Source organism: Bos indicus, chromosome 22, assembly GCF_029378745.1.
Source record: "Bos indicus isolate NIAB-ARS_2022 breed Sahiwal x Tharparkar chromosome 22, NIAB-ARS_B.indTharparkar_mat_pri_1.0, whole genome shotgun sequence".
NCBI classification, from domain to species: domain Eukaryota; kingdom Metazoa; phylum Chordata; class Mammalia; order Artiodactyla; family Bovidae; genus Bos; species Bos indicus.
The window spans coordinates 11,859,413-11,998,566 of record NC_091781.1 but is presented as its reverse complement, the minus strand read 5'-3'; the positions used below and the strand labels follow the sequence as shown (position 1 = coordinate 11,998,566).

The window sequence follows — 139,154 nt, the reverse complement described above, 5'->3', positions numbered from 1 at the left end:
AGCCTAATGTCCATCAGCAGTAGAATAAATTAATAAATTTTGGTGTATTCTTTAAATGTAATTTTATGCAGTAATGAGAATGAATGAGGTATAGCCCTGTGCATGTCTATAGATGAATCTTAAAGACATAATAGCCAGACACCAGACTATATATACTATATGATTTTATGAGGTTCAAATCAGGCAAAATTAAATATACTGTTTGGGGATGAATAAAGAAAAGCAGGAATTAGTTCATGAAAGTCGGGGTAGAGGTTACTGATGGGGGGAAGGAGGCATTTGTGACTAGGTCTTTGGCAGTGTTCTCATTTCCCACCTAGCTGGTTCTCTTTACAAGTATTGTCTTTATAACCATTGACACCATATGTGTCAAGTTAAACATATATATCTAATGCACTTTTCTGTGTGTATACAGCTCACAAGTTAAATTTTTTTAATATCTTGGGTTGGATTCTCCTCCCTTTTCCCAGAAGTATTTACTATCTGCTGCTTTGAATTGTGGTATTTCTATCTTGGACTTGGATTATCTGAGGTGATTTTTAAAAGGATTAGGAGTTCTATCTTAGGTAACAGAAAAGGAAATTCTGGAGAAAGGAAACTTCCAATTACCGACTTATTCAAGGAGCCATTCTCTCTCACAAGTATTATTTCAATAGCCTTCCAACTGGTCCCCCATTTCCACTCTTGTCCCCAGCAGTCTATTCTCAAACAGCCGCCGGAGCTCAAAATCCACCCGTGGCTTCTATGTTCTCCAAGTAAATGTTATTAGCATGTTTTACATAATCTTACCCTTATTCCTCTCTGACCTCATCTTCAGCCCAACTCTCAATGCTTCAGCCACACTTCCTTGCTTTTCCTTAAATACACTGGGCATAGTCTTGCCTCAGGACAAAACCCTTGGAACTTGCTTTTCCTTCAGCCATTGTATCCACATTGCGCACTCCCACACTTTCTTCCATTCTTCCCTTACCAACCCATCTAATTACCAGCCCAATCCAGCATTTACCACCCTCTGAGATGTTATATATGTACTTGCTCACTGCCTGTCTTCCCCACTAGGATGTAAGCCCTGTGAAGGCATGGACTCTACTTGCTCATGGATGTATCCCCAGCACTGAGAACAATGTCAAAGTAAATTAACACTATTAGTCTAACTTTGTTCTTCTTAAACAGTCCAAAGTTAGCTCCTTTTGGCCCAGTCTCCAAAGGCTAGCCATCACACAGACGAGGCGTGCTTGTTAAGTTGTTTCATTCGTGTCCAGCGTTTTGCCGCCCTATGGACCTTAGTGGAGAAGGCACTGGCAGCCCACTCCAGTACTCTTGCCTGGAGAATCCCAGGGACGGGGGAGCCTGGTGGCTGCCATCTATGGGGTCGCACAGAGTCGGACATGACTGAAGTGACTTAGCAGCAGCAGCAGCAGCATGGACCATAGCCTACCAGGCTCCTCTGTCCATGGGATTCTCCAGGCAAGAATACTGGAGTGGGTTGCCATGCCCTCCTCCAGGGAATTTTCCCGACCCAGGGATCGAACCTGTGTCTCTTATGTCTCCTGCATTGGCAGGCAGCTTCTTTACCACTGGCACCACTTGGGAAGCCCTCACATAGACAATAGTATAGGATAAATATGTTAACTTCAATAACAATCTCTATTAAGAAAAAGAGAAACCAGATCCAGAAGTGCCAGCCCACAGTGTACCCGGAGCATGTACTGCTGGCCTTGACAGTGGAATGATTTCTTGGTCCTGCCTCTGGGAGCCTTCCTCATCCTCTCTCCTACTCCCTCGAGACAGGAGCACCGGGAAGCAATTTCTCCTAAGGAACGGACAGCATATTGTACTTTCTGTTGGTTATCAGTGAGCCCTGCATGCTGTCTTAAGGTTTGAGCAATCACAGGCCATTATTTCCCTGGACTGAAGTTTCTGCGGCAATACAACTCCCTCAAAGCACTAGTATGATTTCTATCTCTTGCATTTTGCCAACTCATTAGATCTTGTCGGGTTATGGTCTTTCAATCTAAAATTGGGACTGGACATTACTGCCTTTTAGCAATAGATGATTTGCCCTTCTTCATCCCTCAGCTGAATTGCGTGCATCCTGACTGCAGGCAGCCACCATACAGAGATATTGTTAACAAAAAAATTGGCTTGGGTGGAGAGGTACAGAGGAAGCTTACCTTCCCCTATCCCAGTCTGTATTCCATTGGCAGCTCTTTAGATTGGAGTAATAATCTCCTTTGCCTGGTAAGAGCACAGGGATGGGATCCTTTGAAGGAGGTGGGAGGAGGGGAGAGTGAGGCTTCTCCCAGCTCCATTCTTACCTCTGTCTCTAATTTTCCAGTCATCAGTATGCTGGTAAATATTAAACAGTTAGATCTTCAGGAGTAAAAAGAAATCACTTATTTGTAGCATTTTCTGTTTTATCCGATGTAAACACTCCCACCGCGGCCCATGTCAAGCTACCGATGTGACATCCCTGAAGGCAGACTTGGGAAGCGATGTCGACTTGAGTCAGTATGAGCTGGCTCTAGCACACCACTGTTTCCAGTTCTCCCCGCCTATTCTCCACCAATATTAGCTGGGGACAGAAAGCTGGATTTTTTTCACTCTCCAAGGCATGATTATAAGATCTTGGGCTGCTGGCCAGTGTTAGAAAAGGCCTCCCTTTCTGTTTTCATATCAGCCAGTTGAGGCAAAGTTTGTTTTTTGTGTGTGTACCTTTACTAAACCTGCGAGAAGTAGCCCACACCTTTCCAAATTCTACAGATCTTTCTATCAAGGTCCTTCAACTCCTGCTGCATGAGGTAGGTGGTCTGAGTCTCCAGTGATAACAGGTTACAGCATGACAGAAATTTCTAGATTTAGACCAGGGGGATGGGAGATTCTCAGTGCTAGCCTAGCTCATCTTAACCAATGCCACACTTTAAGGTCTATTAATAATAACACCCATCTCCATGCATCAATTTCTATGTCGGTAGGAGTTATTTGGTTACAAGCAACAGAAACCCATCCCAGCATAAAATGTACTCGATGACTGCAGGAAAACTCAGAATGGAACTAAAAAGCTGAGCACAGCAAGGAAAGCAGCCAGGGCTAGGCAGGTTTCTGGGTATTAGGCACCAATAGACAATCGCTTCATGGGGTCAGGACCAATCAGTATCTACTTTTCTTTTTTTGGTTAGCGTCCAGTTAGGATTCAGATTTCAAAGAGAGAGCATCTGATTGGCCCACCTCCAGCAAGAAAAGGGAGGGGAATTTTGATTGATAGCTCCAGCATAGAAAAAGAAGGCTAGGCAGACAAAAATGCCCGGGGAGTATTCAACCTAAGAGTTAAATTCATGCTTTCTAAAGATCTCTCTGGTAACAGTGACAGGTTACAGAAATTTTGAATTTGGGGGGAGAGATTAAGGATGGGGTTGTGCCAAATGGGGACCTGAAGTATGGATTTGTGAGTGTCTCATGTACATTGACCACTGGTCACCAAATCTACTCAAAAAGAATGTCCCCCCCACCCCCCGCCACCCGACCTTCTGCCCCCCCACACCATGGACAAGGGTGCCAGCTTCCATCTACATCTCTGGTGACAGTTCCCAGTCCTTTTCCTCCAGATAAATGCTCCCTAGGACCCAAATATCAGCAATGTCACTCTGTCTCTAGAAAATCACTCATATATTGCCTTAAGTCGGAGAAGGCAATGGCACCCCACCCCAGTACTCTTGCCTGGAAAATCGCATGGACGGAGGAGCCTGGTAGGCTGCAGTCCATGGGGTCGCGAAGAGTCGGACACGACTGAGCGACTTCACTTTCACTTTTCACTTTCATGCTTTGGAGAAGGAAATGGCAACCCACTCCAGTGTTCTTGCCTGGGAGAATCCCAGGGATGGGGGAGCCTGGTGGGCTGCCGTCTATGGGGTCGCACAGAGTCGGACATGACTGAAGCGACTTAGCAGCAGCAGCATTGCCTGAAGTGGAAATATGTTTCAAGCATCTTCCTCTGAGAAGCCCCAGATGACTTATTATCCAAGTGAGTTCAGGCAAAGAAAAGCTGGATTTGCCTGTGGGCATCGAATCTATACCAAGGAAAGTTCATGGCTACTGTTGGCCCTTTAAAACACCAGTCGAACCAACAACCACAGCAAAGCTTGGTCAATATGATTCATTGTGCAAAGAACAAATTCTAAAGGGGTATGCATGAAGAAGACTCATTACTTTATTTTTCCCTGAGCAGAACTGAGTTAATTGATTATTAGAAATGCAGCTGCTCTTGCTTACAGACTTAATCACATTACAAAGTAACATAAAGGCATGTGTGTGTGTGTGCCTGTTGAATAAAGATGCTTCTTGTAGTTAGAACAGGGAGCCCCAGCACCACTTGGAAGCTGAAGATGTCTGCAAATGATCCACACAGAAATACTCATCAGCTAAGTAATTTGGTGCTCCGGACCAAGTTCTGGATGAGGCCAGAGGTCCCACTTTGATTCCAGACCTTCTCTTGCTTACATATCATAACTTCTCTGAACAACCTTCTTTGTCTCTACAGCAGGAATAAAGATTCCTCACCAAGGAGGGTTAACAGAGATAAAAATGCCCTCTCTGCCCACTGAAAGAAGCAGAAAGAGAAACGGGGAGAAAATGAGAGAGCCCATTCTGCCGCTCTACATCCCAGGGTGTCCTCACATAGTACCACGCTGCACCCCACCCCCACCGAGTACGTGTTGGGTGGGAAGCACCGTGCTTCATGTGCAAAGGAACATCTCACCACATGTGGGGTCCTCTCTGGACACGACCAGCACTTTGAGGGTCAGAATAGAAGGCAGCTCCTCCAAAGTCCACTGTGGGAGGCCACACTTGGATCCTACCGTTTCGACTCCACTGTGATTGTTGTCCAGTTGCTCAGTCGGATCAGACTCTGCGACTCCATGGACTGCAGCATGCCAGGCTTCCCTGTCCATCACCAACTCCTGGAGCTTGCTCAAATGCATATCCATTGAGTCAGTGATGCCATCCAACCATCTCATCCTCTGTCATCCCCTTCTCCTCCTGCCCTCAATCTTTCCCAGTATCGGGGTCTTTTCCAATGAGTCAGTTCTTCGCATTAGGTGGCCAAAGTATTGGAGCTTCAGCTTCAGCATCAGTCCTACCAATGAATATTCAGGATTGATTTCCTTTAGGATGGACTGGTTGGATCTCCTTGCAGTCCAAGGGACTCTCAAGAGTCTCCTCCAACACCACAGTTCAAAAGCACCAGTTCTCTGGCACTCAGCCTTCTTTATGGTCCAGCTCTCACGTCCATACATGACTACTGGAAAAACCATAACTTTGACTAGATGGACCTTTGTTGGCAAAGTAACATCTCTGATTTTTAATATGCTGTCTAGGTTTGTCATAGCTTTTCTTCCAAGGAGCAAGTAACTTTTATTTCATGGTAGCAGTCACCATCTGCAGTGATTTTGGAGCTCAGGAAAATAAAGTCTGTCACTGTTTCCATTGTTTCCCCATCTATTTGCCAGGAAGTGATAGGACTGGTTGCTGGTCTTCTTTTTTTGAATGTTCAGTTTTAAGCCAGCTTTTTCACTCTCCTCTTTCACCTTCATCAAGAGGCTCTTTAGTTCCTCTTTGCTTTCTTCCATAAGGGTGGCATCATCTGTATATCTGAGGTTATTGATATGTCTCCCAGCAGTCTTGATTCCAGCTTGTGCTTCATCCAGTCCAGCATTTCTCACTATGTACTCTGATGCTGCTGCTAAGTCGCTTCAGTTGTGTCCGACTCCTAGGGACCCCATGGACTGAAGCCTACCAGGCTCCTCCGTCCATGGGATTTGCCAGGCAAGAGTACTGGAGTGGGTTACCATTGCCTTCTCCACTATGTACTGTGCATATAAGTTAAATAAGCAAGGTGACAATATGTAGCCTTGATGTACTCCTTTCCCAGTTTGGAACTAGTTCATTGTTCCGTGTCTGGTTCTAACTGTTGCCTCTGTAGCGGGTCCTGTTTGTGCCCCACACCACATCCCTTGCCTCATCTGACTTTGAATAGAACTCTGCAGCTTTTGGTCTTCAGGGCCTTCTCCAAAGCCACTTTTCCCCACACAGACATTGCAGCCCAGAAGTGCAGAGGGAAGGGGAGATGTTGACAACCTCAAGGACAGTCCTCAACCAATGCAAGAATGCAGGATTTGGAAGATAAATTAATATCCTAACCTCCCAAGCTGTGGAGGAACAATTCTGAATCAAGTTTCTTGGAGAATCGATAGAAAGTCCGAGTCCTCATGTAGGGCCAGTCTTTTGCAATCCTGAAAGTAAGGACCTCCTTACCTTTCTACTTAGGTGACTCACTGGTCTCACCCTGACCCTGCCCTGCCCAGTTGCCCACAGCCCTAACCAGCTTTGAGGGGAGTTTCTCCCTTCCTTAGCTAATTCTCTCTCTGCTTCTTTACTTTTGCCTCCTGGAATAACCTTGGAAATAAACCTGCCTCCTAAGCAACGCACTCCAGTATTCTTGCCTAGAGAATCCCATGGAAGGAGGAGCATGGCGGGCTACAGTCCATGGAGTCGCAGAGTCAGACACGACTGAGTGACTAACACGCACACCCAAATCCTTGTCTCAGCTCCTGATTTGGGGGAATACAAATTAAGACAAACTCCCAGATAGCCCCCTGCTCAGAGTTAGGAAGCTGTTTTCTCATGCTGTCCATACATCCATCATCCCATCTGCAGGCTTTTTATATATTGCTGCTGGACCAAGGTCTGCAGGAAAGGAATCACTTCCCCAAGGTTATAGGAGGTGTGCCAAGGGTCCCACCCAGAAGTGAGATTGTCATCTCTTCTCGTAGCTCTCTACCCATCACCCAGCTGTTTCTGACTGATGAGATGGTTAAAACTCCTATCCCCTATTCAATAGTGCTCTCAAGCACTATTGAAGATTTGATTTTGGTGATAACTGTCCTAAAACCAAGTAGATCCTTGCCTCTGCTTCAAAATTGTTCTATAATGAATAAAAGTTTAATTACAAGCTTGAGTTTCAGTTTCCCACCACGTCTTATAAATGGACAAAGATTCTTGACAAGTCCACAACCTTTTATGGCCCCCTTTTCCATCAGTTTATTGTATTGGGCTACTTTGGCACTCCACTATTTTCAATAAGACTCTTCAAACTGGGACTTTACCCAGAAGTGTCATGGTGCCTTTTTCTGGCACACAGCATTATACTAAGTGACCGTCAGTTAACAAGGAACTCTGCTGGTGCCACTCAGAGCAGCAGAGGACTATGGGAGAAACTTCCTGGCTTCCCCCTTGTTGTCTTCCCCAGAAAGAAATCAATGAGCAGCCAAAGCTGTCTCCAGAACACTGACAAATAAGGGATCAAAGTGCCAGCTTCACTCCAGTGGCATCGTGTGTGTGGACTGTGGTGCTCACCTGAGTCACCCATTGTGCACTGTGGACGGGGTGACTTCTTTGGACTGAGCCTACACCGTGTTTTACCTTGGTCTAAATCTCTCAGGATAGAGATCTCTTCGAGGATAATAGTGAGCACTTCTAGATATGTTTATTCTGCCAGCTGCAACACTTCCTGCAGCCACTAGTTCTCAAAATCCCTCCCAGGATCTCTCCCAAAGAGAACTTGCAGACTAAGACAACAGGGTGTTCACCCACAACACCCTGCCGTGGTGTGGAAAGGATTACTGTGCCCATTCTGATCCCCCAAGAGCTGATGTCCAGTCAGAACTAGATGTGCAAGGGATTTATCAGGAGCAACATTAATGATGAATAAAAGGGAAGGAGCAGGAGTCAGCAGAGAGAGCGTTAGGCTGTGATGCAGGTCTCCCACTGTGGAAGGAGAGAGGGAAGGAAGGAAGATGAGACAGGAAGAACCTCAGACCATACTGCAGCTCTGAGAAAGTCACAGTCAAGTTGGAGGAGACTCCCAGGAAAAAGACTGCCCAGTGGAGGACTCTGTTGGGCAAGAATGACCCAGCTCTTGTTCCTGCCTCCCTATCTTTAGTCAGGGATGGGAGCAGCACAGGAAGAGCATAGCTTCTGCATGAACATTGCCATAGATCATGAAGATGCTACAGTTGGAGGTCACTAGAGCACATGTTCTGAATATATTGTCTAAGAATCCTGAGCTATCTTGGACCATAAGAGATGTTTTCTGGTTAGATCTAGCAACACCTCCTCCCTGAGTCCCCACTGTCATCATGGATTGCTCTGAAGCAGAGGCCCCATTCAAGAAGACTCCACACAATAATTTTTATATTTTCCAGATCAGTACAGAGGAGGAAGCTTACCTCCCTCCACTCCTGCAGGGTTGGTCCCTTCTCTTCTAGTACCGTCTACTAGGGCGGGGACTAGAGTGAGGAAAGCAAGGTGTCCCGGGCAGAAAATTTCAGGAAATTGCTCATTTTCAAGTGCTGATCTTGCGCTTGCATAAAGCCAAGAGTTAAATTTTGCATCCTGACACCTTTCTGGCCTCATCTGGGTTTCGTCCCATGACCACTGCTTCTAATTCATCCACTGAACTCTGGAGTATCATCAGCAATATCATCAGCCGGAGGTTATTCTCCACCACTCAGCCATGCCACAGCCTCTGGCTCACTGTCCACAACCCTATTCCTGTCCTCAGTTCCAGAGTGATTGGCCCAATACACAGGTTTCTCAGATCCAGTGATCATATCCCTCACCCTGCATTCTCTACTGAGACAGTGGTCTATCCTGAACCTTGTCATCACTATCAACAACACCAATCTTATACTTTGGCCAACTATCCCCTCACCAGTACACTTACCTTATTCAGTTCAGTTCAGTCGCTCAGTCGTGTCTGACTCTTTGCAAGCCCATGAATTACAGCAAGTCAGCCCTCCCTGTCCATCACCAACTCCCGGAGTTCACTCAGACTCACATCCATCGAGTCAGTGATGCCATCCAGCCACTGAAATATAATTCTCCAAAGGCTGTAGGTCTTCCATCCTTTGCCTTTTCATCACTCCCACTCTCCCCTTGCCCACTCTGATGTCGTGGTCTAGCTTGATAATCACATGCTTCAAAACACTTTCAAATCTTTTGCCACCCTCCCCTTGAATCCTACATGTCCAGTAAAACCTTAAACAGACTTCCCTGGTGGCTCAGACGGTAAACAGTCTGCCTAAACGCGGGAGACCAGGGTTCAATCCCTGGGTCAGGAAGATTCCCTGGAGAAGGAAATGGCAACCCACTCCAGTATTCTTGCTTGGAAAATCCCATGGTCGGAGGAGCCTGGTAGGCTACAGTCCATGGGGTCGCAAAGAGTTGGACACGACTGAGTGACTTCACTTTCACTTTCACTCCACTTAAACCCAAATCTCTACCCTCTCTGCTCCTACTCCAGACAGTTGCTGGCCTTACTTCAGTTTCATAACCACAAACCTTAGATGGGCTCCAAATATTTTCCAATGACCCTGTTGCATTTCCCTAGAAAGTTCATTTTCCTACTCACCAAAATGACACTTTTGTGTCTCTTCTCAAACCTCCAACCCTTCTAACCCCTGACTTCTCCCCCTCATTCATTCTCAGTCTGTGCTCCCAACTCTTCCTTCCCTATTCAGTGATGCAGCTTCATTTTTGCCACTCACCATTTCGTAAATTTTTATGTTTTATTGAAGTGTAGTTGATGCACAATATTATATGTTACAGGTATAAAATATAGTGATTCAAAAATTTTGAGGGTTTATCCTCCATTTGTATTTACTATAAGATATTGCCTATATCCCCTGTGTTGTACAATATATCCTTATACTTTATTTTATACATAATAGTTTGCACCTCTTAATCCCCCACCCTAATATTTCCCCTCTTCCCTTAGCTCTCTCTACTGGTAACCACGAGTTTGTTTTCTATATCTGGTGAGTCTGCTTCTTTTTTGTTAGATTCACTAATTTGTTGTAATTTTTAGACTCCATAGATGAGAGATATTACACAGTCTTTGTCTGACTTCTTTCACATAGCATAATAACCTTTCATGTTGCTCCAAATGAGAAAATTTCATTCCTTTTCTTATGGCTGAGTAGTCGTCCAAATGTACGTGTGTGTGTGTGTGTGTGTGCATGCACACACACACCACATCTTTATCCATTCACCTGTTGATAGAGACTTGGGTTGCTCCCATATCTTGGCATTTGTAAATAATGTTGCTGTGAACATTGAGTACATGCATGTTTTTGAATATGTGTTTTTTCTTTTTCACATACATACCTAGAAGTGGAATTGCTGGGTCATATAGGAGTTCTACTTCTAGTTTTTTGAGAAACCTCCGTACTGTTTTCCACAGTGTTTGCATCACTTTACAACCCCAGCAACAGTGTACGAGAGTCCCCTTTTCTCGACATCCTCGCCAACAATTTTTGTGTTCTTTTTGATGACAGCCATTCTGACAGGAGTGTGATGATATCTCATTGTGGTTTTGATTTGCATTTCCTTGACTATTAACAATATTGAACATCTTTCCAAGCACCTATTGACTATCTGCATTTGCTCTTGGGGATACAAGTTGTAATACTTCTGAATGAAATCTTGGATTATCCCAGAACTTTTCTAACTACTCTTATGTAATAAGAAGTCCGTTGGTCACTTTAAGTCCCCAGGTGACGTGGTATTTAGCGTGTCAGTCCTGTGTAACAGCCAAAGTTTCCAACTTCATTCAAGGTTCTGGCTCTCCGTCCTCCTTGGCTAAGGCGGGCTGCAGCAGGCTGCCGGCTTCCTGGGAAGGGGTGTTGGTCGTGTTGATTGCTTTCTCCCTCCTGCTCTCCTAGGTGCTGTCTCTGATTCCAACAGGGTTTGGCGGTTGGAGAGAGAAGGGCACTGGAAGATTCTCCCGCTTTCTGAGCCAGGCCAACATTTAAAGATAACTCTCTGGGAGTTTTTGTGAATTCATAAAAGCTCTGATTCCTGGAGATCTCTCACCTGCAGGTCCTTTGTTTGGAGTAATACCCTCCGCTCCAGCTCATCCTCCTACTCACTTCCTTCTGTAGCCCTGAGAAGCCCTGAGGTGGTCCACCCCCAGGTGCTGTCTGCTGAGGGGCCCTGATAGATTCATAGACTCACTCTCTTTCTCTCTCTCTCTCATACCCCACATCTGATGCCTGGGAACAGTCACAGGTCTGACAAATAGTCTGCCAAATTCTGGGAGGGCATCTCCATCACAACAAAGCCACCTCTCCTTCAGCTTCTCTGCCAACAGCTAGGACAGCCCACTTTTAGCTGATTAATGTCCCACCGACCGCTGCATCTCCCATTTGCAAGGATCCCAAAGCTGGCCACTTAAAATCCTCCTCACAGGGTTCAGATATAAAGGCAGGCACCCCACCCACAATACCTCGCCAGTGGATGTGGGGATGGGTCTCTGTATACTGTCTCAGCCCACTCTTGCCCCTCCCATCAAGAATTATCCTTAAAGATCCTTCCACCTTCAGGCAGATTGCCTATCTCCATTTCACTTAGTTTTCTTCTGGATTTCGCCTTGTTCCTTCCTCTGAATATATATATATTTTACGGGGTCTAACTTTCTGTGTTTGCAGTCTCCATTCTGCAGGCTGCAGGGCTATAGCTCTTCTCACTTCTGGTGTCTGCCCTCAGGTGGGTGGGGTTGGTCCAGGGGCTTGTGCAGGCTTCCTGGTGGGAGGGCCGGTTGCCTGTCCCCTAGAGCTGGGTTTGTCTTTCTGGTGGGCAAGGCCACGTAAAGGGGTGTGTGTGTTTAGAGGTGGCTGTGGGCAGACTGGCTGCTGGTGGGTGGGCCTGCATTCCACCCATTGGCTGTTTGGCCTGACAGGTCCCAATACCGGAGCTTGCGGGCTATTGGGTGGGGTCAAGTCTTGGCACCAAAAGGGCAGCCTTCGGGAGAGCTTGCAGAGAGGACTATTCGCTGAGGTGAATAGTGAGTCCCCCAGTGAGAGCTACAGCTGCCCCCCACCTTCCCAGGAGACCCACCAAGACACGCAGGTCGGTCTGGCCCAGGCTCCTCCAGAGTCGCTGCCCTGCCCCGAGTCCCAGTGCTGTGGCATCTCGTGTGTGCCCTCCAGCAGTGGAGTCTCTGTTTCTCCCAGTCCTGAGCAGCTCCTGCACTCAAGCTCTGCTGGCCTTCAAAGCCACATGCTCTGGGGCTCCTCCTCCCTATGCCAGACCCCAGGCTGGGGAGCCTGACGTGGGGTTCAGAACTCTCACTCCTGTGGGAGAACCTCTGTGACAGAATTACTTACCAGTGTGTGGGAGACCGTGGATACGGAATTTGATTATATACCAAAAGCTCCCATCTTACCATCTCGTTGTGGCTTCTTCTTTAACTTCGAATGTATAATATCTTTTTTGGTAGGTTCAAGTCTTTTTTGTCAATAGCTGTTCAGCAGTTAGTTGTAATTTTGGTGTTTTCGAGACAGACAGTAAGCTCAAATCCTTCTACTCTGCCATCTTGTCTCCTCTGTCTCTGAAGTGTTGGCATAGGTCTGTTCAACAATACATTTAACTTTTAGGGTAGTTGCAGGACTTCCAGGGAAAAAAAAAGCATATCTCATAGCATATATAGGTGATCCATGGTTTCAGGATTCCTCTAGCCCCAAGGACGGAGAAGGCGATGGCACCCCACTCCAGTCCTCTTGCCTGGAAAATCCCATGGACGGAGGAGCCTGGAAGGCTGCAGTCCATGGGGTCGCTGAGGGTTGGACACGACTGAGCGGTTTCACTTTCACTTTTCACTTTCATGCATTGGAGAAGGAAATGGCAACCCACTCCAGCGTTCTTGCCTGGAGAATCCCAGGGACAGTGGAGCCTGGTGGGCTGCCGTCCGTGGGGTCGCACAGAGTCGGACATGACTGAAGCGACTTAGCAGCAGCAGCAGCCGCCCCAAGGAATCCTGGAAGACTCTCACCCAGGATTCAGGTGGCCCTTTCTCACCTGGACCTCGAAAAACCCTTCCATCATCATCCTGACAGCCTTCCTCCTGCACCCGCAGTGTAGGTGGGGTTTTAAGAGTCATGTCAGTATTTCTTCAAAAATTTGCATCTTGCTCTTGCACCTTACTTTAACATGTCTGATGTATTATATTTTGGTGTCTCAATCAACACTTACAATTTAACATCCTTTTACACTTCATTGAAAGAATAAAGTTATCAGACAACTTCCCACCAGCAAATAGACCAATTCACCCGCCTCAGTGAGTGTATTCTCTGTGTTCTCTCCTCCTAAAATGGAAAAACGTTTCTGCTGAAATCAAAAGTCAGTCTGTGCTCCGGACCACATACATCCTCATCCACCCTCCTTCTTCATCGTCAGTGTCTTCATTCCCATCAGCCTTCAAATATGTTCTTTATCCCCCACCTTAAGACACACGCACCTCCTTCCCCCTCCTCCTGGGTCTTCCTCCTGCCCATCTCCCTGCTCTCCTTCACGGCAAAACTTGACTGAACAACGGTGTAGACGCCACTCACTTAACTCTTGTTTGTTGATTTATTTGGTTTGGATAGAATTTCTTTCTTGCTAATTTTTATTCTAACTTTAAAATAAAGAGGAAAGCAGAAAAGGACAATTCCACAAGCAAACCCTCATTGACCCATTACCTGGTGGTTGAGGGTGTTGAACATCTTTTCATGTCCTTATTTGTCATCTGTAAATCCTCTGCAGTGAAACATCTGTTCATGTCTTTGGTCCATTTTTCAATTTTATTGTTTGGGTTAGTGTTACTGTTGAGATTAGAGAATTTTGTATATATTCTAGATAGGAGTCCTTTGTCAGGTACGTGAGCTGCAACTATCTTGTCCCTGACTGCAGCTTGTCTTTTCATACTTTTAACAGTATCTTTTGCAGAGCAAAAGTTTTTTAATTTTGGTGAGATGCAATTGGCCAAGTTTTCCTTTTATGGATCATGTTTTTTATGTCAGGTTTAAGTCCTGAAATGTTTCACCTACATATTTTTCTAAAAGTTTTTTAGTTTTACATTTACATTTAAGTATGTGATCTATTTCGAGTTAACTTTGAGGTTTGGGTTTCGGTTCATATTTTTGCCTAGAGATATCCAGTTGCTCCTACACCATTTATTCAAAAGTCTTGGGCTTCCCTGCAATCCGCCTGCAAAGCAGGAGACCTGGGTTTGATCCCTGGGTTGTGAAGATCCCCTGGAGAAGGGAAAGACTCCCCACTCCAGTACTCTGGCATGGAGAATTCCATGGACTGTATAGTCCATGGGGTCACAAAGAGTCAGACATGACTGAGCAAGTTTCACTTCACTTTCATCCTTACTCTATTGAATTGCTTTTGCACCTCTGTCAAAAATCAGCTGGACATTTTGTGTGGGTTTTTTCTGAGTTCTGTCTTCCATTCCAGGGATTTTTGTGCTTAGCCCCTCACCGGTGCTCCACTGTCTTGATTGCTGTGGATATGTAGTAAGCCTGAACATTGAGGAGAGTGATTCCTCCCACTTTTTATTTTCAAAATTATTTTGGCTATTGTAAATCCTGGGCCTTTCCATATAGAATTTAGAATAAACTTGTCAATGTCTACAAAAACTATTGCTGAGATTTTTGACAAAAATTGCAATAACTCTGTAGGTTAATTTGGGAAGAATTGACATAGTCACTATAATGAGTCTTACAATTCATTAACATGGTATGTATCTCTATTTATTTAGATATTCCTGAATTTTTAAAATTCACATGTTATAATTTTTAGCATTTAGATCCTATACATGTTTTACTAGCTTTACATGTAAGTATTTCATTTTCCTTGGAGTAATTATAATGATAGTTGTGTTTTAATTTCAGCTCACTGGTAGTATATAGAAATGTAATTATATTTTGTGTGTTGATCTTGTATCCTGGGATCTTGCTTCAACTCATCGGTTAGTTATAGGAGTTTGCTTTTGTAGATTCCTTGGGATTTTCTAATAGATAATGTTATCTGCAGATAGGGAGCTTTCTTTCTTTTTAATGTGTATGCTTTTACTTCTTTTTCTTCTTGCCTGGCTAGAACTTCCAGTACTATGGTGAATAAGACTGATGAGAATAGTCATCCTTGCCTTGCTTCCCAGTCTTAGAGGGAAAATATCCTGTTTTTCACCATTAAATATGATCTCAGTTGTAGGTTTTTTATGGATTCTCTTTCTCAAGTTGAGGAAGTTTCCCTCTATTCCTAACCGAGTGAGAGGTTGTATCATGAATAGGTGTTGGGTTTTGCCAAATGCTTTATTCTGTATCAGTTAATATGGACTGAATATAGCATTGGCTCCTATAGCAGAGGCTTAGACAGTCAGAGGTTCATTACTCTGTCACATAAAAGTCCAGATGAGAAGTCTAGGACTGAAAAGCAGCTCCAGAACCATCCTTCTATTGAGCTACTCTGACAACTTCACCATGAAGCTTTTATCTCATGGTTCAAGAGGGCTTTCCTGACTCCCACTGCTGTATCCATATTCTAGCCAGTAGGAAGTGGGAAAGGGGAGGGCGCATTCTTTCTTTCTGAAGGCATGAGTGGAAGTTGCCCACATTTCTTTTCTCACAGCCCCCCTCATGACTAGGTGTTTCCACGTGACTAAGTTCTAACAAGAACACAATCCCTTCTACGTTCCGGTCCTCCACTCTAACTATGCACACAGCTTTGGCTGCACCCTCAGGGAATGGCACACCACCCACCGTAGAAAGGGTTCTCTTTCCACCTTTTCAGTTACCTAATTGACAACTTAATACCTCATTAACAATCTTTATACTAAATTACTCTCTATCTAAATAAGTGATAAGGACTTCTAGCTTCAGCTTGGAGATGCAGATAGCTAAAAGATGAAGCCAAGCTCCTTGGGAAGCAAGGCTGATCTGGTTCCTGACACTCCTTTCCAGTATGGGGGCCTCAGGGATCCTGTTCTCTGCACCTCTCAGAAATTACGAGTCCAGAGCAGCTCCATACTCCCACGGTGCACATTGAAGATGCCAGGGCCCCAGAGTCACCCCTAGGGACCCCAGCAACAACAGCCACTGCCAGTTCCAGGCCTGAGGCAGGCCACTCCTTGTCCCGGGACCATCCCCTCCCTTGAGAGCAGTGATGGAGCTGGCATGGTTGATGTCCCCGCCCTGCAGCCCCAATGCTATGAGCAGGCGAGAGTGGGAGGCAGCTCCTCTGTTCTCCTGTCAGCCTTCTCTTGAGAAGCCTGCACTCCAGCCCCTGCCTCTTATCTCTTCAAAAGCTGATACACTCACAGACAAGAGGCGGCTTTTGTCAGCTGCTGCCAGTTCTGAGCATTTTCTGGCCCAAAGCAATGACTTGCAGTGAAAAAACCAATTTCCCTACAAAGTCTTCTGAAGTCTCTTGTCAGGCCTGGGCACCCTGGCTCACCCTCTTCTCTCAGGAGTGTGGAGGTGGGGGAGAGGGGGTTGGGTGATCTGCCAGCCATGGCGCCCCAGGACACATGTCAGCGTGTGGACAGAGTTCTTCCTTGGGTGCCTGTGGCCTTGTGGGCTTCCTTCCTTCATTGCTACAGCACTCTTGCGAAATGTCAGAGAATATCATAATCCCCACAGGCTTTTTGTCTTAGAGACGGGGAAACTGAGGCCCAGAGGATTCTGGGAGTTGGTCTGCCCAGCACCAGGGCTTGAGTCATTGGGGCTGCTGACCCCATATTCTCTTTCTGTATCTGTGAAGCTTTTAATCTTAGGACGCTGTGGATGCTGGAGAGGGGCAGGAGCTGAGAAAGCTCAGAGATTCTCTAGGTGTGGAGCCAGGACTCACTCACTGGCTCCCTCCCTTGCTGTCTACCATGGCAGCACTAGGGAGGAAGTGTCTGGGAAAAAAAAAAAAAAGAACCAACAAACAAACCAAAAAAAAAAAAAAAAAATCCAGGCTTTCGTTTTAAAGTCCACAACCCCTGTTTCTGGGCAACCAGAGCCTTCGGTTCAAGCTCACATACAGAGCAGTGGAGATTGAATGCCTGCAGTCCACAGACCCTATTCTCCAGCTCTCTGGGGCTCGGAACAGCGGCTCTGACCATTGTCTCTTCAAGAACCACACACACCTCTTCTTTCTCTTCCACACACACCCACACCCACACCCACACACTCACACATTCCTGAAGGAAATACCACTCCTGTTCAAAAAGGTAAAGATGCCTCCTTTTTTCTTTTTAAATTTTGTATTTATATTTTAATTTACATTCAGGAAAACTCATCCTTTTTAGTGTACAGTTCTGAGTTTCTGTCAAGTGCAGAGTCGTGTAACCACCACCACGGTCACGACCCAGACCTTGAAACGCTCCCTCCCTCGTGCTGCCCTCCAACGCCACACCTCCCTCCACACCAGCCCCTGGCGACCGCACATCTGCTTCCTGTTCTTTTAATTTTGCCTTCTCCAGAATGCCGTATAGATGGAATCTTTCAGTATATGTAACCTCTTGAGGCTGACTCCCTTCACCAAGCGTGACACATTTGAGATTCACTCAAGTTATGCGTTTCAATAAAAATGCTTCACGAAGGCAGAAAAATCAAACCGTGATACGAGCTCTGTGACTAAGCACGGTGCCCATCTGGCGGGGGCCTCTAGCTCTGAGCACAGCTCCCCAGCTCCCCTGTAACCAGCTTCACCCTCCATCAGCCTCAATTCCATTCCTGCCCCGAACCGCTTCCCTACCCGGAGCCCAGAATTTCCATCCCTCCCATCAGCACCCACCTACTTCTGATCTTCGTTCACGTGACCACATGGGGTGCTCCGGAGTCCTCGTGGGGTGCTGGGCCCTCATCCAGAAGAGGAGAACCCTCTTCTTGTATTGTATTATATAATATATTATAATATTGTATTATATATTGTATTATAATGCATAATACAACGTAAAACATGATAGAGAAAGAAATGGTGGGAACCAAAGAGGACAGTGCATGTCCTCCCTAAAGACATTTGTAGCACCACAAACTGTCAGACGCACTGAGCTGCCCTCAACATCCCCTCCCATAAGCACATCTGTGGGCTGCACTCAGGAGCCCAGACTCTGGTTCCCGGCCTCGAGTCTCTCCTACTGAACCTCTTCCTCGAATCCACGACTGTGCTGATACAAGCTATGGCACAGGGCAACCACGTCACAGTCATGAAGGTGGCAGGACTCGGGGTGACCACGTGTCCTTTGTGGAGTGGGACAGAACAGGAAGCAGGCTGCCCTATGTGGACCTGGGATGCGCCTATGGAATATGCTTCACACAGGCGAAGCTGGGAGCAAGGGCAGCTGAGTGGAAGAAATGAAGCCCGGGAGATCTGACCCTGGCCACAGCAGGCTAGTGCTTCTTATTCTACAAAATCCAGACCCCGGATGGTTCTTCTGTGCACAGAATCCATCTTTGGCTCTTTTCCAACACCTGCCATATCACATCTGCTGAGACCAACACCCTCCCCCACATATACGACCCAGGGAAGGGGGATGCTGCGGCAAACCGCCAAGAGCCCCTCTTAGGATCGAGGTACTGTTATCCCTCCAGCTGCCAGGAGTATGGCTGCTGACAGCTCAAAGCTGCACCCACTCTGAGCACTGCCCCTGCCTTGCAGGAGCTGCCTCACCATGATACCACCGATGACTGAAGTTCAGGTAGAAAAGGTTGCTCACTCTCCCCAGTCTCAACTGGGGACAGCTCCACGGGATCACCCCGCTCCAGAGTCTCCTGTGGCCTTTGGCTGAAGCCTCTGTTGCAGCTGCATTGGAGATCAACGTCTCCTCTGCCCAACACTGCTCCCTCACATCCTCACGGACGTTGAACCCCAGTCCGCTCCCTAGAAACCTCATACATGAAAACCTCCATCTCAGAGTGTTTCTAGGGAATCCAACTGAAGGCAAAGGGTGAACAGGCTTCAGTCAGTACAAATGCCAACAAGTTCAGCCTGTAAAATATTTATTGTAGTTCTCACGTGTTATTTCATTTGATCCTCTCAACGACTCAGTCAGGTGGGGATATAGTTATTCCACTCTGTATATGAGTAAAGTCTGGAAAGGTTATATGTGTCATCCGAGTTCACGTGGACAATAGTAATTGATCCCATCTGAGCTTCCCACCCTCCAAGCCTGGATCTCTAGTTCACTACACTGGTCAGAGCTGATGTGTGAGGGATGACAGTTTATGAGGAAGAGATGGTCGAGGTGAAGGCAGGAGCAGTCAGCCACATACAGCTGTGCTTCACACAATTTGGGGGCAAAATGCACATTCTTAGCCATCAGAGATTTACGTCTATTTTCTCTCAACTCTCCAGCAGATGGCAGTCGAGTGTCTGGAGGAAGGGGTGGCTCTTCATTTGAAGACCGGCATCATTTGTGCTGGAGCTGGCAGAGGTAAGGGGCTGGGTGTGACTAGGGCTGAAGGTGCAAGTAGGACACAGCAGGTCCCAGCTGGCAATGGTCCCTCAATAAGTGTTAGCCTGTCCTTCATCTAGGTATAAAGGGGGCATCAGGTCACCATCCCCTGGTAGCTCAGCTGGTAAAGAATCTGCCTGCAATGCAGGAGACCCCAGTTCGATTTCTGGATCAGGAAGATCCCCTGGAGAAGGGATAGGCTACCCACTCCTGTATTCTTGGGCTTCCCTGGTGGCTAAGACGGTAAAGAATCTCCCTGCAATGTGGTAGACCTGGGTTCGATCCCTGGGTTGGGAAGACCCCCTGGAGAAGGGAACGGCAAGCCACTCCAGTATTCTTGCCTGGAGAATCCCCATGGACAGAGGAGCCTGGTTGGCTGCAGTCCATGGAGCTGCAAAGTGTCAGACATGACTGAGCGACTTAGCACACGTGTCCTTGGCCTTGACCATGAGCAAAGCCCCTTCCGAGGAGAACACTGACAACCCACAAGGGTACCATGTGATTGCTACTTAAACTTACCTAGAGGAGAAACTGATATGGAGGACTTCCTTCAAAATATAGTGGACTGAAGGCAACTCTTAAAATTTCACTAAAATTATACCGAAACAATTTTAAAAGACATAAACCCTCCCTACAAGGACAAAACGTCTGGAAGAGGAAGCAACAGTAGATATGATGACAACTTGTTGAAAGTTTGAATGGTAACTGACTTCAGAGCGGCGAAGGTTGAATTCAAAGAGCCCACCGAGGGACGTGTGCCAAGGAGTGCAAAGAACTCCTCCACCTCAAAACCCCAGGACATTTCTGGAACTCAGACAGTGGGTACCTCAGGAAGTGGGGCGGCGAGGTGAGGCCAAAAGCAAGAGAGCTGGTATACAGTTTGTATTAAGAGCACCCGGGTTTCCAGACTCCTCCCCATCCAACACAACCTGGTTGCAAATGACAGAGAATCTGGTTTCGTCTGTTTGCACAAGGGGTGAAAGAAAGTACGAAGTGGGGGGCTCTGGGGATCATGGTCATTGGGGCCAACCCTCCAACTCTCTGGCCTTCCCTGCATGGCCACGTGATGGCTTCATCAGCTCCAAGCATCGTGCCCTCATTCAAGGCAGGAGGAAGGGGAAGAAGGAAGACAGCTCACCCCACTGCTCCTGTCCTCTTTTATCAGGAGAGGAACTGCTTTCCCAGAATCCGCCCTTCCCCAGCAAAGCTTTGCTTATGACTCCAGGCCGTTCAAGAATCACGTGGCCAGCCCCAGCTACAGGGAAATTGGACAGGCAAATACTCAGCTTGTCCAGCCTCCAGAGGGGAGACCGACAAAGGAGAAATAAGATGGCAATGCACGTGGAGGGAGCACAGCTCCCAGGCGGCAGGGCTTCCAGTGGACAAGACTGGGTAGGTGCCCAGGATCAGAGGTCTTTTCTCTTGGGCTGGTCATTTTCTCAACGCAGAATTCCTCAGTCTTTTGCCAGAGTTATGGCACCTGCAGAGAGAACCAGAGCTCTCAGTAGATCCCTTTACTCACAGGAAGTTTTCCCACTCCTGCCAGATGCCCGCCCCCAGAGCCAGAGGTAGTCGAGTAGATGGGGAAGGACCGGCCCTTAGCTTGGGGAGGTAGGGAGGAGGCATCTGCCTGGGGCTGTGGGTTTTTGTGTGCGGTTTTCCCCACACCTCCTGTTTTTAGCCCCAACCTGCACCTCCACCTTCTAAGATGCCTGGTGCTCAGTGCCAGTGGATTCTGAACCCTGAATCAGCTTGCTTCTTCACCTCCCCCCACCCCGCCTCAGGCATCAGCAGAATGAAGCCAACAGAAACACAAGCCAGTTACTACTCTTCCATCCTCAACCCTACCTAGCATCCCTCTCAAGGGGACTGGATAAATAAAACTTGTTGGGTGCATAACACAGAACACTGCAGCTATCAGAAGCCAAGAACTAGCTGCCCACACCAAAACATGGATAGAGCTCAAAATCACAGCACTAAGGGAGAAACATAAGAAAAAGAATGAAAGTTAGAACAATGCCCATTTTATATAAATGGAAAGCACATACACACAAATGGCCAATAAACCATGAAAAACGCTCTGTTTCATTAGTCATCAGGGGAATGCCAATTAAAACCACAATATGAAACCTCTTCCCACCCACTCAAGTGGCTAAAATGAAAAAGACAAAAATACCAAGTGCTAGAGGATGCAGATGAACCAGAATTCTCTATACATTCACCACTGGTGGAGTATGTTGGTAGAACCACTTTGGAAAACTATTTGGCCGTGCCTCCTAAAAGTGAGCACACTCCCTCCCGTGGCCCAGCAACGCCACTCCCGGGTATGCCCCTGGCAGAAATGCACACAGATGGCCACTGAAATTCACACCCCGGCACGGTCATAGCAGTGCTCGTCGTCGTAACCCCCAGCTAGAATCACCAATGCCCGTCAGCCAAAGAGTAGATAAATAAAGTGTGGGGTATTCACACAGTGGAACTCTATGCAATGAGGACAAATGAACTATATATATGACTATAAGCAGCCACAGGGATGAGGCTCACAAACCTAATCAGAAGAACCAGACACAAGCATTTGTACTATCTGATGCTAGTTAAATAAATATCAGAACTGGACAAAACTAACCTAGGGAGTTGGCTGTGAGTGTAGTAGTTAATCTCAGGGGAGAAGTGCTGGTGATAGGAAGAGGGCAGGAAGGGGAGGTCTGGGTGCCGTTGCCGTTTAGTTTCTTGACCTGTGTGCTGGCTATAGGGATGGGTTCAACTAACAGGGTTAAACAACTCTTGCACTGAACACTTCGGGTTTGTGCACTTTTCCATATGTAGTTTCAATAGAAGTAAAACAACAACAACGAAATTGCTGGGGCAGTAAACACACATATGAAAATCCATAGGCACAAACACAATACTGCATATTTTACAAAGATGTGTACATATTTAAAGACCTGCCTATAAGGAAGGGCTCCTGTGTGGGGAGGGAGCTGACAGCAAGGTGGTGGTAGCAGGGAGGAGAAACAAAAGGAAGTAATACAGGAGGGGAAGGAATCCTCTGTGGATGCACAAAGCGCTTAACCCAACTGTGAACCTCAGCTAGGGCGAAGAGCAGAAAAAAGGCAACAGTTTTTAAAACCTTGGATGTTCCAGCTTTCATTAAATGGGGTCTGGCAAAGAGAAGGGAGTCTCCCAGATCTTGACAAGGGCTCCTTGTGGGAGGTGCCCTGTCTCTGGTCCATTAACCTTTCCTGCCCTCTGCCGCCACTCTCAGACCACCAGATATGTTTGCTGAATCTCTGAATCCGAACCGAATCAGAGCTTTTCTTCCTCCTTCTAATGAGCTTCTTTGCCCTTGTTTAAATCTGGGGTGCATACCTCTCCTGTGAGCAAAATCCAGGTGCCCACCATAAGGAGTGTGAGAAGCCCACCTCTGCTAGATGTAGATGGAGCACAGAGTCTCTCTGAGCCCGCCCCCCACCCCCCCACATCAGCCTCCGTTCTGAGTCTCCTTCTTGGCCCGAGTTCGTTTGCAAGTTTGAATCTTCATTCTGGGGCTCCAGAAGCCTGGTGGAAAACCTCAGGGAGAACCTAGGTTCTGCTGTCCTCTCCTCCCACCTAAGAGGCATGGGGTCAGGTGGTGCTAAAAATTGACATTGCCTGCACTTCCCTCTCTGGCCGCTAGTGGGAGATGCTGGCCTACCTGAGACCCATCAGGGGACCAGAAGCAGGAGGTGGGAATGTGGTTTATCTTATCTGGCGCCAGCCACCCTATCAGACCCCTGGCCAGAAAGGGTCCTGTGTCCTGAACTTTCCTACAGACTGACCTTCTGTAGGGACAGATAGCTCCTCAGTATATAGGTAAGGCACCCAGTGATCCCTGGAGCGCCACACCCAGGTCCCAAATGGAGGATGGCCCCCTGGTGATGTCTCCAAGATCCCGAAAATGGAGAGGCAAGTCACAGCTTCCAAACTGCCAAACACAGCACCTGGGTGCCCTCTGAAAGTGCTATTTACATTTAGGAACGTTGAAAAAAATGTCAGGAGAGATTAGAAGGCTGCTGGGGAAGAAGACAAAGGCTGTGTATCTCTGTGTGTGTTTTTATGTGTGTGCTCCTGTGTTGACTCTGGGCAATAGCCCGTCCCTTCCAAAGATGTTTCTGGCCTGTGGGCAAAAACTGGTGGCCTGTTTCTTTTAAAGAAGGATGTGTGTTCCCGGGTATGTCTCCCTGTGGGTCAGCCTGTGTGTGTGAATGACTGTACCAGTCACTGTGCGGGTCTCTGCATCCGTGTGTGAGAGACAGTCTGTCCCAGTGCCAGCAGGTGAGTGCCTACGGGTGTGTCAAGGTGTAAGTTTCCTGTAGATCAACAGGGTGAAGTGAGTGTGTATGTTTCAGTGTGGGTGTCCCCGTGTTGGTTGTGTCTGTTGTGTTGGCTGTTTCTGGTCTGGGTGTTTCTGTCAGTACCAATGTGTCAGTATGAAAGTGTCCACCATTGTGCAGACTTCTGTGCTGTGTGTGTGCATGTGTCTCTAGGAGACTGTGGTTTTCTATGCGTGTGTCTCTGTGTCAGTGTGTCAGTGGATATGTGTCTCTGAGTCACGCAGGTGTCCCTGAGTTTGTCACAGTATGTCTGCCTCGGTGTCTGTGTGTGTCAGTGATGTGTCTGCCTGTGTCCGTGTGGGTGTCTGTGTGTCTATGAGAGCAGGTGTCTGCGAATGTCAGTGTTTGTCCGTGTCCACAGAGGTGAGGGCTGTGGTAGGGTCGCCGAGTCAGTGAGCATGTGTGAGTGTGTACCCCGCGTGTGCCAGGGTGTTTGCCTGTCCGCGTAGGCGTAGGTGGCTGTAGCAAAGCGTCTCCGGGTGGCTATGTGTGTACCCCCGCGTGTGCCGGGTCTGCGCGCGTCTGTCGTGTCCGCGTGGGCCGCTTTCTGTGGCGGGGCGCCCCCAGGTCAACGCGGGGGTGTGCGCCCCGGCGGGTGCCCAGGACTTCACCCTGAGAGCGGGCGGAGCGCCACGTGCGGAGTCCGGGGCGCGTCGCTCTGGGGCGGAGCCAGCCTGGGGCCCCAAGCCCCAGGCCGAGCCCAGGCGGGGCCCGCCCCCGACCCCGCCCCCAGCCCGAGCCCGCGCCGCCCGCCGAGCCCCGGAGCCCGAGCCGAGCGGCGGAGCCGAGACGGCGGCGGCGCCCGTGGGATGCGGGGATCGCGCCCCCGGGGCCGCTGAGCCTGCGCCCGGTGCCCGGAGCCCCGCGCCGAGCCAGTCCGTGCCGAGCCGCTGTCGCCCATCCCGGGACCCGGGCCGGGGGACCAGCAGGTGAGCGAGCGCCTCCTCCAGCAGCCCCGGCCCGGCGGAATCCCCTCTGCCTGCCGCCGCCCAACTTTCCTCCCCGAGGGTTGGAGCCTCCAACCCCTGCGCGCCCCCTCCCCAGCCCCGGGTCCACCGGCAGGCTCCCTCCCCCATCTCTGCCCCCGAGGGCAGGGGAGGGAGAGGAAGGGGCGCAGAGCAGCCTGGCTGGAGGGTATCCCCGGGAAGGGGGGCGTCTCTAGCCGGCGCGCGCCCCCTCCCCTTCCCTTTCCTTCCGGGTTTCCCAGTTCGCTGTCGAGGGCCGGGGGAGGGGGAGCTGCGGCCCCGGCTTCCCGGCCGATCCTGGCGCAGACTCGGGGAGGGTCTGGGATTGGGACCCGGATTCCGGAGGCCGGAGACCCCAAGGTCAGAACAGCGACTAGGAGCGCAGTGAGTGTGACTCCAGAGAGCGGGGGAACTGACCGAGCAGGGCTGGGAATGAAGGGGCCATGCACCCTCCTTTCTCTGGGCCCTGTAGAGCAGTCCGCCGGGGCTGTCCTCTCTGGGGTGAGATCTCTGCGTGTCCTGACCGGGGATAGATCTCTGTGGACCCCGAAAGGAAAAGATGTATGTCGTGTGTCCTGTCTCTGCGCGCTCCGAACATAAAGAGAGCTCTGTGCCCTCTTGACGCCCTAACGGGGACACATCTGGTCTCTGTGAGCCCTGGCTGCGGAGGGATCTCCGTGGGCTCTCTCCAGGGGAGACTGTGCGCTGGGATCGGGCGAGTTCTTTGCCCTCTTCGCTCTGACGGGGCAGATCCAAGCGCCCTGACCGAAGGCCGTTTTCTACTTGTTATTTGATCGCCTTTGGTGGCGCCCTGGGAGGAAGCAGAGGTTCCTAACCTTGTGGGGGCTGGATATGTGGAGAGTGCTCGTGGTGAGGGGAATGCTGGGGACCAGGCGCTGGCCTTAGGCCCGCCTTGCAAACACCTGTTGGAGGTCAGCGCACAGCCGAATCCGGAAGCCATGGCCGAGGTTGTGGCAGGAGTCATCTTCTCTCCTTAGTGCTTAAGACCAGTGGGAGTGATGGTATCAGTCTCCTCTTGGGGTTCTGGGCTGGTATTCCATTCCCCCAGCTGTCTCCTCCCATCCTGCTGAGACCCCAGGCACCTCCACAGACAGCTTAGACAGCATCATGTGGATGCTGCATATGAGCCCATCATGCAGCAGCACGTCTCCCCTCTCCCTGATTCCCACAGCCCTTCAGGATCCAGAGGGTCCCTGAGTGGCAGAGGCCCCGCCATCAGAAGCCCAGGCCCCTACTGCTGCCATCAGCCTTTCCCCCTTAGAACTGGGCAGGTGCAGGAGAGTGGGCGGTAATGGAGCTGGGAGGTGGGTTGAGAGTGGCATGGGCTGATAGCTTAAGCATTGCTGCAGTCACAGGAGTGAGGGTCGGGTCGGGTCAGAGAACTGCCAGAGTCGGGAACATAGCTTTTATACCAGAATGTCCAGTCCTGTGCTGAAATGAGCCTCAGTGAATTTTTAATCCAACCCTATCATCATCACCACGTCATGCCAGGGTGGAGAGAAACTGAGGCTGAGTGGGTCAAGGACTAATACAAGGTCACCTGAGAAGTCAGTGGATTGGGGGCCCCACTCAGGGTGAAGATGCCTTGAGATCTACTTTCTGAGAGCTGAATTGACCTAGGACTGATCCCAGAGAATCTGAGCAGAAAGGGAACTGGCCCTGGGGTGCCAAGAGCCAGCATTCAGCCCAGTGTGGTACAGCCAGCTGCTATGCCTTTGGGGGACTTGGTAGTGACTCTGTGGTGCTTGAAGGTCCTCTGGAAGATTTCCAGGATTGACTCACTCAACATGAAGATGGAACTCGGTGTAGTGGTGGGGAGTGCCAGAGAGGGCTGGGAATTGGGGAGCACAGGAGCTGGTGTTTAGGGAATCCAAGGAGAAGGGAGTTCTGGGGCCAACATGGGACAGTGGTAAACAGCAGTCTCAGTTCTCTTCATAGGAAGCTGATTCCTGCTGACCCTTGGGAAGCTTATTGGAAAAGTGTGCAGCCGTAGAAGTGTATCCCCACTCCACTCAAAAGAGGAGTGATTATCTTTGGCCAGGAAAGTCAAGGGTATCTATCTAACAAAAATAACTTTCCTGCTGGATTTTGAAGGATGAATAGGAGTTTTCTAGGTGGGGAAGGTGCAGCCTAGCCATCACGTCTAGCAGGTACAAAAGCATAGAGATGTGAAACAGTACAATTGTTCAGTGACCCGACGGGTCCCATGGTATGAGGAAGAGAAGAGTGGAAGCTAAAGCCAAGGTCACAGTCACGGGGGCCCTTGTGAGCTCCGCTCAGGAATTGGGAATTTATCCTCAGTAATGGTACTAAAAATAGCGAACATTCACTGAGTGCTTTCTGCCAGCCAGGCACAGCACTAAGCACTTTATAAGACTCATCTTGCTGAATCGTTGAATCAACCCTGGAGGCAGAGACCATAATAAGGACCAATTTGTAGATGGTGAAACTAAAGGCCCAGAAAGGTTAAGTAACGTGCGCACCATCACACATCTACCAAGTAGCGGGACTTGAGTGTGAGCCCAGGTGTCAGTCTAACAGCTTTGCATTGTACTACCTGTCCAGTGCAGACCATGGGCTCCGCCAAAAGTTTTTCAGCTGAAGGACAGGGACAGGGAGATGACCACAGGCGACAGAACTTGTGGTGTCCCACTTCCTTCCCTGTTAAGGGATATGCCCTCTCCCACCCCTAGCTTCAGTTGCTCACTAGTGAGGTTCACTGCTGCCGTATCACACTGTGAGGGGAGGATGGACGAGTGGAATCTGGGTTGATCAGCTTGATGTAGAACCAAGGAGAAGGTGATGAATGTTTCAGGGTCCTGATCTGAACCTGTAGTATTTCCAGGGAGATGCCAACACCCTACAGTCAGTTGGAGGGAAAGGTCGAGGGTCTAGGAAGGAGATTTGGGCTGGAGGCAGAAACTTTGAATCATCCGCAGAGGCTGGTCATTGGGGCCATGGCAGTATTAATTATATTTTGTTCAGTGAGAATGCAGACCAGTGGTTCTCAACCCTGATGATATTAGCATCACTTTGAAAGCTTTCTAAACAAAATCAATCTATGCCCAGGCTCCACCCCCAGAAATTTTAGTTCATTCGACTTAGAGGTGAGGCCCAGGCATCAGTAGTTTTGGAAGCACCAGGGCAATCCTAATGTGGAGAAGAGGGTGGGAGAAAAGAGTTGAGTCCAGAGAGCCCTGAGACACTGCAACAGTTGAGGCTGGAGAAGTCTGCAGAGGAGGCTGGGATGGAGCAGTCAGAGAGGTGGGAGGAGAGCCAGCAGTGGGAGGTGTCACAGAAAGCACGGAGGGCACATGTCCCGGGAGTCTCCTGATTCTGCCAGGGAGAGTTAAGATACATTCTGAGAAGCTCGTGGATAGATGAAAAAGAATGCATAATTTTAAAATGAGTGTCCATTGGATTGAGCGACTGTGAGTGTGCTGGTGACCTTGACCACAGAAATTTCCCTCTTGACACCCACCGAATGTGGTGCTGGGTGTGTTGTTGAATGAATGAATGAATGAATTGGTGAGAATGGAATTTCAGTCTGGAGTAGGTTAAGGAGCAAGCAGAAGGTGAGGACGTGCAGAGAGCATGTGTAGACAGCTCTTTCAAAGAGTTTGATGGTTTAAGAGGGAGGAGATAGAGGGGAGCAGGCCAGGGGGAGGTGGGCTCAAGGGGGTGCTGTAGGAGGGCCTGGGGTGGACGGGCAGGCGTGTGTCCGTGCGGTATGTCCACATGCGCGAGCTTATGGGGAAGATGCCTCTCCCTCCCAGGGAGGGCGGGAGATCTGTGAGGTGAAAGCGTGCCCATGGTGTTCTCGGATGCTCTGGTTTGTCCAGTGGGCTGGTCAGGAAGGCCTAGGGTGAAGTGACTCTTCCCATGCTGCTCTGAGAGGGTGATTTTGATGGCAGGAACTGTGATTCCTGCTGGGGGCGAGGGGCAGGAAGAAGAGGAAGATTTGCTCTGAGGAGAGAAAAGGGTTCCAGAAAGCTGATGTCTGGGGGATAAGATGAGGTTGTCAAGAGCAGGTTTCCAGAAGTAGAGGGGCTGGGCCAAAAGTCCTATGGCTAAATGCACAAAGGAGACAGGGTCAAGAAGATGAAGCCAGGGCAGCCCGTGGAGAGAGGCTGGACGGTGCAGGCACAGTCACGGAAGGGTGGGGCTTCAAAGTGAGCCCGGGCTTCGATGCCCACTGCCCTCTGCCAGCCCAGACTTGCCTGTGGTGGTGGTCTGAGGCTGAATTCAGCCTTAGGTGGTTGGAGAGCACCTGGTTTGGGTGTCCAACACATAATCTCTGCCAGGGAACCTTCTAGAAGCTGTACAACTCAGATATAATACCTGCTCTCATAAAATTTACATACTGTTGGAAAAGACAGGCTGGGTGCCATGAAACAAATAGACACCAAGGAGAATTTTAGATTTTGACCAGTGCTGTGTGTGTGTGTTAGTCACTCAGTCGTGTCCAATTCTTTGCAACCCTATGGGTTAGTCGTTCAGTTGTGTCTGATTTTTTGTGACCCTATGGAGCCCGCCAGGCTCCTCTGTCCGTGGAATTCTCTAGGCGAGAATACTGGAGTGGGGAGTCATTCCCTTTTCCAGGGGATCTTCCCAACCCAAGGATCGAACCCAGGTCTCCTGCATTGCAGGCAGATTCTTTACCATCTGAGCCACCAGGGAAGCCCAACCAGTGCTATAAAGGAAATAAAACAGGATGAGGTGGTGGAGAGATGGGAGTGACTCTAGACAGGCTGGTCAGGGAAGGCATCTTGAAGGAGGAGACTAAACTGAGACCTGAATAACACGAAAGAAGCAATCCCGAGGAGATCTGGGGCAAGAGTGTCTTGTAAAGAGAAGACTCCCAGTGCAAAGGCCTGGGGCAGGACCAAACTTCTGAGCAGGGTTGGCTGCTGTGCTGGAGCAGAGGGACTGGTGTGGGGATGGAGAGGTCCCTTGTGTCTGTACCCCCTGCCCTCCCAGTTCTCAGCCCCCTCAGACCACCCCTTTGCTTATGTGCTGCTTATACCACTCACCTCGGACAGGCAGCAGTTCCTGGGGATGACACTATATTTAGACTTTTCTCCTCTCTGTGGGCCTGGAACGTACTGTGTGTTTTTAAGATGATCAATATGGGATGGGTGCTATTTATAGAGACCCCCAAGTCAATTCCTGGGACCTGGGGCCCTTAAATGGTGGAGGAAATCCAGGACTAGGCTTTTTGGGGGCAGCCACCACAGCTGGCAGAGTGTTGGAGCCATCTGATTCACGGACTCTGAAAGTGATATCACCTCTCCTGGCAGGCCCGCTTCACCCATCTCTGCAGAGTCACCACAGCCTTGGTGTGGGGAGCTTGGACGTCCATAGTCTATCCATCTCCAACTCTGTTTTCTAAAAAAAAAAAAAAGGAACGCTTCATGAATTTGGGTGTCATCCTTGGGCAGGGGCCATGCTAATTTTCTCTGTAGCATTCCAATTTTAGTATATGTGCTGCCTAAGCAAGCACTCCAACTCTGTTTTCTGGAGGAGTACCTGGTGTGCCCCAGGCCCAGCAGAAAATTTCATTGTGATTGTCGAAACCAGAGTCTGGTGGGACAGCCTGTCCATCTCTTGTTCATTCCTCACTCTGTTTACTACTCTGGGAGAGCAGAAAAGGACCTCAGGGCCTCCCCGGTTCTCCCACAAGCCAGAGAGAGGTCTGCCCAGGAGTAAATGCGAGGCTGGAGTTGGGAGCTTAGTCTCTCCAGCCGGAGGTCAGTGTGGCCAGGAACAGCCAGGGGAGGCTGCCTGGAGAAGGTGGAATGGGAGCCCAGCCATGGAAAGCGCACAGCATTTGGAGAGGCAAAAGAGAGCAGGTCAAGTTTTCAGCCTGTTTTCGGAAGAATCTTTATGATCTGAGGCTGGAGTTCTTTCTCTTTCTCTCCTCTTCATTTCTTCTGATTAAATCTCCCAGGGAGACAGTGGAAAGTCACGTCCCCACAGAGATATTAGCTGAGTAGAAGGACAAAGGTACTCTCCCGGAGTCTGTGTGGGCTCGAGAAGATGCCTCACCCACTTGGAGATCCCACTGCCCGTCATCTCCAAGGGCATTCACTTCCCTCCTGAGAGCCCCAGGAGGCCAGGGCCGCTGCTGGTTGCCCCCTAGACTCAAGGTCACACGGGCACGCAGCTGGCACTAGGCCTAGAGCGGTGTCTCCCTGGCCCCACCCAGGCCTTGCCCAGGCAGTCCCCGGGCTTTCTGGGAATGGATTTTGAACAGTAGAAAGGCTCTTGCTGGCATCAGGAGGGTAGTAAACACCTTTCTGGCTGGTATTGATTCCTCGAAGGCCTGTGTGAAGGAAGAACCTGGCTCAGGAGGCAATTTTAATAGGGACAGCAGGATGGGGGGCAGGGTAATCTGGCTTGAAGTACCAACTCAGTTCTCAGGCTACATTAGCATCCCTCCATCTGGACTGGGAGGTACCCAGGAGGATCTAAGATGGGGGCAGGGGGAGATCAGGCCATGGGAGGGACCAGCCCATCCCAGTCAATACCTCTCGAGTGGCCATCAAAGCCCCAGCCTCATCGACCTGGGCTGAGAGCAGGGAAGTGGTCCAGAGAGCCTCTAAGAGCCAAGGTGCCTGCTCTCTGCTGCCCAGCACTGCTGCCTGCTTCTGGGCCTCTTCCTGGGAAAAATCCCAGCCCTGGGCCCATTCCCTTTAGGGCCCAGGGCCCCACCCGTGGGACACCCAACTGGTGTAGCGGTACAGAGAGGGTAAGCAACAGAGGCCTGCCCACCATGGCCAGACTTGAGCAGGGGAAGGCCCAGGAGCTCAGAAGCCCATTCCGGTGCCAACCCTGCCACCGTGCTGGGTCACGGGCAGTGCAGACTGCCAGTTACATAAAGCGACAGCTAGTTGATAATGAAACTAGAAATGCAGGGGAAAGCCCCCACTCGCTTGCTGGGCCTGGGTGCCTATTATATGTATAATTGCTGAGCTTCCATTTCGGGAAATGTCTGAGGGAAGAAGAAAAAAAAAAAAAAAACTCCGTAAGAATCCCCCGGGGCCGATCGTCCCCAGAGACGGCTGGACTTCGGGTCCCTTCCAGCCCTGTGCTTTATGATTGAATTAAGGACTTGTCCCCAGATGGGTCACTTGTGTTCCTGTGAATTGCACAAGTAATTTAAATGGCTGCTGCTGCTACTGCTGCTAAGTCGCTTCAGTCGTGTCCGACTCTGTGTGAACCCATAGACGGCCACACCAGGCTTCCCCGTCCCTGGGATTCTCCAGGCAAGAACACTGGAGTGGGTTGCCATTTCCTTCTCCAATGCGTGAAAGTGAAAAGTGAAAGTGAAGTCGCTCAGTCGTGTCTGACTCTAGCGACCCCACGGACTGCAGCCTACCAGGCTCCTCCGTCCATGGGATTGTCTAGGCAAAAGTACTGGAGTGGGGTGCCATTGCCTTCTCCAAATTTAAATGGCACTCACCAGCAAATAAAATGTAAAAGTCTCAAAAGCATTATGTTAAGCAAGAACACAACACACAAGAGCCCATACGTTGTGATTCCATGTATAAGAGGTTCTAGAACAGGCAAAGCTAATCTGCAGTGATAGAAGTCAAGAGAAGTTGACTGGAAAGGGACAGTGGGGAGCCATCTTAATTGGGGTAGTAGTTACATGCGCATGCCTGCTAACTCTCTTCAGTCGTGTCTGACTTTATGACTCTATAGACTGTAGCCCACCAGGCTCCTCTGTTCGTGGGATTCTCCAGGCAAAAGTCCTGGAGTGGGTTGCCATTTCCTTCTCCAAGAGATCTTCCTGACCAAGGGATCAAACCCAGGTCTCCTGCGGTGGAGAAAGATTCTTTACCACTAGCGCCACCTGGGAAGCCCCAGTAGTTACACAGGCATATATACACATTTGTTAAAACTCAACCAACCGTACACCTAAAATCTGTGCATTTTTAGGTGTATATTATGCCTCAGTTTAAAAGAGTGTTAAGGCTCAAGGGTCGCACATTTGGCTCTGCTGTGTTCTGGACAGTTTTGTGGCGTGAACTTTGTGGATTAGTGGATTGGCTTCTCCCTCTGGGGACTCCTAGGTTTCTCTGGGGGATTTGTGTCTTCTTCAGTGCACACAGTAGGTGCCCCCATAAATGCCTCGGTTGCCATGGCATCTGTACACAGTTCCCCTGTGGAGGCTTTTTTTGACCCAGGGATTGAGAAAAGTGAGTTGGAAGGAACCGGGTCAGAGAAAGACTTGGGATGCTGATTGCTATCTCGGGGGCACCTCTATGCCTGGAGGGCGTTTCCTGAGCCACAGTGGGGCACCTTTCTGGCCCGGCTGTATGTATTGTGTGGGTATAGCTGCCACAGGGTCTGGGGCCGAAGTGCCCAGGGTGACTGAGCCAGCTCTCCAACTTCTGGTCTCTGAATAGTGGATGATCCAGGTCTCCACCCGGGAGACCCAGAGCCGGAGGCAGTGCTGGGCCTTGACTGACAGCTCAGAGCTGCTCAGCACATTATAGATCCTTAGTCATGGGCATTGGAGGGGAGCGGGAGGAGGAGACTTGAGCTTGGGGCGAGGGAGTGCCGTGTGCCCAGTGGAGGGTTTGCACTTCCTCTGACCTGCCACCGAAACACCACGGAACACTCAGATGAGATGACCTGCCACTTCCTAGCCCCCAGGCCCCACCCTTACTGCGGGGAAGCGGGACGAAAAGGCAGGAGGCTTGGGCTGAATCCAGGGCTTGGCTCCAAAGTGCCCCTTTGGACCTGAGCTCTGCCCACAGCTCCCAGTCCAGAAGGGGGCCTGGTCTCAAGGATCCCCTTTTCTTCCCTGCCTGGGGAATCACTTGAGCAGAGCAAGCCAGTGAGGTTTTGCTGTCAGCTGAATTAGCCTCAGCTTCTGCCTGAGTGTTGGAATAAATGAGATGCAAATGCATGTAAATGAGGGCATCCCCGGCTTCTGGGGTGGGCGTGTTCACCTCAGAGAGAGATGAGGATGATTCTGCAGGACTTCCCCAGATTTCTGGGGGCTGGGAGGGCGGCTGGGGAAGAAAAGCCCCTTCGTGACACGGCTCCCCACTTCCCAAGGACCCGGCTCCAGAGTGGACAGGGTTAATGCCTGTGCAGCCTCAAAGGAATGGAGCCTGCAGGGAGCCGGTTAGCTGAAGCCCCTGTGCGCACAAGGACGTACCAATGTGCCTTTGATCTGGGAGCAGGGACCTGAATGCACAGGCCACGAGCACCAGCTGACACCCCCGCTGAGCCTTTGTCCAAGCTGTTACCCTGGGAGAGCCAGGACTGTGCAGATAATTGCCTGGGCAGGAGGGCTGGCCCGAAACACGCTGTTGACCCCTCCCCTTCCCGCCGCCCCCTCCCATCCCAACCTGTGGCTGGAGCCAGCACAGCCACCCACAGCCAAGACCAGAAACCCGGGTGGCCACTTTCTAGTCCACTGAGGATGGCTCGCTTCCCACCCATCCCCCGCCCCTCCATCCCTCCTCCCCTTCATTTTCTGCTCCCTCCCCTCCCCCACCCCCAGGCCAGCCAGAGGCCCCGCCCCGAAGCAGGTGGAGTTCTGTAAGGGTTTAAGGGTCCAGTGGCTGGAACTCTAAGACAGTGCCACCCAATAGAGATATAATTTGAGCTACAAATGCGAAGTCCCAGAGGCAATTAAAAATGTTCTAGTAGCCACATTTTCAAGAGTAAACAAGTGAAATTAATTTTAATATGTTTTACTTCCCCCAGTACATATATGCAAAATATGATCAGTTTAAGTTGTAATCGATGTTTTAAAGTTAATAATGAAATAGTTGGCTTTCTTTATCGTGACAAGCAGCTTTCCGCGCTGGTGTGGATGTAACAACAGCACATCTGGACGGGCACGAGCCACATGCCAGGTGCTCACGAGCCGCGGGTCGGGGTGGCTTCGCCCTGGTACCAAGCAGCTCCACGAGCCTGAGGTGGAGAGAAAATTGCTGTCAGAGAAAATGCCGACTCTGGGCAGGGGCAGAAATCAGCCAGGTCTCCCTGGCCGTACATGGGCGCCTGGGCGTGGTCCTGGCCAGCTGGGCTGCGCTGGAGGAGGATCAGCCTCCATGGAGGCTGATGGGCTGGCTCTTAGCTTTGGAGCCAGGATCACAGACATGCTCAGTCCAGAGGGGCAGGCCGCAGGTAACCCTGGCCCTTCCTCCTTGCTCTCCGTGCCGGCAGAGGCGGGAGGCAGTGTCGTGCAGTGGTTAGTCTCACGGGCCTGGCTTCGCCACGGATGGTGGCAGCAGGTCTCCCATCTGTAAAATGGGCATAATAACCTCCCTTCGTCCTAGGATTGTTGTGTGAAGTTACTCCCAGGCAGGTAATTAGCAGGTGACGCTGCTGGGCTGACCCACCTCAGCTCATGGCTGGGGAAACTGAGGTCCAGAAAGGATGAGGTGGGTGGTAATAACATTGTCCAAGGTCACGGTGTGGTTAGTGGCTGGGGAATAGAAAGGTTAAGCTGGCACTTGTTCATTCACGCATACACTCCTTCATTCACCAGGCCCTTATAGGCTCCTCTTGGGGGCCAGACTGTGCTTTGGGAGAGGGAGAGGCAGATGTGGAAGCAAATTGTGATAAAGCCAAATATGGGAATGCAGTATGCCAGGAACACAGGGAAGGGAAGGACCAGCCAGGCAGGGAGGACAGGTGTGGGCCACCAGAAGGTTTTTCAGAGAAGGGTCTTCTGAGCTGGACTTCTTGAGAGAAAAAAGAATGGCAACGATAACCACAATGATTATAGCAAATGACACATGTGCTGAGCATGTGCAAATGTTAATATACTTATGCCTCAGAACAGCCCCATGAAATAGGTACTGTTATTAACCCTGTTTTACCTGTGGGAAAAGTGAGGTAGAGAACCATCAATTGATGGTTGCCCAAGAACACACAAGTGGCCAGGACCCAGGATCGCACAGGCCGTCTTGCTTCCGAGCCACAGCCCTGACTTTGCCGCTGTCCCGCATTGGACTTGGAAGCCTTTCAGAGACAGAGAGGCAAGCAGACCTGGGCACAAGTCTGGGTTCTCTGGCCCAGGGCATCTCCTCATGCCAGTCTCAACAATACCCAGTGGAAGTATCCTTACAAGCTACCACAGTCTATTTGCTGGTGACTCTTCTCCCTTTCCTGTCATTGCATCTGTTGATTTGGAATCCATCATCTGAGGAAGAAGAGTATTCTAAGAAATAATTTGTAGGGCTGTGTACAGTGGGTGCTGATTAAATGCTCACTGAGTCATTCAGTTAATAAAATGAGTCTATGTGTTGAGGTACTGATTAGTTCCAACGGATTCTCCTCAAGAAAGAAATGAAGTGGCTCCTGGTACCCTTACCTCTGCCTATGGGGAATGAGCTCCTACTTCCTGAGCTCCCTGAGCCGCCGGGACTGAGGGGGCAGGGGTAGATCAGGGGTGAAACCACTGCCCAGGGCAATGGGTGCTCCAGCCTGAGGTCACCTGGGCTGCAGGGCAGGAAGGAGGCGCCCAGAGCCAAGGAAGCCAGCAGAGATTTTCTAGGAAGCCAGGGAACCACTTCCACAGAGTGCTTTGCATAAATTTACATGGCAAAGAATATTCTTTGCCTGTTGTGTTCCAGAGGCTCCAATTCCAAGGTGACCAAAATGCCACAAGTGACTCAGGAACTGCCTTCAGGATCCGGGAGGAGCGTGGGCAGGAAGGGGCTGCAAGGAGGGGTTAGGCTGGAGTCGGGTCCCTCCTCACCACAGGGAACGGCCAGCTGGCCTAATTTTCCCAGGACTGAAGGGCATTTGGGGATTCAGGAATTTCAGTGCTGACGCCCGGGATGTCTGCGTGTCCCTCCTCCACCTCGACGTTACGCGGCTGCACTGCGGGCTGCCAGGCTGTCCTGTCCCATGTCCCGGCATCATAACCACCACCACTGACTGAGCACCAGCTGTGTGCCCTGTGCATTCAGGAAATCTTCTTTCAGGAAGATGTAAAAAGATGAGACAGTCTAGGGAGGTCGAGTTTCTGGTGTGAACAGTCAATACTCTCCCCCTACAGCATCTCCACCCAGATGTGAATTCCTGTACCTACAGGCTAGTGACTCAGAGGAGGGAGCCTTGTCCTCAGAAGAGGTTTCCAACATGTCTGGGGAGACCAGACCCACTCCACCAACTGTCAGAGGGCAGCTGAGGCCAGAAAGGGATCCAGGACGGGATGCGGCCTCAGCCTCCTGGCCCAGAGGAGGGACGTCAGTGTGGGCGGGGGCAGTCAGAGAGGATCTCCTGGAGGAGGTGGGGCAGTGAGAGGAGCCTGCAGCGACTCAGCCCAGCACAGGCCAGCGGCAGTGCTGGGAATGTCTGAGCCAGGGAGTGGTGGGAGCCGCACATGGCAGGTGGAAGGAACGAGGGAGGAGGCGGTGGCAGTGGGCTCAGGACTAGTCCCAGTTGGAGCCAGGAAGCCCATCCCAGGGCAGTGGCTGTGGAGATGGAGGCCTGATGTTTGGTGGAGTTGGGGGATTGTGGCCAGTGTCCGAGGAGATGATGTCAGGAGGAGCCGGTTTGAAAAGGAGGGCTCACCGTTTGCTCCCAAGAACTCGCAGGAGCCAGCAGAACTTAGGGAGAGATGCACGTGGTAATCCACTGATGGACTTGGGACAGGATGGAGTAAGGGCTCCTTAGAGCTTAAGTGACAGAACAGGGGAAACTGGCCCAGGAAGAGGGATCAGCTGGAAGAAGCTGACCCAGCCTAGAGGGCAGGTGAAGATGATGGTGCAGATGGAGAATTTGGTACAAATGGAGAAGCTGGTATAAACGGAGTTGTTATTGTTTAGTCGCTCAGTCGTGTCCGACTCTTTGAGACCCCATGAACTACAGCAAGGCAGGCCTCCCTGTCCTTTACCATCTCCCAGAGTTTGCTCAAACTCATGTCCATTGACTTGGTGGTGCCGTCCAACCATCTCATCCTTTGTCGTCATCCCCTTCTCCTCTTGCCTTCAGTCTTTCCCAGCATCAGGGTCTTTTCCAATTGAGTCGGCTCTTTGCATAAGGTGGCCAAAGTATTGGAGCTTCGGCTTCAGTCCTTCCAATGAATATCAGGATTGATTTCCTTTAGGATTGACTGATTTGATCTCCTGGCAGTCCAAAATGGAGAGACTGGTTCAAGTACAGAGACTGGTGCAGGTGGAGAGACTGTTGCCAGTGGAGAAGTTGTGCAGATGGAGAGGCTGTCCTGGGTGAGAGTGAGAGTCATGAAATGCTGGCATCTAGAAGAGTATGATCTTTGTGTGATCTTTGAATCAAATCTGGGACCGGCTCCCCCACATGATGGAGTTGTGAGAGACAGAGGCCCCCTGTACTTCCCCAGCCAGAGGTGGGTTCTTCCCACAAAGCTGAGGGCCTGTGCACCTATGCCAGAAGGGTATGGAGTCTGGAGTGTCCTCAGATCTACACCGACGTCTCCTTACCCCGCTGTCACTGGAAAGCTTGCAGCCAGGGCTCAGCTAGTCTCAGCCTCAGCCTCAGCAGGGCGTGGGCCCCGAGCTTCTGAGGGAAGGGCAGGGCCAGAGCCAGGTGCAGGCAGTGGAGAACAAGGGAGAAAACGGATCCCACCCGCCCACAGTGGGCCACCTGTGGGGACCCAGAGACAAAGCACGCTCATGGCAGGTTTACTTTGGAACCTGAAGCTGCCCTGCTGCTGGGGAGCCGGGAACTTCCTCTGGAATCTGGTTTCACAAACCACCAAGCCCCAGGGGTTTGGTTCCCTGCTGGAAGCCAGCTGCGGAAAGACCCTTCCCAGGACCCAGGGCCCCGTTGTTGGGGCTTCATGATTACTTTATTAGATAATATCTAACAATGGTTCTAATACATGTGCATGCTCAGTTGCTCAGTCGTGTCTGACTCTTTGCGACCCCATGGACTGTAGCCCATCAGGCTTACTGTCCATGGGATTGCCCAAGCAAGAATACTGGAGTGGATTTGCCATATCCTCCTCCAGGGGATCTTCCCGACCCAGGAATCGAACCCGCGTCTCTTGCATTGCAGGTGAATTCTTTACCACTGAACCACCTGGGAAGCCCCAGTTTTAAAGTAGCCATGGCATTAATGACATTTGAGATATTGCAGCCCCTGTCATGGGACAGGGAAATAGCTGCATTTCTGTTGGTCACCGGTAATGCTGGCCCTTCCGTTTTGCTGCCTACATTCATAATGGAAGGAGATGTTAAGTTTCAGGTAGAGAATTTGTTAGATTTCAGGTAGGTAATTTGAGAATGAGAGGCAATCCCCTCCCCTGAATTTTTTTCCCATCACTCCAAGAGGTCTGTTAGGTGCCTCTGAACTGCAGAGACAGAGCTGGTCTCCTGACTGTTAGCAGTCAGAAGAATGGTTATTCAGTTGGGGAGTGAAAGGGAGCTAGAAATTACCTATTTCAGAGGAACTGGAAATTACCTATTTCCCAACCTGGATGCTAGATACTGGGTGAGTTCAGTTTGTGGAAATTCATCCACGTGTGTACACTTAGGATATGGGCACCAATCTGTATGAAAAGTTGATTTCAGTACACATTTTACAAACACTTTTACTGGAACAGATGCATATGCAGGTGCAGGCTTGCACGCACACACACACACATGCACGGGTATGTACCAGTAAAGACTCCGTAGGTCCATGGGCGTCCACGTGTCTCCAGAAACCTTGCAGGCATATGGACACAGATGGATACAGTGAGACAGAGAACACTATTTTTAGGAAATAATTCCAAGCAAAAGAGGAGGTTTCCTGATTGACGGGGCTAGTGATTGCTGAGTGAAGAGGATTGCCCTGCAAGGAAGGGGCTACTGGCATCCAGGCTGGCTTCTTCTTTAAAAATAAAAATAAAAAAGAATAATGAGTTTATTGTATTTGTAAAAGTAACACAAAATCATCATAAATAATTCAAGAACTGAAGAAGAGCACAAAGAAGAAAGTTTAAAATTACCTGAATTCCCAGCCTGGGGGAAAAAAAATCACCATTCACATTTGGTGATAAGTATTACAGTTGCCTGTCTTTGTGCATGCAAAGACGGAGGTAGAGAGGGACAGCCTTTGATTAAAGGGGGACCTACTCCTTCACCTGCTGTTTTCAACAAGGATGTTCCTTTAACTTTACTGGAGGGAAAGAGAAGCGCAAGAGGCTGAAGCACGGGTGGCTCTGACAGCGTCCTGGGACCTCTCTCCTCTGGCTTCCCTTCACACATTCCGCGCCATGGCGCCCCTGGGACCAGGGGCGCCCTTTTGAGACCTGGCTGTGCTTGCTCACTGTTTACCTGTCACCTGGCCAGGTGCCTACTTCGCGGTGCTCGGGGCCCCAGCCCTTGGCAGGGTATGCGCAGGGGTCAGGGTGGCGGCTGCTCGTTGGGGTCAGCAGTGACGTGTGTCAGGAGTCAGATCAAGGCCAAGCCGATCTTTGACGGAAAGGGATTTTGTCCTGGCAGAGACCTCCAACAGGTGCCCGGCCCTGCCTGGGTTTGATGTGGTAATTAGCAACACGGCCTTCCCCTCCCATTGGCTGAGGTGTCCCACTGGGGAGCTGGGCTGACCACATCCTGTTTTGGTGGGGCAGTCGGGCACACATTCTCCAGGCTCCGTGTCAGAGTCAGAGCCTGTTCACACCAGGTCCTGGATCATCTGAGGCCACTGGGGGCCACATTCTCCCTGTATGGCATCACTCGTGGGCGCCTGGCTGGAAGTCCTAGTGCAGGCGGGGTCACCATTTTCTGGTTCTGCTATCTCTCAGGGTTTGTTCAGACTCAGGGGGAGGGGAGCGAGTGGAGGCGTGGGGGAGTCTGGGATGCTCCGTCAGCATTTCCCATCTCTGGAAGGCTGTCTCCCTCGGGGATTTCCTTGAGATGCTCTGGGGGGTGGCCCCTGAGGCAGCTGTGTACGCCAGGTTGCCAACATCTGGATGGCAGCTGCCAAACTGTTACCCAGCTGTTTCCCCAAACCTGCAGGACTTTCCTGGGCCTCGGTCAGCAGATCCAGATGCCCCAGCCATTGCCAGATGTTGGCACCTCCGTGCCCCAGGTGAAGTCTGGGTACCCTCCCCCGCACAGGTACACGGTGGGAAGACCAGACAGACTGTCCCCCGCCCTCTGGTCCCACCACTCAGACCAGAGAGCTGCCTGGAAAGGAAGCCCAGAGTTCGTACATTGGCCCGGGAGGCCTCTGATCACCCTCCTAGGGTCCCAGGGTGTCCTGTAGAGGAGGCAAATGAGAGGAAGGGCAGCATCAGGTACCTTCTAATGCACCTGCCCCTCACCTACGTAGTCACCATTCATTCCCTCACTCGTGCGTTCAGGACCAGCCCTGCCAGAGATCTAGGATGAACAGATGACCAGCCCCTTTCCTGCCCCTTCCCGTGGAGTGTCCCCCTCAGCCCAGGGTGTTGGGGGGGCACCAGTTGTGAGAAGTGTGTCAAAGTGGGCTTGGTCAGGAAACCCACAGGTGTGAGGGTTTCCTTTTGTATTGAATAGGGTAGAATGAAGGGTCACTGGTGACCCAGTTTCTCGTGTGTACTTGCTTTCAAAGTTGTTCCTTGGGATGGGGAAGGGACAAGTGCCCCTCCTGCAGATCCCCTTGCATTCCCCGCAGCCCAGAGGATTCCGGGTTTCCCTGGGTCGGCATCTGCCGGGCATGCCTCTGGAGAGGTGGGGGGCATCTCTGCAAGGATGTGGGTTCTTCCTCCACCAGGCCCAGCCGCTCCCCCCAGGTCTGACCACCCCGCCCCCTGGCCCCGGATGCAGCCTCAGCCCCATGTCTGCGTGTCTTTCAGCTTCCCTTCAGGCAGCGTGAGGACAGCCTGTGCCCCAGAAGCAGGATGAGAAGATGGCAGCCTTCCTGTTACCTCGGGGCACCAGCAGCTTCCGCAGGTTCACCCGGGAGTCTCTGGCGGCCATCGAGAAGCGCATGGCAGAGAAGCAGGCCCGGAGCTCGGCCGCCTCGCAGGAGAGCCGCGACGGGCTGCCCGAGGAGGAGGCGCCCCGGCCCCAGCTGGACCTGCAAGCCTCCAAAAAGCTGCCGGATCTCTACGGCAACCCACCCCGAGAGCTCATCGGGGAGCCCCTGGAGGACCTGGACCCCTTCTATAGCACTCAAAAGGTGACTGCCACCCACTCCCACCCCGCCTCCCCGCAGCATCTCAGTCGACCAGGCAGACAGGAAGAGGGTCTCACCTCCATACGGGGCTCTCTTTGGGGCTGGCTCCCTTGGGCCTCGGGGAAGTGAGTCATTAGTAATCTATATTCCAATCACCTTAACTTTGGAGTTCCAGAAAAAAAGCCCAGAATTATGCAGCCTGAGATGGTTCAGTGCTGTTAAGGAAAGAGCAGGCAGCCACTCTGGAAATCTTGCCTCCTGGTGGAGCATCTACTCAGGGGATAATCTGTGGTCAGATTTCCACCCCTGGAGGACTCCTGATCCTGTGGTGTGTATGTCAGTCAGAGTCGGGCCCTGAGTCCTGTCCTGAGTTGAGTTTTGGACCCAGAGCACAGCATGGGATCCCTCCCCCAAGCAGGGACAGCGTGTAGCCTCCGCCCCCCACCCCAGAGAATTTGCTGGGCATTGGCTGTGCCATCACGGCTTGGGGGCCACAGCGGCAGCATCTGGGCCTTGTGGGCTGGTGATGGGACTGTGAGGGCTCATGGGAAATCTGAAAGGAGTGGGAAGCCGGTGGCTCTGCCATTGTCCCTTCAGAGTGTGGGGAGAGGAATGGACTTTGGCCCACTCTTTGTGTGTCTTAGTCACGGCCGTGTCCGACTCCACAACTGTAGCCCGCCAGGTTCCTCTGTCCATGGGATTCTCTAGGCAAGAATACCAGAGTGGGTTGCCATTCTGTTCTCCAGGGGATCTTCCCGACCCAGGGACTAAACCTGGGTCTCCCACACTGCAGGCAGATTCTTCTACTGTCAGAGCCACCAGGGAAGCCCTTTGGCCACTTGGATGGGGTAACTCAAGCTTCCTCCAGCATGAATTTCTACCCAGGAGATAAATTCCCCCATCTGGGGCCCCTGCGCTGTCCTCACCTCTCAGGACCGTGTGCCGCCTGCACCCGGCCAGACCTCGGGCACACAGGGCTCCTGCAGAGGCCTGAGTCCCCACCCCAGCTGCCCACACTTTGGGCTACATGGCCAGGGGAAGGTGGGTTTCAATTTGGTGGAGGCCTATTCCCAGAAGGCTGGGTGCCAAGCAAGACGGGTCCTGCCCACATCCCTGCTGTCAGTGCCCGGGCTGAGGAGGCACTGAGGGCTGACAGGCCGGCATTTCCAGGGCAGGGCCAGCACCTGGTGTTCCTGAGTGTGTGTCAGTGTTACCAGGCGCCTGAGCGGTGTGTCACTATGCGCTGAGACTGCATCCAGGAGACCAGGGGTCTGCGAGTGGGAGTGATGCGCAGCTGTCTCCCCCTGTGCACGCACGTGTGCATGGGTGGAGGTCAAGCCCACCCAGGCTATGCGCACATGTGGGCGAAGAGACCATGAATTTGGCCTCACTCCCCACCCCCCAATTCAGGTGACTCAGGCTGGGTGAAGGTGAGGGCTCTGGCTATATTGGGATTAGTCAGGGTGGGTGGGCCTAGGTCCTGGTTGGTCAGAGCTGGAATTAGGGCTGGGGTTAAGGCCACGTCTGGGACGAGTCATGGTTTGAGTGGTGCATCAAAGTGGTGATGGGGTCGGAGTTCGCAGACTGGAGTCATGGCAAAGGGACCCAACTGAGAGTGGGCCAGAGCTGGGCTGGGCTTTGGGGGCTGGTGGCAGCTCAGCCCGGGAGCAGTCAGGGACACTCTCCTGTCCCTGTGACCGGGGACACTTGAGCAGTGGCCCCAGGTAGGATTCTGGTCTCTAACCTCCTGTCTTGCCTTGCTGACCCCTGGTCACACTGCCTGCAACCCCATGGGGTGACACAGGTACCACAGCAGAACTTTCAGTCCCGATCTTTCTGGACAGCTTGTCTCCCTAGCCCAGATTAAATAGAACCTTATCTCACCAGCTCAGCCCTGGGAGAAGCCCAGCCCCAGGCCTTGCCACCTCAGCAGTGCCTGCTGTAGCCAACGGGGATGGACCGCTGTCCTCAAAGACGGCACTGGACGCAGATGCCCACTCCATGTGCTGTGGCGCAGCCTCCAACACCCACTGTCCACTCCCATGCCTCACTGTGCTGTGTAGATAGAATCTTCCAGAAGCGTGAAGAGCAGGTTTACCCTGGGCAACACATGACCCTAGTGAGGAAGACACCAGGTCGTGGCCTCTGGTGTCAGCTGGGGCTGCCATCTGTCTGGACTCCAGGAGACAGGGTCCCAGGGAAAGTTTCTGTCTCCTGGGCTGAGTTCTGCATTTTCCTCATCCCTCTTTGGTTGTCCCTGCTGACCCAGCTCCCTCCTCGCACCCTCAGTCTTCGGTGGGCCCGGTGGGGAAGCACAGAGGGGTCAGAGGGAGAGGGGAACCAGGGGGGCATCAGCTGGGTCCTGGCCTCTGCTATGATAACAGCTCAGCTAGGATCATGAAAGGCCCCTTCTCACTGAAACGAAACTAAATCTACCCAACCTGACAATCCCCTGAACTTGCTCTTGTCCCAGCCCAGCCATGGGTGACCATATGAGGATCCACTCACCTGCCAGCTCCCGGTACCCCCACCACTCTGTCAGGCCCTCTCCTCTTCCTCTCACCCTACCCCTCTGCCAGAGTTCTAGACCTCTGAGCCCACACCTGCCCCCCAGGAGCTCCTCCATAAGGACCTAGGGCTGCCACCCTACCTAAAGTGGCTCTCTGTCCGCAGACCTTCATCGTCCTGAACAAAGGCAAGACCATCTTCCGGTTCAGCGCCACCAACGCCTTGCATGTCCTCAGCCCCTTCCACCCCATCCGGAGAGTGGCTGTGAAGATCTTGGTGCATTCATATCCTTTGCAATCGATCCCTGCTGGGTGGGCCCCACCCAGGGGAAGAGGGTGGACAGGGCATTTAGGACTAAGGGCGATGTTGATTCCTGGTCAGTCCTCAAACAAGCAAGCACACAGTCCTCACCTGGGAGCCGATTGGACATCAGTCTCTCAGACCCCACCCCAAGACCTGCCGATTTGGCATCTGCATTTTAACAAGATCCTGGGGGATAGTGGACACATGAAGGCTTGGGAGATTCAGCTGATTCTTCAGGAGAGAAGCGTCCTAGAAGCTGAGCTACCAAGGAAAGCAGAAGAAATGAGGCCGGTCAGTGTCCCCTGATTCTGGTCTTGGCTCCCCATGTCCCCTTTGCATTGCAGCCCCCCCCAACCCTGCCATGCCCTGCACCTCCCCACCCACTGGCAGGGACCTCCGGCAGGTCACCAGGGCTCAGCCAAGGAGAAACTGCTTCCCAATCAGGAGGCCTCTGGTTTAGTCATACGTGGGCCTCTTTCGAGGGAGGCAACACTTGCTTTTTGATTAGGTGTTGACAAAACGTTTGCAGTTTCAGAGTATCTCAAAGAACTCTGGTTAGCATTAAATTATGTAAACCACAGCCTGAAAAAGCTTCAGGCTGTGGAGGAGACCGATGGGTGGGCTGTGGTGCGATGAGGGATGGGTACTGGTCTTTGGGTCCTAGAAGGATCCCATTCAGACCGAGCATGGAACAGGGAAATGGCTGTTCTTTGGATTTCAGAAAAGGGATCCCACATGCAGAGCCTCTTGGGGAGGGCGGGTGTCTGGCCATGGAGTCAGAGGTGCCTGTGTTTCAGCGTGAGGGCCTGGGCAGCTTTGCTTTAGCTGCAGCTGGCTTGGCTGTTAATTGATCAACACTGCTGGGCTCAGCAGTGTGATTAGTTGTGGGGTTGGCAGGTTGGGCCCAAGGGAGCTCCCTAAAGTTTCCTCTCTGTTCCCCTTCTGGTTGGAAGGCCAAGGCCTCTGGGCAGGGCAGGAGGCTTGGTGAAAATGGCTGTCCAGTGAGGAACTGAGTAACCGAATGCTGACTACTCAGGGGGCCTTTCCTATCCAGGCAGGGATGAGAGGTGCCCATTCCTGGCTCCATGGTCTGCCCACCTGTGACCCAGAGCTGATCCCAAACCCGGGGCCACTCAGAGGGCCTTAGGGCCCATTCGTTTTCTGCATGCAGATGCTCTCTGGCCCCCTCCAGCTTGCTCTGACCTGTCTCCTGGGGATCCTGAGACGTGTACATCCAGGGAACACCACTCCCCCCTTTTTAGGCCGTAACTGTGGCATCAGAAGGGTGGTCTCCAAGGTGGGCAGACACTGTGGGGAGGGACTGTGTTCATGGAGCAGCTTACTATTCACAGCTGCATCCTACTTTGTGAGGCATGGGTGGTTCTGGATTTAATTTTGAGCCATTCCCAAGCTCCCTGTAGGTGCTACACACTTTGCCTGGCACTCTGGGGTGCTTATCAAACTGGATAAGTCCCTGTCCTTGCCCCCTTGGGAATTTTACAGCACCCCACCCCCCCCGCCCAAGAGTGATTAGACAACCACATGAGGAGTTGTCATTTTGCTGGCGTGTGGGCATAGCCTGGTGAGAGCAGTGCAGTAGGAGGAAAGGCCAGCCTTCTTCTTGCTCTGAGCCTCTCTCTGGACTCACTGCGAGGGCGTGGCCTCACTGAAAGCACGCTCTGGCTCCCACCTGGGGCTTCTCCTCCAGGTATCTAACCAACCAGCTCTGTTTAGCAGTCAGCTCAGCCCCTGGGGATGCACCTGCAGCCCCGGGGTTCCTGCAAGGCTGGGCCACGGGGCGGCTGAGGCCAGGGAGGCAGGTGAGCCAGGGGGAGCAGGGCCAACAGAGTCCCCAGCCTGGCCAGAGGGGCCACCAGAAGTGGTGGCTCTCAGGCTGCGAGGAGCTGGTTCTGCCTGGCAGGACCGGCCCTGAGGACCCTGATGTGGACCTTGTCTCCCAGGGCAGCTGCCCCAGGGAGAGGCTCAGCATCTGGGAGGCCCTGCGCTGGGCTCTTGATGGCTCTGGGAGGCTCCTTGATGCTCTGCTACCCGGGGATGGAAGCGCACGGCGGGCCTCCCACAGCGCCCCCTAGCGGGCTCGGGAGGCACTGAGGGAGAGGAGGGGCCTGGATTGTGCGGTTGGGGAGCAGCCCTTCTGTGTCCTTGGGTCTTGCCCTCAAAGTGGGGTATGCTGATCAGCAGCAGCAGCATCACAAGCATCTTACAGGAACTACTGAATCTCGGGTCCAGAACCTGTGTTTTAGGAAAGTCTCCGTGATTTGTAGCTTCCCTGGTGGCTCACTGGTAAAGAATCCGCCTGCCAGTGCAGAAGATGTGGGTTCAATCCCTGGATCAGGAAGATCTCCTGGAGAGGGAAGTGGCAACTCACTTCCAGTAATCTTGCTTGGGAAAGCCCATGGACGGAGGAGCCTGGCGGGCTACAGTCCATGGGGTTGCAAAGGGTCAGGCACGACAGCGATAAACAACAACTATGATTTGTGCACTCACTGCTCAAAGGCAGTCACTTCTAAATGTCAGTCTGAGTGGCACCAGGGAAGTTTGCTAAAAATGAAGACTCCTAGCCCCTTCCAGACCAGAACCACCAGTGTGAGGCCTCAAATCTACAAGTTCTTCATGCATTTTTCAATCAAGATAAAATTCACATACCATAAAATTTACCATTTTAAGTGTACAGTTCAGTACACTTATATTCAGTACAGTATATTCATAAGGCTGTGCAACCATTACCACTCTCTAATTCCAAAACATTTTTATCACGAAGAAGGAGTCCCATGCCAATCAGCAGTCACCATGCATTTCTAAAGCATACAGATTTCAAGTCTTGAATTACAAAAGTTTCCTCTCTCTCTCTCTCTCTCTCTCTCTCTCTCTGTATAGATAGATAGATAGATAGATAGAGATATATGACTATATATAGATAGGCTTCCCTGGTAGCTCAGCTGGTAAAGAATCCACCTGCAATGCCAAAGACCCTGATTCTATTCCTGGGTGGGGAAGATACCCTAGAGAAGGGATAAGCTACCCACTCCAGTATTCTTGAGCTTCCCTGGTGACTCAGATGGTTAAGAATCCACCTACAATGCGGGACCTGGGTTCAGTCCCTGAGTTGGGAAGATCCCCTGGAGGAGGGCATGGCAACCCACTCCAGTATTCTTGGCTGGAGAATCCCCAAGGACAGAGGAGCCTGGTGGGCTACAGTCCATGGGGTCACAAAGAGTCGGACATGACTGAGTGACTAAGAATAACACAGAATATACATATGTATACACACATGTGCGCTGGCTTCCCTGGTGGCTCAGCAGTAAAGAATCCCCTGCAGTGCAAGAGACACAGGAGATGTGGGATCGATCCCTGGGTTGGGAAGATCCCCTGGAGAAGGAAATGGCAACCCACTCCAGTATTCTTGGCTGGAGAATCTTCATGGACAGAGGAACCTGGTGGGCTACAGTCCATAGGGTAACAGAGAGTCAGACAGGACTGAAGTGATTGAGCACACACACACATTTTGTGTGGTATAAAACATATAAAATTGACCATCTTAACCATTCTTAAGTGTCCAGAACAGTCATGCTGACATTGCTGTGCCACAGATCTTTAGTAACTTTTTCATGTTGCAAAACTGAAGCTAATTATCTGCTTACATTCCTGCTGCTGCTGCTGCTAAGTCGCTTCAGTTGTGTCCGACTCTGTGCGACCCCATAGACAGCAGCCCACCAGGTTCCGCCGTCCCTGGGATTCTCCAGGCAAGAACACTGGAGTGGGTTGCCATTTCCTTCTCCAATGCATGAAAGTAAAAACTGAAAGTGAAGTCGCTCAGTCGTTTCCGACTGTTTGCGACCCCATGGACTGCAGCCTACCAGGCTCCTCCGTCCATGGGATTTTCCAGGCAAGAGTACGGGAGTGGGGTGCCATCGCTTTCTCTGGCTTACATTTCTACAGATATTCAAACATCTCAGCCCCCAATGTGCAAAGTTTTGTGCCAGGCCCTTTGGAAAGGGCAGTAAGGACAAAGACTGCTTGAAAGCGGGCAGGAACACAGGCCCTGCTCTCCAGAAAGAAATTCCTCTCACTTGTGACAATCCAGGCATTCCCAGGGACCGGCTCGCAAGCGCACGATAACTCTGTTCAGCTTTGCTCTGGGCTCCATGCTCGCAGTGCGTCCCTGGGAAGTTGCCTAAAAAGTAAATATGGGCATGGAGAACTTTTTTTCCCGATGTATTTTTGTTATAATCCTGCAGAATGTGTTCCTGCCAGGATTAAATAAAAGAAACCAACAGAACTCCAAATTCCACTGCAGTCACATTCAGAGACGCTGCACGTTCATGGCGAGCAGCATTTTGCCTTTCTGGGTGCACAGGATATGTTCACAAAATCCTCCCACGTTCTTCTAGATTCAAATGGGCAATCAAACCGCGTGTGTGTGTGTGTGTGTGTGTGTGTGTGTGTGTGTTGTGTGTGTGCATTTAATAGAACAAATATATGAAAATATGCCTACTGTTAATTCCCTTCTCATTGGGAGTTTTTTGACTCCTTAGCATCTGAAGACAGGCGGCCCCAGTTTCAGGCATTCCCCACAACCCAGGCTGGCAGTCCTTGCTGGCATTTTAATTACGAGGCTGGGAGTGGGTGTTTAGGGACAATGACATGACAGGATTGAAGATGTTCGGCTCGGCTCAGCCCTGGAGAGCTGGCCTCTGCCGCTGCCCACACACGAAACCCGCCCAGTCATCGGCCTGCAGCCACCAGGCAGCGCAAACAGGTGCGCTCCGGCCGGGAGCGTGCCTGGCTTCTCTCTCTGGTATTGGCTGTGTGGTGGCTCCATGGGAACTCAGGGATGCTTGGGCAGAGTCACGTGGACGAGAGGCTCAGTCTATGTAGGAAAAGGTCACACGCTCACACACCTACCCAACAACGACTGAGAGTAACGGCAGGGCCGTCCTCAAGAACTGGAGAGCCAGGCAGGGTTTTGAGCAGTCAAGTGGCAGAGACTGGAGTCTCGGCAACTCACGCTAGGGCATTGCTGAGTCTGGAGAAGCCAAAATTCATTCAGATGGCGCCTTTCCTTTCCCCCTGTGCAGCGCAGGCCGTGGCTGGCAGGGCTCAGAAGGGCTGTCCGCTCTGGCTCTTCCCTAAGTCTTGATGTCAGACTGCAGTTCACCTCTGTCTGTGTCCAGCTGAGTCCTCTGGTCCAAGGCAGCCTGTCCACACTGCTGCTGTCTGCCAAGCAGCCTTTTCTCCACGCTGATGAGAGCCGTGAGTGCTATGACCACAGCGGGGAGAGGCTCGGTTCCTCAGACAGGCATCTCTCTAGTCCTGAGCTTCCCCAGGACCAGCTGGGCTGTTTGCTGGAGGAACCCTAACCAGCCTCCAGAGCCTATGTGAATGCCTCCTCCAGGAAGCCTTCCTGCCCAGCCTCACTGGAGACCAGTCTGATTTTTCATAATCTCCTATCTTGAAGCAGTTCAATGGCTTGGAGGTCTCCCTGTCCCCCACACAGAGCCACGCCCTTATGCTCACGTGAGGTGGGTTCTTAAAAATGACAAATAATTCAGTTCGTCTTCCTGGGTGGCTGTCTGCACACACTTTACAGAGCTCTTCACCCCATGGTTTTCAGCGTGCCTGTGGGTGTCAGAGTCCAAGTGTGGGATGGCACTCCCACTTGGTGACTGAGGGCCTGAAACAATGTGATTCCCACAGGCCCTTCAGTTTGGAGGTGAGGGAAGGGACCAGGGGACTTTGCTGTCATTGTGCAGAGATGGTGAGGCTGCAGCGGAGTTCAGAGTGGAGCCTGCATCAGGACGGCCAGGTCTCAGATCTGGGCTCTGCTATTGACCAGGGTTGGACCCACAGTCATTTTTTGCAGCTGCTACAACAAATTACCAGAGACTTAGCAGCTTGAAACAATGCAGACTTGTCGTCTTATGGTTCTGGAGGTCAGAAGTCCAAAAAAGATCTCACTGGGCTAAAAACAAGGTATCCACAGGGCCGAAGTTCTTTCTGGAGGTTCACAGACAGAATCCGTTTTCTAGGTTTTTCTATTTTCCAGGGGCTGCGGAAAATCCTCGGCTCTGGCCTCCTTCCATTTCCAAAGTCAGCAACAGCTGGTGGAGTCTTTCTCACGAACATCATGCTGACGCCTGCTGGTCCTCTTTTATAAGGACCCTGTGATGACATTGGGCCCACCCAGATAATCCAGGATAATCACCCGATCCTTAATTCAATCACATCTGCAAAGTCCCCTTTGCCATCTACATGAACGGTTATAGTTTCCAGGGATTAGGACGTGATTGTCTTTGCTGGGGGGCATTTCTCTACCTACTAGAGTATCCTTCAAGGTAACCTCTTTGTGCCTCAGTCTCCTCATCTCTAGAATGGGGAAGAAGTCTCCACCTCCTGCATTCTTGGGAGGAGAGAAATAGTCAATGGGTGCAGACAGCAGAGCCTGGCACCTAGGAAGGGCTCAATAAATACTTGCGGTTAGCATCATTACCTTCATATTTCAGGAGTCATCTGATCCTCAGTAGACAGTTAAGCAATGGACCTTTGGGGATGAAGAAAGGCTGGTTAAGGGAGCTTGTTAACTCCCTGCCCAGTGAGGAAAGCCTTGGCAGGGAGCCAGGGTGTGAGGAATGTGTGTGTGTGTGTGTGTGTGTGTAGGGGAGAAGGGCTATTGAGATGGTTATCTAATCTGCCCTTGAATGCTGGAGAAGGAGCTAGGCCCAGTGGTGGAGACCCTCTCCCAGGCAGAGGGAGGGACAGATACCAAGCTGAGGGAAGGACCCCAGTGTCTGGGAGGTGCCCCCTAGCTGGGGAGAAATCAAGGCTCCTTGCAGTCCTGGCCTCTGAGCTGAGCTACCAGCTTTCCAGTAGTCATATGACTTTCCAGTGGTCATGTATGGATGTGAGAGTTGGACTATAAAGAAAGCTGAGTGCCAAAGAATTGATGCTTTTGAACTGTGATATTGAAGAAGACTCTTGAGAGTCCCTTGGACTGCAAAGAGATCCAACCAGTCAATCCTAAAGGAAGTCAGTCCAGAATATTCATTGGAAGGACTGATGCTGAAGCTGAAACTCCAATACTTTGGCCACCTGATGTGAAGAACTGACTCATTGGAAAAGACCCTGATGCTGGGAAAGATTGAGGGCAGGAGGAGAAGGGGATGACAGAGGATGAGATGGTTGGATGGCATCACCAACTCAATGGACATGAGTTTGAGCAAGCTCCGGGAGTTGGTGATGGACAAGGAAGCCTGATGTTCTACAGTCCATGGGGTCGCAAAGAATCGGACACAACTGAGTAACTGAACTGAACTGAACCCTGTTTTAACTAGGGGTGAGGGTCTCCAAATCTGACCCCTGTCATCTCAGATGAGAAATTGGAGAATTCGCTATAAAGCTGCAGGCTGGATCTAACATGCTATTGCCTGATTCCCTGGATTCTCTCCAAGAAGCACTGGAGGTGTGGAAGACATCCCACCTCTCTCCCCCGCTGGGCCAGCCCTCTTCCAGAAATCAAAACGCTAGCTCAGCCCCCTCTCCAGTCTGACTGCACTGGACTCCGCATTGGGCCTGAGGTTGGGCAGGCCATGGGAAAGGGTGGAACTGTGATGGGGAGGGAAAAGGCAGGCCCCCGGAGTTCAGTTACTGCGGCACCTGGGGCGTCCATGTGAATCACCCTGCAGGACCATGCCATGGCAAGATGGTGACAGTGGGAGCAGCTGCAGGGGTGGGAAGCCGTTTCCTCAGTCAGACTCGGGAGAGGATTCCTGAGGGCAGCAGAGTGTCCTTGTTCTGGGCCGGGACCCTAGGGTGTCCCCGCCCACAGGAGGCCCAGGGTCTGGCCTTTGTTCCTCTGCAGTCCTGGTAGAGGTGAGAGAGGCCATGGCGGTCAGGCAGAGCTTCATCCAGTCTGAAGCAGCGTCTGGGACTTGGAGCCAAGGAGTCAGGGATCAGACAAGGCCTGGAGCAGTTCGGTTCGAGGCCAAGTGCCCAAGGCTGCCCAAGACACAGTCGTGGCATTTAAAGAGCTCCCCTTCTGGTGGGAACAGAGGGAAGCTGTCATTCAGGGAGGCAGACATGCTAACAGAGGGGTGCCCGGTGCCCTGGGGATGCAATAAGCAAGGAGTCAGGGCAGACCACCCTGAGGAGCTCCTTGAAGGAGAGAAGCAGGGTACCAGGTGGAGCAGAGGCCAAGAGAGAAAAGCCTGTGCAAAAGAAGCAACAGCCAGAGAACCCGTCTCCTGCTTCCCCCCAGGACAGTGTGTCCTGACAAGGCATATAGGTTTTGGCAGAAGTCCTGATTCAAAGGTCAGCCTGGGCCACTCCCATAGAAGTGGAGGAGGGCACTCAGAGCCCTGCCATCGTGGCTTCCCTCCCCCCAAAACAGTGGCCTCTGAGCAGCCGTTTATAAAGGTAAAAACCTCTGAGGTCTGGGAGGTTCCTTCCTTCCATCCATCCCTCTGGGATGGGCCCTACAAAGGACTCTGCTAATAGCTCAAATTCAAGGGTCTGGTCCCTGTCAGAGGCCGTGGAGCAGGGCAGGTGTGCAGCCTCAGAGGGGAGGGATTGGCAAGGACTGGGCAGAGCCCCGGTGTGTCTCCTGGGAGCCCTCGTCTCGTCCACCTGGCAGCCTTGGCCTGGTGGGGTGGGGCCCAGGGGTGGGGCCCGCTGGTGGTGGCGGCCGGTTGGCCCCCTGCAGGCGACCTTCCTTGACACTGCGCCACGCTCTTCAGCATGCTCATCATGTGTACCATTCTGACCAACTGCGTGTTCATGGCCCAGCACGACCCTCCGCCCTGGACCAAATATGTCGAGTGAGTATCCCCAGGGCCTCTCCAGCAGGCCCTGCCCCCTCTGCCTTTCCCTTTCGAGACTCCTGGCCTCAAGGTCACATGAGCAGAGACCCACAACTCACCCACCTGGGGCGCCCTTGGCCCAGCCCTTCCCTCTCTTGCTGCTTCCAGTCCTGCCAAATTTGTGCTTTGATTTGTGTCATCAGGAGAGGAAGCTCTCTGGGTTGGCAAAAAGAGGGCTTTCTCCCTGACCCACCTGATGGTTTTGGAGAATGCACAGAGGCAATACTAACTAATAATTGAATGAACACTTGGTGCGCACCAGGCACTGTCCTAGAACTGTAAGCATCATGTCCCGTGACCCTCACGACAACCCAGTAGGGCAGGTATGGCCGCTGGGCCCGTTTGACAGATGAGAGAGAACTGGAGAAGTAACCCCTTCAAACTGTGCAGCTAGGGGGAGTGGGCACCGCGAAAGGGCCCCCGGCTCTCCCTAGCTCAGCACCACACGCTGCTGTCTCTTTTCCCTAGATCCTACTTCCTATAACCAGTTTTAGAAAGCTGCCTGGTTCTTCCTTCCCAGATGAAAGTACCTGCCCTATGGGCTCTAAGAGGACCCAACACCCCTGGTGCATTTGGCTCTTGTTTTCAGGGGACCACCACAAGGCTGGGGAAGCCTCTCTTCCCTAGGCGGCTTGCCTTGTTCACACAGGGCCCGGCAGCATCACTGACGCTGCGCTCCGCATCCAGCTGCTAAGACCCGGAGACCAGCAGGGCCGTGGCCCTTTCCTCGTCTGGCCCTGTGGGCCGCAGCCCCGGCATCCGAGCCTTTGGGGTTGCTCCGCTGGCCCCAAGCTCGGAGAACAGCCGTCTTCTAGTCCCAGGTGTTAGAACATCAACCCGCTTTCAAAGCCAAGGCAGACCCCTGTACCCACCTACCCACAGGTGGTTGACGATAGACCAGGCTGTCCACTGAGAGTCCACAAACAGAAGCGCGGGGCCATGGCTCTGAGCGTCCTGACAGCCCGACAGTGGCCACAGAGGGTACCTCAACCCCCAGGGCTGTGGTGAGGAGACAGGTGAAGGGTCTTCTTACATCAAGACAACTGAGAGAAGATAGAGAGTTCACACGGGAATGTGGGAGGCCTGTGCACGATGCTGAGTAAACGGGATGATGCATTAGCCGACCAGGTTTTTGGAACAAAGCTCCAACTCCCAACTCCAGCTCTGCCCGGGGGGCTTTGCAGAGAGCCTGGTCTGAGGGCCCTCGCCGAGGGGGAAAGATGCACAGGGCTCATGCCAACTGGCCTGCAGGCTTCACCCCCCCGCTGATCTCTCCTCCCCAGGTACATCTTCACTGCCATCTACACCTTTGAGTCTCTGGTCAAGATTCTGGCTCGAGGCTTCTGCCTGCACGCGTTCACCTTCCTTCGGGACCCGTGGAACTGGCTGGACTTCAGCGTGATCATCATGGCGTAAGTACCTTGTGGCTGCGCTTTCTGGGAGAGGCCACACTGAGGGGCGAGGGCGCCACTCCTGGCCCCAGGCTGAGGCCACGCCAGCTCCACAGGTGGCTGCAGAGCAACGCGCTTTCCTGCTGTGGAGCTGGAAGACGGCACGGAGGCCCTTGGCTCATCCTGGTGGGGAGAGACGGGTTCAGGGTAGCTCAGGCTTCCTTAGGGCTCAGGGCCACTGGCTCATCTGTGGCTCCGTGGCAGCCTTGTGCTCAAGGGGCTTCATTAAGATTCAGGTTTCGCATCCTCTGTGCTTTCCGTCAAGGGAAACCAGTGTTACAACCTGAAATCTCTGGACCACTATGAAAAGTGACCTGGATTCCAAGGTGACTTAAACTGCAGAAGAGAGATCAAAGGAGCCCAGAGAAGTGGCCAGACATCCCCAGGAGCTCCTGCCAGGCACCCTGGCGTGGCTTCAATCTCCATTCACAGACCCCACGTCTGGCACATTGCGAGACCCCTAGTCACCGATATGATCCACTAGGTCCTCACACCAGCCAGAGAGGTAGACGGGATTGAGGTTCCTTATCTCCAGTTTACAGATGAGCAGACTGACGCCGGGGACGCAGTGAGCAGGTGCGACCCTAGGCCTGCTGCTCCACCGGCTGAAGCCACACTTCCTTGCCTGGGAGGAGACCTCTTGCCCAGGGGCTGGATTGAGGCATGCCGCTCTGGATAGCTCAGACAACGGAGGCTGGGTTCTGGCAGGCTGGAGGGATCAGGGCAGGCCTCTCATGCAGGAGTCGTGGTCAGGGGCTTAGCCATCAAACCCATTCCGAAAGACTGATGTGTGTGGAGAGCCCAGTGGGTGCAGGGCTGGGTGCTGCACCTTGGCAACAGCAGAGCCGGTGAGGGTTATACTCCCTGCCCTTTCGAGCCTCGCTTTCCCCGCTGGTGAAGGGGTGGTGTGGAGCTGGGTGTTATCCGACGTGCAGTTCTGCTGCCGCTTTCTAGGTTTCTCAGATTGACTAAATCGGCCTGTTCATGATGAAGTCTTTATTGGCCCTTGGATGTGAGTGGCTCTGAGCTCAGCTATGCAGTGGAGGAGAGAGGGAAAGAGAGAGGCTGGACCTTGATGATGGGGTGCTCTCTGTCTTCCGGTCAGAACAGGCAGCAGAGCCCCCATTTCTAGGCACGATACTGGTCAGCTGACTCCAGCCCACCCTTTTATAGGTGGGGAAACCGAGGCTCGGAGGGGGCTACCAGTCACCCGGAATCCAGTGTCGATTTAGGCCTAGACAGAGCAAACAAGGCAAGAGCCCTGGGCTGTGGGAGACAGACTTCAAACAGGCCGAGAAAAGAGCCAAGTGTGATGAGAGCTGATGGGGGTAAAAGCAGGGAGGGCCGCACTCTGCTTTACCTTCGAGGAGGTGGCCCTGGCTGCTCTGTGGGTGCGACTCTGGGGAAGGGTAAGCACAGAGGCTGTACTGGGGGCCAGGAGAGAGAGGGTGGCGGCTGGGACCAGGGTTCCAGTGGAGAAAGTGTGAGATATGCTCAGATCCTGGGGGTGTTTGAAAGTAGGGCTGACAGGAGGCCTCGAGGCAGCTCTTGGCTTGAGCAGCTGGGTGGCCGGTGTGACCATGTGTCGGCCTGGAGAACGCAGGGAGGAGAAGACTCGAATATCCGGTGTGGAATATATTAAGTCTGAAAGCATCCAGGGTGAGATACCGAGTCAGCAACTGGATCTTCCAGCCTGGAGTTCAGGAAAGAGGTCCACTCGGAGGTATAAATTTAGAAGCCATCGGGATACGGATGGTATTTAAAGCCAGGAGACCGGATGAGATCATCTGGGAGAGTCGCCAGGGATGGGAAGCCGCCTGGGGACTGTACCCTGGGACGCTCCGACATCCTGAAGTCAGGAAGAAGGAGGATGGAGCAAAGAGACTGGAAGGAACCCCCGGGGAAGGCTGAGGAAAACCAGGAGAGAGCAGTGTCCTGAAAGCCAGCGAGGGGACGTGACTCGAAAGGAACCACAAGGAGGCTCGTGAGAACTGAGCTGCACTGTTGGAGTCAACAACGTAAAAAGGGCAGATGACTTTGACCTTGACATGATGGGGGACACAGCTGATTAAAGAGGGCTCAAGGCAGGGTGGGAAGAGAGTGGAGCAGGGCAAGTGTACCCATCTGGTCTGTGGGGTTTACTCTAAAAGAGGACCCAAGGTAGGATGGTGATCAGAGGGGAGGATGGGTGAAGGGAAAACCCTTAAAGAAGGGGGCATCTGTGCAGGTTGATGGGAACGATCCAGGAGAGAGGGCAAGTTGGTGATAGTGGAAAGGGGCCAACTGCAGGACCAAAGCCCTTGAGCTGGCCCCGAGGGGTCAGGAATCCAGGGTCTGGGGGGAGTGTTGGCCATAAGAGCAGGGAAGACAGAATTCCCAGGGGCAGTGGGGGTGGATTGATAGATCCGATGATGAGAGAAGGAATTTCTCTCCTGATTGCTTCTGTTTTCTCTGTGGTAAGAAGCAGGGTCATCAACTGAGAACACAGAGCTGGGAGGCGAGTCCCAGGTGTGAGAAGGGAGGTAGCGTTCTCTGTGTCTGAGCCACGACTGATGAGAGTGGAGTAGGATCCCCAGGCCCAAGCTCTCAGGTGCCCTGCGGGAGGTGGGCGGTGATCCACAGACCCCTGAGGGCCTGAAGTCACAGGAGGAGGATACCGCGTCTGCCTGAGCCTTCCCTACCTTCCTATCCTGGAGCCTGAGCAGAGAACTGGGTTATTGCAACAACACACCCAGAACCCTGGGCCCCTTGTCTGATGTCAGGAGCCAGGCTTTGCCTTGTCTTCAGCCCGTGGCTCTGGGCGGTGCTCCGAGTCCTCTCCATCTAGCTCTTAGGAAGTCCTCCTGTCCTGTCTCGTGAGAGGATCCAGGTCAGCGCCTACCCCCTCCACGGAACCCCAAGGGAAACTACTCCCTTCATTCAGAATTGCAGAGCAGGAGTGCCTTGCTCACCAAGGCCTCCTGCCCTCATTCTACACTGACCCTGGGCTGAAAAAGCAGAGCAAACCTCCACGGCGACCAGACTGTTTCCACGTTTCTGAACGTCTCACAAGAAATGGCCCGCTCACTTCCCCTGGAGCTGCCGGGCCCGTTGGAATGCCAGATTTGCTCTCTGGGCTAGACTGGCCCAGCACTTCGATTGACGGTGCTCCTGCTTTGTGAAAACAATGAATTACTGCTGTGGTGATGCAGTGAAAAGCATTCTGCTATAACCAAAGTGATTCAGTAATGTGGGGCTCCTAGAATAATCAGAGTGGCAGGAAAGCTCTGTTCACTGACATTCCCCCACCTCCCCTCCGTTTTAATGATGGAGAAACTGAGGCTCAAAGAGAGCCTACCCCTTGCCTCAAATTGTAGGATGAATCAGCAGCAACACAGGGACTCAAACCAGGTCTCCTAACTCGTAACCTTGAGAAGCACCCCTAATCTGATGTTTCTGACTTAGGCTTGCACCTGATCCCCAGTCCCACCCACTTTAGAGTGGAGGGTCAGAGGAGGGTGCCATGAAGCCTGTCAGGCTCCACTTGCAACCCTCCAGCCGGAGTTCTTCCTGTGGCCCCCCTTTCAGCTGGGCATTACCAGCTGCTTCCCACCTTCTGGGGTTGTTATGGAAACCAAACCTGGAAGGGAAGGCAGGGAGGGCAGAGAGGAGAGGGTGGCAATCACCACAGCAGCTAACGTGCCGGCTGTACCTCTGCCTTGCAGCCCAGGAGGGGCCGTCTGCCTGGAATGGGAGGGCCGCCTGACCGGATGGGGGCTGAGCAGGAGCAAAGCCGGGCTCTGCCCTCCTCGTGGCTCCTCAGCTTCCAAAAGCCTCTCGCACTGGGGCTGGTGTGATGGGGTAGAACTCTCACCCACCACCGTCTGCTCTTTCTGTGTCAGGGCCCGTGATCCCACCCCAGCTGTCTGCCCCTGCCCTGAGGCTCGGCCCCCGCAGAAAGAGTAGAATGGCTCGATGGAGCATCTGGGCGGCACAGATCTCTGCTCCACCCCGCTCTGGGGCACTGTTGAAGCTGCCCCTTTGCTAGATATAGGGTCTCTCCTGCCTTGCCGTACTCCAGGGCCCCAGAAGAGGCTTCAGTGAGGGTCTAGGGCCCCGAGATGGGAAGTAGTCAGGCACCAGGTTCTGGGTCGAGTAAAAGAGGCAATAGCCCCCCGTGTCACAGACGTGCTCACAGACACACCTTGCCCTCACCCTGCCCTGCACCCCGCCTTCCAGGCTTCTTCCTCCTCAGTATTTTGGCCGCTGGCCCCGCCCCATTCTCAGCCACGCCACTGGCCTTGAAGGCTATGGGGAGCACACCCCTTGGGGTCTTGGCTTCCCTGTGCCCAGCAGGTGCTGACTAGAGGGCAAGCACTGCTGATGCTAGGGACCCTTAGGGGGTGGGGGAGGCAGGGTCTACACTGGGACGGGCACAGACTGGCTAAATCCAAGCAGGACATGGGCAGGGCTTCCCTGGAGACCCGAGGGAACAGGCAGGGTCTGGAAGGGACAAGAGACTGAAGGAGTTGGCCCCCTCTCTGGCACAGCTCTCTGCCCATTCCCTATACCCAGGAGACACAGCCTTGAAGCCAGTGTCCTCAGCAAGAAAGCCCAGTTCTGGGGCACACCCACTGGAGTAGCCGCAGAAAATGGACCCAGAGCCACCTGCAGGCCGGAACGGTGGCTTCCATGTAACAGTGACGTTGGCAGTGGTGCAGGTTCATCCTGACAGTCCCATGGCCACACCTCATCAGGACAGAGTCCAAGCCTGAGAGGAGAATGTGCGACCCTCGGAGGCCTGAGGGTCAGAGCCCTCACAGAAAGTGGACTAGCCATCCAAAGTGGAGAGGGAGCTTCAACCGAATCAACAGATGAGGTGATGTTCACCTCCCATCGGGAGCCAGGGCTGTATCTGACTATTGCAACCAAGAAAGATTTGCAGGCTGCCGTGAGTCCAGTGGAAGAAATGGAAACCACACCATAGAAAGGACCTGGTACAGACAGAAGGAAAGCTCTACTGAGAATGAGTCTGCTGACTTCCCATCCCTGAAGGGATATGGAGAGTGAGGAGGGAGCAGGCTTGGTCCACAGAGCCCCATGAGGATGGAGGAGCCCGTGAGTGGACGGACAGGAAGCTGGTGTCAGCGCTAGTCAGGCGGACCCGACCAACCTCAGGACACTGAGTCCCTGGCGCAGCCTGCCACGTCCCTCCCTGCAGACCCCCAGAGCTTGAAGGTACATGCAGAAGCTCTAAGCAGAGTGGAAGGGCCTGGAGGGCCACCCTGACTGGCAGAGTGAGTCCATCAGCCCTGTCAACCCACCCTCGACACTCACCCAGCGTCGCTGGGCTGATGTCACTCAGACACCGGGTCAGACACACTTGGTTACACATGAGCCATCCAGAGTCCGCTGTTCTTTGTCAAACATCAGACACCTTCGGTTAAATGTCAGACACCTTGGATGTGAAACCTTTGATTAAATATCACCAGTCACTTGCCACTCTCCCGACGGCCCCGGGCACACACTATCCATCCATGCTCAGACAGCCTGGTCATGGGACCCATCCACTCATGTCCTTGTGCTCTGCTTGGGTGGGCCCAGCCCCCTGGAGACTGACACCTTCCTTCCGGGGCTATGGAATCTGTTGTCCAAGTTGGGCCCATGGCCACTCAGCCCAGCTAAACACTACTCGGGCCTGAGCAGGACATATCCCCAGGCGGGCTGCTTACTTCCCAAGATGATTCCTCCCATGGAGACCCATCGGAAGGGGACACCAAGACAGAGGTGGCCTCATGGGAGAGGGGTTGGCACATCCCTAGGACTCCACAACCTGCTTTTTTCCTCTTCTTTTGTTGGCCATTGCCTGTAGTCAAAGAGCTCACTATCTGGGCAACCTCCCATCTCGCTTTCCAAAGCATCCTCTTGGGAAGTCTTCTTCCTCTGAGTTCTCAGGTCACCGCCACCTTCTGACTTCAGGGAGTCCTGAACCAGCCCATGCACAGAGATCTGTGGTTGGAAGGAGCAAGCAGACTAACTTCAGACACCCAGCCATGCCTCTACAGTGGTCTCTAGGGCTTCTGAGTCCCACAGGTCAGAGCTTCAAGGCATGAGCCATGACACTGCAGAAGACGCATGGCACAACTGGGGCCAGACAGCCGCTTGCTTCCTTTATCACTTTCCCCCTGGAAAATGGAGTCTCCCTCTTGGCCATGTCCCCAGCCCCAGACCCCACCATGTGGCCGGGCGTCAGTCTCCAGTGGCATGGAGCATGTGGCAGAGTAGCCGCCTCCTAGCGCCGTCACCAAGAGAGTTGCCTGGGAGCTTGCCCTGTGGACACTCTTAAGGCATCCTCGCTGAGGTCCCCATGGCAGGAGGGATGAGAGCAGGAAAAAGACCTGGGGGAGGCCGCGGGTCATGCCCAGCCCTTCCCATGGGAGCGGGAGAAGAGAGAGGGCTGGTCGGGGAGGGTGGGCTGAGCTGCTGCTTTGTAATTCCCAATAACTGTGGTTTGATTCTGCAGGTATGTATCAGAAAATATAAAACTAGGCAATTTGTCGGCTCTTCGAACTTTCAGAGTCCTGAGAGCTCTAAAAACTATTTCAGTTATCCCAGGTAAGATGCTCAGCTTTGCTCCCGGATCTCAGCTACAAGTGACTCTCTCTCTGTCTCCCCCACCCCCGCCCCGACGTGTGTCCTCCTGGTGTGTTGTCACTCTTGTGTGTGAATTTCCCCTGTTACAGATACACCACTGAATTTGTGGACCTGGGCAATGTCTCAGCTTTACGTACCTTCCGAGTCCTCCGGGCCCTGAAAACTATATCAGTCATTTCAGGTGAAAATCAGGTTAAACGCCAAGGCTGGAGGGGTTCGCTCGGGCCTTTCCAGCCACCTGGGGGCCAAGGCAACCCTCGGGAAGGTCCCCCCGAATGTGCCTGTCCCCAGAGTACCTTTCCCAGAGCTCGGATGTGGGGGCTATCGGCAGTGGACACGGTTGTCCCCTCGGTGCTTCAAAGGGGCTCCAGACCCACCCCAGCAAAGCCCAGCACCACAGACCCCCGGGGGCCCAGAGTACACCATGGAAGGTCCTGGGTTGAACCCAAATTCTCCCCAGGACAGTGATTGCTTTCCCAAACTGAACTCAACCATTGGAAGAGGTCAAAGTTTATGTGTGTGTTGCTTCCCCTTGAAGCATCGTCCTGCGATCAGGACACTAAAAGAGCTATTTGCAGGGAAACCACACCCAGAGCCCAGAAAGACAGCATGGGCGTGGCCTTTGGTGGCTGAGCGCCCCGTCCCTGCCCTGAGCCCCCTGGGTGATACACGCACAGCTGGCACTCGCGCCCCATTCTGTGATCAGAGCGTACTCTGTGGACAGGCGCCGCCGGGCCTTGGCGTCTAACAGCCCTCGCTGCACGTGCGGTAGACGTTTAGCAAACCGTGCATGGTAGCCTCGGGAAGAAATTCTCCTTGACAACATGTTGGCAATTGTCCCCGGGAAAGCGGCTAAGGCCCCGGTGGCCTCTCCAGAAAGCCAGCCAACCCCATCCATCTAGGAACATTCTCTAAGACTTCTGACGCTGTCAGAGCCCAGAGGCGCCTCCCAGCATGTCCACACTCAGAACTGGAGCAGGTGCTTCTTTTGAGCAGGCAGCTGAAAACAGTTTGTATGCCACCGATCTGGAGAGACGGCAGAACCAGATGGTGGTATCCACTCCTGATTTGGAAAGCGGATGGGTCCTGGGCCCTTGGCCTGCTTTTGGCTGTTGCTGCCTCCAGGGAGCCAGGGGCCATGGTCTGAGCTCCCTGAAGTTCAGCCTCCCCTGGTGGGGCTCATTTATCATATAAGGGGAGCCCCTACTCATGCTGACTTCACACTGAGCCTCAGAATGCTCTTTCTGGCTCTGATCCCACCATGGGCTGAGCACAGGAGCAACTTGCCCCCACACTCCCCACAAGTGGCCCAGGCATGCTAAGAGCTCATAGTGAGTGGGACAGGCTGCTCCAACTCCCATGAAGCCTCCCCCACCCCACCGTCGTAACAGGTGTCATTGGCCTTGGTACACACACATCCTCAGATACTTCAGGGTCTGTCCTCTAGGGCCCCGGGGACTTTATAGCACATACCCGGCGAAGGTAGGAAAGCACACTGACCAGAGCCATTAAGAAAAGGCATGCCCCAGTTTGTTTTATTACAAAAGGGTGACAGGAAACTGTTTCTCCGTCTCGGGTTAAAGGAGAGGGAGCCCGCCATTCCCAGCCCAGCCCCACTGGATCTCTTCAAAGCTGCCAGACAGCAGGTCCTGAAAGTGAGCATCAGGAAAATGCTGTGGTCAGCATTACGGAAGTCTCCCTGGAGGAGCTGTCCCCTGCGCTGAGGCTTAATAGCCGTGGCTCTCTCCAGACCTCAGTCTCCTTTGCTTTAAAATGGGAAGGAATCGGAATGGTTGGTTTCTAACAGCCAGCCTGTTAGAGCTTCAGTGGAGGGAGACTTATGCATTTGATCCGCCAGGACCCATCCCTTCCTGGGTCTTTTCAGAGAGAACCCCTGTCCCTGGTTGGAATCCTCCTGGCCAGAAGTGGACTCTCATCAATCTGAGAAGTGGTTAAAGGGATGGGTCGCCAACTGACTGTTCCCAAGAACACTGTCTCCATAGACTAGGAGGTGTTCAGAGCCTTGAACTGAGTGCTTTAGGCCAAAGATGCTGTGGAGGCAGAGTCCAGTTTGGAAATGTGAGCTGCTGCCCACTGCCGCTCACTTTGCCCCCTTCCCCGTGCCTCTTTCAGTGGGCATGGCGAGGAGAACCAGACGCCCACCACAGGGTCCCAGAAGCTCTGCTAGAAATGAAGCATAGTCCCGGACTACAGAGGGCTCGTGAATCCCATCACCACCACCACCACTACTCCGGGCCCAGACCCCTGCGAGGTCCACTCACTGCCCAGGCAGTTGCCAACATCTGCCAGGACGATTTCCCAGAGGACGCTGAGTGCCTCCGAGCCCCGGGCAGGCAGCAGCGTTGCTGGCACTGTGGGGAGGACTTCCTCTCCCCTCTCCCGTGTTTGCCCATCGCTGCCTCCTTGTCTCTGAGTCATGGGCACTGCCACACGGGTGCTCCTAACACTTTAACCGGCTGGACGATGGATGGATGGGGCTTAATCTGAGATCTGGCCGCTTTGATGGAGGGCTGGGGAGGAGGGGTGGAGGGGGTGAGTCCCCGCTGCTGGCAAAAAAGCTCCCTCGCTGCCTATGCTCTGCTCGAACTTGTGAACTTGCCACAGGCCCGCAGCCAAGTGTCACACCAAAGGCGTCCACACGTGCTGGCTTCTGCAGGGAACGGGCCGTGCAACTAACACATCAGGCCTTTCAGCTTTGGGGAGCAGGATGGACGGGGACGAGTCCCCAGGGCACAGGGCAGAGGAGGAAACCACAAAACAGGCGCCCCTGAGCCTTTCCCAAAAAGTGTGACCTGAGGCAGAACAGGCTCCTTGGGACATCCCCCACCACAGCCTTGCCGGATCCCACACCCCCACACACACCTGCCTGGCTTACACGTTCCCCTGCTGAGAATGGCTGTGTCTCTTCCCATCTCAGGGTCAAGGCCAAGGCTCTCCATTGCCCTGCAATGGGCCTGGCCCTCTGTCTCCTTCCCAGGGACCACATTTAAAGGGACCAGTGAGAGAGGGACAGGCTTCAAGTGTTTTCTCCTTCAAGGAAACAGCACTGTCCGTGCTTATATCAGGTATCTGGCTATGGGAGAGCAAAGGGAACGAGGCCCCTCTGAAGACACACAGAGGCACTCCAGGCTGGGCTCCCGCTGCAGGGGATCAGGACAGAATCTCGGCAGCAGAGGAAGGGGGGAGCTTTGGTCTGAAAAACCCAAGAGAGGCCTCCCTCCCGTGCCCACACCTCATGATCGCCCGCCCAGCCCAGCGCCCCTCAGGCCCGGCCCCTGCTCACTGGGGCAGGGGGTGTGGCACCACAGGTGACCCCGTGCTCTGCCTGCCTCCCCCAGGCCTGAAGACCATCGTGGGGGCCCTGATCCAGTCTGTGAAGAAGCTGGCCGATGTGATGGTCCTCACGGTCTTCTGCCTCAGCGTCTTCGCCCTCATCGGCCTTCAGCTCTTCATGGGCAACCTGAGGCACAAGTGCGTCCGCAACTTCACGGTGCTCAACGGCACCAACAGCACCAATGCCTCCGTGGAGGCCGACGGCCTGATCTGGGCATCGCTGGACGACTACCTCAACGACCCAGGTGCCGACTTGGCTCTGTGGCCCCCTGGCAGGGTTCTGACACCCCCACCAGAGCTGGGCATCTCCCACCCAGGGCCGGGCATCTCCCATACAGGCCTCCTTCCGGGGACATCCAAGCCCTACCCGCCCCCCTAGAGACCTGGCTGGGTGTCAGGGATCCCCGCCCCTGCCCTCTGGGGCTCCGGGAGAGAGGACGGCAGAAGAGCAGTCTTAGCACTGAGTTCTCAGGCTGCATGGGGAGATGACCCTTGAAGAGCAGGAGGATGGAGAGATAGATAGGAGAACAGCAGTTACCACGTTTGCAGGGTTGGGAATGGTGAAGAAACCAGCCTGCCTGCAGGGGGAGGGTTTTCTCTTGGGAAGGGGTCGGGGAACAGAGCTGGGACAGTTTTTGAGGCTTCAGAGTGGAGACCCCAACTGCCTGGCATGGGCTTTGTCACTTGAGGTCAGTGATCCTTGTCAGGATGTTAATTCCATCCGTGTGCAGCCCAGGACAAGCTCTGTGATGCTGCAAAGCCATGTGGACCCCTCAGGTTATCTCACTGCCGTGTGGGTTACACTTCCATCCTCCAGGCTGATGGCCAGAACCCCCCTTGTCTAGAGCCATCAGTCTGGACCAAAGGTTGATGGTAGATGGTGGTACAAGGCCATGTGCTCGTCTACAAGGGCCCCAAGGGCCATTCTGAAGTCAAGGCCTCTAACCTACACCAGCAGTCCACTTTGGAAAAATGAAATAGATGGAAACTCTGTGAGTGAATCTGCTTGTGATGCAGCTGTGGCCATGTAGCAGCAGTTCCAAAACTTTCATGCATGCAAGAGTCACTGGGAAGGTTCCAGGAAACACAGACTGCTGGGCCCCACCTCCTAGTTTCTGAGTTGGTATCTCTGGAAAGTTGCCTTTCTCCCAGTTGATGCTTGATGCTGCTGGTCTTGGAAAACTGCTGCCTAAGACCGAGGCAGGTAGTGGGGTGGGAGGGGGACTGATAGATGGCCTCAGAGTGGAGGCGACGGGATTGGTGTCCCATGTCTTACCTGGTCCAACCTTAGCCCTGTCTGAACAGACCCCTGCCTCCTAGTTCGTGGCCTCTCATGACTGAGGTTGGCCCCTGAGTGATTGGAGCAGGTGTAGAAGTTCCCTGTGGGGACTTCCTGAGTCCACTGGGGACACTGATAGGTGACTGTCTGAGGAGCAGCAAGCAGAAGGCCAGAGAAGCAGCCAGCATTGCCTCAAACCTAGCCAGAGGGCAGAGGTCAGGGCCGGAACAGAGAAGCAGACAGAAGACACCCAGTGGTGCCTCTGTACCCCTCCCCACATCCAGGATGTAAGTTGGAAACCCCAGGAGTCTGGACCCCACACGCCCCTCCTTATCAGATGCTTCTCTTCCAGAAAATTACCTACTCAAGAATGGCACCTCTGACGTGTTACTGTGTGGGAACAGCTCCGACGCTGGGTATGTACCAACCCCGCCCCCCCCCCAGGGCCACCTCACCCAGCCAGGGGACTCTCCTTCCAGTGCTTTCTGTTTATGCCCTTGACGCCAGGGACAGCAAGACTTTCCCTGGTTCTCTTCCCAGCCAGGTCTCTGGAAGATTCCCCCCACCCCCACAGGGAGACAGCCTGGAGAGGTAAAGAAAGAGAAGGGGACTCACCTCTGCAGGGAGGGCAGACAGAATGCTGAAGAGAGGACCCAGGAAGCACCGCAGGGCCCCCCACCAGTCCAACCCTGGCTCCATTCCCTTCCCAAAGCCCCCCAGGGTGGCACCCTCCCCTTCCAGGCTTCGCTTTCTCTGTCTTGAACTGTCCATCAGGTTAAGAGTAAGCATGGCCTCCCCTGGTGGCCTAGACTCTCCTCCAGGGCAAGCAGGGTGTGGCTCCCAGAGACGCTCGGTGCCACGTGCATCTTCTGGGGCCCTGTGTGCGCCTGCACCTCGGGCAGGGTAACTGCTCCGCAGGGCCACACAGGCTTACCGAGGGGAGTGCTCTGCGGGGCAGTAGGCCTGCTCGTCTGACTGTGGAGTTCCAGAGCCCTTATTGTTGCCAAAGAGAAAGTCTTCTTTTCTTAATTTAGCACATCAGCAAGGCGCAGAGGCCCCTTGGTTGCATCCTCCTACTTGCCAAGTTTCCCTTGTCCCCATCCTGTCTCACAGTCCACTCATGGCTCCAGCCCAGTGCTCCCTTTTGGGAGAGAGACTGTCCCCTCCAGACATGGCTGGGCCCCAGCCTGTCCAGCCCGGAGTCGTCCCGCAACCCCATGGTCTGGCCTTTGCCCAGGTCTGGCCTATTCAGCTCAGCCTCAGTGCTCCCCCTGAGTGTCTGCCCTGTGCCCAGCTACCCTGGGGTAGGCAGGCAGGGAAGAAACCTGAGCCAGGCCCTGGACACTTCCTCTGGGAGGGGAGAAGCAATGCAGACACCAGCTGGGATGGCATGTCGTGTGGACAGAGGGAGCTGGATTTAGGCCTGGCAGCAGACAGATGAAGAGAAAAGGAGAAGCCTGTCCCGGGTGGGAGGCACAGTGTGAAAAATCAGGAAGGCAGGACCCCGCTGTGTGGAACTAGAGTCTCGGGGACAGAGGCCCCCTCACAGCATGGAACAGAGTTGGTGCGTCTGGCCACAGGACATGTCCTGAGGGCTACAGGTGCCTGAAGGCAGGTGAGAACCCTGACCATGGCTACACCAGCTTCGACTCCTTCGCCTGGGCCTTCCTCGCACTCTTCCGACTGATGACGCAGGACTGCTGGGAGCGCCTCTACCAGCAGGTACGTGGGTGCGCAAGGCCGCCAGGATGGGCTGAGCACCCAGCAGCAGGGCCCAGGCTGCACAAGTGACTAGCCACAGGCGGCCCCAGCAGCTTCCCCACTGGCCAGAACAGAGTGAGGACAGAGGGCTCTGAGGGGCGGGGCTCAGCAGGCAGAGAAACTTGCCTTCTGTTGTGACCAAGGACCCAGCCCTCTATATAAGACACTCTGTGCTCTGTGAGTGGGACGCTAGTTCACCCTATGTGATGCAACACTTGCTCTGTCAACTGGAGCATTCTGCCTCCTCCCACGAGTGGGGCACCGCCCCATGCATGTAGGTCCCTCTCTGTAGGTTAAGATGCTTCTGTCTTTAGGCGGGACATGTTCTACTGCCTCCCCATGCTGTGGCCGTTTGAACCCCTGGCACAGCCAGGCTGGGCAACTTGGAATTTACACCCATGACCCAGATGGAGCCCCAGTGAAGATGACCTCTGCCCCCTTGCTCCTCCAGACCCTGAGGTCTGCAGGGAAGATCTACATGATCTTCTTCATGCTGGTCATCTTCCTGGGCTCCTTCTACTTGGTGAACTTGATCCTGGCTGTGGTCGCCATGGCCTACGAGGAGCAAAACCAAGCCACCATCGCAGAGACAGAGGAGAAGGAAAAGCGATTCCAGGAAGCCATGGAGTTGCTCAAGAAAGAGCAGGAGGTGAGTGAGCAGTGCAGCCAAGGAACCTCCAGACCAAGCCTTCACCTGACCGTGGGTGCCTACAAGCATGATACCTGCTGGGTCACACTGGTATCTGGGGGTGTGATGCATGTTGGGTAAAGCTGGTACCTGCTGTGCAAAACCAGTGTCTGGAGGTATGATGCATGTTGGGTACAGCTGGTGGCTGTAAGTGATGCATGCTGGGTAAAGCTGGTACCTGCTGGATAAAGCAAGTGTCTGGTGGGTATAGATATTTCCTGTGAATGTGGTGTCTGCTGAATAAAAATTTGTTAGCTGCTGAGTGAAGACAGAGCCTGTTCATGAGGTGGGTGTAAGTGGTGCCTGCTGAGTAAAGGTGGGCCTTGTGAGGATGGTGCCTGCTGGGGGAAAGCTCTTCCCTATGACCATGGTCTCTTCTGGATGAAGTGGTGCCAGGTGGATAAAGGTGGTGGCTCCAGGCTAAAAGCGGTCACTGTGAGCCCAGTGCATGCTGGGTAAAAGAGAATCTTGTGTCCATAGACATAGTTTATCCTGGTCAAGGGATACCTTCTGTTGGGATAGGAAGATCCAAGGTCAAAGGCTCAGGCTCAGCAAATGAGAACTGGTAATGCTGCCGTGGCTGTCCCCACAGTCCCACACATGGGTGCTGGCAGCTAACTGCAGAACAAACCTTTTAGAAGCCAGGCCAAGGACATCCACAAACTGCCCTATTCCACCTCCTCCAGCACCCATTTTGGCCAGCCAAACCTTCTAGAAGATCCCCTGCCCTCTAGTTCTGTCACTTCTGCTCATCAACACCCCCAGTCGCACCTGCCCAACACTCTACTCTTTCATGAGCTGTCCACTTTCGCCACTACTCTCCTCCTCCCTGGATCTGGATGTTTCTCGAAACATCCTGGGTCTGTCTGTGCACACCTCTCCATAATGCCCCCCTTTTGGGGTGAGTGGGCAAGTGCACTTACTGTTGGGGAAAACCAAGGTGCTGATAGTTGTCTGGCCTACCTTGGCTTGAGTCTGCACCCTGTCTGCATGACCATGACATCCCTTCTTCCACCATTTTTCAGGCCCTCGCCATCAGGGGTGTGGACACCGTGTCCCGCAGCTCCTTGGAGATGTCCCCATTGGCCCCAGTAACCACCCACGAGAGAAGGAGCAAGAGAAGAAAACGAATGTCTTCAGGGATGGAAGAGTGTGGGGACGACAAGTTCCCCAAGTCCGACTCAGAGGATGGTCCCCGAGCAGTGGTAACCCCCAGCTGCGGCTCTGCCCCTTTCAGGATGGATCTGGCATCCAAAAGCCATCATGCTAAGCCTAGTGCTGTCAGAGCCCCCATGGTTGCTCCCCAAGGAAAATATTCCTTGAGCCCCCTCCCAGCCCCTCCTGTTTCCCATGGCCACTCTTAGAGTGGAGAAGCCCTGGGCAGAGGGATAGGGTAGGTTTGGGTGTTAGCATATCCCCAACCTCAGCTAAGTCCCAGCACTGGAGTTGGGGGCACCCCCGTCGTGTGGATTGGTAGGAGCTCACAGACATGCCCAGATGAGCAAGGGATGTGGCTGATTGCCGAGGTCCTGCTCGGGCCAGGCCTGTCTATACCATCAGGAGCCTTCTGCTGCTTCTTTCCCATATGAGCTTCAGTCTCAGAGCCCCAGGAGCCCAGGCCTCAGGTGAGCAGAGACCCTAGAAAATGCAGGATTGCCTGTAATCTGCACCCCTCCTCGGAGCACCCCTAGTTCAGCCCCCTCGGTTCCTATGTGGCAGACAGAAGCCCTCAGTGCTCCAAGTTGAGCCGGGGCCGATACCGTGAGTGACAGGCCGGGAGCACGTGAAACGCTGTCCCAGCCATGTCCTCTCTCCGTGCCTTCAGAATCGTTTCAGCATCACCCATGGCCTCAGCAGGACCTCCATGAAGCCGCGCTCCAGCCACGGGAGCATTTTCACCTTCCGCCGACGGGACCTGGGCTCCGAGACAGATTTTGCGGACGATGAAAACAGCACCGCCGGGGACAGTGAGAGCCACCGCACATCACTGCTGGTGCCTTGGCCCCTGCGGCGGCCTAGTACCCTGGGACAGCCCAGTCCCGGAACCTCAACTCCCGGCCACGTGCTCAACGGCAAAAGGAACAGCACTGTGGACTGTAACGGGGTGGTCTCCTTGCTGGGGGCAGGAGACCCCGAGGCCACCTCCCCAGGGAGTCACCTCCTCCACCCTATGAAGCTGGAGCGCCCCCCAGACACGGTGAGCCCGCCCCACGGCGCAGCACCAGGCACATCCCATCTCCCAGACTGCTCACCACAGCCAGGTCTAAAAGTACTTGCCAAGTATTTACTGAGCACCTACTGTGTGCTGGGCTCGGGGATAAATAAGCCTACCAAAAAAAAATCTCTCCTTCCTAGACTTTCCAGACAGACACAAATCAAGAAAGAAAAAGAAGAAAAAAAAAATATATATATATGTATATGCATATCAGGGCTTCCCTGATGGCTCAGTGGTAAAGAATCTGCCTGCCAAAGCAGGAGACCTGGGTCGGGAAGATCCCTTGGAGGAGGAAATGGCAACCCACTCCAGTGTTCTTGCCTGGACAATTCCATGGACAGAGGAGCCTGGTGGGCTACAGTCCATGGGGTCGCGAAAGAGTCGGACATGACTTAGCGACTAAACAACAAACGAACGAGTATGTGCATATAATGGTGATAAACAGGGATGAGAGTTAAACATTTAGCAACTAGCCAGGCACTGAGACACTGCAGTGGCAAGACCAGTGCTCTGGAGGCCCTGTGTGTGCCCGGGGTGGGCCCGGGAGGGCTGTGGACCCTAGGCAGTCTGGAGAAGGGCCAGAGTGGCAAGGGGACATTTCCTAGGTTCTGGGCAACAAGAACCTCATCAAGTTTGAAGTATTTCAGAGCTTTACAAACCGGTAAATGTCGGGGAATACTGACCCAAACTCTAAGTATTATGGAAGAACAAAAGTAGGAAAGAGAGAAAGGGAAACCTCCTTACTGCAGGGTATTAAAACAACAACTTAATGGAGGCAAGTGGAGGGGGTTATGGCAGACAGGTTAGCACTCAGATCCTAGAGACAAACTGGATTTGAATCTCGCCTTATCACTTACCAGCTGGATGGCTGTGAGCAAGTTCTTTTATTTCTCTGCGCCTCAGATCTCTTGTCTGTAAAATGGATTTAAAACAGCCACCTCAGGGACTTCCCTGGTGGTCCAGTGGTTAAGACTGCAGGCTTCCATTGCAGGGGGAATGAGTTTGGTTCCTGCTGGGGGGACTAAGGTCCTCATGCTGCACGGTTTGGCCAAAAATAAATAAAATACCCACCTCAGGATTGACGTCAGGATGAAGGGCTAATGTGCATAAAGTACTCAGGACACGCACACATGTGTTGATGTGGTGGTAACGACGTAGTAACGGACTGTCTTTGCATCATCTGGGGGAAGCATGTTCTAGGCCCAAAGAACAGCAAGTGCCAAGGCCCTGAGGCAGAAGCATGCCTCCCATACGGGAGGACACACCATGAGGGCAGGGTGCAGGAAACCAGGGAGTGAAGGGGAGAGGTGTTGGACCGACTGTCAGAGAGGTGACAGGGATGGAGGTGCCAGATAGTTAGAGCTAGTCAGAGCTTTGATCACTCAGTCAGCCGATCCCATGACAGGATGGTGACCGCCCAGCCGGTCATCAAGTGCCCTTGCTGACCGCTGTCCCCCAACAAAGGCCTCGGAGCAGCCCACCCGGGAGAAGGGCAAATGTGCGGCTCAGACCCTGAGGCCGGCAGGAGGTGGAGAAGGGCAGACTTTCTGAGGAAGCGGGACAAGACAGGGAAATCTGAGCAGAAAGGTGGAGGCAGGCTGGAGAGAGAGACTGTTGCTCCAGCTCAGATAGGTGCTGCAGCTGTGGGACTCTGCACGGGTTAACGAATTTCTCTGTGCCTCCGTGTCCTCACCTGCTGGTGGTGATGGTTTAGTCGCAAGTCGTATCCGACTCTTGCGACCCCATGGACTATAACCTGCCAGGCTCCTCTGTCCATGGTATTCTCCAGGCAATAATACTGGAGTGGGTTGCCATTTCCTCCTCCAGGGAATCTTCCCAATCCAAAAATCAAACCGGGCTGTCCTGCATTACAGGCAGATTCTTTACCGACTGAGCTACGAGGGAAGCCCCGTCACTTGTTAAGTAGAAATAAAATTAATATCCACATCAGCAGGTTGTGGTGAGCCAAGCATGTACCATCCGATGCAGAAATAAAAACTTGGCCAGCACCTCAGGTGCTCCCCCAGCATCCCTCTTCCCAGTTTCCTCCCTCCTTCCCACCCAAAGTTAACCATTATCCCAGCGTCTAACACCAGAATTTCATTTGGCCTGTTTTTTTGTATGTTATATAAATGGAATCATAGAGCATTAAAAAAAAAAAAAGTTGTGGCAAGGACTGAAAGAGTTAAAACCTGTCTGGTGCTTAGACCAGTACTTGCCTCATGTTCGAGGAATCATTACTATTAGCTATTATTGTTATTAGAGAGCAAGAAGGTGTGACAACTCCAGGAGCACCCCCCGAGCGCCTGGGGCCCTCACACTGCTCTGGAGTGGGGAGTCAAGGAGAGGGTCCTGGGAACACACTGGGGGAGACCATAGCTTCTGGGTGGGTCTGGGGAGGCCCCTGGCCATCACTTGGAGGGTGGGGTGCCCAACTTCCCAGGAACACAGATTTCCAGGGCCGCAGGTCCAGCCCTGGAGCCTCAGCCTTGTGGAATCAGGTCAGCAGCTGGAGCACTAATAGAATTTCCTAATCTCATTAGGGAGAAAATCATCTCATTGTACCGCACATGTCGGGAGGAATCCAAGTTCAAACACTTCATTACCAGGAACTCTGACTTCACCCATTCTCACTTCGGTGGGGCCCATTTGTAACCTTAAAGGGATTAGCAGGCCAAGGGGGTTATTTGAAAAGTTAAAGAGATTAGCGGGCTGTCGTCCCCTGAGGAGGCCTTCCCTGTGTCTGCCGGGCCCCTGGCGATACTCCTGCCCAGTTCTAGTCTGAAAAAAAGGCACAGTGTCGGGCACATAGTGGGTGCTTCATCAACAGGGAGAGAGCTGACCCGACCGACAGCTGGCTTTAATTGGGAGCAGAGGGTGAAGGTTTGCTTTGCTTGATATCTGAATATGTGCCTGGCCCCAAAGGCAGAGGGGGTGTTAGAGGCACCTTGAACAGATTCGTCTCCTTCCTTCCTCCCCCATCCCCACAGTCATCTCAAGGACAGAGCTAGAATTTAACCCAGGCCCCTGGCTGCCACGTGTTTATCCATCCATCCAACATCTACCCAGGACCAGCCCTCTGTGTTGAATGCCAGCCAGTGTTTAAGGCACCAAGGATGTGGACAGAACAGACAAGAGCTCTGACCTCGTGGAGTTGGCATCATAGTCAGGAAGACAGTAAACTGATCAATATTTCTAGGGACCAATAATGGTCATGTGATAGAAAGTCGCTAGGGGGAGGGCTGGGAATGGGGAGCTATTGGTTAGAATACACGGGGAAGTCCTCCCCGTGAAGGTAACATTAAAATTGACCCGTAGAAGATTTTAGGGAGCCAGCCACACGTATGTCGAAGAATAGAGCTTTAGGCAGAGGGAACGGAAAGTGTAAAGGCATTGAAGGAAATAAGCTTGACATGTTTAAGGGATGAGAGGGCTGGGCAGGGCTCGGTGTGGCGGAACCAGGAATAGAAAATGAATTGGAGCAGTTAGGGTCTAGACTGTGCAGGGCCTTGTAAGCTAAAGAGAAGTTTGGATGTGCTATGAATAAGACGGGGGAGAGTTGTTATTCAAAGGATTATCAGGAACTGATTTACTTTTTAAGGTATCTTTTTCAGCTGTGTAGAGAATAGAGGAGAGAGAAGAGGCCAGTTAGGAGGCTGTTGTAGTATTTTTGGAAAAGAGATGATGAGAGCATGCCCTAGAACAGCGTACTAGTCATTTCCACAATACTGCTGCGAAACAAACTACCCCCAAAGCCAGTGGCTAACAGCAAGTGAGAACTCACGCTCACCTCTCTGCAGGCTGACCATGGTCAGCCTGGTCTAGGTTGACCTTGGCCAGGCAGCTGTGCCTTAGACTGCACGTGGCTGGCTCCATACTATAGATTAGGCTCAGGGATGCTCCCCTTGTGCTTGTCCTGAGCTGAAAGGGTGGCAGCTGCTTGGGGAAGCTCTTTTCCTGGAGGATTGCTGGAACACAAGGTGAATGGCACAAGGACAATCAAAGCTTCTGTTCACAGCATGCCCACTGACGTTCCCTTGGCCAAAAGCAAGCGTGTCACCAACAGGACAGGGACTTTTGCTTCAGTCACAGTGGGAGAGGAAAGAGTAAAATTTGCTGAATGAAAACCCGAACTATCACAGATGGTAGAGGAGAGAAGTTGGGAAAATTTAAGACATGTTTGTGAGTTAAGCTGGCCTGATTTGTGGATGTACTGGACCCAGGGTACTACTGCTCCACCAGCTATGTATCCCTCTCAGGCACCTCTGCTTGAAGACTTCCATGACTGGGAGCTCACTACCTCCCTAGGCAACACTTTAGGGCAATTCCACGGATCACAAAAGCTGACCTTAACTTGAGCCCAGATCAATGTATTACCCGACCCCAGGCCCTGACCCCCATCTTCCCTCTGACCCACAGAGATTATAGTGCCTCACTCTTGCACGCTGAAGAGCCCAGTGCCTTCATCAGCCCCACCTTGGCCTCACAGACTATGGCCATGCCGACATGAAGCCTCTGTGGGCCCCGCTTGGTTCTGTGGGAGGCTCTGAGTAAGCCCAGGGAATGTATGTTTTGCCCCTCTTTTCATCAGGACTCACGCTGTCTCCATTCACAGGCCTGGTTCTTTTACTTACAAAATTGGTGCAAGCTTGTTGAAAACAAATCTAACTGTGCAGAAGTCAAAGGCCCTGCCCTCCCCACACAGTCCCACTCCCCGGATACAGCCACTTTAACAATTTAGTGTGTTATCTTCCAGATCTTTTTCCTGTTTTCTCATCAAACGGTCCTGGAAGTGCTCCCATGGGAACACTCATGCAACAGCCTTGCTCTCCTTACTGCCTGTGTCAGAGTCCAGAGTTGGATTGTATCCATAACTGATTTTAACATTCTTCCTATTGATCAGTTGTTTTGTCTTTATGGTATTAGGGACAGTGCTGCAGTGAGCGGCGTTGCATATTTTTGATTGCACGTGTATAATTATTTATGAAGTTCAATTATTAGGCAAGGAACTCAGAGCCAACTGAAAATTTTCTTAGTAGATACAGCTAAGTTACCTCCACAAAAGCTCCGACCAGCTATGTCAAAGCATTGTGCTTTATGCTTCTATTAATGTCACTTTAGAGCATGGTACATATTTTTTTTTTCAGCTTCTGTATGCTCATGCCTCAAGGGAGGTTGGGATCAATTAAGACTCCCAGATCATTTTCACATGTACTAATGTATATGAGAGCATCTGGTTAAAGAACTCAGTACATGTCGTTTCCCACCCAAGAATCACCACTAATGAGAGATGTGCAGGAAAAGAAAACAAAGGGGATAACGATTGGCGAGAGGGGAAGTGTTAACTGGGAGGGAGCTGGGAGCAGAGCCCGGTGTCACGTCAAGACCCCTATGGTGGCCCCCTGGGACCTCCCCAGCCTGAGTCTGGGGCACCTGCCCCAGGTCCAGGTGGACCCCTGTCCATCCCCAGGCTGATGCAGATCTCTCGGTTACACCCAGACCACACCATCGGAGGAGCCGGGCAGGCCCCAGACGCTGACGCCCCAGGCTCCGTGTGTAGACGGCTTCGAGGAGCCAGGAGAGCGGCAGCGAGCCCTCAGTGCAGTGAGCGTCCTCACCAGTGCCCTGGAAGGTCAGCACCCTGGCGTCATCCAAACACCGCCCTCCCCAACCCCCCGCTTCTGGTCTGAGCCATTATCCAGACCGGAGCCAGGCTCGCCCTAGCTGCTGAGCCTGCCTTGGACATCCCCACAGCTGTCCCAGACTTTTCAGTCTCTGTCGCCTGTCCTGAGTGTCTTTTCATCTGTGCCAGCTTGTTTTGTCCTGGACATCCTCAGGAGTCATGCCTGTGTTTCTTCCAAATGTCCTTGCAGCCGCCCTGCCCCATCCCAGGTGATCACTGGCCTCATCCTGTCCTCTGCCAAGTATCCCCAGGTCTGCTGGGGCCATCCCACCCCAAGCAGGCCTGTTCTAGCCTATTCCCCATCATTCCCCATCTAGCCGAGGCTAGTCCAAGCATCCCACATCTGTCTCAGCTAGTCCCACTTTAGGCAACGCCACATCTCATTCATCCTGAGCTTGGTACCAGCCCCCTGATTTGTTCCCTCCTGTCCCATATGACTCCTGTCCCAGGCACCACCCCCACCCCCACGTCTCTCCTGACATGTCCCAGATATCCACATCTGTTCCTACCTCTTGGGTCCTGAGTGTCCTTATATCTGCACTTGCCCATCTCAGATGTTGTCTCTGCCTGTCCTCCCCCGAGGGGCCCCACATCTATGTGGGAGTGTTGTTTCCAGAGAGCCCACACCTGTCCTCATCTGTCTTGTCCCCATTTTCCCCATACCCATGCTGGCTTTCTGTCCCTGTGGCCCTCTTTTCCCACACTCCAAGAGTAAGAAGTCAGGACACAGGCCCCTCTTCCCCTTAGCCTTCCCTGGCCTGCTTTCTGTCCCCCTGTTATGCAGCAGCCCTGTCATCTGCTGAGAACGTCATACAGCTTTTCTGGAAAGTTATGTGACACAGTCAACAGAAACAAGCCAGCTCACTGGCTCTCCCCACTCCCTGCCCCCAGAGCTGGAGGAGTCTCAGCGCAGGTGTCCACCGTGCTGGATCCGTTTTGCCCAGCACTACCTGATCTGGGAGTGCTGCCCGCTGTGGATGTCCATTAAGCAGAAAGTGAAGTTCATGGTCATGGACCCATTTGCTGACCTCACCATCACCATGTGCATCGTGCTTAACACGCTCTTCATGGCACTGGAGCACTACAACATGACGACCGAATTTGAGGAGATGCTGCAGGTTGGAAACCTGGTAAGTGCCGCTGGCAGCTAATTCTCAAATGGGCATTGTGGTGTGAAGGGCTCTTGGCCAGCTGGCACAGCCCTCGTGGGTGAGGGAGGAGGGACTCAGAGCACAAAAGGGTCTTCTGAAGATAGGCATCTTTATGGAAGACGTTCTGGTAGGAGCCTCAGGATCAGCTTTCAAGGAGCTGGGCGATGTATTTGGGAAAGAGAGTTAGGGATAAAGATGCCCAAAGGCTAGAAAACAAAAGTGAGTTGAGGGGATCCTGATGTGTGGGGACATGGGGCGTGGCAGTAATGGAGGAGGAGAATATGCCAAAAAGAGGCAGTTCTCTTAGGGAAAGGATGGATGGATGGTGGGATGGAGAGAAAGGAGGAAGGGAAGGACACAGAGATGGATGGATGGATGACTGGGTGAATGAGTGAGTGACTAAATCAGACAGAGACAGATTTGAATTCTGGCTCAGTCTTACTATATGACCTCCAGCAAATTACTAAGTCTCAGTAATTGGTACAGTAAGTATTTGCTGAATGTAATAAATGTAAAATTAGTATGACAATATCAAACTCAGGAAGCTAATGAGGATTGAATAAGATAATGTGTGTAATGTGCTTGGCTCAGAGTTTGATAAACAATAAGCACTCAAATGATAGCTGTGGTTATTATCTTTGTTGTTGTTGTTGAAGAGACTATCCCTGGAAGTCAGAATGTGTCAGTTCTAATTCTGATTTTTTTCTCTTGACACCAAATCAAGTCCTAGCTCTTCACCGTAAACATGGAAAACTGAGGCCAGAGAGGTGACATACTGGGCTGGCGTGTGGCTCTTGTCTCCTGACCCCAGGGGACAGGGTCCTGCTGGTCCTTCTGCAGCAGATCCCAGGGCAGAGCTGCAGAGAGCCCACTGGCTTCTGGAAGGAGCTCCTGGGGTCATTGCTGAGGTTGAGTGGGCAGAGGGCTCATTCAGTCCAAGCCGTCTCCTCTTGCAGACCCAGCCCAGTCTGTCTCAGTCCCAGCTCCACAGTGGCCCCCACGGGCGGGCAGGTCTCCTACACTGTGGAGTGTGAGGATCGTTTTCCCTTATTACTTTCCATATCCAGAGCTCTAGGTAATTCTCTACAGGGTCTGTTGACATTTTTTCACAAATGTGAGTCTGTTTTGCTGTGGTTCTACTTTTCTTTCCTTCTGTATACAAACAGAAGGAAAAGCTAGCTCTCAGTCTGTAGGAGTCTCGTTGCACTATTGTGCTGGTCTTGTGTTGGTCGGTCTCCAAGTGGTGGTTATGTAGGGTTTCAGCTGAATGCAATTTTAATGGAATGTGACCATTGGGTTGGACGGAGCCATTCGTCAAGGTGATGAAGAGCACAGGTGGCTTCCCTGGACCACTAAGATGTGATTGAATTGTGATTGTGTTAAACTTGTGGTTAGATTATTAGTACTAGGTCATGTCGTTGGATTACAGCTCTTCTTTCCTGTTTGGATAGCTTTATTGTTAGTATGTAATATTTTAATTGTCTTGCAGTTAATATTAATATTCTAGATGGTTTAAATATTCAATGTAAAGAAACAAAACCACAAAAATACGCATGGGTAAATAACCTTGGTGTGAAAAGAGCCTTTCTAAGCATGTCGCTGAAGACAAATTCCATAAAGGAGAAGATTGATAGATTTAACTAGCCCATTATATAAACAAAGGTAAAAGGCAAATGAAATACCTGCTTTTAGCAATACTGTGGAGAAGAAAACCTGAGATGTCTCCAACTCCAAAACAATTAAAAATATAGCAAAATTATAGCAAATTATGGCAAAATATAGCAAATATTCTTTGACACACATAGCAAAGTTCATGAGAAGGAAACAAAACAAAAATCCCCAAGTGCCGAAAACAAAGAGGGACTTAAAAACCGTAGCAGTAAATGTGGGAAATCGTTCTGTAGTTGCTTTAGAGGGTGGGATGGGTGCTGATCGAGTAATTTGGGGGGCTTGGATTTCAGTGATCATGCAGAGACAAGACTTGTGTTTGGGGCAGTGCAAGTAGGGTTTGGAACCGAGTAGCCCCATAGGAATATGACCCTACATTCAATACAGTGGTGAACTAAAAAAAAATCACACGCTGGCCCTGGGAAATGATAAAGAAGGAAGGTTGTCAGTCTCAGTCAGGGCTGGAGAGAGGGGCTGAAAAAAAGTGAGCCTTGGGAGCTTGTGTCTGTGAATTTGGCTTTATACAGATTTGGAGTTCAAATTTATACCTGACTGTTCCTGGAACCTGCTTAAAAAATTAACACACAAAGAGACTCTAATAAGCATAGTTAACACTTGTTGAACACCTAATTTTTTATAACAACCAGTAAGGGAAATGCTATTATTATTACCCCTATTTTACTGTTGGGGCTTCCCAAGTGGCTCAGTGGTAAAGAAGCCGCCTGCCAATGCAGGACACATGGATTCAATCCCTGGGTCAGGAAGATCCCCTGGAGAAGAAAATGGTGCCCCACTCCAGTATTCTTGCCTGGGAAATCCCATGGACAGAGGGCCTGGCAGGATACAGTCCATGGGGTCGCAAAAGAATCGGACACGACGCAGCGATTAAACAAAAACAACATTTTACTGATAAGGTAACAGGCAGAGTGGTCACACAGCCAGGAAGTGAAAGACCCAAGATTAAATCCAAGCCTTTTGTTTCTAGAGCCCGTGCTCTTTGCTAGTGGCTTACACAGCTGCGCCACAGCTCGAGCTTTGTTTCCGTCTGCCTGCTTCCAGTCCAAGTTATACTGGAGCCCTTATCAGTGTAGTAAGAGAAGAAAAAGAAGGAAGAATGAAGGAAAACAGATCCAATGTTATTTTCTAGATTATGTTGTTGTCTAGAGAAATAATCCAAGAAAATCTACAGAAGGAATATTAGAACTAGTAAGAGAGTTCAGCAATGCTGGTAGGTACAGGCTCAATATATTAAAATTAATTCTGCTCCAGGGCACCATGAGTGATCATTTGGAGAGAGGAATTTATAAGTTAACACAATAGCAATAAAAACTGAGGAATATAGGAATAAATGTAGCAGAAGATTATAAATTTGATATGAAAAATTATAAAAGCATTGAAAAACAGTTAATTTAGTGCAGCAATATGCCATTTTCATGGATGAAAGTCTGAATATTGTAGAAATATCAGTTCTGATCAAATTACACCTAGATGCTTGGTGTAATTCTGATAAAAATCCTAACATACTTTTTACCCATGGGATTTGACAAGGCAGTCCTGTAATTCATATGGAAAAGTAAAGTCTGTCAAGACAAATTAAGGAATTAGGTGAGGAGCTTACCCTGTGTGTGTGCATGCTAAGCTGCTTCAGTCGTGTCCGACTCTTCTGCGACCCTATGGACTGTAGCCTGCCAGGCTCCTCTGTCTATGGGGATTCTCCAGGCAAGAATACTGGAGTGGGTTGCCGTGCCCTCCTCCAGGGGGTCTTCCCGACCGAGGTTTCAAACCCGCGTCTCCCACATTGCCGGCGGATTCTTTATCGCTGAGCTCCTGGGGAAGCCAGAGCTTACCCTCCCGTGTATAAAATATGTTGTGGTATTTCCATGCGGTGAAACACTATGCACAATTAGAAGGAATGCATATATATCTTTCAATATGGATAAATCTCATAAACATGATGTGAAGAATAAAAGGAACTTGCAAAAAAAAAAGAATACATAGGGCATGGCCCCTTTATATAAACCTTAAAACCAGGCAAAAATACTTAGAAACATGCATGATAGCAATTACCTTGGAGTCAATGTAGTTCTGTGGAGTGGATTGCCATTTCCTTCTCCAGGGGATCTTCCCAACCCAGGGACTGAACCCGAGTCTCCCGCATTGCAGGCAGACACTTTACCATCTGAGCCACCAGGGAAGCCCAAATAGGTACCTGCAAGACTCGGTTAGGTATTTGGCTATGTTCCTCTAGAAGTGAGGTGCAGTCACTCGGTCGTGTCCGACTCTTTGCGACCCCATGGACTGTAGCCTACAAGGCTTCTTAGCTTTACCATCTGAGCCACCAGGGAAGCCCTTCCCGTGACTAACGATGCAGCGAAGAGAGCTTCCTTGGACGTGCCTCCTTGCGCAGACAAGGAGACTTTCTTGAGACTATACATATCTGACATTGTTACAGCTTGGGGTATGCACAGCTGTGACTTCCCAGATACTGTACAACTGTTCCCTGAAAGGGCTGCACCAAATCCACGCTCTTACAGAGTGTGAGTTCCCACTGTTTCATGTCGTTGCCAACACAGAGAAGTTTATTTTTGATTCTCTTATGGGTGAGAAATAGTAACTCGGTGTTGATTTAATTTGCATTCTCTGTGTGTCGTTTGTTTATAACCATCCGAAGGTCCTCTTCTGTCATCTCCGCCATCCATTCTTGTGGTTGTGTTTTTGCCGCTGAGTTGTCCCTCTTCTCCGTACGGATGTGTAAGCGTTCAGTATATATTCTGGATTCCATGTCTTTCCAGTTAGATACTTTTCCTAACTTCAATTTCCAGTTTGTGGTAGTGATTTCACTTTGTTCACCGTATCACTTACTATACAGATATAAATTTTAATGTATGTAAATTTAGCAATCTTTTCTTTCATGGTACAAACTTTCGGTGGTGTTAGAGAAAGCCTTCCCAACCTCCAAATTTTAAATATTTCCCCCCATTTTTATTCTAGAAGGTTTAAATGTTTATTGTATTTGGGTATTGAATCCATTTCCCTGCAACTAATTAATGAATATAGTGTGGGGTAGGAGTCTAAACTCGTTTTCCTCCATAGAGGTAACCATTCTTCTCAGCATTGTTTACTGAATGGTCTGTCCTTTTCTTCCTGATTTAAAATTCCATCTCTGTTATTTATCAAGTCTCCAAATATGCGTTTCCTATTTCTGAGTTCTTAATTCTGTAGCTCTAGTCTGTTTTTCTGTATTTGCACCAATATTATAAGAAAATCGCAATGTATACAGTGCGTTTATTGCAAGGCATAAAGTACATTTATTTATGAACAGCACCCCAAAAAAGGCAAACACCCTAACAGGAAAATAAGTAAAGGATATGAAGAGGCAACTTTACAAAAGGAGAAATTTAAAACATTGAAGAAATGTCCAACAAAACAACAATGAAAAACGGCCTTTGTCCTGTTGGACTGGAGAGGTGAGTGAGACAGGAATTAGCATCTTTATGGGGAAAACAGTTTTCCCACGTGGTTCATGGAATTGCTTAAAACCTATCTCTGAGGATCATTTAGCACCCAGGTGTCAGAATCTCTGAAAGTGCTTGTTGACTGTGCAATTCCGCTTCCAGAAATTTATAATAAGAAATGAATTGGACCAGGGATCATCACTGGCATTGTAAGGGCATGAGAGCAAAGCTGGATAGTTTAAGATGTGCAGAGAACAGCAGCCAGACCTGGGTTCCAGAGCCGGGTCTGCCTTGGGGGAATCTTGGGCCAGTTTCTCCATCTCTCTGAGCCTTGAGTGTCCTCATATGTAAAATGGGGAGAATAATAACTCCATAGGCTGTTTATAAGAGTTAGAGTTCAAGGATGTCAAGTGGGTGATAGGGTGGTTATTATTATTATTTTTATAATTATATATAATTTAATATATATATTTAATATATATAATTATATATATAATATATAAAAATATATATTTAATATATATAATTATATATATATAATTTATAAGTTTTATATTATTATTATTAATGAGGTGAGAGGCCTCATTTATTATGACTGCTGAGATATCCAGCCCCAGTAGGGGCTTCAGATACAAACAGCTCTTCGTGTTTTACAAGCTCACTGGGATCTGACAGACCGGCTGTGAGTGTGGGCACCCACCTCCCCTGACTCCCAGCAGATGGTTCACAGAGCCCTGAGCCCTAATAGTGGCTTCCGAGGAAGTGGGAAGATTTTGCCTGCAAAGGTCTGTCTAGTCAAAGCTATGGTTTTTCCAATAGTCATGTAAGGATGTGAGAGCTGGACAATAAAAAAGACTGAGAGCTGAAGAATTGAGGCCTTCAAACTGTGGTGCTGGAGAAGACTCTTGAGAGACCCTTGGACAGCAAGGAGATCCAACCAGTCAACTCTAAAGGAAATCAACCCTGAATATTCATTAGAAGAACTGATGCTGAAGCAGAAGCTCCAATACTTTGGCCACCTGGTATGAAGAGCCGACTCACTGGAAAAGACCCTGATGCTGGGAAAGATTGAAAGCAGGAAGAGAAGCAGATGACAGAGAATGAGATGGTGGGATGGCATCACTGATTCAATGGACATGAGTTTGAGCAAAGTCTGGGAGATGGTGAAGGACAGGGAAGCCTGGCGTGCTGCATTCATGGGGTTGCAAAGAATCAGACACTACTGAGTGACTGAACAACAACAAAACTCTCTAACCTTGGCTTGTGTCTATAATGGGATCATACTGTACACATTATAAACTTACTTTTGAAACATAACACCTTGTGACTGTCCTTTCATACTAATTAAACACCTGCTGCTGCTGCTGCTAAGTCGCTTCAGTCGTGTCGACTCTGTGCAGCCCCATAGACATCAGCCCACCACGCTCACCGTCCCTGGGATTCTCCAGGCAAGAACACTGGAGTGGGTTGCCATTTCCTTCTCCGACAGCATCGTTTTTGGTTTTTTTTTTTCCCTGTAAGAAAAATAGTTGTGGGATATTCTACTGTACAGATGAGCCATAAATAGTTTAACCATTTCCTTGTGATGGGCATTCTTTTGTCCCTATTAAAAACATTGCCATAATGTTCTTCTCCTGGTTCTCAAATTTATGAGCTACTTGACTCCAAGCATATTACTTAACTTCTCAGTGCCTCAATTTCCTTACCTGTAAAATGGGCTTAATGCTACTTTTCTTGCCGGGTTGTTAGGCAGGTTAAAATAAATGACTTATTCTAAGCATTCTAGCCCAGCTCTAGGCACATAGTCAAGCCTCAAGAAATGGTGGCTGATTGTTGTTACATTGAGAAAAGTCATCACATGGACAGGGAGGAAGTGGGAACAGCATGGGCGAAGGTGCTGAGCCGTGGAAGCATGAGTGTTTGTGGAAATGTGTGAATTTGGTGTGTGTGAAGCAGGGAAAATTTCCTGTGGCAACATGGGCTTGAACAAGTCTGAAGCTGGGTGGTGTCGAGGTCCACCCCAGCCTCCCCTGATCCCAGGTGCCTCCCAGAGCCATCAGTCTTTAGCCGTCAGTGGGCTCGGTTGTTTTTGAAGCCCAGGCTGGTGGGTCATGTCTGGGAAACAGCAGAGTTGGCTGGAGTTATCGGGTTGGAGGTGTCCCCAAGGAAGTGGGCCAGGGCCGAGCAAGCACCCACTGGGATTCTGGGCACAGTCAGAGCTGGCAGCCCTGGAGGGGGACCCTCCCGGAGCAAGAGTCAGGAGGTAGGGAGACCCTGCTGCCAGAGGCTCTTTCCAGCCTAAATGTTGGGAACTCCTCATTCCCACTCCTTCCCAGGTCTTCACAGGAATATTCACAGCAGAGATGACCTTCAAGATCATTGCCTTGGACCCCTACTACTACTTCCAGCAGGGCTGGAACATCTTCGACAGCATCATCGTCATCCTCAGCCTCATGGAGCTGGGCCTGTCCCGCATGGGCAATCTGTCGGTGCTTCGCTCCTTCCGCCTGGTACCCGGCTGGGCCTGGCAGGGGTGGGTGGGTGGGGGCCTGGGACCACTGAGGCATGCCCTCTCTGAGGCCATCACTCAGTCACCCCTGCTCTGATCTTTCATACCTTCACCCAGAAGCCATTCGCTAGGTACAGCCTAGGCTAGTATGGGTAATGTGGGGGACACAGAGGTGGGCAGGGGAGCTATCCCTCCCTCCAGAGAGGCATTTGGGGTAGTATCCATCCTGATAATTTGCAAAGCCCTTTATGGTTCAGCATGCCCCGTTTAGTCCTCACAGTATCTCAGGAGAGGAGCTAGTGTTACTGCATTCCCATCCTACACATGAGGAGACTAGGTCTGAAAGAGGTGAAACAGTTTTCCAAAGCCACATGGCAGGTAACAGGTGGAGCCAAGTCTCCTGACAGCTCACCTGGGGCTCTACCTGCTGGTTTTAGAATCTGCATTTTTGAAACTTTACTGTGCAGACAAATTGCCTGGCAATCTTGCTAAAGTTCCAATGTGGATTTAGCAGGTCTCAGATAATGTCATAGCCATGAGTCTGTGGACCATTCTCTGAGTTCATTCACACTGTCTCAGAGGTCCAGGCATGGGGCCTGAAGTAGGTCAGGGAAGGCTTTCTGGAGGAGGTGGCTTCAACTTGGGCTAGGAAAGCAGAATGGTTGGGGCAAAAGAGAAAGCCCAGGCTGTGGATTCTAATCCCAACTGCACTGCCAAGATCCAAGGGATTTAGACAAGTTACTCCAGGCCTCTTCATCTGTCAAATAAGGTAATAACAGTGCCACCCTCATGTAGTTATTTGGAGTTCCTAATTAGCTGATCCAAGCATAAGGCCTGACACAGTAGGTGTTCAATAAATGCTAGGCACTGGCTACCTTTCTCTATGATGACTGAGAGGAGGGAAGTATAGAGTTGACTGGGCAAGTCTGGGATGGTTTGAGCCTGCCTGGAAGGACCCCTGATGAGGAAAGGTCTGGAAAAGGGACATTCCATGATGGGGGAATCTACTGGGTGGTTCCTAGAAGTGAGACCAAGGTGAGTAACAGGCTGATGCAGGGACAATTAGAAGGGGTGGTTGGGGAGAGGAGTCTGGAGCTGTCGGCCTGACTCCCAGATCAGAGTGCAGTGAAAACTACCCTCAGGCTCTGGAGAGAAACAGTAATGTGTGCTCTTGGAAAAAGGGGAGAAACAGGTGTTGGTGACCTCCAAGGGAGCCCTGGGTTTTCAGGCAGGAGCTAGGGGCGTGAGGGTGTCCATGGGCAGTGGGAGCCAGAGGCCTTCACAAGGACCCCTCCCTCCCTAGCTTCGGGTCTTCAAGCTGGCCAAGTCCTGGCCCACCCTGAACACACTCATCAAGATCATTGGGAACTCAGTGGGCGCGCTAGGCAACCTGACGTTGGTGCTGGCCATCATTGTGTTCATCTTCGCTGTGGTGGGCATGCAGCTCTTTGGCAAGAACTACTCAGAGCAGAGGCACCGTATCAGTGACTCGGGCCTCCTGCCCCGCTGGCACATGATGGACTTCTTCCATGCCTTCCTCATCATCTTCCGCATCCTCTGTGGAGAGTGGATCGAGACCATGTGGGACTGCATGGAGGTGTCTGGGCAGTCACTATGCCTGCTGGTCTTCCTGCTTGTTATGGTCATTGGTAACCTCGTGGTAAGTTGGCCAGAGGCCTCTCTCATACTCTCTCACCTACCCATCCATTCATCTGCCTAGCTACCCATCCACCCAGTCATCCATCTGTCCATTCACTTACCCTTCCTTCCATCCATCTACTCCCTCCATCAGTCATCTATCAACTCACCCATCCACCCATCAATCTCATCCATCCATTCACTCGTTTACCCATCCTTCCACCTATTCATTCATTCATGGGCTTCCTTGGTGGCTCAGTGGTAAAGAATCTGCCTGCTAATGCAGGAGACACACAATCGATCCCTGGGTAGGAAGGATCCCCTGGAGAAGGAAATGGCAACCCACTCCAGTATACTTGCCTGGGAAATTCTATGGACAGAGAGCCTGGTGGGCTATAGCCCATGTGGTCACAAAAGACAGACATGACTTAGCAACTAAACAACAACAGCAATATTCATTCATTCACCCATTTACCCATCCATTCATGTATCTATTACCCATTCATTCTTTTCATCTCTCTACTCATCCATCTACTCTACCTATCCAGCTATCTATCCACTCATCAATAACCCACCCGTCCATCTGTCTACGTCTGTCTCTATCAATCTATTAAGTTACCAATCTGCCTATCCATTTATCTATCCCCTCACCCAGCCATCCACCCATCAACCCCATCTACTCATTCTCTTACCCATCCATTCATCTATCCATCAACTATCCATCTATCAATCCCCATTTATCCACACACACGTGCACCTGTTCATCCATCCATTTGTCCATCTATCTACACATCCACTCACTCACCCACGAATCCATCCATTCACTCATCCATCACTCATCTGTCCAGTCACTCATCTATCCCTCTGCTCATTCATCCAGCTCTGCGTCCATCTATCAGTCCACTCATCTATTCATTCATTCGTCAATCCCATCCATCTACTCATTTATCCAGCCAGTTATCACTCATTAAGCTATCCATTCATCCACATCACTCTTTATTTGCTCATTCATTCATTTACCCATCTATTTACCTATTTATTCTTTATGTGTTCAGTTTATATCCATTAATTAATTATTTGCTCAGCTACTCATTACTTTATTAGCTGTTCACTGTCTGATTTATCACCTGATTCAATTCAGCTTAACAAACATTTGCTGAGCCCCTGGTACATGCAAAATATTGTGCCAGATGCTGTTGGGTATACAGAGGTGAATGTGGCCCTGACTTTCCTCGCTACCTTGAGAGAGTGAGCAGGTGGAGAGTTCAAACAGGCCTGAATGAAGCTGGTCAGAATGATCAGAGCCATTAAGGGGGAGACCATGGGTACTGATCCCTTTCAGCTAGGGAAATCAAGGAGGCCTTTCTGGTAGAGGGGACTTGCTGCTGACCTGATGGACAAGCGCTGCTAGAGAGGGAAGAAGCAGGTTAAGCAAAGCACAGGTGCAGGCAGGTGCTGGTCCAGGAGGTGGGGCCTGAGGGAGCCCTGCATGTCACCCTGGGTCGCTGTGGTGAGAGGCCCTGCTGCCCCGTCAGAAGGAGCCAGGTCTTTGCCCTCTTGGTCACCTGTCTGTCCCAGAGCGAGTGCATCTTGCCTTGTGTCTTTACAACGTGGGAAATTTTTGGAGTTGAGAGAGATCAAAATCTAAATGCCAGAGATGGAGGCTTTGGAAGAAGCAAGGTTGAGAGGGTCAGTGGTTCAGGGAGAAGTCAGTGTCCGCTGTGGACATGCAGCCTTCTTCCTGGGTGTACAGGGGCCCACACACGTCCCACCGTCACAGCTGCAGGGTCTGGCTCCCGCTGCCTCTGGTGTGGGCACTGCAGGCTCCACAGCACACAGGGAGGTTTTGGGTGATGTGAGTACCATGGGCTGCAGATTCCTAAGGGCGTCTCAGACCTGCTGCTTTCTCCTCCCACATGCCCTAAGCAGGCCAGGGTGGGCTCAGTCTGAGTTGAGGTCCATCTCCCTTGGTCTCCAAGGATGGAGCTCAGAGAGGAAGCAGGGTGCTCAGTGCCCATGGAGTCCAGCTCTTTCTTTGGCTGGCCCCGCAACCCCCTCCCATCCCTTCAAACACGCCGCGGCCACTCGGGGTGCCCCTCACTCAGCCCCCGGCCCAGCAGACTCTTGTGTGTTCCAAGGAGGATGTGAGTGCACAGAGCTCTTAGCCCAGGGCCAGGCTGAGCTGCTCTCACGCACACGCAGCCTGCGATTTCCAAGCGGATCTGCCTGGGGATGAGAAGATTAGAGGCTGCTGGAGGAGGGAAGCAAACGCAGCCCACGCAGACCCCTCCCTGGCCGCCTCAGGAATTGGGCCGCTGCCGGGCGTGGGTGGAAGCAAGATTGCCATTGAAATGGGAAGTGATGATCAGGCAGGGGCCAGGGAGCAGCAGCGTGTGATTGACGGGGAAAGCACCGGAAGCCGCCGAACTTCCGAAGCCGGCGGCAAGGAAGGCCCTGGCACACTCTGTGGGCAGAAGGGGCTGCCCAGGCACCCCCTGCCCCACCCCCAGCCTGGCCCTGGATGCCTGGTGATCAGATGTTAAGCCAGGCGTGAGCAAGGGCTGTGGTGGGCGTATCCAGGGTGGGCTACCAGGAACAGAGGCAGGTCAGGCCCAGGCCAGTGTGGACAGAGGCCAGGGGCCTGGCCAGGGATCAGTGTAGACAGCAGCTCTGAATCCCATCACATGCCTCACCCCTCCAGTGACGGCATTAAAAAAAAAAAAAGGCTGCCAGGTGTCACAAGCGATCATCTCTCTGTGGATATAGGACAGGAGAGCCCACTTCTTAACCTTTCCATACTGTCCACATGAATGAGTGTTACTTCCGAAACCAAAGGCAGGTTTCTGAGGCCCGGCACGCCAATCCTGCCCACTGCCTTCGTCAGAATTCTCCTTCCCAGCTTGCTGACAGACGTGTCTCAGGGGCTTGTAAGAAGCCAGGGCAGGAAAGATTCAGATTGGGTGTCCACCTTCACACAACACCCTGATGTAGAGGCCCCCATCTGACTGGACTCCCTTCTGGGAGTGGCTGTGGGGAAAGAACAAGCCCAAGGTGGGGGAGGTTGCTTCTCTAGCCCATCGGCCTGGTGGTGCCCAGGAGCCAGTCTGCCCCCTGTGTGGAGCAAGCCTGCTGCCATCTTCAGTTACCCTCCCCAAGACCCAAGCCCAGTCCCTTGTCACTCAACAGAAGTTCGCTTTTTTAACCAAAACTAAAGCTTCAGACTTGCAGGATGGTTTAGCAACAAGCTAATGGACTTCCCTGGTGGCTCAGATGGTAAAGCGTCTGTCTACAATGTGGGAGACCCGGGTTCTATCCCTGGGTTGGGAAGATCCCCTGGAGAAGAAATGGCAGTCCACTCCAGGACTATTGCCTGGAAAATCCCATGGACAGAGGAGCCTGGTAGGCTACAGTCCATGGACAGAGGAGCCTGGTAGGCTACAGTCCATGGGGTCGCAAAGAGTCGGACACGACTGAGTGACTTCGCTTCACTTCACTTAGCAACAAGCAGTAGTCAAGAACCATCCAAAGACAGGAGGATTTTGCAACCCCTCCTTAGGGGTCTCAAATCCGTAATAGTAAGTCTGTGTCTTCTGGCCCCTCTGAGACCTCAGCCCCTCCCCTGACTCCCTGCAGCATATGGGCACTGGAGCCAAGGCTGGCCCCTGGCACCAGCCCCAGGTCTCTCTACTCCATCCCAGCTGTCTAGTATTACAAGCACCCACCCAAGCACCCTCCAGCACCTGGACACAGCAACCCCCTCTCAGTGGCTTGACCCTGCAGTCAGTCCCCAGAGCTGCCACCTGGCCTCTTCTCCTGCCATCGCCCTCTTCCATGCTCAGTTCCCATGTCCTTCACCTGGGGAGCATAGTAACATCTGGGGACACCGGTGGAGTGTGCTGCACAGCAGGAGCCCCCAGATGTTTGAGTGGGGAACTAGCTTCAGTGGGGAACTTAGAGGCACATCACTGTCCCTCCTTCACCAACAGACGCACAGGCCCCTTCCCAGGAGGTCCCCAACAGCAGATGAGCGATGGATGGGTGGGCCAATGAATGGATGCTCTGGGTTGCTTCTGGGTGGGAGGCTGTCTTTTCCCTGGTACTCCCAGCTTGGATCCCACTTCCCAGGGAGCAGTCCTGTGCTCACCATGACTGCATGTGTACATGCTAAGTTGCTTCAGTCGTGTCTGACTCTTTGCGACCCCATGGACTGTAGCCCGCCAGGCTCCTCTGTCCATGGGATTTTCCACGCAAGAATACTGGAGTGGGTTGCAATGCCCTCCTCTTCGGGATATTCCCAACCCATAGATCAAACCCCTGTCTCCTGTACCGCAGGCGGGTTCTTTACTGCTGAGCCACTAGGGAAGCCTTCGCCGTGCCTACAGGGCCCCCCATTACTCCCAAGACAGCATGGCAATATCTGCAGGCTTTGACATCAGAGGAACCCACGGTTCTCCCATAGAATGTGCACCAACACCCATTGGTGTTGCACGCCCTCAATTCAGACTATCTGAACCCTTGGGAGGAGGGGTTGATTCTGGTGGTGAAAAGCTGGAAGAAGGACCTCGGTTCTTCTTTGAAGAAAGGATTCAGCAAAGAGACCAAGACTGTGAAAAAGATAAAAGCGTTTATTAGAAGCAAAGTACATGTGGAAGAGCAGACAGGCAAGTTAGGAGGGAGCAGTTTAGGTTGCTTAAATCGGGCAGTTTTCCATTGTTGTTTTTTTCTAGCCAGTCATCTCCATATCTGTTCCTAGTGTGGACATGCATCTCTCAGCAAAGATGGACTCTAGCTGGCCTATTCTCACTCTTTTTGTCCTCCCCTTAGATTGAGGGCCTTCTCTGCACACGTGTTGGCCCAGGAAACCCATGAGAACACATTCAATCAGGACCCAGCGCTCCCGCTGGTCTCCCATCTCGAAGCATCAGCAGGAGACCAGCTGCAGCTGCTCAGTCCGGGGCCTGTGTATCTCCTACCTCAGGATGAGAGCTTGCCTTTCCTTTTAGAGCTAAACTCTTTATATTGAAGGGAGTGAGAGCTTAGAATGAGGCCCCACGGTCCAAGCCTTGCACTCTTTGCTTCTGACCCTCCTCAAGTGTTCTCCGTCCTGAGCGCCCAGGGCTTGGCGTTGTCTCCACAGGTCCTGAACCTCTTCCTGGCTTTACTGCTCAGCTCCTTCAGCGCAGACAACCTCACAGCTCCCGACGAGGATGGGGAGATGAACAACCTCCAGCTGGCTCTGGCCCGCATCCAGCGAGGCCTGCGCTTCATCAAGCGGACCACCTGGGACTTCTGCTGCGTGCTCCTGCAGCGGCCGCCTCAGAAGCCCGCGGCCCTCGCCTCCCAGGGCCAGCTGCCGGGCTGTATCGCCACCTCCAGCCCCCCACCCCAACCAGAGAGCGAGAAGGCGCCCCCAGCCCGCAAGGAGACGCGGTTTGAGGAAGGCCAGCGGCCAGGTCAGGGCGCACCTGGGGATGCCGAGCCTGTGTGTGTGCCCATCGCCGTGGCCGAGTCAGACACGGATGACCCCGAGGAGGATGAGGAGAACAGCCTAAGCACAGAGGAAGAGTCCAGCAAGCAGGTGAGCCCCCAAACCCTGGCCCTCGTGTGCATGAGCACCACCTCCTGTCCAGGGGACCCAGCTTGACTTGGAGCAGTTGCCCCAGTAGGGATTGGCCTGGAGGGGGAACACAGGCCACCCGCCCAGAACCAGCCTCTTGGAGGCATGCTGAGGCCAGCCGTCAACCCTCTCTCCCCAGCCCAGCCCAGGAGGGCATCTTCAAGGGACCGCTGTCTATCATTCATCCCCTGGCTGGACACAGGCAGCCAGTTGTTCAGAGAGGGAAACCGAGGCACGACAAGAGAGACAGACTTGCTAGGAGTTCCTCACAGGTCTAGGACAGAGCCAGGAAGCCTGGCTCCCAGACCCAACCCTGACCTTATCCCCTCCAAGACTAACAAGGCGGAATGTCTTGGTGAGTGGGGGAGAGCGGCCTCCTGACCCCGCCACTGCCCCTTCCCCTCCCCCGAGGCCCAGAGCTCATTCTAAGGTTTAAAAATAAGCATCCCTAAGATGGCAGGTGTCAGAGACAGCACTATCTTATCTCCCAACCTGTTATTTTTAACACTTAGGACTGGAGTCTGAACAAAAAGGACTGTACACCCCACCCCCACCCCGGCTCCCTCAGTGTTCTCACGGCCTGAGCCCAGCTCAGGTGGCTTGTCCCAAGGTCCTTGGTCAGACAGTGAGGACTGGGTCTCAGTTTTGTTGGGCCCACGCTGGCCACCTCCCTGGGGCCTGCACTGGGTGGGTCTGGCTGAGAAGAGCAGCTGCTCCCCTGCACGGAATTTGATCTGTGGCTCCAGGCTTGATTCCACAAACTCCTGCCTTCCTGTGGTCCCTGAGGCCAGCTCCTGCCCTTTCAGGCAGGCGGCAGGACAGCCACAGAGTCAGTTGGGGGAGGGGAAGGGTTGGTGTTGCCAGAACTGCGGCTTAGAATTAGTTCCAGGATGCTTCCAGCACAGGAGTGGGATTCCGGCTGTCCCTGCTTTTCCTCTTCTCCTTCTCTTGAGCCTGTTGGCCCTGAGACGTGTGTGTGTGTGTGGTGTGTGTGTGTGTGTGTGGTGTGTGTGTAAGCAAGCTGAGCTGCCATGGGAACTCCTGGGAAAGCCTGTCCTTCCTAAGTGGAGCTGCCAGCACCTGGGAGCTGGGCATCATGGCGCACTGACACCCTTCAAGAAGTGAGAGGAGGGGAGATTTGTGCCAGCCAGGCCAGGGGCTTTGTTTAGCTTTAGGCCCTTTGCCTGGTCCTCTCAGGAGCTTTCGTCAGCCTTAGAATGAATGCCTGAGGGAGGGGTCTTCAGGGAGATGATGCCTCATGAAGAGAGTAGTGAAGCAGAGCCAGGATCCTAGAAACACTGGCTGGGTAGCTCATAAGCTGGGGGGGGTCTTTTCAGCAGGAATCCCAGCCGGCGTCCGGCAGCCCAGAGGCCCTCCCAGAGCCGAGGGTCTGGAGCCAGGTGTCGGAGACCACCTCCTCTGGGGCCGAGGCCAGTGAGGTTCAGGCAGACTTGCGGCAGCAGCGGCGAGCAGAGGCCCCCGCCCCAGGGTGCAGTGAGGTAACGCACACCTTTGTCCCCGAAGCCAATGGGGCACTGCCGCTGGGGCTGGAGGCCGTGAGAGGCCCCCAGACACCAACCTTCTGGTGGGAGCCACAGCCGCTGTCACAGCCAGTGTGGGAGACCTGTTTGCGGAGTGGCCCCAGACAGGGGAGGGATGGCTTGGGGCCCAGAGCCATTCGGAAATTAGGAAGCAGCCCCCCAGGAGCACGCCACAGGACTAACCCCAAACCCCTGCGTGTTCACCCCTTCCTCACTGGGTTCCTGTGCTTTGGTCCTGTTGGCAAAAGTCTGTCCTGTGAGTCAGCCCATCCTGGGGGACTGGGGGAGCTCTGAGCACAGGCTCTCAACACTCGAGCCACTAGCCACTTCTCACCTGGACGGAAGCTGAGGCGGCGAATACAAGGCCTGTCAGGGGAATTTGTTCTGGACACAAAAGAGTTTTAATTTGAGCTCATTACCAATACTTTGGCCACCTGATACGAAGAGCCGACTCATTGGAAAAGACCCTGATGCTGGGAAAGATTGAAGGCAGGAGAAGGGGATGACAGAGGATGAGATGGTTGGATGGCATCACTGACTCAATGGATATGAGTTTGAGCAAGCTCCAGGAGATGGTGAAGGACAGGGAAGCCTGGCGTGCTGCAGTCCATGGGGTCACAAAGAGTCAGACACAACTGACCTACTGAACAACAAAATAACAATGACCAACATTTAAAATCCAGAGGCTTTTCTGTAAAAAGTCTGCATTCTGGCTTCTCTTGAAAAAAATCATTGGAAGAAGAGCCTCCCTGCTGAAGAATGTAACCGCCTCCTTGACTGGCCAGAATGCTGCGATTGGCCAGATCTCACCTGCCTGCCTTCATTCCATCACCTGCCTGGCCCCGTAAGCATTTGGGTTTGCAGCCCCTGAGCTAACTGGACTGTGGCGCTACTGGCTACACGCCACCCCTGCTCTGCCAAGCACCCAGGAAGGTGGAGGTCATGTGCTCAGAGACCATGCCCAGGGCCCTTGTCCTGCAGCCTGACCTCAGCCTCAGTCCGGCAGCTGTGACTTGCTCCAAGACAACATTTCTCCTTTGTCTCGTTCCTTTCATGGGATGGGCCCATGGGAAGCTTTGTTTTCATGGCCAGTTTGGGAGTACAAGGGCCTAATGGAATCATTGCCCTGACTGTACATATCACACTTGTCCTCCTGGACAGTCTGACACACCAAGGCGGGGGGAACAGGAAGACACGGGAGGGACAGAAGGTCATGGACAGAGGGGGCTCCTGTACTGGAATGCTGACCTTTGAGCAAGTCTGGTACCTTCATCACCTCTTCAGATCAAGTCCCAGTGGAAATGAGGAGACAGCCAGGTGGGCTGGGACTTTCCTAGGAGAAGGACCCCTCATCTCACTTGCCCGGGAAATCCTGAGAACTTGTCACACGTGAAAGCTCTAGTGTCTGAAAAGAAAAGGCACACAAAGTCCCTCAACTGTGACTTTCCCAGCTCAGCACCGTACAACGAAGCTGGAGTGAGGACGCGACCCTCAGAGCCACAGAAGCCACCCTGCACGCAGGGGCACTCTCTACATTTTCACCAGGATCCAGTTACTCCTTACGGCCAGTCTCAAGGTTAAAGAGGACTTTGAGACAGCAGTGGACTGGGTTGTGGGAAGGAAGAGAAACGAAGGCAGCTTTGAGAGCCAAGGCTGCCCAAGAACTCAAACCAGCTCTCCCCAGAGGAGCGGAGCCTGAGCAGCGTGAGGTGGACGACTGAGCTGGGTGTTGTAGATGTGATCTGAAGCAAATGAAGGCTGCCCTCCTCCCCAGAACCCTCTTCCCTGCCATACTTGTCATTAAGGTGGATTCCCAGAGGCAGAGCCAGAGCCCGGCTTCCTGTGCAAATGATTCATTGAGAAGGTGCCCTCAGGAGAGACCCATAAGGAAGTGAGAAAAGCAGACTAAGGCAAAAGAAGCAGCTCCAGATGTTATGCTGGCTGGACTCCAGCCTCAGCCGGGTCTCTTCCATATCAGTCAGTCACTGGGTGTCAGCCACCCTGGACCTGGGTTGTAACCCCCAAGCTATTTCCAAGGATGGCAGGTCCCTGGCTAAAGACACTTTTCTGGAGACAGGGTCGGCTAAACAGTATTCGCAGCAGCTGGAGACAGGTGCACTGGCCCAAAGAGGGGAACTGGGCAGAACTACAGCACACCTGTACAGGTGCCCACATGTGACACACACAGGTGCTCCTAGGGCAGTGGTACATACCTGTCGTCATCAGGTTATGCGGGATCAGGGCCACAGAAGCCCGCGTGACCAGGCAGGGAAGGTTCCGGCACCTTCTTGCTCTAGGCTGTATGCCTCACACCGGCACCCGTATGAACTGAGTGAGAAATGTGGGCTGGGGTCCCTGGCCTGCTCTTTGCATGTCTGACCCGGTGCCTGTGTGTGCCTCTGACCCTGGCACTGACTGTTCTGGGCGTGGCCTGCCTGTTTCCTGCGTGTGTGCTGGGCTGCCACTGTGTCCACATCCCAGTGTGTGTCCCTGTTGCTCCTCATGCCTGTTTCACTTCCACCTGGATGCCTTCCCCATTCCTGGGGTTTTCCCAGAACCCTTGTCCCACCCCTGCACCCCTGCTCTAGACACCAGCAGCCCAGAATCACAGATCCAGGGGCCCTAAGGCCCAGCCTCAATGACCTTTGTGGCAGGTTCCCACCCCACTGGGCTCAGATTCCCCAGGTGTGCTGTGGAGGGGATGGCCTAGGCACCTCCACTGTGGGAGCCCCAGGCTGGAGGCTGCTACAGAGCCCACACTCATGCGCTCACCCTCCCCACCTTACAATCCTGCCTGCAGCTTCCCGAAGACAGTTACTCTGAGGGGAGCACGGCAGATATGACCAACACTGCTGACCTCCTGGAGCAGATCCCTGACCTCGGAGAGGATGTCAAAGATCCAGAGGACTGCTTCACTGAAGGTACAGCCCCGGCTGGCACTACGGCCCAGCCTCAGCCCTGCGCAGAGGGGCAGGAGGACCCACAGCTGCTGTATCACATCCCGCTCTGACCCGGATACCTGTTATTCTTTCCCTATTCCTCAAGACCCTGGGGGCCTCCCCACCTGCCCGTTTACGTGAGTTACGGCAGGTGTGCCTTCAGATGTGTTTGGCTGGACCGATGTGGGTCGGCTGCGTTTGTGGCGTGGTGGTATGACTGGGGGCCCCCATAGCAGCAGGGACTGGTCTAATTCCCTCATCCCCTCAGGCTGTGGCACAGTGCTTGGCACGTAGCAGGCCCTCTGTAAACATTCAAGGTGGGTGTGACATGTGGCCATGTTGGTGACAGCATCTGGAGCTTTTATGAATCCATGGTATATTTGGAGGGCAGCCGGGGATAAAATGAGGGTTTGTCTTCCATGTGGCACACCCTTTAGGACTGTCAGTGAGAAGTCTGCCCTTCCCAAGGCTCAGAAACTGCAAACATGGAGAAAGTCCAGGGACCGAGCACCCCAGGGGATTCTGGAACATTCCCCCAGGGGATGAGTTGCCTGGGTGAGCACGGGACAAGCTGGAGCCCGGCCCAGACCTGCCAGGCCCTTCATCTACTTACTGGTAGCCTAGTCCATCCACCCTCTGCATGGAGTACCTGCCGCCTGCAGCCTCCTGAGGGCAGGTCCCATGGTCGTCACCCCCCACCGTGGCCCCGCCCCCAACGTGGCCCAGTTCATTATCCATCATTGTAACCACTTTCAGTCATCCTTTCAAGTGTCCAACTTCCTGCTATCAGATGTGGGCGTTCGCAGGTGCCGGGCTGGGTCTGAGCCCTCTCCCTCCCCCACAGGCTGTGTCCGCCGCTGTCCCTGCTGCACCGTGGACACCACACAGGCCCACGGGAAGGTCTGGTGGAGGCTGCGCAAGACCTGCTACCGCATCGTGGAGCACAGCTGGTTCGAGACGTTCATCATCTTCATGATCCTGCTCAGCAGTGGCGCACTGGTACCCTCCTGGGGGTAGAGGGTGGGCAGAGGGGCATGAAGTAGAAGGGGTAGGCAGAGAAAGGACATCTCCAGCTGGAAAGCCAGGTTAGAAACTGGGGCAGAGCCCTCTGCTGAAAATGAAACCCCCCAGGGCCCCAGATGAGGACCAACTCACAAACTGTCAACACCCACAGCACATACAGAGGTCAGAGCAGAAAGGGATCATGGCAGAGGTCATCTGTCCAGGCCTCCTTGTTCCACAAAGGGAAGTGATTTTCCCAGATCCCAGTGTACAGCTAGCATAATCTCAGGTCACCAACCACCTACACCTAAGCCCTGGTGACATACCCACCTGCACACAGCATCAGACATGCCATCAGACTGGTTCAGTGCAGTTAATGCAGGCTATCGTACACTGATAGCTCCACTCCTTCCATGTCTTCTAGGGCTAGAGGCCAAGCTATGTAGTTCACACATTATCACATTTAATCCCCATAGCAACCCTTTGTTGAAACATTAAGTAACTTGTCCAAAGCCCCACCATTCACAAGCAGCAGATGTGGCATTTGAGCCCAGAGAGTCAGATTCTAAGTCCTTTGTCTTGACTTTCCATTTGTTCAATAGATCTTTACTAAGCTCTCCTTGTATCTACTGGTCCTGTGATGCGTGGAGGGGCAACAGGAGGAAGAGACCCCGGCTCTGGCCTCAGGGACTCCTAGTCTAGTTGGGGAAACTAGATTCAGCAGGTTTGAGATAGTCAGAGATCAGCTCCAGAGAGAGGAGAACAAGAATGGAGTAGGTGATTCAGAGTGATGGAAGGTCAGGGGGAACTAGAACAATCAGGAAGACTCCTTAGAGGAAGCAGATGGAGCTGGACTACGGAAAACAGGGAGGTTTGGTGAGACTAGGAGGAACAGCGAGGGCCTCTGGAGATGCCCCAACTGGTTCCCAAGCACCCTACTCATCTCTTGGAGCCCTTCTAGAAGGAGATGAAACATCCCTGGAGAGAGTTGTGAAAGGTACTTGTGAACAGGGAGAGGGGTGATCAAGAAGGCAGAGGAAACAGAAACTTCACTAGCCCAGAAGGAGCAAGAACCCAGTATTGTTGGGGAGATGAGAGCCCCATGAATGAGCAACTAACAAGGAGTGCTTTGGACTTTAGATAGGGAGAGTGAGAGGGCTACTCTGATCCCAGGCTGTTTGCCTCCAGCTCATGCTGCTGCTGCCTCTGAGACTTCCCTGTAGCTCAAATGGTAAAGAATCTGCCTGCGAGGCAGGAGACCAGGGTTCGATCCCTGGGTTGGGAAGTTCCTCTGGAGAAGGGTATGGCTACCCACTGCAGTATTCTTGCCTGGAGAATTCCATGGATAGAGAAGCCTGGCGGGCTACAGCCCATGGGGTCGCAAAGAGTCGGACACGACCAAGCGACTAACACAGTCCACATGCTGCCTCCTATGGGGCCAGCCACGGGGAGACACTGCGGCTGTCACTTCTAAACCTCTGGGCCTCCCGCCCACCCTGTACTATCCTGTCGCTGTTCCAGAGTGGGCCTGGAGCCGCTGCTTGCTGGCTACATGCTGTTTTACCATCGGCTAGAGCCAAATCTCTGTAGGCTTCAGAGAAGGAGGATTTGACAATATGTTAACGAGTTTTGTTTTTAAACAGCCACAAACAAGGGCAGCCAGAGCCATTTAGTCTGGGCTGTGGAGGAAAAGCTCAGCCTGGCATAAGTGAGGAGGTGTTTTGGCAAGCAAATGGTGAATCTCATCAGGGTAGACAGCCAAGCACTGTTTAAAAAAAAAAAACCACATCAATGATATATTGAGAAAAATAAGTCAGAGTGTGTTATTTAAAGTTATAAACTTGTTTAACAGAAAGCAGACTATGTATCACTTTGAAATTGCTGAAGGGAAAAAAAATTTCTTTTGAGAACACAGATTTTACAGCAAAAAAGATATGGAGAAAAGAAGGAACCAGGAAGCATTAAATCAGGAAACAAAATAATATGGCAAAGACAAGATCAGACATGTGTTTTATTAATAAATGTAATTGGATAAAATTCATCATTTTAAAAGGAAAGGATTCTAAGTGGATCCGAAAAAAACAAAAAACTACAGCCGTGTGTTCTCAAAGTACAACCCTGAAACTCTGTGAATCGGAAATATTAAAAGTGAAATAGTAAGATATAGCAGGAAAGTGTAAACAAGGACAACAAAAATCAAAGTGCTTTTGTTTGTTAATGTTAAACAAACAAATGTTGAACTCAAGGTGAAAACCTTCAGATAAAAAAAGAAGGTCCAACGGGGTCGCGAAGAGTCAGACACGACTGGGCGACTGAACTGAAAGAAGTAAAGAAACTATTCATGAATCAAATATGGGGGTGTGTCATCAAAGATTATGATTCAACCAGTTTTGTCCTCCTGATATCTAAAAAAATAAGAAAGGAAAAATAGAGGTAGAGAAAAAACTTTGACTTGGGGCAGGTGAAGAAACTAGAAAGTAACGATATTGCTAATACTTTATGTGGGATATAGCCAAAGCTGTAATGACTAAAATTCACAGACTTAAACATTTTCCTTGTTAAATAGAAAGAATAAATTTATTAACTCAAGAAATTAGAAATATAACAACAAAATAATTGTAAAGAAAGCAAAGGAAATAATAAAGTAAAAACACAAATTAATGAATTAGAAAATAAACAGTAAAATTGATAAAATTCCAAAGCTGATTCCTTGAGAAATTAAAGTGATCAATAAACCACTAGCTTATCTAATCTCTTACATCTCCAAGAGTGGATTCTTTCATATTTTCAAGGAAGAAAATAATTTAAATTCTATTTAAAAATCTTCTGGAGTATGAAAAACAGATGGAAAATCTATAAATTATTTTTATGAAAGCTAACAGTGCTGATTTTTAAAAACCTTAAGTATTACCAAAAGTAAAACAACACACTAGTTTTCATACTCTATACTTGTGAGTAGTGATGCAAAAATATTAAAATACATGCAAATATGATTCAGTAAAATATTTAAAAGATTAAATGAGTCACAGCGAGGTATATCCTAAAAAGTCAGAAGGATGCCCTGTTAGGAAATCTATTTACATGAATCAGACAAAGACGAAAAGCCATATAATTATCTCAGTGAATGCTTGATTTTTAAAACTTTGGTAAAAATAGAAATAAAATAGATTTCCTTTACTTAATGAAAAACTTAATTTCAAGTTAACTTCTACATCATCATTAGTAGTAAGTAAAGCACTAGAAACATTTTATTAAAGTCAAGGATAAAAAAAGATAATTTAACTACCTTTTAGCTGTTTTTCATTATTTAATAATGACTTTGAAGTACTAGCCAGTGCAGTTAATCAAGAAAACCAAACATGCAGCATAAAAATAGGAAAATAGAAGAACTGAAGTTAATAGAATCAAGTATAAAATGAGTTTAAAATAATACAAGCATATCATTACTTGTAGATAATGGTTGCTTAGAGAAAATTTAACACTCATTCAGTTCAGTTCAGTCCCTCAGTCATCTCCGACTCTTTGCGACCCCATGAATCGCAGCACGCCAGGCCCCCCTGTCCATCACCAACTCCCGGAGTTCACCCAGACTCACGTCCATTGAGTCAGTGATGCCATCCAGCCATCTCATCCTCTGTCGTCCCCTTCTCCTCCTGCCCCCAATCCCTCCCAGCATCAGAGTCTTTTCCAATGAGTCAACTCTTCACATCAGGTGGCCAAAGTACTGGAGTTTCAGCTTTAGCATCATTCCTTTTAAAGAAATCCCAGGGCTGATCTCCTTCAGAATGGACTGGTTGGATCTCCTTGCAGTCCAAGGGACTCTCGAGAGTCTTCTCCAACACCACAGTTCAAAAGCATCAATTCTTCGGCGCTCAGCCTTCTTCACAGTCCAACTGTCACATCCATACATGACCACTGGAAAAACCATAGCCTTGACTAGACGGACCTTTGTTGGCCTCTGCTTTTGAATATGCTGTCTAGGTTGATCATAACTTTTCTTCCAAGGAGTAAGCATCTTTTAATTTCATGGCTGCAGTCACCATCTGCAGTGATTTTGGAGCCCCAAAAAATAAAGTCTGACACTGTTTCCACTGTTTCCCCATCTATTTCCCATGAAGTGATGAGACCCGATGCCATGATCTTCGTTTTCTGAATGTTGAGCTTTAAGCCAACTTTTTCACTCTCCACTTACACTTTCATCAAGAGGCTTTTTGGTTCCTCTTCACTTTCTGCCATAAGGATGGTGTCATCTGCATATCTGAGATTATTGATATTTCTCCTCGCAATCTTGATTCCAGCTTGTGCTTCTTCCAGCCCAGCGTTTCTCATGATGTACTCTGCATATAAGTTAAATAAGCAGGATGACAATATACAGCCTTGGCGTACTCCTTTTCCTATTTGGAACCAGTCTGTTGTTCCATGTCCAGTTCTAACTGTTGCTTCCTGACCTGCATACAGGTTTCTCAAGAGGCAGGTCAGGTGGTCTGGTATTCCTATCTCTTTCAGAATTTTCCACAGTTTATTGTGATTCACACAGTCAAAGGCTTTGGCATAGTCAATAAAGCAGAAGTAGATGTTTTTCTGGAACTCTCTTGCTTTTTCGAAGGCTCGAGTATATTTGTAGTGTGTTTATCTGTTTGTCTTCCTTTACACTCCAAAGGAAAGTTTAATAGTTTTCTTCATGTATCTATTATACATTTCATGTTATATTTATTCTCAGTTATTTTATGGTTACAATGCCTGGCATCTAAGGACTATTGGAGAAATGTTACTTGTGACTAAATGTTTCTATTACAACAGCAACAATTATTTGTACATTTGTTTTATAACTAGCCATATAATATAATATAATATAATATGGCTATATTATATATATAATATATATAGCTATATATAATATATAATATTATATATATGTATAGCCATTATATATAATATAATATAATATGCTGCTGCTGCTGCTAAGTTGCTTCAGTCGTGTCCGACTCTGTGCGACCCCATAGACGGCAGCCCACCAGGCTCCCCTGTCCCTGGGATTCTCCAGGCAAGAGTACTAGAGTGAATTGCCATTGCCTTCTCCATATAATATAATATATATAGCCATATAATCCGAGAAGGCAATGGCACCCCACTCCAGTACCCTTGCCTGGAAAATCCCATGGACGGAGGAGCCTGGTAGGCTGCAGTCCATGGGGTCGCTAAGAGTCGGACACGACTAGGCGACTTCACTTTCACTTTTCACTTTTCACTTTCATGCATTGGAGAAGGAAATGGCAACCCACTCCAGTGTTCTTGCCTGGAGAATCCCAGGGACAGGGGAGCCTGGTGGGCTTCCGTCTGTGGGGTCGCACAGAGACACGACTGAAGCGACTTAGCATAGCATAGCATAGCATAGCATAGCCATATAATATGGCTAGTTATAAAACAAATGTACAAATAATTGTTGCTGTTGTAATAGAAACATTTAGTCACAAGTAACATTTCTCCAATAGTCCTTAGATGCCAGGCATTGTAACCATAAAATAACTGAGAATAAATATAACATGAAATGTATAACAGATACATGAAGAAAACTATTAAACTTTCCTTTGGAGTGTAAAGGAAGACAAACAGATAAACACACTACAAATATACTCCAGCCTTGAGCAGAAAGACTGAATTAGTTCCTAAAACAGTTGATAAACTCAATGCAGTAATAAATTTCTAATGTTTTAAAGGGAATTTGACAAAACGTTGTTTAAATGTATCTTAAAAATTATGAAAAGTGACTAGGAAAATTTGTGTGACACTAATTCAGGAATCGACCAGGAGAGCAATGGAACCACACAGAAGTCGTAAGCAAATATAGAAGTGTAGTAGATTATCGGAGAAGGCAATGGCACCCCACTCCAGTACTCTTGCCTGGAAAATCCCATGGACGGAGGAGCCTAGTAGGCTGCAGTCCATGGGGTCACTGAGGGTCGGACACGACTGAGCGACTTCACTTTCACTTTTTACTTTCACGCATTGGAGAAGGAAATGGCAACCCACTCCAGTGTTCTTGCCTGGAGAATCTCAGGGACGGGGAGCCTGGTGGGCTGCCGTCTATGGGATCGCACAGAGTCAAACACGACGGAGGTGACTTAGCAGCAGCAGCAGCAGATTATAGTGTTGACTTCTACTCTGTGGATTTAGAGTGGGTTCTTTAATAAAGTGTTAGGAAACTTGACGAGTCACTCTAGAAAAAATATTAAAATAGATATTTACTCCTTACCAAAATATATTAGATTTTTTAAATTATGATACAAAACAATGAAACAAGAAGGAAAGAAATAGAAAAGAAAGGTCATTTTTTTCTGGCCTTTGGAATAGGCAAGGGCTTTCTTTTACTTTCTTTTACATGTGTACCTCATTCTTTTTGTTTTTAACTTTTTGTAGTCTTTTTTAAATTAAATTTTTATTTTATATTGGAATATAGTTCATTTACAATGTTGTGTTAGTTTCAGATGTACAGCAAAGTGATTCAGCTCTAAATATACATATATCCATATTCTTTTTCAGATTCTCTTCTCATATAGCTTATTACAGAATATTGAGTAGAGTTCCCTGTGCTATACAGCTGGTTCTTGTTGATTATCTGTTTTATATAGAATAGTATGTACATGTTAATCCCAAACTCCTAATTTATGCACCCCCCCTACCTTTCCCTTTGGCAACCATAAGTTTGTTTTTTGTGTCTGAATCTGTTTCTGTTTTATAAATAATTCATTTGTATCATTTTGTTGTTTTTTTTTAGATTCCACATTTAAGTGATAACATATGATATTTGTCTTTCTCTGCCTTAACCTACTGTGATAATCTCCATGGCCCATCCATGAGGCAAATGGAATTTTTATTCTTTTTTATGGCTGAGTAATATTCCATTGTGTATATGTATTCCTCTGTCAGTTTACATTTAGGTCGTTTCCATGTCTTGGCTGTTGTAAATAGTGCTGTGGTGAACATCGGGGTGCTTGCATCTTTTCAAATTATAGTTTTCTTCAGCTATATGCCCAAGAGTGGAATTGCTGGATTAGCTTTTACTTTTTAAGTAACCTCAATACTGAATACATAGTTGTTGTACCAATTTATATTCCCACCAACAGTGTGGGAGGGTTCCCTTTTCTCCACACCCTCTCCAGCATTTATCGTTTGTAGGCTTTTTGGTAATGGCCATTCTAACAGAGTGAGGTGATTGATGCTGGTTTCACTGTGGTTTCTATTCGCGTTACTCTAATAATTAGTGATGTGGAGCACCCTTTCACGTGCGTTCTGGCCATATGTGTGCTTTGTTTGGAAGTGTCTATTTCAGGGGGCGTATTGAGTTGAATGAGCTGTTTGTATATTTTGGAGATGAATCCCTTGTTGGTCACTTTGTTTGCAAATATTTTCTCCTATCCTGTGGGTTGCCTTTTGGCTTTGTTTATGGTTTCCTTTGCTGTGCAAATTCTTTTGTGTATAATTAGGTCCTATTTGTTTGTTTTTGTTTTATTCTCATTACTCTAAAAGGTGGATCCAAAAATATATTGCCACGATTTATGTCAAAGAGTGTTCTGCCTATGTTTTCCTCTAAAAGTTTTAAAGTATCTGATCTTACATTTGGGTATTTAATACATTTTTAGTTTATTTTTGTGTATGGTGTTAGAGAATGTTCTAAATTTCATTCTTTGACATGTAGCTGTCCAGTTTCCCAGCATCACTTATGGAAGAGACTGTCTTTTCTCCATTGTATAGTATTGCCTCTTTTGTTGTAGATTAATTGACCAGAGGTGTGTGAGCTTATTCCTGGGCTGTCTTGTTCTATTGATCTATATTCCTATTTTTGTGGTGCTAGTACCATACTGTTTTGATTTCTGTAGCTTTGTAATGTAGGCTGAAGTCAGGGAGCTTGATTGCACCAGCTGTTTTTCTTTCTTAAGACTGCTTTGGCTAGCTGTTTCACACATGGTAGTGTATATATGTCCATGCCATGTATGTATATATGTCAATGCCATGTATGTGTATATGTCAATGCCATGTATGTATATATGTCAATGCCATGTATGTGTATATGTCTCCCAGTTTGTTCCACCCTTCCCTTGTCCCCACCACCACCTTTTCCACATGTCCATTCTCTACATCTGCATCTCTGTTACTGCCCTACAAACAGTATTGCCCTGCACCATTTTTCTAGATTCCATATATATCGTTAATACATGGTATTTGCTTTTCTGATTTACTTCATTGTATATGACAGACTTGAGGTCCATCCACATCACTACAAATGACCCAATTTCATTCCTTTTTCTGTCTAATATTCCATTGTAAACATGCACCACATCTTCTTTATCCATTCGTCTGTTGATGGACATTTTTGTTTCCATGTCTTGGCTGTTGTGAATAGCGCTGCTATGAACATAGAGGGTACATTTACCTTTTTGAGTTAGAGTTTTGTCTGGGTCTTTGCCCAGGAGTGGGATTGCTGGATCGTATGACAGTTCTATTTTTGGTTTTCTGAGGAACCTCTGCATTCTTTTCCACAGTGGCTGCGCCAACTTACAGTTCCACCAAGCATGTAGGAGAGTTTCCTTTTCTCCATACTCTCTCCAGCATTTGTTATTGGTACACTTTTTAATGATGGCCATTCTGATTGGCGTGAGGTGGTACCTCACTGTAGTTTTAATTTGCATTTCTCTAATAATGAGTGATGTTGAGCATCTTTTCATGTATTTGCTAGCCATCTGTATGTCTTCTTTGGAGAAATGTCTATTTATGTCTTCTGCCCATTTTTCGATTGGGTTATTTGTGGGGATGGACGTTGTTGTTATTGTTGTTTATTCTCTTTTTTATAATTTCTGTATTATTTCATTTTTTTTTATCAAAGACACATATTTTTATAATCAGAAAAAAAAATGCCTGCTTTTTATCTTGAAGAATCCGCAAACCCCACCTGGGGACCTGAATTATCCTTTTGTCCCACCTACACAGACCAGGTTAACCACGTGTCACCTGGGCAGTGCGTCCTTGGGCACTGCTGATGGCTTGGGCCCCTGGATCACTGCAGCTCACAGAGGCCCTGCAGTCGCACAGGGAGGCCCAGAGCGAAAGACGGAGGCACTCCCCAGGGCCCTCAGTGACGCGTTCAGTTGCCTAGACTGGGAGCCTCAGAGCACATCCTGGGGGAGGGGCAGATACATATCGGAAGCCTGGAGTTGGAAGAGGGCAGCAGAGGCCATCCGAGTCTCTCTCGGCCCAGGGATTTGGGTTGAGGCAGGAGTGAGGAGGTGGGGAAAGACCAACAGCTAGCTTGTTAGACAGACTGACTCCCAGATTCTGACGATTGCAGAAGGTCTGACTTTGTCTAGTCCTGTGTTTCCTAATCTTCATATCTACAGACTGCCTTCACTATCACTTCTGTGCAATTTTGCATTAAATATAAACACTCACTGGTTTTTTGTTTGTTTGAATAAATTTATTGTAAAGGGCAACTTTGAATGATTGTTGTCATTGGAAACCAATATTGTTTCCTATGAAAAGTAGGTAAGTGCCCAAAGTGAAGACAGTAAAAACACAGTGGGGTGGGCAGGGGGAGATAGATGTGTGCTGTTTCCGACAATAGGCTGTGAGCTGTTTTAGAGAGATCTTCACGATGGATGCACTAGCCCTGAACTGAGACTTGCTCTTCAAAGTGAAGGTGGAAGCATTCTCACTGCACATTCTTCCTTGTTGTCCATACACCACGTAACACCATTTCCTGACCCAGCAGTGGTGCCCACAGGGCTCAGAGAGCATGCCGCGGAAGCCCCTCCACTGTGTGGCCTCCTCCGCCCTGGCCTCCTGGGGGAGGGATGCCGTCAGGGATGAAGGCTCATGTGGGCTGGGACCGGCTGGGTCAGGACGCCATGTCTGCCTTGCCCACCCTGGTCTGCAGGCCTTTGAGGACATCTACCTGGAGGAGCGGAAGACCATCAAGGTCCTGCTGGAGTACGCCGACAAGATGTTCACCTACGTCTTCGTGCTGGAGATGCTCCTCAAGTGGGTGGCCTACGGCTTCAAGAAGTACTTCACCAACGCCTGGTGCTGGCTTGATTTCCTCATCGTGGACGTGAGTGTGGCCCCTGAGGGAAGAGAGGGGAGGGGGCGCCCTTTGCCAGTGGGAGGAGGAGCTGAGGCTGAGGGACCGGAGGACAGGACAGGTGGCAGGAGTTCCACAGGCTGACGTGGAGGCTCTTGGCTGTGCTGCAAGGCAGGCGGAGGGGCAGGAGATCTGAGTCTGAGGTCACAGAAGGGAGGCAATCAGAACCCCCAGCCAGGGACATAGAGAAGTCTAGGCCCTGCTCCTGGGAGAAACTGGACTCACTGTGGGGGTCAGTGCATACAGTCCTGGCAGGGCTGTGAGCCAGGGCGGGAGTGAGTTCTCACCCTCTCAGGACTGCCAGAAGCAGGGTGCTGACGAGCCTGTATTACAGCCCTCACCACGGCACCTTGTGAAGTGTCCGTCAGGACCACTACACACATGGCCAGTTAAGAGCCTACATGTCTACACATGAGAGGGGATGAAGTGAACCAAAGGCCAGAGGGCATGGGGTTGGGGAAGGGGTGCTGGGCAGGTGGGACGTCGTCCTGGCTCAGGTAGAAGGTACCACAACGGGGAGGATGAGTCGGGATGGAGTCACCTGTGAGGAGGAAAGCCATGAACATGGGCTGGGTGAGGGGTTCCGGCCAGCTTCCCTGGGTCATCTGGTAGCTGGCAGGCCGTGCCAGTCTCTGATGTGTCCAGAGGGGCCTGGGGTAGGAGGCTGGCACGTCCTCTGGGCACCCAGTGGGCAGATGGAATGCAGCCCCTTCCCCACAGCTCCCCAGGCCCTGGAACCTTGTTGGGTGCAAGCAGGGTGAGTTGGGGGTCTTGCGGGGCTCCTGAGTACAGTCAAGTGGGAGAGTAACCAGAGGGTGACGGGGGGAGAATTGAGGCTCAGGGTGCGGGGCAGCCTTGGATCTGTGCTCCCTGAGGGCAGAGGGAACACGGCGAAGGGCCCAAGTGAGGGCTTACCATCTGGCTGTGGTGCTTCTCCCACAACAGAATGTGGGTCAGGATGTGCAAGCTAGGAAAAGCTTTCCAGAAGACGCCCATGGCTTCTGGGCTTGGTGTCAGGCTCTGCCCACCTGCAGGGGCTGTGCTTCCTAGAGTTCTAGCTTAGGCCTGTGCTCAGTCCTTACAGCAGCCCCAGAGGCCCAAGGCGGGGCTCGACGGCCAGTGGACCTGGCCAGGGTCAGGCCTTGGTGGGAGGTCAAGCTTGAGTGGCCCCCTGAGCTAGAGTACGCGTGTGGACACAGAGCCTCATGGGTGGGCCTCCTCACAGGTGACTCCAAGCCACCACAAGCGGCTGAAAAGATGTCAATGCTGGGGTAAGGGGTGCTGGGGTGGCAGTCAGGGAGGGGCTCTGGGTGCGCTTATAGCCTGGGGCCCTCAGAGCCTCCCTGAGGTGACGGAAAGGACCGTGGGGCCTCCCTGCTAAGGGGCTGTGGGAAGCCCTGGGAGCCTGGCAGCTCCGCCCTGGCCCCGTCACCCACCTGTTCCTGCAGCTTCGTGGGACTGACTTCCCCAGGGCAGGCCAGATAGAGTCTGCAAAGATGTCTGGGGAAGCCCACACCCCTCCCACCCGCCTCCCACCCCCTGCCACCTTGGAGAACTTAGCTGAGGCCAGGCCTCAGGGCCTGAAATTCCCAAGATTGGAGAATCAGCCTGTGGAGAGGAAAACTGAGGGTCCCAGCGGAGAAGGGCCTGGCCCAAGAAAAAGAAGGAAGTAGTGCTGGAATCCAGCTTTCCTGACACTGGCCGTGCCCCCTGACCCCATTCCCACACCCCATGGAAATGGTGTACTTCAGGCCTCAAGATCTGGAGAAAGGTGTTTCCATGTTCAATTCGTGCAGTTTTTAAAAACTGCCGAGCATCTACTATATGCAGGTGCTAGAGCAGACGCTGCGGACCTCAGGGAACAAAATAGACAAAGTCGCTGCCTGCGTGGAGAAAGGTGACTGGGAACCGGAAGCATAATACATGAGCCGGCTTTGTATATTACACTGGTGATGTACACATGGAGAAAAAGAAGTGGAAAGGGAAGGGGATTAGGAGGGCCCGGACTCAGAGAGAAGAGAAGACCCAGATGACAACTTAAACAAGCTGGCTGAAAGTAGGCCAACTGTGGCGATGTTTGAAGGAAGTTGGGGCTAGCCAGGCAGGCGTCTGCAGAACATTCCAAGCAGAGGTTGGAGCAGCAGTGCACAGGTCCTGTGGTGGGAGAGTGCCTGGGACACGAGGAACCACAAGGAGCGCAGAGTGGCTGGAGCAGAGGAGGGGACGGGAAGTGCAGGAGTTGAGGCCAGACTGCATGGGGTAGAACGCATGCAGCCTTTGAAAAACCATGGGCCTTTATTTAGAATGAAATGGGAGGTGCTGGAGGGCTTTGGACAGAAGAATGACATCATCTGACCCATTATGAAAGGATCACCCTGTCCAGGGGAGGGGAAGTGCAAGCAGGGGGGTTGGGAGGCCGTGGCAGTAATCCAGGGGAGAGATGACGGTGGCCTGGCCAGGATGGCGGCAGTGGAAGTGGTGAGAAATATTTGGTCTTCTGAGGTATTTTGAAGGCAGAGCCAACAGGAAATCCTGATGGGTTGGATGTCGGGTGTGTGAGACAGAGAAGGCAGGGATGATGCCAAGGCTTATGGCTTGGGCAGGTGGAAGGATGGAGCTGCCATCAGCTGAGATCAGGTGGAAAGTTGGGGCAAGCTTGGGAAGGAACAGACAAGGGCGGCCTGCTGGGGACTAGCTAGGGTGCCTGGCCAGACCTGGTCCCTGGGACCCTGGCCTCAGCAGCAGGTCCCTGAGAGAGGCCCCTCGTCCTCTCCAGAGTGGGGACCAGCATCCTCGAGGGGTGAGTCGGGGCAACACAGAAGTCCATCCTGGGAGTCCTTGGAGGAGGCAGCTCCTCCAAGCTCTTCTGCCCAGCCTTCTCCCAACCTGCACTTCCAAGCCTGGAGCAGGCTATGGGGGTCACACCTACCCCCCACTCCCCATGGCCCCTCACCACCCCCAGGCTGCCCTCAGAGCCCGGATGGCGGTAATGGTGATAGCCAGCGAGGTCAGGCAGGAGGCCACTTCCAACCTGTGATCACTGGCCAGCAGTGACATAAGAAGGGATTGGATGCCCATGGAGCTTTAGAAGGATAAAGTCTGAGGGGTAGAAATGTCCCAGTGGGGGCAGGGCAGAGGAAGCAGAGAGCAGTCCACAGGGGCTCCATCTGAGCCTCTCTTCCGTGAAGATGATAGAATGTTGCAAGGTTCAGCCTTGAGGAAATGCCCCAGGATGGTCTGTCTGCTCTCATTCAACTCAGGATGGTCCTTCTTCCCCCAGAGAGTTTACTCTGGGGGAGGGGATGGGCCAGCCCAAGAATCTGATTTGAAGGAAAGCACACGGGGACCTAAAGCCACCCAGGCTTTGTGGCCCTGCTCTTCCACACTAGCAGGTGGCTTTGGAACTCCATTTTCTCATCTGTAGAATGGGGAGATGCATTCCAAGGCCTGGGGTGAGTGGAGCTATCACAGACATGTGTATGAAGTGCACACCGCAGGCCCGTCCGTGGTGAAGGCCTGAAAGCTGGGACACGCCTGGCCTTGTCCCCAGCCTCTTGGGCCAGGGCAAGGCTGACCCAGCACAGGACAGCCTGTGAAGACGATCCAGCCGGAAATCATAAAGCCTGGACACGGGGAGGCCTGCTGGCTCTCTCACTGAACCCAGCCTGAGTTCGGTAGGCCAAGAGCCCCGCCACCAGTCTCGAGCTGGCCTCATGGCCTCACCACCCTGTCTCCCACAGGTCTCGCTGATCAGCCTGGTGGCCAACGCCCTGGGCTTTGCTGAGATGGGCCCCATCAAGTCACTGCGGACCTTGCGTGCGCTCAGACCCCTGCGAGCCCTGTCACGATTTGAGGGCATGAGGGTAAGAGGGGTGGCTCCGTAAAGGGGACCCCCAGACTCACTTGCTGACCTGCTGCAAACGTGTGTGAGATCTCCAGGAGGTACGGCTGGGCTTAGAGGTGCCCGGAGGTGGAGAGCTGTAAGAATCTCCCCCCAGGCCCGATGCCCCAGCCCTGTGGGCTCCACGAGGGCCAGAGAGCACTGGACAAAGGAAAGGAAGCAAGGGCTGGACCACAGGTGTCTCAGCTGCAGCCCAGCCCCGCCAGCCCGGGCCCCTTCAGTTTCTGCTCTCCCATGGGGCCTCGTGTCTGTGTGCCCTGGCTCCTTGTGCCCGTCTGTGTCCCCCGCCTCCTGACAGACACAGGTTGCCTCCCCTCTAGGATGGGCAGTAGGGCAGGGCTAGTGAGGATAAAGCAAGCAAGCAAGCAGCCAGTTGTAGTCCTACTGATCAGAGAGCAGTTTGATTTGTTTAGTAAACTCTTTGGCACTATTTTCTAAGTGCAGAGAGCTCTGCCTTTTCTCCAGTCACTAAGTTCTACCAAAGAATGTGCACATTTAAGGCAAATTTAAAAGCCCAGCAAGAAAAAACATTACCCGTGATATATAGCAAGAAAACAAGCCTATGTGTTTGAGTATTTTATTGTTTTTTATAACAATGGCAACCCACTCCAGTACTCTTGCCTGGAAAATCCCATGGATGGAGGAGCCTGGTAGGCTGCAGTCCATGGTGTTGCGAAGAGTCGGGCACGACTGAGCGACTTCACTTTCACTTTTCACTTTCATGCATTGGAGAAGGAAATGGCAACCCACTCCAGTGTTCTTGCCTGGAGAATCCCAGGGACGGGGGAGCCTGGTGGGCTGCTGTCTATGGGGTCGCACAGAGTCGGGCATGACTGAAGTGACTTAGCAGCAGCAGCAGCATAACAGTATGAGTTTTATTGAGTTTTTTATTGTTTGTATGAAATGTGCATGGTTCTGTTGTGACTTTAGCAGACAGCTCTGTGTGTCTCTCACTGACCCAGAAGACACCACTCTGCAGCCCCATTCGGTTGATGGTTTTGAACTTCGCCCACATCCCTGATCCATGGAGAAACAAACTGCTTATTTCTGGTGGGAAGCCACTCACAAGTGAATAATCCGACCTAAGTTAGATGCTCCCAAATGTCCAATGGGAGAAAAAAACACTTGGTTCTGGGGCGCAGGGACATGGGGGAGACACTAGTTACCAGGATCGCCTCTGCTGTGGCTACTGGCTACAAAGGCAGCCAAAGGCAAATGCGAGAGTTCGTTTCCACCCTGTTCCCATGTTCATTGCATGCTGGGCCAGGGGCACCCCCCTCCCACTTCCTCTGCACGTGTCAGCATGACCCGTCCTGGCACCATACCCACCACACAGCCCCACGCCAGCTCCGCCTCCAGTTTGTGTGGCAAACATGTTCCTGGCTCACAGACAGCTGGGGACTAGGTCCCTCCCTGGAGTGAAGTCCCCAGTGCTTTTTGCCAAGGATGCCTCTCCTGGGTGCTGTGAATTTAAATGAAGAGAGCACGGGGCTGTGGCTCCACAGGGTCAGAGGGCCGCTCCCTGGAGCGGGCAGAGGCCCAGTGCGTGCACACCGCCCCGCCAGCCCTGAGCACCCTCCACACGCACCACCCAGAGAGCCCCTGGGCACGCTTTGCGGGAGAACACCCATCCATCTCAGGAGCAGCAGCCCCAAAATGAACCAGAAACTCAGCCCAGAGAATGTGTCTCCAGAGACCCTTTCTTCCCCATCAGATTTCTGGCATACTATCTAGCAGAGACTGTGTTGAAAGTTAAGTTTGAAGGTCATGGATTCCGGGCAGTGCTATGAAGGATAAGACAGAGGGCTCTGAGCTGTGTGAGTGTGGGATGCAGAGCAGAAGGCACGTGTGCTCTCTCTCACTGCCCACCAGAGCTTCCAGCCATGGACTGTTCTTTCTTGTTGACAGGAAATGTTCCCCACCCGTACCCCCGCAAGGACCTACACCCAGGGAGTTCAGTAGGTTTGGGGGGGGATCTTACAAAGGGGGTGCATTCTGAGCACCCCCAGAAACTGAGTCTGTTCTCTGCCCACTTGAGGTTGTGGTTAACGCCCTGGTGGGCGCCATCCCATCCATCATGAACGTCCTCCTCGTCTGCCTCATCTTCTGGCTCATCTTCAGCATCATGGGCGTGAACCTCTTCGCGGGGAAGTTTGGGAGATGCATCAACCAGACCGAGGGAGACCTGCCCTTGAACTATACCATCGTGAACAACAAGAGCGACTGTGAGTCTTTCAATGTGACTGGCGAATTGTACTGGACCAAGGTGAAGGTCAACTTTGACAACGTGGGGGCCGGGTACCTGGCCCTTCTGCAGGTGGTGAGTCCTGCGGCGGGCGGTGGGGGGGCTGCCTTCCTCTCCCTGGTTGTCCAGCAACAGGTCCCTTCCCCGAGGCTGTGGGCAGGAGGGGGACAGCGGGGCCACTCTGGATCCTCACAAGAGGGTCAGGATTCTCCAGAGACTTCTTGTCTGTTTGGGAAGGTGCCAGATGTTCCTTTCTAAGGAAGATGCTACACTCTCCAAATATGGCGTGGGACTCCACACTGGGGCATTTTACCCAGCTCTGCAGCCAGCAGTCAGGTTGACTCCTCACACTGTCAGTTTGGCAGTGCGATAGCACAGGTTGCACGTGAATGACCACAGACACCCAGGGACTGAACCGTTAGCAAAATTGTGACTCTGGCCGCCCCTCGTTATACAAGGGGGTGATTCCTCCTGCCTTGTTTAAAAGAATATGTTTACTTTCATCTTTAATGTGCAGGATGTTCAAACACTCACGGCCCTACCAAAGTTTCTATTGATTTGTGAGGACGATGGCTTCAGTGACTCTAACGCACAGCATACAAATAGCCTTGACAGCAGAACCGCAAACAGAACTGTAACACGTAAAGCTGCAGCTTTTTCTTCTTGTCCCAGTGCAAAGCCCAGACACCTGTCTCTAGTGCTGAGCAGAGGGGAACTCACACTTCCCCTCACACCTCCATTGTTGTTTGTTGTTTAGTTGCTCAGTCGTGTCCGACTCTTTGTGACCCCGTGGACTGTAGCCCACCAGGCTCCTCTGTCCATGGGATTTCCTAGGCAAGATTACTGGAGTGGGTTGCCATTTCCTTCATCAGGGGATCTTCCTGACCCAGGGATCAAATCTTAGCCTCCTGCACATTTTCTGCATTGGCAGGTGGGTTCTTTACTGCTGAGCCACCAGGGAAGCAACTCCACCCATCTCTTAAATCCCAGGAGTAGCTTGCTCCAGAGTGTCTGAAATACTTCATGGGGAACAGGATTAGAGCCCAACCCAGAAAGCCTTCCCTTCTGAATGTCAACACTCAGAAGGAAAGCCCCCGTTGTAGTCTGAGAGCTGCCTGCCGTTGCAGACACACCCGCACAGTGGCTAGAAAGAATCCGGTCACGGGCACTTCATAACCTTGGGTGGTCCCCAGCAGGTCCCACCGCATCTCCAGGCCTCTGTGCGGGTGAGGCCCCATGGCACAGGAAGCTGAAGCAGTTGCCTTCTCTATGGCTGCTTTGGTTTCCCCATCCACCGTTCCTGACTCATAAAAACTCTCAGATGTAGGAAATCTGTGTAGACCAGTTTACACCCTGAAGAGGCTCAGGACACAATAGGATTGTGCCAAGGATACCAATGAGATCTGCTAGGTAGTCAGTCTCACCACCAAGCATGTCCCTCAGCTCTGAATCATCCTAGCAGCCCAGACTGGGGCCATCCATGCAACCGGCGCCAGGACCCTGTCCTGTTCGGCCTCCTCTTTCCTGCCATGCCAGAACCAGCGAGTGTGGACTCGCAAGAGCCGGTTGTTATATTTTCCGCTATTCTGTGAGCCATTATTAAAAATTAGATTTATAAACTTGTAATTAACTCAACGATATTGAAACAAAATAAAAACTTACCATGACCGCTTGTTATCATCTATGCTCTTGAGGTTACACACGCCTATTATAGTTATACCATGGAAACACTGCAATGCTGTGGTCCTGTGCATCTCTTCCCAGCACTGAGTTCAGTAACGACACTTTGGCAACTTGAGTTTGGCCGTGATGGGAATATTTACACAGAGAAGTTGGCACACACAGTCAGGGCTTTTTTTTATGTATAATTGTATGGTATTTACTTTTGGCTGTGCTGGGTCTCCATTGCTGCCCGGGTTTTCCTCTAGTTGCCGTGTGTGGGCTTCCCATCGGCTTCTCTTGTTGCAGAGCACAGCCTCTAGGGTTCAAGGGCTTCCGTAGCTGTGGCTCCTGGGCTCTAGAGCACAGGTTCAATAGCTGTGGCAAACGGGCTTAGTTGCTCCTCGGCATATGGGATCTTCCTGGGTCAGGAATCGGACCCGTGTCTCCTGCATTGGCAGGCGAATTCTTCACCACTGAGCCACCAGGGAAGCCCAGTCAGGGCTTTTATTTTTCCTTCTGGAAAGCCATTTGTTGTTAGTCATTTGCCAACACACCACTAGCAAAAGGACCCCCTTAAGTGTGAGGGAACATTAGGATTCTTGAGGGATGTCCTTGGAAAGCTGTGGAGCAGAAGCCCCAAGGCTTATGACAGAGAGGACCAGGTCAGCACTGAGGCCGGCCTCAAACCAGAGCAGGGAACCCCAGTGCCCGCTCTGTGTTCCTGACACCCCTGTAGGCCTCTGTGTCATTTTAGAATCTGAAATGAATGCAGATCTGAAGGGTAGTCTCTTGGCCAACATCAGAAGGCTTATTGCCCCACTAAGTGACCTTCCTGGAGTGTCTGCTTGGCTGGCTTCCCCTCCGCCTCAGCCCTGAACAAGAAGGCCTTTCCCCAACTGCCCAGCCACTTGGACACCGCTGAAAGGGTGGAGCAGGCTGCCTACGTCTAGTGGGAGGTTACTTCCTGGTCCCATCTGCCCAGATAGGAGCCCGGAGTAACTCCATAGACGCAGAATTAAATTTCCTTACTCTTGTCTCTTTCTTCCAGGCAACATTTAAAGGCTGGATGGACATCATGTATGCAGCTGTAGACTCCAGGGGGGTAGGTTGTCACACTGGTCTCTCTCCTTGAATCAGTCAAGGTTCCAAGCACCCAAGGTTCCCAGCTGCTTAGCTGCCACGGAAACAGGGTCTGCATCCCATAAGGGCCAGGTCTCTTGTGTCAGCCCAGAGTTGAGCCTCTCTGGAATGCCCTTGGCTTCCCCTGGGACATGGCTGTATGGTCTCCCGGGGACTCCCCAGATTCTCAGATATCTTGTGAATTGCATTCACTGTAATTTAGTTGAACAAAAATTCTACCTCTGGAGGGTGGGGTGGGAGCAACAGAGACCCAATCAAGTTTCTCTGTGGTCCTGTCCCCGCCCCACAGACATACACCAGCCACCATATCACATGGACAGCTGAATGCTGCGAGACACCCCCATATACTCAAACCTCCCAGTGGCCCAGGGGCAGGAGCCACACAGGAACACAGCGCCAGCTCTGAGCCCGGCGTGCCTGCCCTCCTCACCTGCCACCACCCACCCTCCTCAACGCCATCCCCGCCTGCCCCTCACGCACGCAGACACACACCCCGGGTGGTGACCTTCCTCTGACACACCCGGCCAGCCCATCCCCCATTCCTGCCTGCCTGACCTCCTGTCTGCTTTCTCCCCTCTAGTACGAGGAGCAGCCCCAGTGGGAATACAACCTCTACATGTATATCTATTTTGTCATCTTCATCATCTTTGGGTCTTTCTTCACCCTGAACCTGTTCATCGGTGTCATCATTGACAACTTCAACCAGCAGAAGAAAAAGATACGTAGAGCACGGGCCCACCAGGCTGCAGGGCAGGGCTGGGTGCCAGGCACCTGGCAGCCTCTCTGGCTCCTGGCCCCATTCCTCCTTCCTGTTGGGGACTAAGCTCCCATCGGGCTGGGGTGGGAGAGGGGTGTATCCATAATGTGACCTGCTTAGGCCCGTAAGTGTGTAACAAGGGGCCCCTAGTCTGAGAGATGAGGCTCCTGAGAGGAGCTGGGGTGAGAGTTGGGACTATTCACCTGGCCCATGATCGGGGATCATGGGGGTGGGGCTGGGGAGCCACTGCACAGAGGCCTAGGTCTTCCCAGAGTTCCATCATAGAAGCTACGATTGGGTGGCAGGCAAGCCAGGTGGGCAGAGGGAACTTCCAGGGTGGCTGAGCCGGGCAGGGGAGAGGATGGAGGCCGGGGCTGCATTTGCAAGTCCCAAAGTCAGAGAGAGCTCAAGGTGAATGAGGAAAGGCACCCTGGAGAAGCAGGTCCAGGGTGGTGGTTGAGGGGGACTCTCTGATGTAGGATAAGGCATACTTTTCTCCCCCAGGAGAGGCAGTGAGGAGAAGGGCCACCCTGGCAACCTCACCAAGGAGGCTAGGTCCCTGAGAACCCCCAGATGAGGCTGGTGCCTGTGTCTCTGCACTTAGGGGGCCAGGACATCTTCATGACAGAGGAGCAGAAGAAGTACTACAACGCCATGAAGAAGCTGGGCTCCAAGAAGCCCCAGAAGCCCATCCCACGGCCCCTGGTGAGCCAGGCTCTCAATTCGGTGGGCGTGGGGAAGATCTGCCCAAAGAGGGCCCTGGGAAGCCCCCACACCACAAGACCAGCTATCGGAACCTCTTCACAGTCTTTTGGTGCAACCTGGGGCCTTTGGCCTGCCCAGGGAAGGAGGGACCTCCAATCATGCACAGGGGCCTCAGTCTCATGGAGGTACAGGGGAAGGCATGAGACAGCTGTGGGAGCCCAGGGATGATCCCCTCCCACAGGAACCTCTGAGTGAGGCCCCTCCTCCCCTATAGCACTGCAGGCTTTCCCCAGGGAGGGCTAGGCAGACCCTGTGTGACCTCATCCTTGTAACTCCCTGAGCCATAGAGTCCCCAGGTGGGTGGGGCCTGCTGAGTGCTCTGCTAGGCTGACTCCCTTGGCCAAATCAGGCCAACACACACCCATGTGTGTGTATGTGTGTGTGTGTACTGGAGCAGGATGGGGGCAATACTTAGGTAACTCAGGTGAAAGTGTTAGTCACTCAGTCATGTCTGACTCTTTGTGACCCTGCACTCTTTGTGACCCTGCAGACTGCCACCAGGGCAGCCTAGGTTATGCAGATGATGGTACCTAAATCATTAGCTTGTAGGTGGCAGCCCCAGTTTTTGCATCCAATTCATCCATGTCATCTGACTCTTTCCTGTTCTCCATGCTCTGGTCTAGGTTAGCAGTGTGTGTGTGTTTTCAATTGTTTATAATCATCTCTCTTCCCCAAAATGGGGCTCCCCTGGTGGATCAGATGGTAAAGAATCTGCCTGCAATGCGGGAGACCGGGGTTCAACCCCTGGGTTGGGAATATCCCCTAGAGAAGAACATGGCAACCCATTCCAGTAGTCTTGCCTGGAGAATCCCATGGACAGAGGAGCCTGGCGGGCTACAGTTCATGAGGTCGCAAAGAGTCAGACGTGATTGAGCGACTTACACTTTCCCCAAAATAATCTTGCAATTCAAGACACATATACAGATTCAATGGAATAAATAAATCACACAGAAAGAATGGAGAAATTTTGTTAACCTGAGGGCTGAGACAGTTTCTAGAGCTGAACATTAGATCTGACCTTGAGCCTTCAGACAGTGGGAACAAAAAGAGAAGCTTGATGAACAAGGGGCGCCATGAGAGATGGTGTCTGGGACAAGGAGCCCGGGGCTGGGCCTGGAAGCCCAGGGAGCTTTCAGCAGGGAGCCAGACTGTCCAGCATCCTGCCTTTTTCCTCTCCCCGTGGCAGTCTGTGAGCACTGGACGCCCCTGCCCCAGAGGGTGGAGTCGGAGGGTGGGTGGTCTGAGCTGAGGGGCAGCAAAGGAGGCCTACTAGCCTGTCTGAGGCCCCTGCTGAGCCCTTCCTTTGCCCTTCCTTTCAGAACAAGTACCAGGGCTTCATATTCGACATTGTGACCAAGCAGGCCTTCGACGTCACCATCATGTTTCTCATCTGCTTAAACATGGTGACCATGATGGTGGAGACAGACGACCAGAGCCCCGAGAAGGTCAACATCTTGGCCAAGATCAACCTGCTGTTCGTGGGCATCTTCACAGCCGAGTGTATCTTCAAGATGGTTGCCCTGCGCCACTATTACTTCACCAACAGCTGGAACATCTTCGACTTCGTGGTTGTCATCCTCTCCATCGTAGGTGGGTATGCACGTCAGCTGGGCAGAGAAGGCCTCCCCTGGCCCCTGATCTGTGCTCCATGCCAAGTACACCAGCGTCCTGAATTCTTCGCTCCCTACAGTCCTTCCTACCCCCACCCCCCACAATCACACACACACACATCTGGGAAGGCCACTCAGGCCAAGGGGCCAGCTTGGTAGAGGACCCAACACCCCCTCCTGGTCCCACCCTCCCTGAGACCCTGGAACACAGCTCTCTGTTTGGAGAACTTCGAGGGTGAGTCTTGGAAAGGGAATGGGGCCTGTGGGGGTTCCCTGCCTTCCCAAAGGAAAGCCTTCAAGCCCAAGAAAGAGTCTCCAGAGTTGGGAGGCAGGTGGCCCTCTGAAGTAGACGTTTAACCCTGGAGATGGACCTTCTGGAGTTGAGAATTGCCACCTGCACACACCACGGAGCACACCCTGGTGTGTGCCAGGCTTCTCAGACATCACTTGCCTCATGCAATTCACCATATAAAGTCAGCACCAAGGCAGGGAAATCGTTCAGCTAGGGAGAAGCTGAGATAGGAATCACACATAGCCTACTCAGGCTGATACGACAGAAGTAGCAGACTGGGTAACTCATAAACAACAGAAATCTACTTCTCACAGATCTGGGTGCTGGAAGTCCAAGAGGAAAGCGCCGCATGGTGGGTTTCCTGCTGAGGGTCCTTTTCCCAGTTCATAACCCACACCTTCTTGCTGTGTCCTCGCAAACTGGAAGGGGCTAGGGAGCTCCCTGAACCTCTTCTATAAGGGCACTAAGCCCATTCATTCGGGCTCCACCCTCATGAAATTAAGCCCCTCCCAAGGCCCCACTTCCAAATACCATCATCTTTGAGAGGGGTAATTTTAACATACGAATTTAGGGAGAGGCAGAAACATTGAGAACAGAGTACACGCCCATATCTGTTTGACCTCAGAGCCCAAATTCCTTCTTTAAAGAACAGTTTTATTAAGATATACTTTACATAACACAAAACCCACCCTTTCTTTTTTTTTAAATTTTATTTTATTTTTAAACTTTACATAATTGTATTAGTTTTGCCAAATATCAAAATGAATCCACCACAGGTATACACGTGTTCCCCATTCTGAACCCTCCTCCCTCCTCCCTCCCCATACCATCCCTCTGGGTCGTCCCAGTGCACTAGCCCCAAGCATCCAGTATCGTGCATCGAACCTGGACTGGCAACTCGTTTCTTACATGATATTTTACATGTTTCAATGTCATTCTCCCAAATCTTCCCACCCTCTCCCTCCCCCACAGAGTCCATAAGACTGTTCTATACATCAGTGTCTCTTTTGCTGTCTCGTACACCGGGTTATTGTTACCATCTTTCTAGATTCCATATATATGCGTTAATATACTGTATTGATGTTTTTCTTCTGGCTTACTTCACTCTGTATAATAGGCTCCAGTTTAATCCACCTCATTAGAACTGATTCAAATGTATTCTTTTTAATGGCTGAGTAATACTCCATTGTGTATATGTACCACTGCTTTCTTATCCATTCATCTGCTGATGGACATCTAGGTTGCTTCCATGTCCTGGCTATTATAAACAGTGCTGCGATGAACATTGGGGTACACGTGTCTCTTTCCCTTCTGGTTTCCTCAGTGTGTATGCCTAGCAGTGGGATTGCTGGATCATAAGGCAGTTCTATTTCCAGTTTTTTAAGGAATCTCCACACTGTTCTCCATAGTGGCTGTACTAGTTTGCATTCCCACCAACAGTGTAAGAGGGTTCCCTTTTCTCCACACCCTCTCCAGCATTTATTATTTGTAGACTTTTGGATCGCAGCCATTCTGACTGGTGTGAAATGGTACCTCATAGTGGTTTTGATTTGCATTTCTCTGATAATGAGTGATGTTGAGCATCTTTTCATGTGTTTGTTAGCCATCTGTATGTCTTCTTTGGAGAAATGTCTATTTAGTTCTTTGGCCCATTTTTTGATTGGGTCATTTATTTTTCTGGAGTTGAGCTGTAGGAGTTGCTTATATATTTTTGAGATTAGTTGTTTGTCTGTTGCTTCATTTGCTATTATTTTCTCCCATTCTGAAGGCTGTCTTTTCACCTTGCTAATAGTTTCCTTTGATGTGCAGAAGCTTTTAAGGTTAATTAGGTCCCATTTGTTTATTTTTGCTTTTATTTCCAATATTCTGGGAGGTGGGTCATAGAGGATCCTGCTGTGATGTATGTCAGAGAGTGTTTTGCCTATGTTCTCCTCTAGTAGTTTTATAGTTTCTGGTCTTACGTTGAGAGTGTATGCCTGTGCAACCATTATTACGCTCTAATTTTAGAATATTTTCCTTACCCCCAAGAGAGACTCTGCACCTACTGAGCTCACCATTTTCCCTCTCCCTGCCCTCTGGCAGCTCAGCTGGTAAAGAATCCGCCTGCATTTCAGGAGACCCTGCTTCAATCCCTGGGTCGGGTAGATCCACTGGAGAAGGGACAGGCTACCCACTCCAGTATTCTTGGACTTCCCTTGTGGCTCAACTGGTAAAGAATCTGCCCACAGTGCAGGAGACCTGGGTTCAATCCCTGGGTTGTGAAGATCCCCTGGAGAAGGGAAAGGCTACCCACTCCAGTATTCTGGCCTGGAGAATGCCATGGACTGTATAGTCCATGGAGTTGGAAAGAGCTGGACATGACTGAGCAACTTTCACAGTCACAGCCAGCCACCCCCTGGCAGCCACTAATCTAAAATTTTGAGGGACTGCCAAACTATTTTCCAAAGTGACCGCACCACGTTACAACCCCAAATTCAGTGTAGGAGGGTTGCAGTTACTCCGTATCCTCACCAACACTTGTTCCTGTCTGTATATTTTAATTACAGCCTTGCTAACTGGTATGGAGTGACATCTCATTGAGGTTTTGCTTTGCATTTCCCTGATGACTAATGATGATGAACATCTGTTCATATGTTTATTGGTCATTTTCCTTGGCATATCTTGGTATATAACAGGAGAAGTATCTTGGAGGAATGTCTGTTCCAATCCTTTGCTTGATTTTTTAATTGACGTATTTGTGTTTTTATTGAGTTGTAAGAATTCTTTATATATTCCAGAGGCTAGTCCCTTATCAGATACAAGATTTGCGATGTTTTCTCCCATTCTGTAGGTTGTCTTTTCACTTTCTTGGTTGTCACCTCTTGGAGCACAGAGGTTTTAAGTCCAATTTATCAGTACTTTCTTTTGTCACTTGTGTTCAGAGCCCAATCTGGACCCTGCCCCCACAGACTTCTGCCATGGGATAACTGGCTTTCATCTTTCTTCCGTGTATAGCCTCTTCAGTGACTCAGAGGGAAAGGCAGGGGCCAAGAGAGGGGCTGCTGTGGCTATAGTGATGCACAGATGCTTAGAAGCTAGAAGTGGGCTCAGGAAATGCTCCAGGAGGTCTCAGGCAGGGATGAGGGTGAGGCCATGCCTGGTGGGGCTAGAGAGGAGCTTCTCTGTAAAGCAGGTGTCAGGAGCTGGAACGGAGCCCTGAGGGACAGTCTCCAAGATTCCAGGAAGTGTAGACTATATTCAAGAACTACTGGTTCCAGAGCTTGTGTACCAGAGAGGCATGGTTAACAGCTCAACTTGGAGCCAGAGCGTCTGAGTCAAATCCCCACTTCTCACTGACTAGGTGGCAACTTGGATAAGTTACCTCACCTCTCAGTTTCCTCTTCTGGAAAAGGAGGATGATAGTATCAGCTTCCCTCCTAGGGTAACTGGAAGGGGTAAATGGATGTGTGAATTGCTCAGCCCAGTGCTTTATTGACAGTGAACACTTGACACATGTTCGTGAGTGACATTATCATTAGGTTGGTACAAAAGTAATTCGGTTTTGGACTGTGAATTCTAAACCATTATTACTAGGCTCAGACACATCTTTATTCATCAACATAGGAGCCATTACAATCAACCCATTTTTGCCAATAAGTGTTTATTCCTATAGCACAAAAATCCATGCTTTTGGATTTGATGAACTCTTGGAAAGCATTTTCTGCTTCCTGCAGGTTGTGGAAGCGTTTTCCCTGCAAAAAGTTGTCAAGATGCTTGAAGAAGTGATAGGGGGTTGGCAAGAGGTCAGGTGAATACGGCAGATGAGGCAAAACTTCATAGCCCAAATCGTTCGAATTCTGAAGTGTTGGTTGTTCAATGTGTGTCGAGCGTGTCACGGAGAAGCACTGGGCCTTTCTGGTGAGCAGTGCTGGCTGTCAGTGCTGCAGTTTTCAGTGCATCTCACCGATCAGCTGCGCACACTTCTCATAGGTAATGGTTTCACAGGGACTCCAAAAGCTGTAGTGGATCAGATGGGCAGCAGACCTCCAAACAGTGACCATGATCTTTTTTGGTATAAGTTTGGCTTGGAGGAGTGCTTTGGAGTTTCTTCTTTTTCCAGCCACTGAGCTGGTCATCACTGGTCATGGTATATAATCCACTTTTCATCGCATGTCACAATCTGATTAAGAAATGGCTCGTTGTTGTTGCATACAATAAGAGAAAATGACTTTTCAAAAGGATGCTTTTTTTGATTTGCGGTCAGCTTAAGAGGTACCCACTTATCAAGCCTTTTCACCTTTCCAATTTGCTTCAAATGCTGAAAGACTGTAGAACGGTCAACGTTGAGTTTTGGCAACTTCTCATGTAAGAGGATCAGCTTCAATGATCCTCTCAGTTGGTTGTTGTCAACTTCCAATAGCCAGCCACTGTGCTCCTCATCTTCAAGGCTCTCGTGTCCTTTGTAAAACTCCTTGAACCACCCCTGCCCTGTGGATTTGTTATCAGCTCCTGGGCCAAATGTGTTGTTGATGTTGCAAGTTATCTGTGCTGTCTTACAACCCATTTTGAACTCAAAAAAGAAAATTGCTCAAACTTGTTTTTTGCCTAACATCATCTCCATAGTCTAAAATAAATATAAAATAAACAGCAAGTAATAAGTCATTAGCAAAACAAAAAAACAAAAACATAAAGCGAGAAATGCACACTAAAGTGATGTAGAACCTAGCTACATTTATTTAAAATGTATTCCAATATCAAACAGCAGATTTCAACAATGCAAAAACCACCATTTCTTTTGCACCAACCTAATATATGAAAAGTCTGGAAAGTTCACTTGGGCCAATACAAGGCAAGTATATTCCATTCTTTCTTCTATAACTTACATCCATGCTCCTTGAAACTCCAAACTCAGAGTAGTCAGTAGAGACAGAGTGGGCAGGCCTGGCAGCTAGCAGGGGTGGGAAGGTCACAGGAAGCACCTCGGAGAGGCTGACTTGTGACAGGTGAGGTGTGAGGAGTGTGCCAATTGCCTGGTCGGTGCCTCTTGTATTTCAGTGTGCACACGGACCACCTGGACTTGTTAAAACACAAGGGGTGTGGGTGCAGAGCTGAGATCTGCATTTCTGATAAGTGCCCCGGAAATCCCAAGGCTGTTGGTCTGCAGACCACACTCTGAGCAGCAAGGAGCTAAAAGTTCTAGAGTTCTGGTCCAAGCTAGGCTATCAGGGATGCTGAGCAGGTCTGCTGAGGCCCCTGAACCACAGTCTGGATAATGGGCCTCGTATGTGCAGGTAGGCTCAGGAGACTAAGGAGCGGAGGGCTGAGAAGGCACTTTGCAAAGGATGCAGGAATTGTGGGTCCTTTTCTGGACCATAAATGCAGAATTGGAGACTCAGGTGGGTGGAGGCAGGGTCCTTACAGGCCCCAGGTGACCCAGGCCTCCACTCCCAGGCTCCTTGCTTGTGCAGAGACCCCTCCCAGCGAGGCTGGGCTGGAGGGAGGACAGTGATGCCACCAGTGGCCACAGTCTCTGTTGTTTCCCACAGGCACTGTGCTCTCAGACATCATCCAGAAGTACTTCTTCTCCCCGACGCTCTTCCGCGTCATCCGCCTGGCCCGCATCGGCCGCATCCTCAGGCTGATCCGCGGGGCCAAGGGCATCCGCACGCTTCTCTTCGCCCTCATGATGTCCCTGCCCGCGCTCTTCAACATCGGGCTGCTGCTCTTCCTCGTCATGTTCATCTACTCCATCTTCGGCATGGCCAACTTCGCCTACGTCAAGTGGGAGGCTGGCATCGACGACATGTTCAACTTCCAGACCTTCGCCAACAGCATGCTGTGCCTCTTCCAGATCACCACGTCGGCGGGCTGGGATGGGCTCCTCAGCCCCATCCTCAACACGGGGCCCCCCTACTGCGACCCCAACCTGCCCAACAGCAACGGCTCCCGGGGCAACTGCGGGAGCCCCGCGGTGGGCATCCTCTTCTTCACCACCTACATCATCATCTCCTTCCTCATTGTGGTCAACATGTACATCGCCATCATCCTGGAGAACTTCAGCGTGGCCACGGAGGAGAGCACGGAGCCCCTGAGTGAGGATGACTTCGACATGTTCTACGAGATCTGGGAGAAGTTCGACCCGGAGGCCACCCAGTTCATCGAGTATTTGGCCCTGTCTGACTTCGCCGATGCCCTGTCAGAGCCACTCCGGATCCCCAAGCCCAACCAGATAAGCCTCATCAATATGGACCTGCCCATGGTGAGTGGAGACCGCATCCACTGCATGGACATCCTCTTTGCCTTCACCAAGAGGGTCCTGGGCGAATCTGGGGAGATGGACGCCCTGAAGATCCAGATGGAGGAGAAGTTCATGGCGGCCAACCCGTCCAAGATCTCCTACGAGCCCATCACCACCACGCTGCGGCGGAAGCACGAGGAGGTGTCGGCCACGATCATCCAGCGGGCCTTCCGCCGGCACCTGCTGCAGCGCTCCGTCAAGCACGCCTCCTTCCTCTACCGCCAGCAGGCGGGCAGCAGCGGCCTCTCGGAGGAGGACGCCCCCGAGCAGGAGGGCCTCATCGCCTACATGATGAACGAGAACTTCTCCCGCCGCCCCGGCCCGCCCTCCAGCTCCTCCGTCTCCTCCACGTCCTTCCCGCCCTCCTACGACAGCGTCACCAGGGCCACCAGCGACAACCCCCAGGTGCGGGCGTCTGACTACAGCCCAAGCGAGGATCTCGCCGACTTCCCCCCAACCCCCGACAGGGACCGTGAGTCAATCGTGTGAGCGCAGCCCAGGGAGGGGGGCGCCAGCGCAGAGCATCGCGGCAAACCCAAAGGCAGCCCCAGCCTAGCAGTCGCTGGGCCGTCCGACCTTTGCTTTGGGCTTCGGGAGTGAGAGGAGCCTCGGCCCCGTGGACCGACAAGGCAGAGTCCTGTGCACCGCGCTGATGGCTGGAAGCACTTGGCCGAGCTGTCTGTCTGGGGTTACCAGTCCTGGGGGCTGGGTCTGGTCCGGCAACGCTCTGGGGCTCTGACCACCACCTCCATCCCAGCTGCTGAGGCAAAATGCGAAACCGAGACTGTGTATGTTGTGAATGGGCTTTCATAAATTTATTATATTTGATATTTTTTTACTTGAGCAAAGAACTTTTTTTTTTTTATGGATGGATTGGCAGCGATTCACACTGCCTCTTCCTAACTCTGAACAAGAGTGTCTGTGGAGCTGCTGCGGCTCTGCTGTCAATGCAAAAGTGAGATCCGGTGTGGGTCCCACGGGCCTTCACTGCCTAGGGGCAGAAAGGGGGTCCCCCGCCGCTTGGGCTGAGGTGCCAGGAGGGCTGAACCCCTTCCCATACACACATGCACACACTCTCACACTCACAGAGGCCAGACACAAGCCACATGTGGCCTGGACTCCCCGAGGCGAGCGAGGTGACCGGCCTTTCCCCCCAGTCCCCCACAGGTGGGATTATTGTCAGCCAGGGCTCACTCATTACCCCATTTCCCCCCTGTATGTTTATGCAGGCCACCCTGGAGTCAGGCCTGTAAATACAAGCTTCCAGAAGAGAGTGGCCTGGCTCCCAGGGCTCATCCTTGGCACTGACGTTGCCTTTCTTCCCTGTAGAGCGTGGCCTCTGTTCGAGTATTAACATTAAGGGAAGGGCCTGAGGGAGGCACATATGTCCTGCCACCCAGCTTGTCCGCGCTGTCCAGCCTGGCTGGCCCTGCCCCACAGGCCAGGAAGAGAAGGCTGAGCCCATGGGGTTGGGGTGAAGAACCCACTCCACAGCCCCCAGCATGGTACCCCCCAGCCCGCCTGGAGAATGGAATCTGCTGTCATCACCCAGGCTCTCTCTCCAAACCTTTCTGCCTCTGCTCGGGGCTGAGGGGGTGCCTATGTGGACCCCAGCTCCTCTCCAGCTGCGAAAGCACGGGGAGTGGGGAGGGCTGCCCATGCCCTGTGCAGGGAAGGGGCTGCAGGATGCTCAGCCCAGTCCCAGGGCCCTAGGAGGGGAATGGACCCCAGGTCTCCTGGGAAAGGGAGTCGAGTGACCCTGGACCAGCGCCCCCCTGCTCAGCCCAGGGTCCCGGGAACACCACACACGGGACCTCCCGGGGCAGGGTCCAGGCTGCCCATGGGTCTTGTGAGCAGGCCTTTTCAGGGAAAAATACTTTTTTCTAGTCCAATTACCACCACCCTCCCCACCCCACCCCCCACCCCACCACAGGGCCTCTTCAGCTGCTGACAATCCTACTGAGCATATGCAAATCTTTCAACGTAGAGAACTGTCACCCTGAGAGGGACAGTGGTGGCTGGTGGAGGCTGTGCAGGCAGGGGCTCGGCTGCCAAGTCCACTCTCCAGCAAAGCTGCCCTCCACCCGGCGGCCACCTCACAGGCCGCCTCTCGGGGCAGCCCCAGAAGCCAGAAGCTGGCTGTCCTAACCTACCTCGCCGAGCCGTCGGGGGGAGCCGTGGGGAGCTGAGGGGGAACCGTCAGCGGCGAGTCAAGTATTAACGTTTCTTCTTGTCACTCGAGTTCCCTTGGTGGCAGCCCCAGCCGCCCGCCGCCCCCAGTGCTTTCCCTTCTCTCATGTTCCCTGGAAGTCGGCGTGGGACGTGGTTTTAACTATCCCAGCACCACTTCTCTGAGTGGAAATCTTATTTTTGTAGCTCTCTGTGCTGTGCTCTCAAGGCTTGGAGAGGTGTATGCCCTCCGCAACACCTGGCACCCTGCGTGGGCGGGGAGGCAGTGGGCAGGCCGGCCGGGCTGCAGGCCCAGCTGACCGGAAGGAGACCGGGGTTCTGTGTGTGGGGACAGCCCAGGAGCCCGAGGCAGGTGCCAGGGCCGGCCACTGACTGCAGACCGTGTGGCCAAGGGCAGGGCCGAGCGAAGCCAACTCCTTAGCTTTTAGCGTGTCTCTCATTGCTTTTTTTCCAGAACTGCACAGTGACCAGCAGGAGGGGAGGACACAGGAGGGAGGGACAAGCACCAAGTGCCAGCCGTTGTCGGAACTACCCAAGCACTTCGCACCAAACTTCGTGCATAAATAAGATACATATTTTTAAAACAAACCAATAAATGGCTTACATGACCTGGTCTGGACTCTGTCCATTTTTTTTTTAAGTAGAGTTGATTTACAAATTGATAATATTGTGTTCATTTCTGGTGTACAGAAAAATAATTCAGTTGCGCACACACACACACACACACACACACATATATTTGGGGGGGAACAGATGCCTGTAAAGATGGTGTCTGAAGAGACACGGCCCCAATGTCATCAAATCCAGCCTTTGTTTTTGCCTCTCCCTGTCCCCTTCAACTTTATTCAGTGGAGATAACTTCCTTGGCCCCAGATGAAAACCAGGCCAGCCCTGGGGCTTTTCCACTCAGTCCTGGTGAAACAGCAGCCTTCAGCCACCCTGTGTTGTAAATACCACCTTAGCTTCCTGGGGCTTTTCCACTCAGTCCTGGTGAAACAGCAGCCTTCAGCCACCCTGTGTTGTAAATACCACCTTAGCTTCCTGGGGCTTTTCCACTCAGTCCTGGTGAAACAGCAGCCTTCAGCCGCCCTGTGTTGTAAACACCACCTTGGCTTCCTTCTGAGCATGTCCAGTCCCGTGACAGTCAGAGATGGGGTGGCTGGACAGGCACCACGCGGCATCTTCAGGCTTGTGGGGCCTTCTCCCAGTGGTCTCCCAGCCCTGGGGATGTACTCTTCCGGGTGCCCCATGACCCCTTCTTTGCCCGTGGGTACCCGTGGGTCCGTTCAGCCTCTTCCTGCCAAGCCCCTGGGCTCCCCCAGTAGCCCTGCTGTGGTGGCTCACAGCCCCTCTCCGCCTGCTGCCTCTGCCCCCGACGCTGGCCTGCGGCCCGGCCCTGGCAGCACTGTGCTCCACAGCCACCACCAGAGCAGCTGGCCTACAGACCTCCACCCGGATCCCAGAGCCCCAGATCCCTGTCACTGGCCCACCTGAGTTTTCTCAGCCCCGGGGGGGCCCAGTCCTCACTTGGAAAACAAACTTATGGTCACCAAAGGGGAAAGGTGGGGGTGGGGAGGGATAAATTGAGGATTAATACAGACTACTGGGCTTCGCTGGTGGTTCAGACGGTAAAGAATCCACCTGCAATGTGGGGAACCCGGGTTCGATCCTTGGGTTGGGAAGATCCCCTGGAGGAGGGCCATGGCAACCCACTCCAGTATCCTTGCCTGGAGAATCCCCATGGACAGAGGAGCCTGGTGGGCTACAGTCCATAGGGTCGCAAAGAGGCAGGCATGACTGAGTGACTTGGCACAGCACACTACGATATATAAAATAGATTATCCACAGGGAACTGCTGTAGCGTAGGAACTCTACTCAATACTCTATATTAACCTATACGAGCAAAGAATCTGAACAACAATGGATGTATGTACACGTATAACTGAATCACTTTGCTGTACACCTGAAACTAACAATAAACTAACGCAACACTGTAAATCACCTGTCCCTCCAACAGAAGAGGTGCAGACTGGTCCAGAGGGAGGCAAGAGGGGGCCTTGCAGTCACTGCACCACCGCAGCTGTCACCCGGCCGCTCTGGGGCGAGGCAGGGGTCCAGGCTCCATGAGGGACGGACGCCGGCTTCTGTGTCAGAGGGAAGGCATGCAGCCCGGGATCTCAGCCCTTGGCAGGGACAGAGATGCTCCTGGACAGACGTCAGCTCTCACCCTGGGGCCGTGGCCCTGGCAGCTCCCTGCCCCGTGCCGGCCGCTCTTCCGCCTCAGCCCTGACGGCCATGGGATTTGGTGCCCGGAGGCTGGGAGGGTCAGGGAGACAGCCAGGCACTCACTCCTACAGGTGGAGATGGAGTGGGCAGCGGCCGAGAGCCAGGAGATGCCAAAGGCCACCTCTCATGGGCTGGGGGTGCCCCGGGACTGTACACCCCTCCAGTACACTGTCCTCTGTGTATGTGCTCCCTAAGGGCTGGGGAAGGCCAAGCCAGCACCCCCATACCACCCTCTCCAGCCCTGCCCGTGCCCGACACAGATAGAACCCCAGGAGCGTTAAAACAAGAGACACCCCATCAACCCAGCTGTTCAGTGTCCACGGGGTTCACCTGGACCCTCTCCTCCGTTTGAACCCTTCCTACCTTTCTGTCCTATGAGACCCTTGGCCCTGTTTCTCAGCCACATTTCTACCTTCCATTCCTTGTTCTTCTGGAAGGAGGTCACCTACATGGAGGGGCATGGGCAGATTCACACACAGGGTACACTCAAGGCACAGTAGCCAGTGTCCATGTTGATGAGGGGGCAGATGTGCTCACAGGGAGATGCCTGAAATCCTAATACTGAACCTCAGGCTTCCTGTCCCAACCACCCTGGACCACGATCCTCGGGATAGGGGGAGACAGACAGACCAGAGGTTGGGGCAAGGGACTTGGTTTAGAAATGACACTCAAAGCCTGGCAGCTGCCAAGCTCTGTCCGGGGGGAATCCCAAGAGGCCCCACCTGAGGCACCTCTCTCCTGTGGGTGTCCCAAGTCAGTGTAAATGGCAGGGGAGGGGGCTGGGCCGGCCCAAGCCCGACACGTACAATCACCACTCTGCCAAGTACTTCCTCCCATGCCAGCTCACGGGGCTGGCATCCACGGTCAGCTGCCAGGCACCTGCTGCCAGAGAGAAAAGGCCCATCACTCCAGCCTCCGTGGAGGCATGAGCCGGCTCGGGTTCCAGAGAGGCATGCAAGTTGCAGCAGAGCCCCCTTCCCCGGATGCGGGCGAGCGGCAGCGGTCCATCCTGGCCTCCCGCCCCGCCGTCCTGTGTCTGGCCGCCGTGGGCTGAGTCTGCCTCCAGAATTTGCTCTTGGAGCCATGTCTCCTGGGGACCATCTGTCTGCCACTCACCCTCTCGGGCTGCACTTCCTGGACAGCCAGGGGCCAGGCTGCTTCTGTGTGCGGGGCTGAGGAAGGTTCTACAAGGACAAGAGGGCAGGGAGGGCTTGACCAAGAGGAGAGGCCGGCTCGATGGAGATAATTGGGCCTCCTGTATCCTGTATCAATCCATCACGTTTATAGTCTTCCCTCCAGACAGGAGACAATGAGGAAATGACAAAAGCCAATAAGGCCAATAAATGAGGGGTAATGGAATAATCAGTATGTGCAGCCCTGAGCCCCAGAGCCAGGAGCAGGCCGAGCCCCTCCACTCCCCTCCGCACCCCCCACCGCCGGTCTCTGTCCTGACTTCAGCCACAGGCCCCCAAGGGACAGGCAAAACCAGTCAGCAGCCTCCACGGGGGTGTCCGGCTGGAGATCCAGCTACTCGGTTCCAGCTGGCGTCCTCCCCGCCTCCTCTCTCTCTCTCTCTCTCACTCCACATCCAATCCCAGGAAATCCTGTTGGCTCTGCCTTCAGAATGCATCCCAAGCCTGACCACTTCTCAACACCTGCACGGCCGCCATTGCTGGTCTGAGCCACCATGGCCTCGCATGGAATTTCCCAAAGGCCTCCTGCTTGGTCCTGGGTCCAGACCATTCTCAACACAGCAGCCAGAGGGGTCTATCAAAAGTCATGCTGTTGGCTCAGGCTGCTGCTTCACACAGAACCCCAGTGGCCCCCAGCTCACTCAGAGAACGGACTTAATGTTTTCTATCAACTAGTCAAGAATTTAGTGACGTATCCAGTTCCTCTCTTTTTTACTTTTTTTTTTTTTTTTTGAGGGATCTTCACTCTCTGCTTGAATTGTTTATAAAACGAAATAGGGGCTGAGGTCTGACAGCACTGCCATTTCACTGTTGAGGAGACCTGGATACCTTGCAGGGTCCAGGCTACCAAAAGGCGTTGATGTTGTTCAGTCACTAAGTCAGGTCCAACTCTTTGCAACCCCATGGACTGTAGCCCGCCAGTTCCTCTGTCCCTGGGATTTCCCAGGCAAGAATACTGGAGTGGGTTGCCATTTCCTTCTCCAGGGAATCTTCCCGATCCAGGGATTGAACCCACGTAACCCACGTCTCCTGCATTGTCGGCAGATTCTCTACTGCTGAGCCACTTGGGAAGCCCACCCGAAGGCAGTACCATTCCTCAAAGACATGGAGAGCTGAAGGGGTGAACCCACTTTGACTCTTCTCTAGGGGACAGTTCTGTGGATAAATAATCACAGTCTCCAGTCAAGAGCACAAGCCCAGTTCAGCACCTCCCAAAAGTGGCCTCACTCCACCCTGAAGCCAGCCTTCCCCGCATGAAACACAGGGGAGCCCTGCCACCACCACCAACTTCTGCTTCCCCAGTCATTTCGTTTCAGAAGCCCCTGGCCCAGGGCCTTTACTGTGGCCACTCCACCCCACCGCAGCCTCCTTCCCTTCCCGTCTCAGGAAGCAGCAGGTGGATACTGGGTCCTGCTGTGACCTGATGCAGTTCCGCCAGAGGCCAGCTTTGCATACCTCGGATTTCAGAGAGAGGAAGCCTTGGATCTTGTCTCAAAACAGTTAACTAACTTCAAGTGGGGGACTGGGGAGACCCACTCACCCAACGTTTGCGTAACTAACAAAGCCAGCCAAGTGGCCTTCACTGGACTCCAGGTACTTTCTTTCTACCTGCTCCCTGTGGACGTGGCGAGTGGGCTGTGCTAGGCGTATAACCATTCCTGCTGGTCCCCCGAGCCTGGCGGAGGCTTATCTGGAGAGCAGACCTCCAATAGCACCCCAGCCCTAACCTCAGCACAGGCTGTGTGCTTTTCGTGCAGGAAGAAGGAACGTTTCCAGGTGGAAATCTTCCAAATGTGTCTTCCCCAATCACCCTGTCACCAGATTGTTCTCAGCAAAAACTTTCTCGTAAATTATCTTTGCCTTTGACTGTTCACACACAAAGGTCGCGCAGTTGCCTGCCTCTGGTATCACACACGTAGCTGGGGAGCTGGTTTCAGAGGTTCCCACAGCTGGAATCTCCAGAGGAATTCTGACTAAGAAAGAGGACATGAGGTCATGATGAAGAGGGAGAGAAGGACAGAGAAGGCGGGGAGGACTCAGACAGCCAGAGAGGGGAGGGACCCTATCCAGCCCACCTTGCCCCTCCCATCTCCAAGCTGCTGTTTGGTTGGCGTTGCTCCCACCATTGCATCCAAATGAACAGACGATAAAATGCTCACCTAGAAACAATAATACACTGGTATCAATGAGCTCATGTAGCGCCCGAGTCTTGCTTTCTAAATACTACTCTGGGGACTTCTCTGATGGTCCAGAGCCTCAGACTCTGAACTCCCGATGCAGGGGGCCTGGGTGTGATCCCTGGTCAGGGAACTAGGTCCCACATGACCCAACTAAGAGTGCACATGCTGCAACTAAGACCCAGCACAGCCACATAAACAAATGCTGTTTACAAAGAGTACAAATACCATTCCATTCAAAGGAAAGAGGATTCCTTGGTGAAACGGCTGATTCACTGTTAGAGTAGAGAAAAAATACAAGATGAGCCCTGGACCATCCTGGAAAGTAAGAGAGTTCTTAGGCGGATAGATACACATCAAAACACACAGCGGGCAGTTTGGATGGGCCAGTTAGTAAGGGAGTAACAAATCATCAGTGGATGAAAATTAACGTAAAAGTTTGATGAGCAACATAGTCTCAAAGTATCCTCCAACCATTGCTTTTTATAGCTTTCTTAATTTAACAGTGGGGAGGGCGAATTTGGTGCTCACCTCCTAAACCACTGATCGAAGACAACATTTCTAACAAATGAGAAAATGTACATTGCATGTCTCCCCATGTGATTCTCACAGGGACACATCATAACCTATGTGGTAATCTTACCGAAAACGCATAACCTGAAAGTAGTCACGAGGAAACAGCAAACAGCATTTGAGCAACAGCATTCTACAGAATAACTGGCCTCAACTCTTCAGAAACGTCAGGTTCAAGTAATACAAGGAAAGGCTGAAGAATTCCTCCAGATTAAAGGAGATCAAAGGGACATGGCAGCTAAATGCAACAGGTGACTCGAAAAGGAAAAAATAAACAAATAGAAGATAAGATTGAGACAATGAACGAAATTTGAATATAGCCTAAGGATTAAATAACACATTTTCTAGTTTTGTTAACTGTGTTGTGGTTTTGCAAAAGAATATCCTTATCCTCATCAATATACTCTCAAGTATTTAGGCGTAAAAAGGCATCATGTCTTCAACTTACTCTCTAGTGATTCAGATAAAGAAATGTGTGTACTGTGCATAGTATATTACAATATAGAATATATACTGTATATATAGAATATACAGTATAAATATACACTATTTATAGTATATTATATACCTAATATATTGTATATGTAGTATATACATATTGTATAAAATATATTAAATATACTATATATAATACATTATATATATATATATATATACTATATATACAGTATACTAGACACGTATATGTAGAGAGAATTACAAAATAAATGAGCAAAACATAAATAACTGGTGACTCAGCATAAAGGATATAAGTGAAATTAAAGTAAAATTTACACAAATGATAATAATGGCCAAAACCCCATGGTGCATGCTGTGTGCCAGGCCTTGTCCAAATACTTTGTAACTCACTTGATATTTGCATGAGTCCTACAATGTATGCGGTACTAACATCCCTGTTGTCATGGAGATGGGGAAACTGAGGCCCAGACCAGTTAGGATGGCAGAGCTGGGATGTGACGCCAAGCACCCTTAGACTGTGGGCCCTGAAAATGCACAAGCCATGCAGAGGCTGAAAACGGAACCCAGGGACGGGAGCACAGAGGACCCCACACTCTTACGCCTGAATGCACATGGACAGGCTGCCGGATGCAGCAGGCCGCAGCCTGAGAATCAAAACAACCTCCAGGTCTGAACATATCAGCAAGACTCTGAGAAAGCAGGAGGAAGCTCCAAGTTGAGTGCCTTAGGCGTAGGGGACAAAGACCCCCTTTCCCAGAGGGTCCGCGCAGCCTCTAGCCCAGACGGTTGGCCTTTCCATTCCCCATCCAGAGAGCTCCAAGCTCTGGTTCTCTTCCTCCCTGACCCCTGGCCCACCACCCGGAAGTGAAGGGTTTCTGGCCTTGGCCTGCTGGCGATGATCACTGCCTGGGGCCATGGAGGAAAGGAGGAGGCCCCTTTGGAATGCTGGCCCCAAAGTCAGAGCTGGTAGGGGGGTGGGGGATGACTGAAAGCTGGTGGCCATGCGTACTGCAGGAGATGGGGTGTGGGGATGAGGTCACTGCAGGAGCAGTTGGGCAGGGGCGGCCATCCTCCTGGGCTTTCTGCCAGAAAGGACGGAGGGAGGTCTGCTCCCCGCACCCAGCAGGCGGGGCCTCGCTGCCCAGGACAGTCTCCAGGCAGGGGTGGGAGGGGCTGCCCAGGCCTGTCCAGCCCGCCAGGGACGAGGGGAGGGGGAGGAGGCCGCTGCCGTCCAGGCTCAGCGGTGGATGGACACCCCCATCCCCTCCCCGCTGAAGGGCCTGTCACATGGCAGCCGTGGCTCACACCCGCTTATCGGCGCCCGGGTGTGGAGAGGGTGTCGGGGACGGGAGATAGCGCTGGGACAGAGCTGTCCGCACTGGCCTGCTCTGCCTCCCTCATTCGCACCTCCTCTGAGGCCCCCCAGCCCGTGCATCCCCGGGGCCTCCAGGCTGCCCCCACCCGCCTCCCCGCAAGCCCCCTCTGCAGGCTGCCTTTGAGAAGCAGAGCCCTGCCCTGGACAGTCAGAACACTGGCCGCCGAGCGACCCTGGAGGGTTTCTGGTCCTCGTTCCACCTAGGGGACCAGGCAGATCTCACTCACCTGAAATCATACTGCAAGCAGGCAAAGGAGCAGAGCTAGGCTCTGACTCTGGACCAGGGCAGGTGAGGGTTCGAGCCTCCACCTGGGACCCTGGAGGCAGGGTCCTGGGGCCACAGTGAAGGAGCAGTGAGGGGCACGCTTGTCCCTGAAGAACCCAGGCCGTTCAAGTTTCAGCCTCATATGGGGAGTGAGGACACAGACACGCCATATTGTCCTGGACTCCACTGACCTTGGAGAAGATCCAAGGTCTCAGCCTGTGTCTGAATGGCAATGATGGCGAGAGGTTGAAGGCCTCCTCTGCAGTGTGGGGGCTGGGGGCTGCAGAGAGGTGAGAGGGGACCCACTGCCCAGAAATCAGGAGGCCGGGGTAGAAGTCAGGGGCCCATCATGAAAGGTGGTGGGAATGAAAACCTGTGTCCTACCTGATGGCCTTCCCTGGTGGCTCAGATGTTAAAGAACCTGCCTGCAATGTGGGAGATCTGGGTTTAATCCCTGGATGGGAAGATTCCCCTGGAGAAGGGAAAGGCTACCTACACAAGTTTTCTTGCCTGGAGAATCCTCATGGACAGAGAAGTCTGGTGGGCTACAGTCCATGGGGTCACAAAGAGTCGGACATGACTGGGTGACTTTCACTTCACCTCATGGGCTAAGGTGGGCCCCTGACTGGGCCAAGGTCTTGCAGGTATGGGGAAGGCCTGGCAAATTCAAGGCCCCTGTCCGCCACTGTCCCTACCCCCACAGCCTTAGGAGACATTTGTGCAGAAAGGAGCCCTGGCATCAGCAGAGGGAGGGTGGTCCATCTTGTGCTTTTCAAGGAACTGAGGCTGGGGGAGGGAGAGGTTGGAAATAATCCCAAGATCCTGGCTGGGGGCAGGGGAGAGGGCAGGGCTCCACACTTGCACACAGCTGGAAGACCTAAATTAACTCAGCTTCTCCCTGGGCCAAACACACAAAAACCCTGCTCAGCACACTCTCACTGGCACCCCCTTGCTCCCATGCTCCCACTGGGAAAGGCAGCTTCAGGACCAGACCTGGCGGAGCCTGATGAAGAGTGAGCAGGGAGAGCGCCCTGAGAGCTGCAGCGGCCGGAAGCAGTGCTGGGCACCCAGACATCCCAGACACAGGGCCCTGCTCTGCTCTGCACACAGCAGCCCGCCCACCGGCACACAGCCTGGGCCCTGGCTGGAGCCTAAAGGCCAACGCACGTGCTTTGCTGTCCCCTCTGAGAAGGCTTTGTCATGGCCGGTCTCACGGTCAGCTGGTCCAACTGGTTCCTGCAGGGGGATCGGCCCACCAGCCAGGTCCTAGTTTCCAGCCTTCCTGGGTTCCCTCCCAGGGACAGGGAACACGCCGGGAATCAAGCAGGATAACTTGCTGGTAACTCCACAACAAGTCCTGGGCACATGCTATTTACAGAACCCTCTAGAGGCCCCAGAAAAGAGCCACCTCCACAATCTGCCTGCCTCCAGGAAGTTAAGAGGCCTTGGAGAGCTAAAGCGAGTCAACGATGAATGACTGGATTATGAAGCAAAGTAAAATAACTGCAACGGCCTTAGGGAAAGGGAAAGTGAAGTCGCTCAGTCGTGTCCAACTCTGCGACCCCGTGGACTGTAGCCTACCAGGCTTCTCTGTCCATGGGATTCTCCAGGCAAGAATACTGGAGTGGGTTACCATTTCCTTCTCCAGGGGATCTTCCCAACCCAGGGATGGAACCCAGGTCTCCTGCATTGGAGGCAGATGCTGGCCTTATGGGGTGGAGGTCAAATGTTAGATGGGGGGAAGACGGTTGGGCAGCCAAGTGTGCCTCCCTGGGTCCAAAGCACTGACCCA

At 51.9% G+C, this 139,154-nt stretch overlaps 1 protein-coding gene and 1 non-coding gene across 3 annotated transcripts; one reads left to right on the top strand and one right to left on the bottom strand.

The window, feature by feature from the left end:
- The first annotated feature begins 24,488 nt into the window (after positions 1–24,488).
- On the top strand, positions 24,489–129,642 carry SCN5A (sodium voltage-gated channel alpha subunit 5). Of its 2 annotated transcripts, XM_070776067.1 has the most exons (28): positions 24,489–24,626; positions 41,470–41,795; positions 44,466–44,584; positions 53,348–53,437; positions 54,763–54,891; positions 61,653–61,744; positions 64,923–65,162; positions 66,549–66,612; positions 67,777–67,918; positions 68,409–68,606; positions 69,671–69,850; positions 70,471–70,842; positions 76,360–76,492; positions 77,435–77,673; positions 85,154–85,327; positions 86,630–86,986; positions 92,102–92,542; positions 93,922–94,080; positions 96,923–97,043; positions 97,906–98,060; positions 107,992–108,165; positions 111,936–112,058; positions 114,135–114,416; positions 117,052–117,105; positions 117,724–117,861; positions 118,501–118,605; positions 119,985–120,255; positions 126,093–129,642. In XM_070776067.1, exons 2-28 carry the CDS (start codon positions 41,523–41,525, stop codon positions 127,331–127,333), a joined length of 6,066 nt encoding a protein of 2,021 aa, XP_070632168.1. In that variant the 5' UTR covers positions 24,489–24,626; positions 41,470–41,522; the 3' UTR covers positions 127,334–129,642. The 2 variants fall into 2 exon arrangements, with proteins under 2 accessions (XP_070632168.1, XP_070632167.1); XM_070776066.1 differs by lacking the exons at positions 61,653–61,744; positions 93,922–94,080 and adding an exon at positions 61,433–61,524.
- Positions 30,080–30,186, bottom strand: LOC139178736 (U6 spliceosomal RNA). The gene has a single exon (XR_011563230.1). It is a non-coding gene; the product is annotated as a U6 spliceosomal RNA (small nuclear RNA).
- Positions 129,643–139,154: the final 9,512 nt, after the last annotated feature.

Excerpts from the sequence above, each read along its gene's own strand:
- SCN5A (XM_070776067.1), top strand. The coding sequence starts at position 41,523 with ATGGCAGCCTTCCTGTTACCTCGGGGCACCAGCAGCTTCCGCAGGTTC. Across the intron at positions 66,613-67,776 it reads GGGAACAGCTCCGACGCTGG|GACATGTCCTGAGGGCTACA; the intron begins GTATGTACCAAC and ends GTCTGGCCACAG. Across the intron at positions 98,061-107,991 it reads TGCTCAGCAGTGGCGCACTG|GCCTTTGAGGACATCTACCT; the intron begins GTACCCTCCTGG and ends CCTGGTCTGCAG.